Source organism: Rhinolophus hipposideros (genome assembly GCF_964194185.1).
Source record: "Rhinolophus hipposideros genome assembly, chromosome: 12".
In the NCBI taxonomy this organism is placed as follows: Eukaryota; Metazoa; Chordata; class Mammalia; order Chiroptera; family Rhinolophidae; genus Rhinolophus; species Rhinolophus hipposideros.
Window position 1 is genome coordinate 6,074,050 of NC_138058.1, and position 144,179 is coordinate 6,218,228.

General features: G+C 43.6%; 4 protein-coding genes and 1 pseudogene across 9 annotated transcripts in view; 3 read left to right on the forward strand and 2 right to left on the reverse strand.

The window, feature by feature from the left end:
* The first annotated feature begins 28,908 nt into the window (after nucleotides 1-28,908).
* On the forward strand, nucleotides 28,909-30,151 carry LOC308505529 (eukaryotic translation initiation factor 3 subunit F-like). The gene has a single exon (XM_081067902.1). It carries the CDS (start codon nucleotides 28,910-28,912, stop codon nucleotides 30,005-30,007), a length of 1,098 nt encoding a protein of 365 aa, XP_080924028.1. The 5' UTR covers nucleotide 28,909; the 3' UTR covers nucleotides 30,008-30,151.
* Nucleotides 30,152-32,838: 2,687 nt separating this feature from the next.
* On the forward strand, nucleotides 32,839-55,406 carry LOC308505530 (sulfotransferase 1C4). Of its 2 annotated transcripts, XM_081067904.1 has the most exons (8): nucleotides 32,850-33,263; nucleotides 34,110-34,235; nucleotides 35,275-35,372; nucleotides 35,671-35,797; nucleotides 36,012-36,106; nucleotides 42,413-42,593; nucleotides 43,482-43,593; nucleotides 48,367-55,406. In XM_081067904.1, coding segments are annotated over exons 1-8 (909 nt in total). In that variant the 5' UTR covers nucleotides 32,850-33,094; the 3' UTR covers nucleotides 48,368-55,406. The 2 variants fall into 2 exon arrangements, with proteins under 2 accessions (XP_080924029.1, XP_080924030.1); XM_081067903.1 differs by lacking the exon at nucleotides 48,367-55,406 and having other exon boundaries at nucleotides 32,839-33,263; nucleotides 43,482-47,774.
* Nucleotides 36,150-42,440, forward strand: LOC308505528 (heat shock protein HSP 90-beta-like; annotated as a pseudogene). Its single transcript has one exon. The product of its transcript is annotated as a heat shock protein HSP 90-beta-like (transcript).
* Nucleotides 55,407-55,590: 184 nt separating the features above from the next.
* LOC308505534 (two pore channel protein 2-like) lies at nucleotides 55,591-95,239 on the reverse strand. Its single transcript, XM_081067909.1, has 19 exons — nucleotides 95,106-95,239; nucleotides 82,424-82,515; nucleotides 81,035-81,149; nucleotides 78,551-78,679; nucleotides 74,333-74,449; nucleotides 74,123-74,241; nucleotides 73,820-73,921; nucleotides 72,454-72,580; nucleotides 70,503-70,704; nucleotides 67,291-67,435; nucleotides 65,654-65,839; nucleotides 64,550-64,614; nucleotides 63,686-63,773; nucleotides 62,687-62,756; nucleotides 60,502-60,713; nucleotides 60,248-60,346; nucleotides 58,419-58,532; nucleotides 58,038-58,162; nucleotides 55,591-56,439 (listed from the first exon to the last, which is right to left on the reverse strand). The coding sequence occupies exons 1-19, from the start codon at nucleotides 95,166-95,168 to the stop codon at nucleotides 56,294-56,296; spliced, it is 2,316 nt and encodes a 771-aa protein (XP_080924035.1). The 5' UTR covers nucleotides 95,169-95,239; the 3' UTR covers nucleotides 55,591-56,293.
* Nucleotides 95,240-135,247: 40,008 nt separating this feature from the next.
* Nucleotides 135,248-144,179, reverse strand: part of LOC308506118 (ashwin) — a 17,764-nt gene continuing 8,832 nt past the window's right edge. For 2 of the 4 annotated variants that reach the window (XM_081069065.1, XM_081069067.1), the window contains one exon: nucleotides 135,248-140,802. The gene's annotated coding sequence lies outside the window, so the exon portion shown is untranslated. Of the gene's footprint in view, nucleotides 140,803-142,626 lie in introns of those variants that run through there. The other 2 variants (XM_081069066.1, XM_081069064.1) reach the window with 1 other exon arrangement.

A 144,179-nucleotide genomic window follows, 5' to 3' on the forward strand; every position in this document is an offset into this window, starting at 1 on the left:
TAGGGAAAAGTTCAAAAAAATTCCTCACTGGGTCTCGAACTTGAAGAGAAAATTCCACCTTGCCGTCTGCTTAGAGCAGAGGTTTGCAGCTAGTGGCCTTTGGTTTGCAATAGTGGCTATACTGGTTTGCAGACATAGTGTTGTTTTTTTAAACTTTGAATTAGTTGTCAACATTTAAAAATCAGGAAATGTCCCCTAAACTCCCAATTTCTGGCAGCATAGAGCCAGGATTTCAACTTGACAACAATCTTCAGAGCTCCGTGGTCTTTCACTCTAAATGGGGTAATACTCACCAGATGCCAACTAGGCCACTTCATCCACTGATTGCCCTGGCCCTGCACACACTGAAGTTGTGACTTCTAACAGACTGTATGACTCCTCCCTCAGGGATTGTGATTGGGACACATAACTCCCATCTAAAAGGATACAAATTGCAAAAGGATCAGTGCAGGAAAGAGGAGCCAGGGCTTTGACAGACAGCCAGTGGGAGCTAATTCCTTCCAATTAATAAGAATCAACAATTTCATAGCTATTTTATTTCAGATTTTTTTAAAAATTAAAGTTTATTGGGGTGAAAATGGTTAGTAAAGGCACACAGGTTTCAAGTGTACAATTCTTTAATACATCATCAATATATCACATTGTGTGTTTACCAGCCAGAGTCAGTTCTCCTTCAATTCCCGTATTTAGCCCATTTACCCTCATCTACTATCCCCTACCCCTTACCCTCTGGTAACCACTAAACTACTGTCTATATCTATGAGTTTTTGTTTCTTTGTTTGTCTTGTTCCTTTGTTATTTTCAGTTTTATTTTTCCCTTTAATGAAATTAGTTTTGAAAAGTTTCAAACTTTCTCAGCTTAGGTTAAGGAAAGATGAATTTGGTATGCTGCTCGCATTAAGGAGAAAATCTATTGGCTAAGGGAGTCATAAAAACTCATCAAGCCAAAGTGTTAAAGGACCACTGCTCTGCTGTCCAGGCAAAAGGAACTCACACACACAAGCTCTTCTGTCACTGTCCCTTGGACACCTTTCTCAAAGTTTTGATTTTCTTACATATACATTGAGAGGGTTTCTAATTATTATAATTCAAACTTAAGAGCACGATTTTGTAAACAATTGGCTAGGGTTAGGATCTGTGGTCATGAAATAGTGGAGAATTAGCAAATCCAAACCAAATGAAGTTCATTTGAGTCATAATTTTGCAGCACTAGCATTAAGCGTGGATTAATTAGGTATCTGGATTACTGGAAATACTGGTATTTTATCCATTTATTTTACTAAACAGAAATAAATACCTAACTTTATAATGCTTTTTATATCATTAAATAGCTACCTTCTCTATTTTTTTGCAATTTTTTTTTATTTGAGATACAATTCACACAACACAAAGTTCACCATTTTAACCATTTTAAAGCGTACACTATATTCCATTCCAAATGATGCTGCATCCATAGGGGAACAAAATTGCAACATAGGAGAGGAGAGGATATGAAAAAATATAAATCACCACAAAAATAAGCATAACATTGAAAGACCTAATTATAGCTAATGAGGCACAGTTTGATCTGTGCTGAGATGATCTGCTTTGTACTTAACAGGGAAAGAATGAGTAAGTCAAGGAACTTGGTTGTTGTTTTTTTCTTTTAAAAAAGTATCCAGCTTAAATATGCTAATTTTTAAAATTCTTACCCTAGAATGCCAGATTATCTCTCTAATTTATGTATGTAGATGACATTATCACTCAGATAAAGGCAGAAGAATATCATCCAGCTTCAAAGTAGAATATAAGTGGCTAGTAAGATTTAAATAATACACCTTAAGTGGCCACATAAACTAGCGCTTATGTATCTGAGCTGCATTCATTATAGAGATTTAAATAATTCTGTCATGGTTCCCTCATGTGTTTTCTTGCTACCAAGATATTACTTCCTTTTTTTTTGTTTTTTAAATGCCATGCTGGGGCCTGCAATTTTTGTTTTAATTAATTTTTTTTAATTGGGGAATATTGGGAAACAGTGTGTTTCTCCAGAGCCCATCAGCTCCAAGTCACTGTCCTTCAATCTAGTTGTGGGGGACGCAGTTCAGTTCCAAGTCCAGTCGCCATTTTCAATCTAGTTGCAGGGGGAACCGTCCACCATCCCTGGGAATTGAACCGGCAACCTTGTTGTTAAGAGCTAGCGCTCTAAACAACTGAGTCATCTGGCCGCACGTCTGGCAGCTCAGTGGCAGCTCGTTGTCTTCAATCTAGTTGTAGTGGGCACAGCTCACAACCCTGTTGTTGAGAGCTCGCACTCTAACCAACTGAGCCATCCAGCTGCCCTGACATTATTTGCTTTTTAAAGTCTGAAAAGGATGTCAATAGTATTCCTCATGAGACTGTGGAAAATAAGGGCTCACTTGGTATTTCAGAATAAAAGATTTTTGACTAGCTTGGGTATGTCTAGAGGAGCATAACTGGAGTGGCAGAAGATCCTGAAATCCTGCGAAACTTTTAAAGAACATTGAAAAACAAGTAAACTTGGGGAAAATATGTTGGCTCTCTTCAGCTCTCTAAAGAGTTTTCATGGAAAGAAGACTGAACTTATTTTGTGTGTCTCCAGTGGACAAGACTGGGACAATGGATGGATCTTGCAATGAGGATTTCAGTTCACCATAAGGAAGATCAAAATGGAATAGACAGCCTTGTTAGGTGGTGATCTACTAGGCTTGGAAAAGTATAACAGAAGCTGTAAAGAGTGTGGTAGAGTCTTATATCATGTGGGAAGTAGGATTAAGATTAGAATATCTTTAATGTCCTTTCTAACATTAAGGTTTCAGATTCTTGGAGATTCAAGATGGCTCCAAACTTAAATGTTATCATTAACAGTAACACATATTTTTCATCTATTATGTGCAGAGCATGGTGTGTAGCATAGAATTAGTAATTCTACCTCTTCAATATCTCTTCATACCATCTGCTTTGTGACTGCTACCATCTTCTCTCACCTGAGTCACTACAGAAGTTACTGGACCCTGCCTCCCATCTTTCCTCATTCCAGTTTATTTTTCTCACTATAGTCAGGATGATCTTTGTAAGTCACAAATCCCATGTTCTCATTTTCCCACTTAAAGCCCTTCAGGAGCCTCCCATTTTCTTTAGGATAAAGTTGAAATGCCTCACTATGGCCCTAGTTACCTCTTCAGTCTATTCTTCTGCCCTCCCCACCCACCACCACCACTGGCAAATCACTTCTGTGTCCTCATGATCCTTGCCTCCAGGCCTCTGCAACTGTTCCTGACTCTGCCCTGCAGCCCATTATTCCTTTCTCCACACTATCCCCTAATCTGGCTAAGCTCTACATCATCAAGACTCATTTTCCTTCAGTAAAGCCACCCACATCCTTTCAGAACTGGGCTAGGGAGTCCTAATTGCTACTTTCTCTCATGAAAGGGAGGAAGGGAGGGAGAAAAAGAGTGAGAGAGAGAAAGAGACAGACTTGACAGAAGTCACGGCATATACACAAAGTTAATGTTTTTTGCAGCCATATTTGTTCTGCCTGGGAGTTGAAGGTTATCTGGGTGTCCATTGCTAGGAAAGCAAATAGATGAAATGTGGTAGATGCACATCTTGGAATATCAGAAAGCAATTAATTAGAAGCAACAGATTTACACATAGCAGCATAAAGACATCTTTAAAATACTGTGCTTAGAGAAAAAAAGTGAGTCACCAAATGAGATATATAACCAATTATATAAATTAAAAACTACACTCAAACCAAAAATATTCATTTTTTAAAAAACACATACAAACCAAAAGATACATGTTAAATGTCCTGATTTCTATGGTAGGAGGGGCATGGGAATGGAGTATAAGGATAAAAACAAGAGAGGCCTTGTTGCCAGGCAGCAGCCTACCCGTCTGTCTCCTTGTACCTGCCTCTAAAGAAAGGAGAGTCTGTGAGACGGATCCTTTCAGGGACTTTGCTTCACTTTTGTGCTTACACTTTATGTCTCCCTGTTTGGCCCCAGAAAGATTGCTGGCTAGTTAAAGACAGGTACGACTCCCCACGGGGGAGAGGGGCAACCCAAGCCAGACACAGCCATGTGGGGACCATCTGGAGAATTCGCAGGGTCGATAGAGGTGGGCACAGCACCCCCATCTTTCCCCTGCTAAGGAGAGCCTATGCCTCTGAGGCTGCATTCCTTCCCACAACCTGCAGGGGAAGTGATTCAATGATGTGCTCTCCATCTATTCATATGCATAAAGGTTTTACCCCTTGGGGAAGTACTTATCCTGCGACTTACAGTTCAGCTGCCTGCAGGCAAGGGTGATTGGCTTGAATCAGCTTCCTATTATGATGTATGGGATTCACAGATCTTCAGATTGACAAGCTTTACTTCTTTTACTTCCACACCTAACTAATAAAAGCCATGTGTTAGGCCCGATTCGGGGCTCAGTCCTTGAGGCTGCAGTCCCTTGGCCCTGCTTGCACTCTATTCTTGTCTACTGTCTTTCTTAACCTTGTGCCGCCCTCCTCGCTCCTCACAACTCTTGTTTTCCTGGACGCGACAAGACCTTACATGGATCAGTGGTGAGAGTGTACCACAAACCATTACCTCAATGCTTTCTACCCTCTGTGTGGATAATTCCACCTCAGCCACTTGCTGAAAAGAGTCTTATTAGAGGAAATGCATGGCGGGCAATCATTAAATCAGTAGGCATGGACACTGAGAAGCTCACCAGGAATCTGAATCATTATGTGTCCACCAGTCTCATTCATATCCTGTGGAAAGTAGTGATGAGGAGAAACAAGAAATTTTCCTTGCCTGGATCCCCCATCAAGGACATCTGCCATAAATACTACTTCTGAGTTTGGGTGTCCATTTCATTTATAATTCCCCTTAGCATGCCATGCTCTGCCCCACCCTGAACCCATGCAGCCATATCCTCAGGTGGATATGTAGGAACATACAGGTTACGAAAACATACGGATGTAAGGCATTATTACTAGGTCTCTGCCACATCACTACTTGATTTGTCATCATTTATTGCTCACTCAATTCCCTACATATTCTCTCAAGTAATAAGATGTGGCTGGAGAGATAATAAAATACACCTGGAAACTGAACAGTCCCTAAAAACATCCTATAATTTTTACCTCTCCTTTTTGCTGTGAGACCAGCAACAAGCAGGAGACACCCAGACAGAAAAACATCCCAACATAGGCAATTCAGTATATGTTCCAGTCATCCATTTCAGATGGATGTGTTGAATAAGAAGTGTTGAAAGAAGAGAGAGAATGAGAAGAGGAGAGAAGAGACGAGAGGAGAAAAGAGGAGGGGAGGGGAGGGAAAGGAAAGTTAAGGGAGGGGAAGGTAAGCGAGGGAAGGGGAGGGGAGGAGAGAAGAGAGGAGAGGAGAGACTAAAGTCCTTGCTTCAGTGTTTGAGTAAATATTGAAACATTTTAAATTAATCGTGTTCAATGCTTGTTGATAGAAATGTGTCATGATAAGTTAAGTACTTATAACTGATGGGGAAAAAAACAAAAAATAATAAATTGTCATTGATTCTGTTGCTCTGTTCTGATAAAAAACTAGGGACACTATCTTTTCAGCATTGAGATTCATATTTTCACGAGTCAGAGTAGTGATATTAGCAACTTTTTGGCATTCCTTTCCTATCAAGAACGTAGATGGCTTGCTAGACTGGTCCACCAGTGCAAAGACTGTCCATATATTTTGCATTCACAAGCAATATTTTCCCCCCTTTCTTACGCCTCTACCCCACCCCTCTACTTCAGTTCAAGCCGTTGTTTCTCAGTCTAGTTGTGTAGGACACAGCTCCCTGGCCCATGCTGGTGGTATTATGAGCCTTGCCAGCAAATCCTACCTCAGTGCCATCTCCACAAGATGAGCAAATCTCCAGGTTCGGAGGAGGAACCTGCAAAGATGCTAATAACTAGAAAGTGCAAACAGAAGACGTTTCCTCCACAAGTCAGTGGAAAAGAAACTGGAGGTCAATCAGCTTTAGGATGAGATCCTAAAGGATTTTCTGGTTCATTCTGTTTCAGATACCAGGACCAGAAAGAACCCAAGCGGGACTCAGAGAGTTAGGAAGGTCAGCTTTATTACACCGGCGGGCTCAGCGGGATCCTTCCCAAAGACTGAGCCCCTAGCAAGGTTTTGAGTAGGTTTTTATGGGTTGGGGGCTTCCTTGAGTGGGGGAAGGGGTACGTGTTATCTGGTGACTGGCTCGGGGTGTGGCTTGGAGGGAGTTATGCGGAAGTGGGCTGGGGCTTAGGCTGGGGACTTCTCTCTCCACCCAGGCCACTATTTTAAGTCAATTTCACGTGGCAGGGAACCATTTTAGGTCAGTTTCTCCATCAAATCACATTTCTAATCTCACTCATTAAGTTTCCACGGTTTTTCTGTTCTGAAGTTAGATTGAACTAGTAACTTTCCACCCATTTAGAGTTTCCAGATAAAATATTGAAGGAGGAATATTTTTCTGAGTCCCCAAATGATGTTGGATCTGCTAGCAGTTTCTGGGTGTGGGCCAGGATCGTGTCTTGTGAAGCCGAAGAATGGACACATGGACCAGGGAGAGGCAAAAAGTTGTAAAGGAAGATAGTTTATTAGAGGCAGGAGAAGAGCTTGCAGCTCCTGAGCAAGAGAGGGTACCAAATGGGGATGACCAGTGACTGAGGCAAAAGCTCTTACTTTTATACCTTCCCTTGCCTGTTTGGGGAAGGGGCTTGGAGCCTTCTAATTGAATTAATCTACCAAGTTTGTCCTGTTTGCCCATCCTGAAGGGATTAACAACTAACCCATTCCTATCTATCAGATCTGCTCCTTTGTCCAGCCAGAAGGGATTTGAGATTATTTATTAACCTCAAGGCATATTGTCATGTCCCTGTCCTGGAGTGAAGGAGACATTCCAGGACCTGGAGTTTCAGGATATGGCTGTTTTTCTGTTTATTCCACCAGGGACTGCTTTGCCTACCTAGTAAAATGTCTCAATATAAAACATCCCGTTATATTTGCATTTCAAATAAATAAATGATTTATTAAGTATATGTCCCAAATATTGCATGGCACTTTATACTAAAAATTCATGTGTTGTTTATCTGGAATTCAAATTTAACTGGGTGTTCTAAATTTTGACATAGCTTTTTATTTTTCCAATAACGTAAAGGATTTTCTTGGGTTTATGTTTTGAGGAATTAGCTAAGATTAAAGACTTCCTACATCCTTTTTTCAATTCAACCAAAAATTCATAATTAATCTCAACCTTTGAAGTTGATTAAAGTAGCAAGTGTTAATACAATTCATTTGAGTTTCATCCCCCTCACACACATACGTTCAACTTCTGGAAAAAAGTACTGCAAATAGAACAGCTATGAAGCAATCTAAATAGGAGAAGGTGGGATGGAAATAAATTATAGATTAACCATGTGTGTTTCCCAATCATTGCACAATCTGGATGGGGTTCCATTCTTACTGATTATGGTGAGACCTTCCTCCTGATTTGGTTAAAGGATTGGATAACAAATGAGGCACTTATTATAACGAGCCTGTCGTGCAGGGTGTCAGGCGGGGTCTTTGGTCCCGCTCCCCACATAAGAACGCAGGACACGGTGAGGCCAAAAAGGAACACCCACGGAGCCATAGATAGAGGAGTCAAACCAATATATTCTCGCTGGCGGCTGGGCTGGAGACACAGGAAGCAGGATCTACATAATCTGCAACCCGCCGTCCTAATAGCCTTCCGAGCTTTCCAGCCACCATCTTCTTGCTAGCCCCCATTTTTTCTGCTAGCGTAGCCACAGCCGTTATATTAGTGGCCAATGGCTCACTGGTTACAGCTGACAGCCAACTAGCCACAGCTGCTGGCCATCTGATCACAGTTGATGGCCATTTACTACCCGAGCCAGCACCTTTCTATGTGAGGCCGAGAGCCTGGAAACTGTTTTGGGGCTTTGTCCCCACACTCCACCCCTATAGGGTCTCACCTCACAATCTACGCAACAAGCATCTTCCGCGAGGGTCCCTGTGCGAGGAGCCTGGAGGTGAATGCAATATCCTGTACACAGCCAGGCTCTTTGAGCACAGCCAGGGTTTCTCAGGGCACCACCAGTACTTCTGGTCACAGCCAGACTTCCTGGGCTTCTTAGGGTACCAGCTGTCTCCCCGGGCACTGCCAGGGTTTCTCAGGGCACCACCCCAGTACTTCTGGGCACAGCCAGACTTCCTGGGCTTCTTAGGGTACCACTTGTTTCCCCGGGTACAGTCTGGGCCTCTCAGGGCACTGCCACTCTCTCTCTCTGGGCCTCTCGGGGTACTGTGCTGGAACAACAGTGGCTCACATCAAGGTGCTTACATATTATCAATGGCGGCCAGTCAAGACACAAAAGCAAACATCCGCCAGTCCCACTACATGGTGGTATGTTCCCAAACAGTCAAGCGTCCATTAAATCAGGGATAGAGGGCATTCCTCATAGTCCATATTCATTCGCCAGGGCTGTCCTGGGGGTGAGGGACGACCTTGACCTCACCCTCATCTCCCACGGAGGACTCAGCAAGCGTATCCTCCTGGGACAAGTCCCGCATCCGGGCTGCCTCAGCAAGCACTTCCCAGCCCACAGGGCGGCAACAACCTTTGCTTTCTCCGGCCTCTGCTGGTTGGGGAACCATCCACGTCTTTCCACCCCTCCATGGGAATCGAGCTCTCCGGCAGCTGCCCCTCTTGGTCTTCCTCAGACTGAGCTTTCATACGCACAAACTGCTCCACTGCCCTTTGGAAAGCTTTGGCCGGCGCCGTATCCTGCCAACTACGCCATGTGTCCTGCAGGGTGTCAGGCGGGGTCTCTGGTCCCGCTCCCCACATAAGAACGCAGGACACGGTGAGGCCATAAAGGAACACCCACGGAGCCATAGATAGAGGAGTCAAACCAATATATTCTCGCTGGCGGCTGGGCTGGAGACACAGGAAGCAGGATCTACATAATCTGCAACCCGCCGTCCTAACAGCAGTCCGAGCTTTCCAGCCACCATCTTCTTGCTAGCCCCCATTTTTTCTGCTAACGTAGCCACAGCCGTTATATTAGTGGCCAATGGCTCACTGGTTACAGCTGACAGCCAACTAGCCACAGCTGCTGGCCATCTGATCACAGTTGATGGCCATTTACTACCCGAGCCAGCACCTTTCTATGTGAGGCCGAGAGCCTGGAAACTGTTTTGGGGCTTTGTCCCCACAGAGCCTAATCCAAATATTGATTAAAGGAATGAAGACAATTCAATTCAATTTTATTCAGTATAAGCTTAGCTCACTTTCCAATAGTTGTCATTTAGAACAGTTTACTAAACCAAAATATATTTTAGACATATTCCTTTTGTAAAAACATACAAGCAAGAACCTGATTAAGGAAAGTAATCTACATTGACATTTCCTATGAAAAACACATTAGAAAACCCAGTCATAATTTTTTCAAACAAATTACATTTGAAGCCTGAACAAGCAACGAGTTTACAACTGTGGACAGAAAAGGGGCCACATATTAAACCTGACAGCCCAGGAGACTGAAAATTTCAACAAGGGATGGCGTGAGCATAAAAAAATTTCATAACAGAGATGTCATCAAAATGGCGGCATGAGGTGAGCCTCTGTAAAGCTCCCCTGGAATTTACAATTAATCAAATAACAATAACTCCACAAAGGACTTCCTGCACACCAGACAGGGAAGACGAAGAGGCCCACTACTGAATTCACCTAAAGGTGGGCAAATCGTACGAGCGGGGAGGAGGGAAGGGAGAAGTGCAGAGACAGAGCCAAGCCTGCGCAGGACGCAAACCTAGCTCAGTTCTTCAAGCTCGCTGTATCCCGGAACTACCGCAGTTGCGGAAGAGGAAAGAACTCAGACTGCTAGGGCTCTGCTTATGGCCCACAGGGCTGAGGGGGCAGCATATAACACGGCTGAACCCAAGCCCTCACTGCCGAGCAGAGAACGGAAGCCTTAGGCACTGAGACTAGCCTCACCCTCCCTACCCTTCGAGAGCTCGCCCCGCCCCCACCTGCCCTGTGCTAGAAGCGGAACAGTAGCAGTGTCAGATCAAAAGAACAGAATATTTGCTGTTCTGAGAACTGTGGGCCGCAGACACAGATGTGCAGCCCAACTACTTCCAGCAAAAGGGAGGGAGATGTGGAAGCAGGACCAACTGTGGTGGTGGTCATCGCCATTGCTCTGGGCCACCTCTCACAACTCCCCCTGCCCCTGGCCCCACCTATCTGGTGGATCCCTGCAGGAGTAAACAGAACTGCTAAAATATACGGGCTCTGAATCGGGTGCAGAAAGAGCTTTGGAACTTCAAAAGCTTTCTGCATACCCACACGGACACTATGCCCTGTGACCCAGGCGAAATATTAACAGAGGAGAAGCCTGTCGCCCAGGGAATCCTCCCATTGTGTGAGAAGCTGGAATAGTGCAGAGAAAACATAGCACTACTATGTGAGAGAGAAAAAAAAGGCTGCAGTCAGAGAGAAAATAAAACATTCTACCAACAAGTACTGGAAAACAAAAGAAAGACCTCTTCCTATTAACCTGTTGTAGAAGCCACTCCTGTAGATGTCTAGGAAGAGAAATAATAAATCAGTAATTGCCATGAATAACCAAGGCAACAAGACAGCTCAGAAAGAAAGTGAAAAGTCTCCAGAAAACGAACTTAAAGATATGGAAATATGTGACTTAAATGACAGAGAATTCAAGATTGCAGTTCTGAAAAAACTCAACGAGATGCAAGAAAACACACAAAGGCAATTTAATGAACTCAGAAACACAATCAAAGAACAACATGAGCATTTTACGAAAGATTGAAATAGAATTTCTGGAGATTAAGAAAATAGAAGAAATTAAGAATGAAATAACCAGCTTAAGTAGTAGAGTTGACAAGATGGAGAAAAGAATCAGTGACATCGAAGATAGAAACCTGGAAATTACACAGATGGAAGAAGAAAGAGACTTGAGACTTAAAAGAAATGAAAGAACGCTGCAAGAACTTTCTGACTCCATCAGAAAGAGCAATATAAGAATAATGGTCATACCAGAAGGAGAAGAAAGAGAGAAGGGAACAGAGAATATATTCAAATTGTTGATGATAACTTCCCAAACTTGTGGACAGAACTGGATCCTCGAATCCAAGAAGCAAATAGAACACCTAATTACCTCAATCCCAACAGACCTTCTCCAAGGCACATTGTATTTTTAGCTGTCTAAAATCAACGACAAAGAAAGACTCCTCAAGGCAGCCAGGGAAAAGAAGATGGTAACCTACAAAGGACAGCCCATTAGGTTATCATCAGATTTTTCAGCAGATACTCTACAAGCCAGGAGGGAGTGGAACCAAATATTCAAACTATTGAAAGAGAGAAATTATGAGCCAAGAATAATATATCCAGCAAAGATATCCTTTAGATATGAAGTAGGAATAAAGATCTTTCCAGACATACAGAAGCTGAGGGAATTTTCTAATACACGACATGCACTACAAGAAATACTAAAGGAGGCTATTCGACCACCATCAACAGAGACAATTTGTGGCAACCAAAAAATATAAAGGGGGAAAGTAAAGGCCTGAACCAGAATATGGGAATGGAAAAAGTAAGCGTGCTGAAGAAAATGGAATACTCTAAATATCAAACTTTTTTTTACATATACTTAAGGGTAACCACTCACAAACAATCCAGAACTGAAATATACACTGTAATAAAAGAAGAAACAGAGGGAAACATCATAGAATACCACCACACAGAAATAATAGACAACAACCAAAAGGCAAAGAAACAATGGAGACACAGCCTTACCAGAAAACTGAAGATAGAATGACAGGAAATCCTCACATATCAATAATCACCCTAAATGTAAATGGACTGAACTCACCAATAAAAAGGCACAGAGTAGCACATTGGATCAAAAACCTAAACCCAACCGTATGCTGTCTCCAAGAGACACATCTCAGCTACAAGGAGAAGCATAGACTCAAAGTAAAATTGACACTCCAAGCAAATGGTATCCAGAGAAAATCAGGTGCAGCCATAGTGATATCAGATGAAACAGACTTCAGGGTGAAAAAGATAACAGACAAAGATAGACATTTCAAAATGGTAAAGTGGACTATATAACAAGAAGACATAATAGTAATCAATATTTATGCCCCCAATAAGGGAGCAACGAAATATACCAAGCAACTACTAACAGAACTAAGGGTAGAAATTGACCAAAACACAATTATACTTGGATACTTAAATAATTAATTAATTAATTTTAATTTAATTATAATTTTTAATTTTTAATTAATTATAATATAATTATATAATTATATTATATATATTATAATTATAGATATTGCAATTAATAAAATTTCGTAACTAACTGGGCCATGGCAGGAAGTCACACCTTCAGCTTTCTTCATCAAGTTAATCTGTGCCTTTAAGTGGGCCTATCTGTTATCTTTTTGCACCTAAGATAACATCCTTGGAGTGTCAGTAATCCATTTGCAGAAGCAAAGCTGCAAACTGCAAAATTCCTCATTATTTTGCTTGTCTCCTAAATACCATCTCTGTGTGCTGTAAAAAGCGAACTGTTAACTATCCTGCCCCCACCTATGTAAAAGAAGTATCTGTCTCTCCAACTTACTTTTATCCAGTCATAGAGATTTCCCCACTTTGCTTTATCCCACCCTCTTAATCTATTACCAATGAATTTCATGTAACTTTCCTCCTTTGATTTTATGTACAAAATAAGCTGCAAACTGCCATTTTGCAGAGCATTTTCTCAATCCGTTAAGATTTTGCTTCCTGCCAATTGTCAGTTTGGCTCAAATAAACTCTTACAAGCTTTCTTTCAGGTTGGATGTTTTTCATAGACACAACTCATACATCCAAAGAGTGCACATAGAGTTGGAATCTCCAATCCACATCCGGAAGAAAACAGTGATAGAGTCCAAAAAATAAAGAGGTTCAGGGAAGAATTAGAAGTTAAAAAGTTAAAAGGTCTCAGAAGAGAAACTACGAAGTTTACACAACTATTAAGGAGTAGTTTCAATTCGAACCTAGATATTTAGAATTCCAAAGCAATGCTTGCCAAATGTAGACTGAGCACAAGTTTATTTTTATCATAACTAAGTACAAATTTTATTTAATTTTCCTGACCTGTGAGGAAGTGTTATTGAGTAAAAATATTAAATGAGAAGAGAAAAGGAAAGATTTGTGTGGTCACAACTTTTTAAACTATTTGGAACATTGGACTTTCCCCAGGTTTATTTTCAACCCCAACAAGTCCTCCTTTGGGATGGGGAACATATCCTCACTGACTCCCAGTCCTCCATCTCTAGCACACAATGTACTAAACAAAACTGCTAAGATATTGCTAAACTCTCCACCACTCTACTCTTTTGGCACACAGAAGTGTAAAGATTATCAAAAAAATTTACTGAAAATTACAGTTAATCTTTTAAGTCTTTTAAAATGCATATGAATGCCAAGAGTTGCACCTGGCAGTCTTTGTCCCAAGAGTGCTTCCATCTCAATACAGCCAACAAGGAGGGGCTGAGGGAGAGGGAAAAGCAAAGAATTTCAATTTTCTAATCACATCCAGAATGTGGGCCACAGAGGAATAGTGTACTATAGTTGTTGATTATCAATGGCTAAAGTTTTGTCAACAAAAACACATCCAGCCTAAGAGAAAGCTTATAAGAGTTTATTCGAGCCAAACTGACAACAATTGCTGGGAAGCAAAGTCTCAATGGATTGAGAAAGTGCTCCGGAAAATGGTCATTTTGCAACTCATTTTACACATTAGAATCCAAGGAGGAAGATTACATGAAATTCATTGGTTGTAGATTAAGGGGGTGGGAGAAAACAAAGTGGGGAAATCTCCGGGATTGGATAAAAACCAAAATGGAGAGACATACATGTCTTTTACATTGGTGGGTACAGGCTGGTTAACAGCATTTTATAGCACATAAAGATGGTATTTGGGGAACAAGATAATAATGAGGGATTTTGTAGTTTCCTGCTCTGGTGTGGTGGGTTGTGCCCCCAGGGGGTCCGGAAAAAGTAATTACTCTGACATTCCAAGGGTATGTTATCTTAGATGCAAAAAGATGACAGACGGGCTCACTTAAGGTAAAGATTGACCTTTGTCAAGGAAGCTACAGGCCAAAGAAGTGACTTCCCACCATGGCCCACCTTAGGAATTTTTATGTTCACCCCATCCTGTGTGGTGATTTTCAGTTTCCTGAGCTTGTCAACTTTAACATGTGGCCCCTTTTCCATCCACATTTCCCCCTTTTGGTCATAAATCAATCTGAGGGATGCAATGATGACCAACATTTTGGTTAGATAGTGTGGTCCCAAGGTGCTAGGAAGGCTCATTCCTAAGAAGTCTTAGTGTCAGCGTTTGTCTTGCTGAATGTTCGACCATTGCGGGTGGAGCAAGACCATAACCTTAGATGGAGTCAAGGTCGAATTATTTATTTGTATTTAAAGACAAGGTGAGCAAATGGGAGGCAGTAGATCCTATACGTCTTCATTAAATGTATTCTGGATCATTTCTGATCTTTGAGCTATTACGATGCAAGTTTTTTTCCTCTGTCTGTCTTATGTTGCTTTTTATATCTAGTATAACATATACAAAGTAGGGCCAAGAGCAATAGCATTAAACCAGTAACACCGATTAGGAGCAGAAAATTTCCAATATTAGACAAGTATGAGTCTGAGGGGAGCAGACATTCCAGCTTGCTAAAGAACCCTTTACATGTATTATTATAATTTTTTTATTAAGCTAATAATATGTTTTCCTCCCTTATTTACTGCTCTTTGTACCTTATGATAAGTTTGGCCAGATAAATGAAGACTTGCTATTATTGAGACAGGTTAGTTGACATGTTGTTAGGTAAACATGGAGGTCCCTGGTGGAATAAACAAAAGGCAGCCATATCCTGAAACTCCATGTTCTGGAATGTCTCCTTTACTCCAGCACAAAGATACCGTGTTTCCCCAAAAGTAAGACCTAGCCAGACCATTAGCTCTAATGCTTCTTTTGGAGCAAAAATTAATGTAAGAACTGGTGTTATTTTTAGGGAAACACGGTATGTGAACACACCTTGAGGTTAATAAATTTTCTCATAAATTCCTTTTGGATGGACAAAGGAATAGATCTGATAGATAGGAATGGGTTCATTAATCCCTTTGGGGTGGACAAACAAGACAAACCTGATAGACAAATTCCATTAGAAGGCACCAGCCCGCTTCTCCAAGCAGGCAAGGGAAGGTATAAAGGCAAGAACTTTTGCCTCAGTCACTGGGCAACCTGATCAGGATACCCTCTCTTTCCAAGAGTTACGACCCTTTACTCTTTACTTTTAATAAACTATCCTCCTTTACAACTCTTTGCCTCTCCTTGGTCCGTGCTTCTGTACTCTGGTTTCGGAAGACACAATCCCGGCACTCACTCATAAAAATTCCCCACAGCATTTGGGTACTCACAAAGAAAATATTCGATATCACTATTTCATGATCTAAAAGCTCTAATTTTTCTTTTGGCCAATTAGTTTCCGTAGAAAGTACTTCATGGGGAGGAGTAAGTTCAATTTCCCAATACGTTGGATTTTCAGTATCAATATTATCATGGGTTTTATTAACCTCAGGCAAAGCTAATTTGCCTATGATTTTAGTATTATACTATATTCTCATAGCATTTACTGTAAACCTGGTGTCATTACAATAGAAATCAGTTATCATGACAGAAGAATATTGTAACCCTTCCCGATAAAAATGTCCCCTTCCCATATACCATATCTTGTTTGTTGAGATGGATATGATATGCCAGGTGGATACGATTCAGAATTCCAGTTTGATCAGGGACATAACCATTTACCTTTTTGGTTTAATATGGCCTGTTGACTTTACATTGGAAGCAATCAAATGTCATTTATTAATCTGATTTCTGTTAGTTATATAACTGGGAACTGTAACTTTAAGGTTTAATAGGGGCTAAGACTGTAAGAATACAATGGTGTAAATTATAATTACTACCTAAAAATTTCTAGAGACCAGGAAGATTAAGAGTTTCATAAATAAATTTTCTGTGCCTCAGCAGCCATTATAGAGGACCTTTTAAAAAATGTATACATACATCCACTTCAGCTTCTCTCTGAATTAATATAGTTAGTAGTCTATGTTGAATTAGGGGGTAAGCATAATTGGGTTCTAATATAAAATTTCTTTCTCAGTATTTCTGTTCCACTAACCTACAACTTGAGTCGTCCTTCTCAGTTTGTCTCCTTTTCCTCATTCAGAAATAATCAACTTACTAGGACAAACTACTTCCTTTAACTTCTCTCAAAAATATACACACCTCCGTTTTCTTCCTTCTGTAATAACATTCCTTCTAAATTTCAAAACCATAAAAATAATATTATTGATAATATAAAAGTTATATACCTTCAGCAATTATTAACAGTTGGGCTATTTAAGTACAAGTTTTGAGAAAAGCCTAAATAACAAGTATACCTATCATTACTAATATTATTAGCAGACAGGTAAAGACATTTAAACAAACGGTTATTTTTAGTTTAATATCAATTATGTAGATATACAGTTCTTCTTGATGTCTTGGGTTAGCTGTCTAACCCTGATGTCAGTGGCTTCTTGTCCTTGAGGAGTCTTTGATATCCATTGATAGGTCCCTTCTGACAAGATTGGAAAGTCTTTAACTGATGTCTTATCCAGTGGACAAAATTTGCTGGTTGTGAGTCGTGGTCTTTGAGGTCTCCTGGGAGCACACTGAAGTGAATCAGTTACTAATTTATTATTTCTTTAAGATAATTGATAAGTCCTTGATAATAATGTAGAATGTCTCCTTTTAGTAAGGTTGGTTCACAAGTACCTTCATATAGGGTGAACAGTGACTAATGAGGAGAAAGCCCATGTTTACCAAAAGGAACATCTCAGGTTGAGAAACACTGTAAGGGGAGCTTTTAGCCAAGGAATATTTAAAGCTTCTGAAAATTTACCTAGTTGAGTTTTAATTTACTATTTGTACGTTCTACCAATTCAGAGGACTGGGGTGATAAGCACAATGAAAATGCTATAAAATAAGCCAAATATTACAAACAAATTATATTATTGGCCCAGTGAAATGAGTCTCAGTTACTACCATGTAACTCACAGGAAATTCTCCAATTGGGGATTATTATTATTATTATTATTATTATTATTACTATTATTATTGTTATTATAAATAACTTCCCTACCTTTAAGGCTGTTGCTCTCCTGCAAGGGAATGGCTTAGCCCAGTGAGACAACATACAAATCATGACTAATACATATTTGTATTCTTGAGATGGTGGCATTTGGATAAAATCCAATTACCATACCTCAAATGGACCTAAAGGAAATGGGAAATGTCCTTGGGATCCATGGAGTCATTTTCCAGGGTTACATTTTGGACAGATAGAACATCTGCTATATACTTTATGAGCTACAGTAGGAGGTAATAATATTCTTTACTCCATGAAACCATCTTTCCAAGACCCCAATGCGTTAGCTCATGTACATGCTAAGCTATATCTGTTTGGGTCAAAGTTTTCCCCTTTTTGTTGCCATGTTTTCTTTTTTTCTTTTTTCCTTCTGCAGCTGTCCATTGGAACTGTAAAAGAGAGTCTTTTGTTGATTTAATAAGGAGAAGAAATATTCTCCAGTCTGGATAATTTGGCTGTTTATTGTTGCCGGTCTAGCTGCACTATCAGCTAAATTATTTTCTTTTGCTTCCATGGTGGCAGGCTTAGAATGTCCTAGAATTTTTGATAATTGCCAATTGTATCAGTTGCTATATGATATCTAATTTAAATTCCGCAACTTCTTTTGAAATTTAAAAACATGTCATTTATTATCTTTTTCAGTTTTGGTACTGTTTTTCATTCTTATGGGCTGCCTTGAGGAAGTTAAGAAGACTTGCTGCTTCCACAACATTCCAAAGTGGTGAGCTACACGAAAGGTATAGCAAGTATCAGTGTAAATGTTGGCTATTTCATCTTTGGCTCATTTACAAGCTCCTGTTAGATCAGCTAATTTAGCTTGTTGGGCAGATCTTTTTCAGGTAAATAAGAAACTTAAATTTATGTTTATCATGGAAGTTACTGTATATCCAGCTTGGTAATGTCCCTGTTTATCTTTCAGATAAAGAGTCAGCATTATCAATGAGGGTTTCCTATAAACCTTTTCTAGGAACAAGAAGGTGCTCAGTAAGCAAAACACAGTTGTGGACGTCTTCTTCCTGTAGAGGGTAATAAAGTTGCTGGTTCAGACTGTCACATTGACTTAAAGTAGTATTAGGCGCAGAAAGGGTACTTTATAAGAAGCCAGTCGGCTGACAGAAGTGTTGAGTTCAGTAAGAATTTAACAGAATGAGTAACATAAATAAAGGAGCACCTATAACTATCTCTTCTGTTTGTATAACATGACTATAACAGAGATGGCTGTCATATAGGAAGGGAGCCCTTTAACTACTGAGTTTAATTGTCTAGAGATTTTTCAGCTTGTTTCCCTTCAGAGTTCCATTGAGTTGGATCAGACTGACCTGATTTTAATAAGATATAGAGGTTGAGCCTTAATGAAAAATTTGGAACTTAATTGAGACATCATTTAGTCAGACCCAGGAAGCCTTTAAACTGTTTTTGTTCATGAAGAGGAAAGGATATTATTCCTCTAAGCCTTTCAGGGTTAATTAGTAGCCTATCTTTAGGTATTAGATAACCAAGGTATTTTACTTGCTGTAAACAGAATCAAAGCTTGCCCTTTGAGTCTCTATGTCTTTTATGACTAGCTATTATAATAGGTAAGTTGTGTCCTCTTAATAATCTAATATATCCTAGAGCATAAGAGTAAATCATCCACATATTAGATTAAGGTAGAATTTCTGGGAAATTCAACATTATTTAAATCAGGTTTTAGTATCGGAGAGAAATAGATGGGACTCTGTATACCCCTGGGGCATTACTGTCCAAGTAAACTCTGATGTTCCCAAGTGGAAAAGCAAAGAGGGTCATTGAGTTGGATTAGACTGACCTGATTTAAGGGATCAGACTGACCCCTTTTTTTAACAGGAATGCTGAAAAAGGCACTACATAAATCTATCACTGGAAAACATTGGCAATACACACAGGAATAGCTGATAATAGAATATGTAGATCTGAAATCACAGGATATCTTTATAGCGCTGAGATCTTATGCAAATCTCCATCCTTTCCAATTGGGTTTCTTTACGGGAGGATGGGAGAATTACAGGTGTTCACACATGGAATTATAACCCCCTTTCTAAAGGTAATCTTGTATAATGAGCTAATTCCAGCTAGTGTATCAGGTCTAAAGGGATATTGGCAAATATAAGGTAGAGGCAAAGTATTATCAATAGTTATTTAAATAGGAGTGGCTGATTTAACCTTGCCAATATCTGTACTGGAAAAAGCCAAAGTTGCACTGAGAGATCCTGCAACAAACATTTAGTCAGACTCAAAATTAGTTTTCTCTCCTGTACTTTCTTTTAAAATCATTTTCCCAATCTGATTCATTTAGGTCTAACTAAGTAGATTTCACCCTCCGGGGAGAAGGATATGTGAGTATCATTGATTAGAAAGTCTCACTCTATCAGGTGACTTGGGGCAGATTTGAGTAGTAAAAATATATGGCGGCCCTTAACATTTCCTAGTTGGAAGGGAATAAGTCCTGATTTAAAAAACAGACATTGGTTGATTAGATATCCCTACCGTTTGTACAGAGGTTTTACTCCAAGGGAGAGGGTAACTTAGTCGGATGGTGCTAACAGATAAAGTAACCCCACTGTTAGTAAGGAGAAATGCCCTCAGAATCCTTGAAGTAGCCCTATGCTTGCTTCTATTTCTTCTCTTTTTCTAAGTCCCATTTCAGTTTTCTACAATCCTTAAGGTGACCTGACTTTTTATAATAGAAGCAGACTCCTCTAACAGGAGTTTCCCTAGCAAAACTTATTCAAAAGTAATTCTGTTGCTTTTCTCTCAGAAACCAGTAGGTGCATTAATTGTGATAAATCAGAAAAGCCAAGATCATAACTTTGTTCTAACATTTAATTCAAATTCCTTTACGAAGTCATCAGGTTCCTAGAGAGGGTTGGGGGAATCTTTAGTAGATTCCTTAGTTCTGCCTGCATACAACCTAATGCCCCTCCACCCAAGACCAGCTCCTCTCCAAAGGGAGCTGCAACAAAGGTGCAGAAAGGAGAGACGGAGGAAAAGGAGAGATGGAGAAAAAGGAGAACAAGTCCCGGCAAAGTAAAGTGTACAGTGGGACAGTGGGAGAAGAGGGAAAAGTGGGATGTTGGCATTGAGCAGCTTCAGAAACTTTCTTTAGTTAAAGACAGTCTCTAAATTTTCTTACTAACTTCCTGAAGAGAAGGACATTTCTCTGCGTACCATTTCAGAGGCTTCTTCCTATTTGCCAATTGAGGTAAGCTTACCATTTCATTCCGTTTGATTTTTAAGCCAGCTTTTCCTAATTGTGCACACAAATATTAATTTAAATGTTATAAGAGCTCTATTTTGGCCATCTTAAGTTGATATCTCTTCTAGTTAAATCTTTCCATTTCTATAAGTACTTGCAAGACTGATTCCTAGGAACTGTACATCTGTAGGAGAACTAATGGGCTGGAGCTTGGGAGCTTGTCAGCCTTTGAGGCACGACTTCCCATGTTAATTTTTAGTTTTCTTGTGAGATCTGCAGAGTTTGAACAAATATCTAGTGATATTATGTAGTGGGTTGAAGTGTGCTGCTTATGGGTTGAGCTCCAAGGGGCTGTCACCTCCCGAGTTGCTTCAATCTTCTTACGTGCCTCAGTTTCTCTCCCCGGCTGTCTAGTACAATGGTGAGGACTCAGAGTGCTAGGTAACCAGCCTTTGTGTGCGCGTCCCTGGAAGAGTCAAATATTTAACTGCAGTTGTGTTGGAATTCCCTATGGGGCCACTGCACATTTTGAGGAGTACCCTCAAACACCTTCCCATAGATTCTTAGTCACCTAAGAATACCCGAAATTTGAGCTGGAGGGAGTAAATGCCCCTTATCTTCAGAGCTGAACTAGTCAGACTCTCATTTATCCAGCAAAAGGTTTTGCTCAGACTCTCAGTAAGCAATTCCAATTTGAAAAAGTTAAAATTGAAACCAGCCACCATTTTTTTCTCCTGTCCCTGAGTTATCTTAACTCTTGTCCTTATCCTGGGTTATTTCAACCCTTAACTTTAATGCCACCTTGAGGAATTTTTTTTAAAAAAACACCTCAAATAAAGTCATGGCCTCATACCTTAAAACAGGGAGGTCCGGAATTCCAAGAAAAACTCACCCAAGGTTACCCAATGCGAAGCACGGAGCTGATGGGGCACAATGGGCCCCTGCTGATACCTAGCATCAAATCCGGATCCTAGGTGGGCTTCGTTGGAATCCTGCCCACCTACGCCAAGTAATGTCAACGAAAAAGCAACCAACCTAAGAAAAAGCTTATAAGAGTTTATTCGAGCCAAACTGATGACAATTGCTGGGAAGCAAAGTCAATGGATTGGGAAAATGCTCTGGAAATTGGCCATTTTGCAACTTATTTTATACATTAGAATCAAAGGCAGAAGGTTACATGAAATCCATTGGTTGTAGATTAAGGGGGTGGGAGAAAGCAAAGCAGGGAAATCTCTGGGATTGGATGAAAAGCAAAATGGAGAGATACACACTTCTTTGACATTGGTGGATACAAGATAGTGAATAGCATTTTACAGCACATAGAGATAGTATTTGAAGAACAAGGTAACAATGAGAGATTTTGTAGTTTCCTGCTCTGGTGTGGTGGGTTGTGCCCCCTGGAGGATCTGGAAAAAGGGTTTACTTTGGCATTCCAAGGGTATGTTATCTTAGATGCAAAAAGATGACAGACAGGCTCACTTAAAGTAAAGGTTGACCTTTGTCAAGGAAGCTACAGGCCAAAGATGTGACTTCCTGCCATGGCCCACCTTACTTAGGAATTTTTATGTTCGTGCCATCCTATGTGGTAATTTTCAGTCTCCTGAGCTTGTCAACTTTAACATGTGGCCTCTTTTCCATCCACAGTTTATTGGACATTTTCCTATTGCCAAGCACTCTACTGAGCACTAAACACACTTTGATTCCCCACAACACTATGAGGTAAATGCTCTTATGATCCCCATTTACACATGAAGAAAGTGTGAAGTGCAAGGGCAGAGAGGTTCAGTAACAAGTCCGTGGCCCACAGCTACTAAGAGCTGGTGCAGGATTCATATTCAGTCTGACTCCTGACTTTTGTCTGCAGACTACCAAGCAGAGCCACTAGCATCGCCTAATCGCCACCACGATGGTGGCTCAAAGAACTCACTTGTCAATTTTCTGCTTAGTTTTACTCATTCTTTCTCTCAAGAAATAATAGACTGTCAAGTAATATGCATAGAGGTGGTGTACAGTGAGAAAACAAGACACAGCCCAGGTCATGTTTCACACACCTTAGGGTATAGTGAAGGAGACAGAAAATGTTAACAAGTAAACAAGAAAAACTAAATTTTGAGGGAGTGATGTCAGCATCATGGCAACACGAGTCCTTCCCTTTGTCTCTCCCCTTTAAGTTACAACCAGTAGGACATCCTCTACACACCACGCTGGGACACCTGAGAGATCCATACATCTTTACATCTGAAGCTGGGTATATTGGACCTCCTGGAGGTGGTAGAACCCGAAGGGGAGTAGTGGCAGAGCCCATGACTGAAGGCTCCAGAACTCAAGGTGGCACTGGTGACAAGAGGGTCCAGGAACCATGCTGGTACCAGAGACCAGAAGCCCCAGGAATGAGGCAGTGCCTAAGACCAAAGGCTCCAGAAATCACAGCAGTGCCTGAGACTAGAGGCTTCAGGAACCAAGGCAGTACCCAAGACCTAGCCCCACCTCATCTCCAGCAGCAGTGGTGATTGCAAATTCAGCCCTCCCAGCAGTGGGGCCTGCACCCAAGTCCCTGGTGTACATGACAGTGGCAGTGGTACCTGCAACCTGTGGCTCCAGAAATGGTGGTGGCATCCAAGACCAGAGACTCCAGGAACCACTGCAGCATACGAGACCAGAGGCTCCAGGAACAGCAGCGGTGCCCATGACATGGTCGCACTGACACAGCAAGGCACCAGAGGTACAAATAGTGACAGCAAGGGCACCAGCTATGCCACTGGCAAATGCAGTAGAGTGTGGAAAGCACTCGCTCTCAAAGCACTAGCTCTGAGATATAACTGGAGGCAAGTTAGAAAGGTATTCGCTACTTCAAATGGGTTGACAGAAGAAGAATTAATCAAGCACCATGAAGTTACAGTAACACAGTATCACAAAAAGAAAACGAGAATTCTCCAAAAACTAAACTTAAAGTCCTGGAAGATTGTTATCTACCAGATAGAGAATTCAAAGTAGCTGTCCTGAAGAAACTCAATGTGCTAAAAGAAAATTCAGAATATTCAATGAGCTCAGGAATAAAATTAATGAACAGGAATACTTTATTAAAAAAATGAAACTCTAAGGGCAGCAGTTGGCTCAGTTGGTTATAGTGCAGTATTCATGACACCAAGGTTGCTGTTTCAATTCCCATGTGGGCCAGTGAGCTGCGCCCTACACAACTAGATTGAAAACAACAACTCGACTTGGAGCTGATGGGTCCTGGAAAAATACACTGTTCCCCAATAAAATTTAAAAAAAGAAAAGAAACTCCATAAAGGAACCAAATAGAAATTCTGGAGCTGACAAACCCAATAAACGACATAAAGAATTCATTTCAAAGCACTGAAAAGAGAGCAGACCATATGGAAGAGAGAATTAGTGAGCTCAGAGATAGATATCTAGAAGTCATTCAGGTGAAGAGAAATAACTAAGAGGATAACTAAGACCTAAAAAACAATGAAGAAAATCTATGAGAACTATCCAACTCTATTAGAAAAAAGTAACATAAGAATGAGTATTCCAGAAGGAGAAGAGAAGGAAAAAGGAGCAGTAAGCTTATTTAAAGAAGTAATAGCTGACAACTTCCTATACATGGGAAAAGAACTAGATATGCAAATCCATGAACCTATTAGAATACCTAATTATTATCTCAGTGCAAAAGGCCCTTCTCTAAGACATATTAAAATTGTCAAAAGTCGACGATAAAAAAATTTAAAGGTATCCAGGAGAAAAAAGAAAGTAACTTACAAAGATACCCACATTAGGCTATCAGCAGATTTCTCAGCAGAAACTCCACAAGCCAAGAGAGAATGGAAGGGCATATTCAAAATATTGAAAGATTAAAAACTACCAGCCCAAAATAGTCTACCCAGCAGTTATCTTTCAGATATAGAAGAGAAATAAAGGCTTTCCCTGACAAACAAAAGCTGAGGGAGTTTACCAGCACAAGACATGCCTTACAAGAAATGTTTAAAGGAGTTCTTCTACCAAAAACAAAAAAGTAAAATTACATGAATAATCTTTGAGTAATATATTAAATAGACATAATCAGAAAACTGCAAAGCTATTTAATAATATGGTGTTAATCACTAAAGTTTAGCATAATGGTTAAAGAAAAACAAAAACCCTAAAAATAACTATAGCTAGTTCAATTTGGTAATGAATTAACAGCATAAAAAGGCATAATTTATGACAACAAAAACATAAAAGGGGAAGAAGAAAGGGACAGAACTTATATAGGCAAATAAAGATAAGACACTATCACAGAAAAAAAGACTTAATTTATGAGACATTTTATACAAACCACATGGTAACCACAAAACGAAAAATGAGAACCGAGACACAAAACAAAATAAGAGGAAACTGAGAAATACATCCTAGAAAACCACTAAGCTAAAATGGCAGAGAGAAACACAAGAGAGAAAAAACAATGGAGATAAAGACAAAACAGAAAACAAAAGATAAAATTGCAGCAATAGGCCCTCATATATCAATAATTACCCTAAATGTAAATGGAATGAACTCACCAAAACACACAGAGTAGCTGGACAGATTATAAAACAAGACACAACTATATGCTGCCTGCAGGAGATTCATCTCAGCTCTAAAGACAAACATACATTTAAAGTAAAATGGAAGATGATACTCCAAGTAAACAGTAGCCAAAAGTAAGTGGATGTAGCCATACTTATATCAGACAAAACAGACTTTAAGACAAAAACTGTAAAAAGAGACAAAGATGGACATTATGTAATGATAAAGGGGACAATCCATGAATATGACATAAATATTTATCAATATATATGCACCCATCATAGGAGCACCAAAATATATAAAGAAAATATTAGCAGACTTAAAAGAAAAAAATTGACAGCAACTCAATATTAGTAGGGGACTTTAACACCCCACTTACATCAATGCATAGATTATCCAGACAGAAAAACAAGAAGAGGTGGCCTTAAATGACATTATTAGAGCAGAAGACTTAATATATATGTATATATTATACATATATTATATATGTATATATCATATATATTATATTATATATGTATATATCATATATATTATATTATATATGTATACATTATATATATATATACACACATATATATAATATTCCATCCAAAAGCAACAGAATACATGTTTTTCTCAAGTGCACATGAAACATTCTCAAGGACTGGGCCATATGTTGAGGCATAAAACAAGTTTCAATAAGTTTAAGATTGAAATCATAGCAAGCACCTTTTCTGACCACAAATGTTTGAAACTAAAAATCAAGAAACAAGAAAACTGGGAAAATCACAAATATGTGGAGTATAAACAACATGATACCAAAGAACTATTGGGTCAATGAGAAAATCAAATGAAAAAAAGATACATAAATGAAAATACAACATACCACATACTATGAGATTCAGGAAAAGCAGTATTAAGAAGAAAGCTTATGACAATATAGGCTTATTTCAAGAAACAAAAAAAAATTTCAAATAATCTAGTCTTGCACCTAAAGGAACTAGAAAAAAAGAACAAACTAAGCCCTAATTCAGCAGAAAGAAGAAAATAATAAAAATCAGAGCAGAAATAAATGAAATAGAGACTAAAAAAACAAGAGGAAAAACATCAATGAAACTAAGAGCTGGTTCTTTGAAACAATAACAAAAATTATAAAACTTTAGCTAGACTCACTAAGAAATAAAGAGAAAAGGCTCAAATAACTAAAATCAGAAGTGAAAGAGAAGTTATAATGAATACCACAGAAATACAAAGGATTATAAGAGACTACTATAAACAGCTATGTGCCCCAAAATTAGAAAATATAGAGAAAATGAGTAAATTCTTAGAATCATACAACCTTCCAAGACTGAATTATGAAAAAAATTAGAAAATCTTAATAGATAGTTCACTAGTAAGGAGATCGAAACAGAATCAAAAACCTCCCAAATAAAAAAAGTCTAGGACAAGAAGCTTCACTGGTGGATTCTAACAAATATTCAAAGGAGATTTAACACCTATCCTAAAACTCTTCCAAAAATTTGAAGAGGACAGAATGCTTCCTAATTCATTTTATAAGCCCAACATTACTCTAATAACAAAACCACACAAGAAAAACATAGAAAAGAAAATTATAGGCCAATATCTCTGATGAACACAGATGTAAAAATCCTCACAGAATACTAGTAAATTGAATACAATACATTAAAAGTATCATACCACATGATCAACTGGGATTTACTCCAGGGATGCAAGGTTGATTTAATATCCATAAATCAATCAAGATAATACACCACATTAACAAAATGAAGTTTTGAAATCATATAATCTTCCCAATATATGCAGAAAAAAAGTGTTTTACAAGATTGGTCATGCATTTATGATTTAAAAACTCAATAAAATGGTTATAGAAGGAACGTACCTCAAGATAATAAAGGTCACACATGACAAACCCCTAGCTAGTATCATACTTAATGGTGAAAAACTGAAAGCTTTTCCTCTAAGATCAGGAACAAGACAAGAATGCCCACACACACCACTATTATTCAAGATACTATTGAAAGAGCTAGCTAAAGCAATCTGGCAAAAAAAGAAACAAATGGCATCCAAATTGGAAAGCAAGATGTAAAGCTGTCATTATTTGTGGATGACATAATTTTATATCTAGAAAACCTTAAAGGCCACAAAAACACTCAAACAAAAAACTATTAGAAATAATAAATACAGGAAAATTTCAGTGTATAAAATCAATACACAAAAACCTGTTGTGTTTCTATACACTGACAGCAAAAAACCAGATAAAAAATTTAAAAAGCAATCCCATTTATAATTGCAACAAAAAGAATAAAATATCTGGGAACAAATTTAACCAAGGAGGTAAAAAGTCTGTACACTGAAAATAGTAAGACATTGTTGAAAGTAATTGAAGAAGGCACAAAGAAATGGAAAGGCATTCCATGCCCATGGAAAGAAAGAATTAACAGTGTTAAAATGTCGATGTTACCTAAAGCGATCTACAGAGTCAATGCAATCCCTATCAAAATCCTACCAGCATTTTTCACAGAAATAGAACAATAACAACAACAAATCTTGAAATTTGCTAAATTTCAAGAACTAAAACACACCATGAATAGCCAAAGCAATCCTGAGAAAAAAAGAACAAAGCCAGAGTTGCCACATTCCCTGATTTCAAACTATACTACGAAGCTATAGTAACTAAACAGTATGCTATTGACAGAAAACAGACACCTGTGGAACAGAATCAATTAATGGAACAGAATCAGGAAGCCAGAAATAAACACATACATCTAGGGACTACTAATTTATGACAAAGGAGCCAAGAACATACAATGGCGAAAGGAAAATCTCTTCAATAAATGGTGTTAGGAAGACTGGACAGCTACATGCAAAAGAGTTAAACTAGACCACTATCTTACACTATACATAAAAATTAACTAAAAATGGATTAAAGACTTGAACATAAGGCCCAAAACCATGAAAAGAATAGAAGAAAATAGAGGGAGCAAGCTCCTTAACATTTGTCTTAGTGATGTTCTTGTGGATTTGACTCCAACAGCAAGGAAAACAAAGCAAAACAAAACAAAACAAAACAAAAACAAAAGAGACTACATCAAACTAAAAAGCTTCTGCACAGCAAAGAAAACCATCAACAAAACACAGAGGTAACCTACTGAATGGGAGGAGATATTTACAAATCATGCATTTGATAATCATGCATTATTTTATTTCTAAAATATATGAAGAAAGCATACATCTCAACAACAAAAAAACACACAACTTGGTTTAAAAATGGGCAAAGGATCTGAATAGACAGTTTTTCAAAGAAGACATGCAGATGGCCAACAGACAAATGAAAAGATGTTTAACATCACTGATTATTAGGGATATGCAAATCAAAGCCAGAAAGAGATATCACCTCATACCCATTAGAAAAGCTATTATCAAAAAAACAATAACAAAAAAACCAAAAACCAACAACAACAAAAAAAAAACCAAGAAACAAGAAACAAGCGCTGGAGAGGATATGGAGAAAAGGAACTCTTGTGCACTGTTGGTGAGGATGTAAATTAGTACAGTAAGTCCTCACTTAACATCATTGATAGGTTCTTCAACTTTAAGGGAAATAACGTATAATGAAACCCATTTACCATACGCTAATTGATATAAATAAGAGTTAAGTTCCTATGGCATCTCATGAATTTTATAATGAAATGAACTGCTGTACAGCCACCAGGGAAACCAGAATGGAGACTCCTCAAAAAATTAATAATAGAACTACCATATGGCCCAACTATTCCACTTCTGAACATTTATCCAAAGAACACAAAAACAGTAATTTGAAAAGATATATGTCTCTCTCGACAAGATGGCCACACCGGCGGTACCGGCGAGTGCTTCTCCCACCACTCCAACCCCAGCCATGGCTGCTGCCCCAGCCTCAGCCCCAGCCCCGGCCCCAACCTCAGCTCCCGCGCCGGCTCCGGCTCCAGTGCCGGTTCCAGCTCCAACCCCAGCTCCATCCTCATCCCCAGACCCGGCAGCAGCAGCGGCTGCGACCGCCGCTCCGGGCCAGACCCAGGCTTCACCGCCAGCAGCAGCGCAGACCCCGGCGCAGTCGCTGGCTAGTCCTGCTCTACCCGGCCCCTTCCCCGGCGGCCGTGTGGTCCGACTGCACCCTGTCATTTTGGCCTCTATCGTGGACAGCTACGAGCGACGCAACGAGGGTGCTGCCCGAGTTATCGGGACCCTGCTGGGAACCGTTGACAAGCACTCGGTGGAAGTCACCAATTGCTTTTCAGTGCCACACAATGAATCAGAAGATGAGGTGGCTGTTGACATGGAATTCGCTAAGAACATGTATGAATTACACAAGAAAGTCTCTCCAAATGAGCTCATCCTGGGCTGGTACGCTACAGGCCATGACATCACAGAGCACTCTGTGCTGATCCATGAGTACTACAGCCGGGAAGCCCCCACCCCCATTCACCTCACTGTGGACACGAGCCTTCAGAACGGCCGTATGAGCATCAAGGCCTATATCAGCACTTTAATGGGAGTCCCTGGCAGGACCATGGGGGTGATGTTCACGCCTCTGACAGTGAAATACGCGTATTACGACACTGAGCGCATTGGAGTTGACCTGATCATGAAAACCTGTTTTAGCCCCAACCGGGTGATTGGACTCTCCAGTGACTTGCAGCAAGTAGCAGGGTCATCGGCTCGTATCCAGGATGCCCTAAGCACAGTGTTGCAGTATGCAGAAGATGTGCTGTCTGGAAAGGTGTCAGCTGACAATACTGTGGGCCGCTTCTTGATGAGTCTGGTTAACCAAGTACCCAAGATCGTTCCTGATGACTTCGAGACCATGCTCAACAGCAACATCAATGACCTGCTGATGGTGACCTACCTGGCCAATCTCACACAGTCACAGATTGCCCTCAATGAGAAACTTGTAAACCTGTGAAATGGGCCCCAAGCAGCACGCCTGCTATTCTGGGCCCAACCCTAGGACTCAGAATGGCGTGAAGTTGAAATGGCTTCTTGTGGTTTGAGTCACACTGAGTCAGTCAACTGCTTGTGACTCTAAATAAACATAACCTAACTTTTGTAAATGAAAAAAAAAAAAAAAAAAAGAAAAGATATATGTGTGTACTTATGTTCATTGCAGCACTATTTACAATAGCCAAGATATGGAAACAACCTAAGTGTCCATAGATGGATGACTGAGTAAGAAAGAGGTACATACACAATGGAATACTACTCAGCCAAAAAAAGATGAAATTCTGCCATTTGCAACAACATGGATGGACCCTGACTGAGGGTTTTATGCTACATGAAGTAAGTCCAATGGAAAAAAAACAAATACTGTATGATTTCACTCATACATGGTATATTTTTTAAAAAGTAAAACAAGTGAACAAACAAGTAAACTCATAGAGGACAGATCAGAGGGGAAGGGGGATGGAGGGAGGGTAAAACAGGTAAGGGGGTCAACTGTATGATGACAGAAACTAGACTTTTGGTGGTGAGCACAATGTAGTATATACAGATGTTGAATTATAATGTTGGACACCTGAAACTTACATAATGCTATAAACCAATGTTACCTCAATTAGACAAAACAAAACAAAAGAAAATTTTGATATCATGTTTCCCCAAAACTAAGACCTAGCCGGACAATCAGCTCTAATGTGTGTTTTGGAGCAAAACTTAATATAAGACCTGGTCTTATTTTACTATAAGACTGGCCAATTATATTATATTGTAATATAATATATAATACAATACAATACAATATAATATAATACTGGGTATAATATAATATACGACCAGGTCTTATATTAATTTTTGCTCCAAAAGACGCATTAGAGCTGATTGTCCGGCTAGGTCTTATTTTCGGGGAAACACAGTAGCTACTCTAAAGAAAGGGAAAGTGCCAGAAGCAAGGACATTGGAATCTACTTCAGATGACACTGAAGTTAAGAGAAACCCCCTCCAGAAAGGGGATATTTAAGGAACACATTACAGACGACTTGAAGGACGCTAAAGAACCAGACATGCAAGAGCCAAAGAGAACCCCAGGAAAAAGAAAGGCAGTGCCAACAGTGCAGGAGGGAGCCTGGTCCTTGCCAGGACAGACAAAGGCCTTTTTGGTTGCTGCCCTGTGAGAGGCAGTACGTGTGGCATAATTTGGGGTACAGGCAGAGGCCTCTTTATGAGGTCCTCGCGGGATTTTGTAAAAGTTTGGGTGGTAAGAGATTTAAGCAAGAAGTGAAATTCCTGACTGCTGGGAACAGAATGGATTATGAGAAAGCCACTGAGGGTTGCTGAGGGCAATAGAAGTATTCCAACACCAATCTCACAACTCCATTCAATTCTGACACTAACTACTTGGAGTTAGTGCAGACCCCACGGGTTAAGGGCAAAGTCTTTCACAAGACTGCCTCATGTCAGATGCCAACCACAAGTTTTGGGAAAATCTGCACTTCTGACCCACCAGCTATACATCTGAAGGTTCCCGTGACTCGTTTATGTTTAAAATTTTACTAGAATAATCCACAGAGCTCCCTGAAAGCACTACACTTACAATCACAGTTTTATCATAATGGATGAAGACCAGGAACAGTCAAATGGCAGAGGTACATAGGTCAAGATCTTGGAGGAGAGGGAGCACAGAGCTCCCAGGCCCTTTCCTCTTGGAATCTGGCCATGTCATCTCCAAGAATGTCACTGGGTTCGCAGACCAGGAAGCTCCCCTGAGCATCAGTGTCCAGAGTTTTATTGGGGTCTTATCATATTTGTCACAAGATTGAACTCCGTCACCAGCCCCTCTCTTCTCCCTGGATGTTGGGGACGGCAACTAATCATGTGCTTGATCTTTCTGGTGTAGCCAGCCCCAACTCTGAAACTATCTAAGGGCCCACCCGGGGTCACTTCATTAACATATGGTCAAAATGGACTCATTATGAATAAACAAAGCCACTCCAATCACTCAGGAACTTCCAAGGGTCTTTGAAACTCTGTGCCAGGAATCAGAGACAAAGACCACATTTATTCTTTATTATATCACAAAAAGAGACAGAAAAACTGCAGGAGGGGTGACCTTGTAGTACTTAGCAGTTCAAAATTAGAAGGAATCTGGCCTTGTTTCAGCAGTGAAGAGGTTTTCTCCTTAACCAGGAAAAAAAGAAACTCAGGCAGGCGTCAGGAATGGTTCCAAGGAAAAGAGCAAGCAGGATAAACAAACTCCAAGGCTTTTAAGAAAACAATGCTGACAGGGGACTATAGCATGAGCCTGGGAAGTGAACTCCAAGAGAAAAGAAGAAAATGGGTATATGTCCTAACACAACCACCAACTTCTGTAACTCCACAGTTTCGGCACGCATTTTGCTTTTTAGACACGTTTTAAGAGCTGTGAAGAGATTCCTATTTCTCCGGATGTTAAACAGAGTTTATTTTACTCTTAAAATATCACAAAGCTGACCCTCTCGGATATTTGTGCTGGGAGATTCAAAACTAGGACCTCATTGTTAACAGCCCACAGATATTTCCCTTCAGCCTTTCTGAGAAATTATTCTGTGTTGCAACTTGTAATTCCACCAACAAATTCGCTCCAACGTTTTACTTAGTTTAAATTTCCCAGAAGAAACAATCGGTAAAAGTGTGAATTGTTTTTTAAACATAAAAATGAAACTGGCACTAACTCTTGTTAAACCAATACAGAAGAGCAGGACTGAGTATGAACATGACACAGCTGCCTGGATTGGTGAGTGCCCTGGGTATTATGTAACAGTCTGACCAGGGAGGAGGGCTGGAGCTCTTTAGGGAAACGCCTGTGTACAAAGTACTAAACAATAATTCCTTGCTCCCTGGAACTTGATCCAGAGGGCCTATATAGCTAGCTTTCCCTTGATTTCCAGCCATTAGCAGGCTGTCCTAGGAAGGGCTTGCAGTCTGAGTTTTGCATTGTCTGTATGACATCAAGAATACAACTTTGTGCTGACTGAAAGGTAACATTTTATCTGGAATAGTACTCTGATTTCTGACACTAATGGCCTTAAACAAAATGGAGGGTTTCAAATTTGATGGAACAGAGCGTCTAGCTGCGGACTATGTGAAGGGAATTCTTCAACCCATTACCACTTGTGCCATCTGGGATCAGATCTGGAACTTCCAAGCCAAGCCTGATGATCTACTTGTTTCTACCTATCCTAAAGCAGGTAGGTGGAAGGGGAGAGGGCAAGGTGAAGAAAGGGATAGGAAAGTGAGTGGGAAAGAGGCGTTAATAATGAAATAAAGAAATTCATCTGGGTTTGAGTGGAAAATTGTTTACTATGCAGAGTGATATGGCTAAGACAAATTACTTGTGGAAACTGAAACTGCACAAAAAATATTAAAATGACCTACAAATTCTAAGAATTTAATTATTCCTGTGACGTACATTATTTTTTTTTTTACTTCCCCAGAACAGAGTAACTCAAATAGCCAAGAATAAAAGGGCTAGATTTATTGAGTTATTTGAAACTCACTGCAGATCTTGTGAAAAGCTGCTTTGTGTGCATAAGCTAGAAAGGGGATCCCCAGGCTGATTTAAGGAAGAATTCCTGAAGCTATGGTTCTTCAATGCTGATCTCACCTTAGCAGCCCTAAGAAGCCCTCAAAAGTCTCTCAGTAGTTCATGAGAACTACCCTTTCTAAAGAACAGTGCAGCTAAATTAATAGGATAACAATACAAATTAATGGTTGTGACACACACAAAATATATGGTATATGTATCAATATAATGTTCACTTCAAATTATAGTCTTTTAATTAAAAAATCCTACTATGATAAAACAAGCTATAAAGAATGATGTTTTCAGAGTTCCATTATAAACCTTGCTTTAAAATTCACACAGATGGGGAGCATTTGAGATCTTGCTCTAGCATATGTGGTCAGTTTGGCTCAAATAAACTCATAAAATTTTTTTTTTAATTTACATAGATGTTCTAGCAAGTATTTGATCATATTTTAAGGAATAGAGTATACTAAATATCTATGCATCTTTATCTTCCATGTGGAATAAGGAACAACATGGACTCAGGAGATAGTGGATTTGATACAAAATGAAGGTGATGTTGACAAAAGTCTCCGAGCACCTACTCATATACGATTTCCTTTCATCGAACTGATGATCCCATCTGTAGCATGTGGTGAGTATGGAATAGCCATACTGACTATAGTCCTAAATACTATATACCGTATTTTTCTGTATATAGTGTGCACTCACATTTTTGGCCCAAACTTACAGGGGGAAAAATCTTTCATTTTAATTTTTAACTCAAATTTTTGTTTGTTTACATTTAGGTGCTTGTTTTTTTGTATTATAAAGGAATTTTAGCATTTATTTTTTAATATATTATGGTACAAGTAATTATATATAACACATAATTGCAAAACACAAGAATAGATACAAGGTACAAGAAATTTTATGTACCGGTAACAAATTTACGATATTTATGCATCATTGAAGGCCAGAACTCTTTGTCATTGCAAGTTCATCGTAAATTCAACAAAACTGATTATCGTATTCCAGAGTATTATTTTGCATTCGGATATTGTTATTGATTTCTAGAGTTACACTTTTAAATCATACACATAAATAAAAGAATTAAAAATATTTACACAGATACCGAATTAGTACTACCCATGTATAATGTACATCCTTGTTTTTTCCCTCACAAATTTGGGCAAAAAAGTGGTATATACACGGCAAAATATGGTACGTAGAATTTTTACTGTCCAATAGCCTTCACAGAAGTCTAGGCATTCAAACAATTACTGATGGATGTTGTGACTTTGTCTTTTTAAAACTATGTCTAGTCATTGCTGTATTCCAGACATTGCCTAATGGAGTTACTCTCTATATAAAAATAAGTTAAGTTTTGATTCTCCAGTTAGAAATTAATTTTACTCCACAAAGATAAGCCTAAGTAATTTCAGGGTAAAAAGGCTTGAACTTGTTAGGTTCTTATTTATTTGGTTTGTTGTTTGTTACAATTAAAAATTGTTCTAACCAAAAAATTAATGAATGGGTTAGACATATTCTCTCAGATCAGTTCTACAGATAGTTACAGTGCTCTTACAGAGCCTTGAATTGTTCAATTATTCGTAAGGTAGAATAATGAAAGCAGACATATTTTAAAGCAAATAGAGAAAAATAGTGAAAAGTAATAAAAATCAATTTTACAGGTTTGGAACAAGCTAATGCAATGCCCTCACCACGGAACCTGAAAACACATCTTCCCATACAGTTGCTGCCACCATCCTTCCTAGAGAAAAACTGTAAGGTAAAGAGCAAATGGAATTCAGAGTTGTACAACTTAGAATGACCTTAGAGTGGTCTTTAATCAATTTCCTCTTAAAACATTTCACTTATTGTTAAAGAAAAAAAAGAGTCCACCTCTTCACAATAATCAATATGCAAACTGGTATGAATCCTCCCACAAATGGCAAGATCACAAAAATGAAGTATCAGAAAAATTCATCTGTACAAAATGTACCCACCATAACATAATTTGTTTGGGCATTAACTATATAGAGGTCTAATCTTGTTTGTACTTCTTCCCCTCCTCCCACCATTCCCAGATAATCTATGTAGCAAGAAATCCCAAGGACAATATGGTGTCTTATTACCATTTCCATAGGATGAATAAATCACTTCCTGCTCCAGGAACCTGGGAAGAGTATTTTGAGAGTTTTCTGGCTGGTAAAGGTAAGAGAATTCAGCTTTAATTCTGTCCTTTCTCAAAATACTCTATACTCAAATACTCTAAAAAGAAAGAATAATTTCCTTAGAACAGCCAGAGCTCTGCCATCTTTAATGAGAATGAATCATTAATGTGACATTCAAGAATTCTCTTTTCAGTGGAATATTTGTTGGCTGGACTTCTATGACTCATTGCCCTTTTTTTCATCCCATCTTGCAGTATGCTGGGGTTCTTGGTATGACCATGTGAAAGGATGGTGGGAAGCCAAAGACCAACACCGCATTCTCTACCTCTTCTATGAGGACCTGAAGATGGTGAGGGCAGTGATGTGTTTCCATTAGATCATAAAATGCTCCAAGTCATAATGTATGGACCCCATCAAGGGACTCACAGAATGAAATAAGGAACAGAAAATTGCTGCATTTAATTGGCTACCGCTGTCCATGCATCAAAATGTACATGGTATATTATGAGTTTATATGTGACATAGTCTCACCTGAAACTTCCTAGTGCCCCAGGATATGGTACACCTTTTCCTTATAGGCAGAGTATGGCAAAATGTGAATGGTCTCTTTTTTCCCCTTGCATATTTATTTTAAAATTCTGTGTAGAAGGGAAAAATTTTTTGACACATTTTCATCTTTTTCATTAGTACTTGAGGAACATCAGTTTCAAGAAACTGTTTAAGAAATTATGGTGTAATAAAAAATATTAATGATTTAGAGTCAGAATTCTTGAATTCAAATTCTGGCTTTATTGCCTACTGGCAATTATTCTTGGTCAAGACACTTAATAGCTTAAAGACTTAATCAGTCTCCTCAAATTTAAAAAGGAAGTGGTAAAATATACTCCTCCAAGATCTGCTGTCAGGACTAAATGAAATGATGTTCACAGGAGTTTGTTGTAAATGATAACCTACTCAGTATTTGCTGTGACTCTACCGAATACAGAGATCTATGAAGAATTCCAGTCTCTGTTCTTGAATTTATAATTGAAAGCCATGGTACTCAAAAGGTGCTTCACAGACAAGCTGCATGGTCTCTCAGAGCCCACATCAGGCCTGCTAAACCAGAAGATTCTGTTCTACAAGATTTCTAGGGGGGTAGTGTGCACATTACTTTCGATGCACTTCTTTTAGGTTTAATCACAGCTGGGGATTTTCCAGTTGTTTCTATAAAATGTCAAAGATTAATTGAGATATAATTGACATATACCATTATATTAGTTTTAGGTACAACATGATGATTTGATATTTGCATACATTGCAAAATGATCACCTCAGTAAGTCTAGTTAATAACCATCACCACATGTAGTTAATTTTTTTTCCTTGAGATGAGAACTTCTAAGAGCTAGTCGCTCAGCAATTTGCAAATATAAAATACAGCATTATTAACTATAGTCATTATGTTGTACATTACATCCCCAGGATTTACTTACTTTATAAACGAAAGTTTGTACCTTTTAACCCTCATCACCCATTTCACACAACACCCCTCCACACACACACACCTCCTGCAACCACCAATCTGTTCCCTTTATCTATGAGTTCTTTTTTTTTAAATTATTTTTTCAGTTACATTTGACATTCAATATTATTTTTTATTAGTCTCAAGTGCACAATGTAGTGGTTAGGTACTTATATAATTTATGCGGTGATTTCCCCAATTAGTCTAGTACCCAGCTGGCACTACACAGACATGTTGCACATTATTAACTATATTCCCTATGCTGTACTTACATCCCCGTGACTATATTGTAACTACCAATTTGGGTTTCTTAATCCCTTCACCCAGCTCCCCAACCTCCCTCCCCTCTGGCAAGTATCAGTTTGTTCTCTGTATCTATGAGTCTATTTCTGTTTTGTTTGTTCATTTATTTTGTTCTTTAGATTCCACATATAAGTGAGATCATATAGTATTTGTCTTTCTCAGCCTGACTTATTTCACTTAACATAATACACCCTTTAGGTCCATCCATGTTGTTGCAAATGGTAAGAAGTCATTCTTTTTTATGTCCAAGTAATATTTCATTGTCTACATGTACGATCTCTTCTTTATCCAATCATCTATTGATGGGTGCTTAGGTTGCTTCCATATCTTGGCAATTGTAAATAGTGCTGCAGTGAACATAGGGGTGCACATATCTTTTTGAATTAGTGTTTTGGATTTCTTCAGATAAATACCCAGAAGTGGAATTGCTTGGTCACAAAGTAGTTCTATTTTTAATTTTTTGAGAAACTTCCATAATGTTTTCCATAGCAGCTGCACCAATTTGCAATTCTACCAACACTTCACAAGAGTTCCCTTTTCTTCACAACCTTGCCAATACTTGTTTCTTGACTTATTGATAGTAGCCATCCTGACAGGTGTGAGGTGATATCCCCTTGTGATTTTAATTTGAATTTCTCTGATAATTAGTGACGTTCAACATCTTTTCTTATGTTTATTGGCCATGTGTATGTCCTCTTTGGAGAAATGTCTGTTCAGGTCCTCTGCCAATTTTTTAATCAGATTGATTATTATTTTGGTGTTGTGTTGTGTGAGTTCTTTATAAATTTTGGATACAACCCCTTATCAGACAGTATCGTTGGTGAGTATCTTCCATTCAGTAGGGTGTCTTTTCATTTTCTTTTTTTTTTTAAGAAGGTCATGTGTTCTTTATTTGAGAAGTTACTTTTGAACTATGTTGAAATCGACTATGTTCTCACATTTACTTTTTAACCCTTTTCTCCCCTTTTTTCGCCTCCCCCCTTCCCCACTCAGGTTCAAGCCGTTGTTTCTCAGTTTAGTTATGTAGGACACAGCTCCCTGGGCCATGCTGGTATTATGAGCTTTGCACTTTCCCGCAGCTGAGGCAGTCGGTCGCAGGTTGTCGGTCGGCTGCTCACAGCAGTTTAGGACAGCTTTCGCCGACTGCTGGCCACTCACGATGGCTGCCAGCCACTCATGGCAGCACACGGTAGCCCGTGGCCGCACACAGGAGTCAGCAGCAGCTCATGCCAACCTCCAACTGCTCACGGCAGCCCAGCTCCAGGCAGAGCCGTTGTTCACAATCTTAGTTGTAGAGGGCACAGCTCACTGGCCTATGTTGGAATCGAACCGGCAACCTCCGCATTAGGAGCACGGGGCTCCAAACACCTGGGCCATCGGGTTGGCCCTGTTTTCATTTTCTTGATGGTTTCCTTTGCTGTTCAAAACTTTTTAGTTTGATATAGTCCCATTTGTTTATTTTTTCTTTTGATTCCCTTGCCTGAGAAGATAGATTAGAAAAAAATTTACTAAGCCCTTTTAACATCTATGCTTTTTAAGCAACCGTCCATTTAAAGCAGAAGATAGCTGTGGGGTAAACTTTTCCACTTTCCTTCCCCTACCATTTTTTCTAAAGCTACGGTCCTTCCCACAGCCACAGCTTCCCAGGCTTGTAAGTCACTCTGATGAGAAAACAGTGGCTATGTTGGAACTGAGTTCCTGTCAGAGACACCTACCTGGATATGCTGCGCACTAGAGTTCTTAGTCATGGGTACCTCTTAGGTGCCTCATGAGTACAAAAAAGTCCTCTCCCACCCTTCTGCCACCACAGCAATATCTGGGGGCATTTCTAACAATGTCAAAAACAAGAGACAGCCTCCTTTTGGTCAAGTCTTAAATTTTCTGCCTCTATGCTTCTACAATATCTTTGTTCTTGTTATTAGTCTATGGACTCACCCTGTTAGACGTTTAGCTGACCAAGACCCCTCCCATACTGACTTGAGCAGGACATTTGGAAATAAGTCTTGACACTTTTTTTTCGTGAAACAGTCTCCAGGCACTGCATATCATGAGGTGAATGCTTCGCTGACACTAGTCAGTGCTTCCATCTTAAAGCAAGAAAAGCTTAATAATTCTAATTAATAAAAATTTTAAAATGTAGGTTGTCATGTTAAAATTAATCATTTCTGGAAAGTTGAGTATTTGTGAGATAAGATTTTTTGTTTAATTTTAACTCACATGTTACTGATTACTGTTATTCATTCATTTAATAGTCTTTTAAAACTGTTTTTAGTTCTCTTGAACGCTTTTAGCGGTGTGTGAGCCGGTCACAGTCGCTGTCCACCTTTCTTTCTAGTACTTGCATCTCTTCACCTTTAAGATGCCAGAGGAAGTGCACCATGGAGAGGAGGAGGTGGAGACTTTTGCCTTCCAGGCAGAAATTGCCCAACTTATGTCTCTCATCATCAATACTTTCTATTCGAACAAAGAAATTTTCCTTCGGGAATTGATCAGTAATGCTTCTGATGCCTTGGACAAGATATGCTATGAGAGCCTGACTGACCCTTCCAAGTTGGACAGTGGTAAAGAGCCGAAAATTGACATCATCCCTAACCCCCAGGAACGTACTCTGACTCTGGTGGACACTGGCATTGGCATGACCAAGGCTGATCTCATAAATAATCTGGGAACCATTGCCAAGTCTGGTACTAAAGCATTTATGGAGGCTCTTCAGGCTGGTGCAGATATCTCCATGATTGGACAGTTTGGTGTTGGCTTTTATTCTGCCTACCTGGTGGCAGAAAAAGTGGTTGTGATCACAAAGCATAATGATGATGAGCAGTATGCCTGGGAGTCTTCTGCCGGGGAGTCCTTCACTGTATGAGCTGACCATGGTGAGCCCATTGGCCGGGGTACCAAAGTGATCCTGCATCTTAAGGAAGACCAGAGAGAGTACATAGAGGAGAAGTGGGTCAAAGAAGTGGTGAAGAAGCACTCTCAGTTCATAGGGTACCCCATCACCCTTTATTTGGAGAAGGAACGAGAGAAAGAAATCAGTGATGATGAAGCAGAGGAAGAGAAACGTGAGAAGAAAGAGGAGGATAAAGATGATGATGACAAGCCCAAAATTGAAGATGTGGGCTCCGACGACGAAGATAGTGCTAAGGATAAGAAAAAGAAAACAAAGAAGATTAAGGAGAAAGAAATACATCGATCAGGAGGAGCTGAACAAGACCAAGCCCACTTGGACCAGAAACCCTGATGACAGCACCCAGGAGGAATATGGAGAGTTCTACAAGAGCCTTACCAACGATTGGGAAGACCACTTGGCAGTCAAGCATTTCTCTGTGAAGGTCAATTGGAATTCAGGGCCTTGTTATTCATACCCTGTCGGGCTCCTTTTGACCTCTTCGAGAACAAGAAGAACAACATTACACTGTACGTCCGGTGTGTGTTCATCATGGATAGCTGTGATGAGTTGATCCCAGAGTATCTCAACTTCATACGCGGTGTGGTGGACTCTGAGGACCTGCCCTTGAACATCTCCCGAGAAATGTTCCAGCAGAGCAAAATCTTGAAGGTCATTCGTAAAAACATTGTTAAGAAGTGCCTTGAGCTCTTCACCGAGCTGGCAGAAGACAAGGAGAACTATAAGAAGTTCTATGAGGCGTTTTCTAAAAACCTAAAGCTTGGAATCCACGAGGACTCAACCAATCGGCGACGCCTTTTTGAGCTGCTCCGTTATCACACCTCCCAGTCTGGAGACGAAATGACTTCTCTTTCAGAATATGTCTCGCACATGAAAGAGACCCAGAAGTGCATCTATTACATCACTGGTGAGAGCAAAGAGCAGGTTGCCAACTCGGCTTTTGTGGAGCGAGTGCGGAAGCGAGGCTTCGAGTTCGTGTATATGACAGAGCCTATCGATGAGTACTGTGTACAACAGCTCAAGGAATTTGACGGGAAGAGCCTGGTCTCAGTTACCAAGGAGGGCCTGGAGCTCCCCGAGGATGAAGAGGAGAAGAAGAAAATGGAAGAGAGCAAGGCCAAGTTTGAGAACCTCTGCAAACTCATGAAAGAAATCTTGGATAAGAAGGTTGAGAAGGTGACAATCTCCAATAGGCTTGTGTCTTCACCCTGCTGCATCATGACGAGCACCTACGGCTGGACAGCCAACATGGAGCGGATCATGAAAGCCCAGGCCCTTCGGGACAACTCGATGATGGGCTACATGATGGCCAAGAAGCACCTGGAGATCAACCCCAACCACCCAATCGTGGAGACCCTGCAGCAGAAGGCGGAAGCCAACAAGAATGACAAGGCTGTCAAGGACCTTGTGGTGCTGCTGTTTGAAACCGCGCTGCTGTCCTCTGGCTTCTCCCTTGAGGATCCCAGAACCAATCCAACCGCATCTACCGCATGATCAAGCTAGGCCTAGGCATTGATAAAGATGAAGTGACAGCAGAAGAACCCAGTGCTGCTGTTCCAGCCGAGATCCGCCCCCTGGAGGGTGATGAGGATGCATCTCGCATGGAAGAAGTAGATTAGGAGTTCTACCTGCAGATGTGTGCCCTGTGGATAGTGTCCGTGGCTCCCCCAGCAGCCCTGGGTGGCCCTGGCCCACCTGGCTTCCTCTGCTCATGTCTAGTGGTTTTCTCCTCTCCTGTCTTTCTGCCTAAGGTGGGGATACAAGGGCCTCCAGCCTTCCCTTCCCACATTTGACATTGGGGGTTTGGATGTTGTGTGTTGTGGGAGTTTTTGTTTATTTTGTTCTGAAATTAAAGTATGCAAAATAAAGAAGATGCAGTTTTATACAAAAAAAAAATAACTTTTATATCAAATCTTCACTTTTCTTTTCACTCTGATCATAGAACCCAAAGCATGAAATTCGGAAGCTGGCAGAATTCATTGGAAAGAACCTAGATGATGAAGTTCTAGATAAAATTATCCATCACACTTCATTTGACATTATGAAGCAAAATCCAATGGCAAACTATTCATCAGTTCCTACTGAAATCATGAACCACTCTATTTCTCCATTCATGAGAAAAGGTATTTGTGTTTTCTTAGTCACAATCTTATAAGGACTGCCCAATATTTCAGAGTCTCAGGGGATTTTTCTTTTGTATGGATAAGAAAAATAAGGTCTATAATGAATGATTCCAGGAAAAGAAGTATGACTTCACTTCACAGATGAAATGAAAACAATGTTTTAGCCACAATTGGAGAGTGAGGCTTGGTGTCTAAATCCAACCCTTTATCCTCATTTCCTCCAGATTCTGGCTGATAAGGTGAAAATACACAGAATTAATTCAGATGGACCAAAGAATCCATTTTAAAGATGGTTCTAGGCTATCATTTAGATTCATTCATTCAAAAATACTTACTGAGGGGCCATAATGTGCCAGGCACTGTTCTAGATAATGTTCAGAGCAGTGAAGAAAACACACAAAAATCCCTTCCATCATGGAAATTATATTCTAGCCATAAATAAAATAAAGAATACACAGAGTAATAGATAATGGTAAGTGCTGTGTAGAAAAAGCCACCTGAGAAAGGTAACAGGGATTGAAATTGAACAACTGAGGGGATCTTTTTTGCTTTCTTCCTCAAAACTGTACCTTGAGTTCTCCCAGAAACAAGCCTCTCTCGGTCCATCCACAGCAGGGAAGCCATTGGTATACGCACATACCATGCTGTGATATGCAAGAGGACAGGAGAAAAAGACCAGCAAGCCCTTCATAGGCTCTCCCTGTCTCACAAATCAGACAAGAATTCCTCTTCCCCTCAGAATGAGAAAGTGGTAGGCTAGCAAGAGAAACGATGTGTCCAATATGGTCCCTTCTAGACAGTGGAGTAGAAATCATCACACAAAAACAGAAGAATAGAGAAATACAAATTCCTCCAACAGCTACTGACTCTCCCACATGTCTGTTTCAGGGGAAGTTGGAGACTGGAAACATCACTTTACTGTGGCTCAGAATGAGAGATTTGATGAAGACTACAAGAAGAAAATGGCTAATACCAGTCTAACTTTCCACTTCCAATTCTAGTAAGGAAGAAAACAAAGTTTTTTAGTTTATTATTTCTGGGTAATAATCAACAAAAGTTTTATTACTCAGACTACATGATGTTGGATCCAGACTAGTTGTTTATTGTATTTGTTTTTGTTCACTCTAAAAAAAAGCGATAGAGCTTGCAGAGCTGGGGGCGATGTAGGATGGTGATGTGGAGGGAAGGAGGTTCAACAAATTATTAGTTACAAACATGGCATTATTGCTAATTATCATTATACTTAAGTTTTCTACAGATCGTGTGCTTGTTAACATATTAAAAATGCTTCAGTTCTCACATAAGAATACACTAAAATTTTCAGATTCAGTGTTGGTTCAAGATAACTTTTAAATGCAGCACTGAAATGTGTAAATAGTGACTATTTCATTCAGCAATTTCTTGGTAGCCAAGTAACCATCAAGTGACTCCTTTTCCACATGAAATCTTCACTTCAAGGTTGTTACTATATTTATTCCCATCTCTCACCACAACCTATGTACTTAACTGGACTCTGTTTCCCACCCACAACCAGTGCTACAATTCAGTCCTGGAGTCACATCTTGACTCCCCTCCCTTCAGTGCCTCCATGATCATATTCTAATATTAGCACTATCTGTCAGTTTTATCTCTGTGAATCTCATTTCTATAGCCATGCTTCTGGTTCAGAAACATATTACCTCTTGTCTAGACTAGTGTAAGCTTCCCAACTTATTTCTCTGTTCATCACACATCTGCCAAAGTTCTTTTCCTACAACAAAACTCTGCTTATATTTCTCTTTAGCTCTAAGTTCTTCAGCGATTCTGAATTTTACTACCTGAAAGATAAATCTCAAGCTTTTTAGCCATGAATTCCAAGACAGCTATAACCATATGCTAGTTGATCGCATCCTCCAAACCAACTTTCCAGCTTGATTTCATCTTCTAAATCACCTCTACACTTCAGCAAATTAACCTGTTACTCACTGAGCCCTGATCACATCCTGGAGGTTCCTACCCTACTAGTTTCATTTTCATTGTGCTTCCACAATGAAATTTCCAGAAAGGAAATTTTCTTTCCTTTCTTTCTACCTATCCAAAACATATAACAGGCTTCACTAACCAGCACGTGCCCTCCCATCCCTCCCATCCCTCCTATTCCTGAAGAGATCTTTTGCTCTTCTGAATCCACTACACTTGGTATAATTCTTTTTTTAAAATTAAGATTAAAGTATATTATAGTCTTTCTTGTGCTTAATAAATTTTGTTTTGTTTATTTTTCTCCAAGATAGGGACATTGCTATATACTTCATTGCATGCCAAACAGCATATACATGCTCAAAAACAAGTAACTGAAGGAATATACCATTCAAGAAAATTCTAAAAAGTTTACCTTTTATAGTGTAAGTAGTCCCTATAACAGCCGTCATCTATAGCTGTGCTGTCAAATACAGTAGGAACTAGACACATGTGGCTATTTAAATTAATTAGAATTAAACAAAATTCAATTTCAGTTCCTCATTTGCAGCAGCCAAACTTTAAGTGTTCAGTTGCTGTATGTGACTAGGGGCTATCATTTGGACAGTGCATAATATAAAACATTTTTATCATCAAAGAAAGATCTATCAGATAAGACCTTTTATTTTTACAAAAATCATTTGAGTGTGGCATTATTAACCCAATAAGAAAGCCAAAACTAAAGTTAAAAGTTATTAGGTAAGTTATTCAGATGGGAAATACTAACGTGTAGTTTCAAACACAACTCCAGTGGCTCCAAATCCTGGGCTTTTAACTGCTCAAAATAGAGCTTCTCCCTTCCTGTTCCTGCTACAGTCTCAATACAGGTGCCCATCATAATAATGCTAACTAAAGGTTTCATGACTCTGTCCCTGACCCGAAACCAGCCCAGACTGACAAGATGTTGGTCATTCTCCACCAATGATCAAGTGAAGTTTAACAATAGTCTACTTAATGGCTACACCATTCTTATTATTAGTATGTTCTGAAGTAGACAGAGCCCTAAGCTGACTATAGCCTCCCACTTGGCTCCCACTGCATGTGTCCAGTCTAAAACCTGTCCTTTGTAACTTATATCTCTAAGCTCACCCCCTTGAAATTGGGTACAGCAAGAGTCTGCAGGCCCTGATCTGTATGTGGTGCCTTCTGTGGCTGTGTTCCTGTTCTCCCCTTCACACCACCACTCGCCAGGACACCAAAATCTATGTTCTACCCTGCTGCTTTGGATAAACAACTCAGGGGGAGTGGGTCTGAGCTCAGCCCATGGCTCCTGGACTTTTGACCTTGCATTCAAGTGGCTACCTTTTACTTTCCTCCAAACCACCTACACAGTCTTGGCAAGCAAAACCAATCTATACCTTTTGGTTATGTAACCCTAGCCCCAAACAGATCAACTCAAACTGGCCTTAACTTGACCTTTCCCCTCAAGTCTTTGAAATGGTGATTAGCATATCATATTATTGACCTATTCAAGATAATTTCCATTTGAGCAGAGAATTACAATAACGTATAATTACGTTATAACCTTTCTTTGTAACCTTTCTTTGTAACCTTTCTGATTCATCAACTCTATGAAAACATGGTGCACATTCTGTTTTATCACACCTGAGCAATAACCTTTGATTCCTGTGGAGGAAGTCTGGGTATGAATCAAGAAAATATCTTTAAAAACAAACATGTACAGATATGTGAAAAGTAAACTAGTACAAAAAGTCAGTATTGTGATTCTATGTAAAAAAATTTTAAAACCCTCAAATTTATCAGCAATGTTAAGAAATTTGGTATAACTGACAGCCTCAAGAGGCCACCTGGCTCCTGTCCATTTGTTAAGGACCAGTAAAAACATAATTTTAAAAATAAATACATATCACACCAATTCAAACTTAAATCCACACCAATAAAAACTCATCTGTGGATTAGAAATACCACAATGAAATAAGAAATTTGAAAGTAAAGCATTTCTGTCTCACTAGACTCAGAGTACTAATGGAAAATGCAGTATACTTTGAATACCAGATTGGGAGATGTTTATAACAAGGTAAGTACCACTGCTTCCTACAGTACCAGAGAGATTGCAGTCTGGTAGACAGACACCAAAGTGAGCAAGACATTATAAGTTCCTGAGGAAGAAACAGAGACAACCCTCTTTAACTGGGAAAGTGTATGATAAAGACCATAGAGGTCGTTTCCTCCAGAAAAGATTTGAGATGTCCCCTGAATTTATAGCTAGACTAGTTGGTGAAGGTTTTTCTCTTCAAAGCAAATCTATAAAAACTGGGAGAAGTGGCAGTTTTGTTCAAATGCCCAAATCTCAACATAAGATCCCAATACACACAAAGATACAGAGAAACATGGCCCATTAAAGGAATAGAGTAAATCTCCAGAAATTAACCCTAAGAAACAGATATCTATGAATTACCTGACAAAGAATTCAAATAATCATCTTGAAGATGTTTAATGAGCTAAAAGAGAACACAGAAAGACAACTTAATGAAATCACAAAATGCCTGAATAAAATAAGAATATCAATGAAAAGACAGAAATTATTAAAAAAAAAAAAAGAACTAAACAGAAATCCTGGAGCTGAAGAATGCAATAGATTGAAAATTCACTAGAGGGGTTCAACATCAGACTTAATCAAACAGAAGAACAATCAGAGAACTTGAAATCATTTAAAATTATTGAGTCAGAAGAGCAAAAAGAAAGAAGCATGAAGAAAAGTGAAGAGACCCTAAAGTACTTATGAGACACCATCAAGCAAAATGACATACAGTAATCTCCCCTTATCCAACCAGTTTTGTTTTCTATGGTTTCAGCTAACCGTGGTCAACTGCAGTTTGAACATATTAAATGGAAAATTCCACAAATAAACAATTAATAAGTTTTAAATTGGGCACTGTTCTGAGTAGTGTGACGAAATCTCACACTGTCCCGTTCCATCCTGCCTGGGATGTGAATCATCCCATTGTCCAACATATCCACACTGTATACACTATCCACCCATTAGTCATTTAGTTGCCACCTCAGTTATCAGACTGACTGTTGTGGTACTGCAGTGCTTGTGTCCAAGGAACCCTTATTTTATTTAATAATGGCACCAAGGCACAAGAGTAATGATGTTGGTAATTCAGAAATGCCAAAGACAAGCCACAAGGTGCTTCCTTTCAATGAAAAGGTGAAAGTTCTCAACTTAACAAGAAAAACAAAAAATCATATGCTGAAGTTACTGAGATTTATAGTAAGAACAAATCTATCTATGAAATAGTGAAGGAAAAAGAAATTTGTGCTAGTTTTGCTGTCACATCTTACTATAAAAGCTACAGCCACAGTATGTACTACAGCCACAGTACCTAAGTACATAAATACATAATTAAAATAGAAAAAGCTTTAAAATTTGTAGGTAGAAGACATGACATCATGGCTTGATGATCCTCCTTCTGACATATTACCAGTCAGTAGCAGCCTAAGACCACATCACAATATCACCTATGTCATTCACACATCACCTATGTCATTCACCTCACTTCATCTTATCACAGAGGCATTGTATTATTTCACATCATTACTAGCAGAAGAGTAAGTACTGTACAATAATATATTTTGAGAGAGAAAAACCACATTCACATAACTTTTATTACAGTATATTGTTATAATGTACTATTTTATGATTGTTGCTAATCTCTTACCATGCCTGTTTTATAAATTAAACTTTATAATAGGTATGTAGGCATACAAAAAATAGAGTATGTATAAAGTTCAGTACTATCTGTTGTTTCAGGCATCCACTGGGGGTCTTGAAACATATCTACCATGGATGAGGAGGGACTACTAGACCCATTGTGAGTGTTCCAGAGAGCAAGAAAGGTTATTTCAAGAGAATAGCTGAAAACTCCCCAAATCTGAGGAAAGAAGTAGAAGGACAAATTCAAAAATCTCAATGAACTCCACTAAAATAAACTGAAATAAATCTATACTGAGACACATTATGATATGCTGTCAAAAGTCATAAAGGGCTGGCCTGGTGACTCAGGTGGTTAAAGTGCCGTGCTCCTAACGCTGAGGTCGCTGGTTCAATTCCCACATGGGCCAATAAGCTGTGCCCTTTACAGCTAAGATTGTGAACAATTGCTCTCCCTGGAGCTGGGCAGCCGTGAGCAGCCAGAGGTTGACATGGGCTGCTGCGGAGCTTCCATGGGCTGCTGTGGGCTGCCCTGGACTACCATGTGCTGCTACGGTCGGCCAGAGGCCATCATGAGTGGCCAGCAGCCAGCAAGAGCTGCTGTGAGCTGCTGTGAGCATCCGACTGACGACCGGTGACTGACTACGTCAGCAGGGAGGAGTGCGAGGCTCATAATACTAGCATGGGCCAGGGAGCTGTGTCCTACACAACTAGACTGAGAAACAACAGCTTGAAGCAGAGTGGTGTGGGGGGGTGGGGAAAATAAGGGGAGGGGAAAGTCACAAAGAGGGAATTATGACAGCAGACAACAACTCATCACATACAAAGGAGCCACTATAACTTTGTCAGCATATTTCTAGGCAGAAATCTTGCAGGCCAGAAGACAGATGATATATTCAAAGTGCTTAAAGGAAAACAACAACAACAACAAAAACCCTGCCAACCAAGAATACTATACCTGCAAAAAAAAAAAAAATGAAGGAGAGAAGGACTCTGGGAAGACGACAGAGTAGGAAGCACTGGGAATCTGTCTTCCCACCTAAAGAACAACTGCACTGACAGAATTGTCTGAATTAACTATTTTGGAACTTTGGAGTCCACTAAAATCTTGGAAGATGAATTGTGGTTAATTTTAGTCAATTTCAGTTAGTACAGTAGCAGTTCCCATAACCTCCCCAGCACCATGGCAGGCAACTATACATATGTTCCTAAAGCAACATGCACACAGTTTGTGGGGGTAGCCAGAGTGGGCAAAAATGACTCTCTCCTCCAAATATCAGGTGTCTGTGCTCTGGTCACTGATTGCTGCTAATGATCAAATAGGTGCAAAGAGGTAGGCAGCCATTGTTCTTATACCTATCCCATTGTTGTTAGCCTTTCCCTGTCTGGATAAAGTAATTTCCAGGGGTATAAAGGGCCATTGCCCTTTTTCCCCTTCGTTTTTATTTTTCCTCTTTTGGGACTCAGACATTAAAGACTAGAACATTCAAAAGCTACTACAACTACTGGGAAAATAAGAAAGTGGTTGTATATGCCCAGGGAAAGGTGCAGGCTCAGAAAAGACTTGATAAAACTAAGTCTACACCTCAGGAAGATCCTTGACAGAGACAGCTTAATACAATTAAAAGACAGTAATAAAAAAAAAAAAAAAACAGAATACCCTAAGGAAGAGGAGAATCTGATATCCAAGTTATCATATTATTAAATTCAAATGTCTAGACAAAAAACAAACAAACAAACAAATAAAAAACCCACAAAGTATGGCCCCTCCAAAAGAAAAAATAAATCAACAGAAACTATCCCTGAAAAATACCTGATAGCAGCTCTAGTAGACAAAAACGATAAAACAAGTATCTTAAAGATTCTCAAATAATTAAAAAAGATGTGGGTAAAGTCAAGAATGTGAGTTCTGAACAAAATGAAATATCAATAGATAGAAAACCTAAAAAGAAAGGAAAAAACAAAAACAAAAATAGAACTTCTAGACCTGAAAACTACAATAACTGAAATGAACAACTCACTAGAAGTGATCAAAGACAAATTTCAGAAGGAAAAAAAAAGAATCAGCAAATTTTCAGACAGAATGATGGAAATTACTTAATCTGAGGAATAGAAAGACAAAGAATGAAGAAAAGTGAACAGAGCTTAAGATACCTGTGGGAAACCATGAAAAGGACCAACATACATATTGTGGGCGTTCAAGAAGGAGAAGAGATAGAGAAATGGTCAGAGAGAATACTTGAAGAAATAATAGCCAAAAATGTCCCAAATAGGAATATCCCCAAAACTCAAAAATTCCAAGCAAGCTTAACTTGAAGAGAACCACGCCAAGACACTTTACAATCAAACTTTCAAAAGAAAAAGACAGACAGAACCTTGAAGAAACAAAGAGAAGAGACTCTTAATATGTAAGGGACCTTTCCATAATAGTAGATTTGTCATCAGAAATTTCAATGGCCAAAAGGCAGTGGGCTGATATATTCAAAGTGCTAAAAGAAAAAAACTGTCAACAGAAATCCTATAGCCAGCAAAATTGTCCTTCAAAAATGAAAGAGAAATTAAGACATTCCCAAATAAACAAAAAGGTGAGGGATTTTGTTGCCATTAGACCTGCCCTACAAGAAATGTTCAATGGAGTTCTGCAGGGTGAAATATAAGGATGCCAGACAGTAACTCAAAGCCATATGAAGGAATAAAGGATTATTCAATGAATGTAGATACATGGGCAATATTACTGTAACAACAGTTTGTAACTTCACTTTTTGTTTCTTATACGATTTAAGAAACTAATACATTTAAAAATTTTTATTAAACTAAGAGCTAGTATTATAGTAATGGTGATTTGTAATTCCATTTTTCTACATAATTTGAGACAGTAATGTATTTAAAAGAATTAGTTCTCTATGTTTTGGGGCAAACAATGTATAAAGATGTAAGTTTATGACAACACAAATAGGGGTTGGGATGAAACTGTGAAAGGAGCAGAATTTGTATGTTATTGATGTTAAGCTGGCATAATTCAAATGAGATTGTTATAACTTTAGAGTGTTAAAGATAACGCCAATGGGGGGTTCAGTCAAGATGGCAGAGCAGGTAAACGCTGTGCTTGACTCCTCACATCACTGCATTAAAACTACAACTAAATTATAGAACAATCAATCTGGAAAAACATCTGAAGACTAGTTGAACAGAAGTCCTATAACTAAGGATATAAAGAAGAAGCCACATTGAGACTAGTGGGAGGGGCAGAGATGTGAAACAGGCTGGCCCCACACCCAGGTTGGAAAAGATATCTTAGCTACAGAGGTCCCTCCTGAGGAGCCTGGGGTCCCAGTCATACACTGAGCTCCCCAGTCCAGAGCACCACTGCTGGGAAGAAGATTCAGCACATCAGGCTGTGAAAATCAGTGGGGATTCCATCTGTCTGAGTGAGATGGAAGGCTGTGGAAACCCAGACATCCTCTTATGAGGCCAGTGCACGGAATCTTTCATTCCCAGACACTCACTCTGGGCTCCAGTGCAGGGATAATGGACCAGGAGGTGCCAGAGACATACAGGGAAAGACTGATTTATGTGGTTTCAGGGCAGGGGCTGGAGGGACAACCGTCATTGTTCCTGTTTTGAGCCCTCCTTCCCTGCAGCCTGTGAGTAGGCACCATTTTTCCAATGTTGAGACCTCCTCCAATATTGCCAAGTCTGAATCTCCATTGGCCTGCTGAAATCCACTTGCTCCACCCTTGTAAGTGTATGGGACTCCATACCACCCAAGTCACACATCATCAGAGTCTCTTTCAACAGTGGATAGACTCTGCTGCAATCTTTCATGGACAACTTTTTGGGGTTCATAGGCCCCAGGTGGGCAAGAGTTGGCCTCAATGTGCTCTGAGCCTTTTGCTGAGTGATCCCAGGTTCAATACTGTTGCCAAACCTGAATCTGCATTAATCTAGTAAACACCACTCACCCCACCCTGGTGACTCCCTGAGACTCCACCTCACACAAATCACATACTTCCAAGGCTCTTTCAGCGGCTGAGCCTTACAGACAGCTGGCAGGTAGCATCAGGCCTCAGAGTGCCCTCGACCTTTTGTTAGGCTGCCTTAGGCCAGTACTTGTGGCAGCCTAACCGAAACTGGTCTCGGTTTCATTAAAATGCCAAGGTTAAAGACAAAGAAAGTATCTTAAAAGCAGCAAGAGTAAAGCAGTTACCTACAAGGGAGCTCCCATGAAACTATAAAAAGTAACAAGTATAAAACGAAGAATACAATAACTGAAATTAAGAATGCACTAGAAGGAATCACTAGCAGAATAGAAGACACAGATAATCTAATCATCCATTTGGAAAACGAGGTAGCAGAAAACACTAAGTCAGAACAGCAAAAAGAAAAACAAATTTTTTTTTTAAATGAGGATAGTTTAAGAGACCTCATCGAAAGTAACAATATTTGCATCATTGGGGTACCAGAAAGAGAAGAGAGAAAGGAAGGGATTGAAAACTTGTTTGAAGAAATAATGACTGAAAACTTTCATAACCTGGTGAAGGAAATAGACACTACTACAAGTCCAGAAAGAGCAGAGAGTCCCAAACAAGATGAACCCAAAAGGCCCACACCAAGACACATCATAATTAAAATGGCAAAAATTAAAGACAGAGAGAATTCTAAAGCAGCAAGAGAAAAGCAGTTAGTTACCTACAAGGAAGCCCCCATAAAACTATCAGCTGATTTCTCAACAGAAACTTTGCAGGCCAGCAGGGACTGACACAAAATATTCAATCTGATGAAAAGCAAGGACCTACAACCAAGGGTACTTTAACCAGCAGGGCTATCATTTAAAATCAAAAGACGGATAAAGAGCTTCCCAGACAAGAAATAGCTAAAGGAGTCCATCACTACTAAACCAGTATTACAAGGAATCTTAGTGGGACTTTTTTAAGTTGGAAAAAAGGATCAAAATTATGAATCATAAAATGGCAATAGCTACATATCTATCAAGAATTACTTTCAATGTAAATGGAATAAATGCTCCAATCAAAACATATAGGAGGGCTGAATGAATAAGAAAACAAAACCCTTACATATGTTGCCTACAAGAGGTACACTTCAGATTGAAAGACATACACTGACAGAAAATGAAGGGATGGGAAATGTTATTTCATTAAAATGGAAGGAAAAAAAAAGCTGGGGTAGCAATACTTATGCCAGACAAAATAGTCTTTAAAACAGGGCCTATAACAAGAGACAAACAAGGATCCAATAATCCCACTTCTGGATATTTATCTAAATAAACCCAAACGCTATTTCAAGGGAACATGTGGATCTATATGTTCATTGTAGCATTGTTTACAATGGCCAAAATGTGGAGGCAGCCTGGGTACCTGTTGATGGAAGAATGGTACATATATATAATGGAACATTACTCGGCCATGGAAGGAAATGGGTTATTGCCATCTGTGGTGGAATGGATCGACCTGGAGGAGATTGTCCTGAATGGATATGTTAGACAGAGAAAGACAAATACCATATGACCTCACTTATATGTGGAATCTAAAGAACAAAATGAACACACATGCACACACACACACACACAAAAACAGAAACAAACTCATAGATACAGGGAACATTTTGATGGTTGCCAGATGGGAGGGGTTTGGGGTGATAGATGCAAGGGTGAAAAAGGTGAAGAGATTAAGAAGTACAAATTGATAGTTACAAAGTAGCCATGATGATGTAAAGTAAAGCATACGGGACATAGTCAATGATATGGTAATAACTACCTATAGTGCTAGGTGGGTACTAGACTAGCCAGGGGTACCACTTTTTATGCCGTACACCCTATGCTGAGTGATCCCAGGTTCACATGTATTTATATGAAATTAATATAAAATAATATTGAATGTCAACTGTAATTGAAAAATTAAAAAGGGTGGGGAAAACGGTGAAGGGGAATAAAAGGTCCAAATGTCCAGGTATAAAGCAAGTAAGTCATGGGGATGTAATGTACAGCATAGGAAATAAAGTCAATAACATTGTGATAGAATGGTGCCGTGTCAGATGGTTGTTGATCACATCTTTTTTGGGGGGGAGCAGGGGGATATTGGGAAACAGTGTGTTTTTCCAGGATGTCAAGTCGTTGTTTTTTTCAATCTAGTTGTGGGGGCGCAGGTCAGTTCCAAGCTAAAGCAGTTGTTTTCAATCTAATCGTGGAGGGCTCAGTTCCTTGGCCCATGTGGGAATCGAACTGGCGGCCTTGTTGTTAAGAGCTTGCACTCTAACCAACTGAGCCATCCGGCCGACCCGATCACTTCTTTAGGTATATAAATGCTGAATAACTATGGTGTAGACCTGAAGCTAATATAATATTGTATGCTAGCTATATTTTAACAAAAATCTTAAAAAATAAATTTAAAAATTCAAAATATAACTACCTCATGACCCAGCAATTCCACTTCTGATTATTTATCTGAAGAAAACAAAAACACTAATTCGACAAGATATATGCACCCCTATGTTCACTGCAGCATTATTCACAATAGATCAGATATGGAAAGAACCTAAGTGTCCATCTATGGATGAATAGATAAAGAAGAATAAGTGAGATACACACACACATACACAATGTAATACTATTCAGCCATTTAAAAAGAAAGAAATCTTGCCACTTGTGATAGCATGGATGGCCCTTGAGGGAATTATGCTAAGTAAAAAGTCAGACAGAAGAAGACATATTCTGTATGATTTTACTTATACGTGGCATCTAAAAAACAAAACAAACAAAAGAAAACTGATAGACACTGATAATACAACTGTGGTTGCTAGGTTAGGAGGTGTGGAGGTGGGCGAAATGGGTGAACAGGGTAAAGAGGTACAGATTTCCAATTATAAAGTTAGTGCTAGAGATGTAATGTACAGCACAGTGACTACTGAATACTGTATGGCATATCTGAAAGTCGCCAAGAGAGTAAATCCTGTAAGTTCTCATCATAAGAAAACAATATTTTGTAACTTTGTATGATGATGGGTGACATCTAGATTTACTGTGGTGATCATTTCACAGTGTATACAGCTTTCAAATCATGTTGTTTACCTGAAACTAATGTAATGTTGAATGTCAATTATACCTCAATAAAAACATGCAGTTGTGATCTAGAAGTCAAATTCATAGAGACCGAAAGTAGAACGGTGGCTGCCAGTGACTGGCGAGGAGGGAATGGGGTTATTGGTCCATGGTTATAGTTCCATTTGAGACGATAAAAAGTTCTGAAGGTCTGTTGCAAAACAATGTGAATATAATTAACACTACTGAACAGCACACTTAGAAATGGTAAGATGGTAATTTTACGATATGTGTCTTTTATTACAATTAGATTTTTTTAATAAATAAAATAAAGTAAAATAAAATATATCCCTTTTAATTTCCCAGAAGGGGCATATCGCTGCACTGGGAGATTTCTAGCTGGGGAAAGTGACTTCAGAGAATGAGTTTTTCAAAATATGGCTAGAATAGTAATTTAATTAAAGAAGCTTTATCAGCCTCCTCCCCAAAAAGAAGTAACTGAGACAGAATTTTATTTTCACAATCACATTTTCTTCATTTTGAATAAACCCTGCATCTGAAAGCTACTGTACTAGAACATATTCCATTACCATATTTAAATATTCAAAATTCTTGCACCTAACACTGTAGCATAGTATTTGTTTTCAGAATAGCAAAATACCATATAAGAGCAAATGAAAAGCTTTCACATACCCACTGAAAAGACTTTACACATGTACATGTATGTGTACAATGCATGCTGCTCACAATCTCTTCATGAATTTCTCTCCCCACTTCCATGATGAGACCTGAGAATGACTCCAGCCGGGGCACACCTTTCAGCTGAGTCAGGACAGGTGAGGCCCATTCACAGGCTGATCAGAACACAGAAGAAAACCTGGGCAGGAACAATAATCTCTCGATAGCATATGCAAAAGGGATGACAGCTTAGCTTATTTTGGTTTCCAATTGTGGACCCTTACAAGCCCAATGTCATGCACTGTTTTCAAAATTGGGATTCTTGGGATACATGTCACTGGAGGAGAAACTCAGAATCTCATCCAGGGAGGGGCCTTCATCCTCTGGAGCAATTTCAGACTCAAACATCTGCTGCAGCAAGGTGTCCACGGTTCTGTACTCTAGGAGGAAGGAGAAATGTTGTCACGCAGCAGCCTGTCTGTCCCCTCGTGCCTATCCCTAAAGAAAGAAGAGTCTGTGAGACTGTTCCTTTCAGGGACTTTGCTTCACCTTTGTGCTTACACTTCACGTCTCTCTGTTTGGCCCCCAAAAGATGGCTGGTCAGTCAATGATGAGTAAGATTCCTCACGGAAGGAACAACCCAAGCCAGGAGCAGCCACATGGGGACCAACAGAAGAATTCACGGGGTCGATAAAGGTGGTCACAGCGCCCTACCTTCCCCCAGCTAAGGAGGCCTTCTGCCTATGTGGCTATATTCCTTCCCACAACCTGCTTGGGAAGTGAGTCAATGATTACATCATTTCTCCTTCCATTCTTATCAATAAGTTTCAGCATAAAGATTTGTCCCTGGGGAGGCACATATAATAATTGTTAAGACATCTTGGGACTTTCGATTCCGGCTGTTTGCAGGCAAGGATGATTGGTTTGAATCAGTTTTCTGATATGATGTATTAGACTCACAGACCGTGGAGAAAACAATACTACTTCCTTGTGTATACATCAATAAAAGCCACAAGGTGGCCCGATGAAGTCCTCTGAGGCTGGGAGACCCTTGACCCATTTCAAAACTTCCTTGATTTCTGTTTCTTTCTTAATCCTTCGCCACCCCTTCTCGTTCACTCACTACCTGTGTTGCGCTGGATGCGACAGAGATAGAGGCATGTGGAACCTGTATGTGCTGGGGTCCGAGGGGAGCATCCAGCCTGGGAGGAGCTGGGCTCTTCTGAAGGAGAGCCTCTGAATGGAATACAATGCTCTGGGCATGCTAGCCGAACACTTTGAAAGGAAGGATAAAGAGTCAGGAAGAATCATTCATGTCTCCCGGTGCTGACTCCACTGAGCTCTCCAGCTATTGCAGGCTCTGGAGACCAAGAAGGTCTTCCCTGGAGGATGGAGGAGGACGGCCACCTCACAGGGGCTGCATGCTCATGCCACTCCACCAACAATCTCTGCTGCAGTCTTCAGTCTAAGATTGTTATAGGAACTGCAGCCAACACCCAAAGTAACACCCAGCTTGGTTTGGGTTGACTCAGCCAATCATTAATTCAGTAAGAATTAATAAAGACATTACACAACTACTTGTGAAGACCCCCATGTTCCAAGCACATTGTTGGACCTGGGCATACAACAGAGAAGAAAAAAGATAAGGCCTCTGACACATGGAGGCTTGAGTCTGCAAGAAAGACAGATGGCAACCAAATAGTGACTCAGCGATGAATGTGCCCCTGCTGTGCACTGAGAGCAGAGGAAGGTGTGAGAGTGAGTTGGGTGGGAGAAGCAGCATCTGCAAGGCCCTGGGCAGGACCAGAGACCAGAGCCGAGACACAGAAGGCTGACGGGCATGGTGGGTCACAGGGGAGGGGAGAGACTGAGGTCTGAGAGGAAACAGGCATGCGCTAGGAGACCATGGCACGGGGGCCTTGTCTTTATCCCTGAGAAATGGAAGCCACTGAAGGTCAGATTTGCATTCTCCACGCATCCCATTGGCTACTGGGAGGAGGATGGATTGGAGACAGTTTTGCATTGGGTTAAAACTTACTTCTGGATGCAACTCGGAAGTATAACCCTTTCAAAGCCTTCCTTCTGTTGTCTTCATCACCCCCGCTACAGCCACTGTCCTTGGCATCCACGTTGTCAGTGAGCTTTCCATCCTGCACATCTTCCCTTCAAGAAGAAAGAGACAACATGAACTTGGTCAGGTCCCTGAGCCAAGTCCCTCAGGTGCCCTCCTGGCCACGGCCCCAGGTCACTCTCCAGACACATCCAGGGTTCTCATCCAGCCAGCAAGGGTCCCTGGGAGCTGGCACACAGGACCAGCTGGTGCCATGGGACACACGGGGATTAAACATGGTCAAGGAATTTCCTGCATGTTCCACTTCTAAATGTCTGTGAGCGATATCAAGGGACACACGCTACTCACTCTTGGACTCCTACGCCGAGCTCTTGAATCTTCTTCTCAATAGCAGTTTCTACTTCACTTTTTTCTAATGAATATGCCACAAAAAATGCCTCCAAGATGAATGCTATGAAGATACTGAGAAAAAGTAAGAATACAGGGTATAAGGTGGTATCAGCAGTGGTCCAGGTGATGGGCAATGCTGGCTCCAAGAGCATCTGAACCCCAGTGAAAAAGCAGCCTCCGCTGTAATATCCACACGGAAAGGGGAGGGTGACAAATACATATAACCCCTCTCAAGGATTGGACCCATTTGTTCATGTGCAAAACCATCTTCCCATACATCCTATTTAATTAATGAATACTAGGAAGAAATGCAATTTATTCTAAGGGGAAGCTTAGGCCAAACCATTGCTGAGAGATGATTCTCCAGGAATGTCTCAGGTTCCTGCACAGTCTGGGTCCTCTGAGCAAATGCCCTGAGAGCCATCTTAGGAATGTCTGTGTCAGGAGACATCCCAGGACAATAAAGCACAGTGATGCCTCCCTCCCCAGACATCTCAGGGCAGCAAAGACAAAGCCCTCCCTTTTCCCTTCCTGGAGATGTGCTCATATTCCAGAGAAAAAAATCAAGTCACTCCCTCTCTCTCCGGAGGGGAAGGTGAGCAGGTTCCAGCAGTCCTACAGAAGATGGGAGTTCCCTTCCGGGCTAGCAGCCAATCCAGTCCCTCGGTGCGGGTTAGAGTTCAGGGAAAGGACACAAAACTTGCTCCGCTGCAGCTTGTGCTGTGAGTAATAACCACCTTTGTCTCTGACCCAAGATGTCATGCTTCTGTCAGTGCGTGTCTGTGGCATATACACGCAGACTAACCTGTTAGCTTGCCAGGAGGGGAGACTCTCCCCATTCCTGACCTAACAATGATGATGAAGGAGCCCAGAGCTCTCACAGCACCCCATGCTTTTGAGAGGAGAAAAGCAGAAAAACCCCTACAGCCTTTTCATGTTCTTGCCTTGGCCTGTCCCAGCCTCTGTGTGCCATTCAGAGGACATTTCTGTGTTGTTCCCACTGCATCTTCCATTCAGGCTGCATAGGACAAGTAGCCTGATGACGGACATACAAGGTTTCTCCTCCCATCCCTTGGCTAGGACATTGTCAAGGCAAAGTCAGGGTGGTGGGTGGCCAAAGCAGCTCCGATGGGACAAGGAAGGCACTGATGCTGAGCTGTCACCCCAAGAATTGCAGGCTCCGGGCTCTGAGACGGGTGTGACAACCAGAACACACCTTTCAGAGAGAATCCCTGAAAGGTGGGCTCAGACGCAGGTCCCTGAGGAACCAAGGAGCTGGAACCAGACGTTCTTAAGCGGGTAGGAAAGCCCTTTGGAGTGGGGACGTGTCACAGAGGCTTTCAAACAGTGACTGAGCTATCCCCTGGCAGAGGGTCAGGATGGAATTGGAGCCAGTGAAGGCATCTCCACGGGGTACATTTCCCTTATACCCGGGCAAGATAGGGAAGGACTTTCTTAGGTTCTAACACGTCCCAGCAGGTGGGCGGCGTTAAGCAGAGAGTGGACAGTGCACAGGGCTGTTCTAAAGGTGATTCAACCCAGGTGGGGGCGGTGGGGCAGGACCCAGAGTCCTTCTGACAACAGTGTGAGATGTGTGCTAACCCCTGATGCGCACGGCACCGGGGACACTGTGACGAACACGAATGCAAACAAAAGTCAGAGCCCCCCTTCCAGCACCTAGCGTCCAGCAGGAGATGGCCCTGGATGGAGCCAGGGCGAGGGACGTATGAGTAGCACACCTTCCAGGGAAAGGTACAGACTTGCCAGCGTGGCAGGAGCGAACTCACTTCACCACGAGGATGATGACCACGATGTGGAAGCTGATGAAGTACAGCTTTGCCGCCTGGTGAGTCACGAGGGTGAAGCCAACGGCCAAGAGTAGGAAGCTAAGGAACCGAACCTTCCAGAAACTCGCTGGTCCCCGAGCTCAGGGACACCAAGGCAGACCCTCCTCTACCCCGCCCATGGAATGACTGTCAGCGCTCCCTGCAGCAGTCCCTCTGTCTGTCTGACCACGTCCTCCGGAAGGATATTGTGCCACTGGTTGACCACCGTGAGCTCCATGAGCACGACGAGTGAGGAGGCAAGGTCATTGAAGTTGTTCCTGCAGTACCTGTCCCGGGCAAATGCTGAGCCTTTGAGGGCTGGGTTCCCACACACCAGGGCATCAGGAGTGGTGAAATTCGGGTCAAAGAACCGGACTTTGCCATGGAACGCTTCCATCCCAATGATGGCAAACACGTAGTAGACCACCTAGACAGGTACACGGTCAGCAGTGGGCACATGCGCCGCAGGACCATGGGCTGAGAGTGGAGGAGCACCAGGAGCACTGGGACACCGATGGGCCCAGTCCAGAGCCCAACACGAAGGGCTGTGGCTCTCATTCGGGGGACGGCTCCTCCCCAACCAAAAGCTCCTGCAGCACAGGGAAGAATGTGGGGGCCGTAGCCCATGGGCTGTCTGCTGGGCAAGCACAAGCCATCTGCGCAGGGACAGAGGCCAGCTGGACTACACCCTGACGTGTCCCATGGGCTCCATTGACAAACTCAAAAACAAAGCTGCTAGCAAGTTGGTGGGTTAAATACTCAATAAATAACATCTAATCCACTAGGGGAAAAATGAATAAAGTTGGATCTCTAACTTTTTTTTAATAGCAAAATAAATTCCAAAGGTACAGAAATGTCAAATATTACAAACAAACCATAAAGGAAATAGAGAAAAAAAAATCGAGTTGAAAAAGGCCTTACTATGCATGACACAGAACCTACAAACTATAAAAGATTGACAAGTGTGACTATATAATTAATTTAAACATATATTCAGCCGAAAAAAACAAAATACCTTTATGTAAAAATTAAAAAAAGGAAACACAAGTGATAGACCTATTTCCTTAAAGCACAAAACACTCAGACAAATCATATGAAAAATAAAACTAATCAAAGCATGGACCAAGGATATGAATAGGCTGTTTATCAAAAAATAAGCATAAGTGGCCAAAACACATGGGTAAAACGCTCAGCATCAAGAAGCACCAAAGAAATGCATGTCCTCACAACACAGTAGCATTTTCTCACCCATCAGATTGGAACATATTGAAAATGTTTTTTTCAACCTCACTTGTGAGAAACGGAAGCTGTCACACTGCCGTTTGGAATATATAGGGAGCACATATTTGGGAAGACAATTTGCCACCATCAATCCAAATTTTGAACACGTGCAGCTTGTAGCAGTTCCATTCCAGGAATGTCCCCAATAGACTTACAGCAGCATAGGAAGGTGCACGCACGAGGATGGTCTCCACCACATTATCTGCGATGGCCAAAAGGCGAAGCCACCCAGTGATCTGTCAGCAGAGGCACTGGGCAGACATGATCTGGAGTCTCCCTCAGGGGGACACTTTTAGTCACAGCAGAGCTTACTTACATGGATTCATGTGACCTCCAGGACATATGACAAACATATTAGGTAGAAAAAAGTTGTGAAACATTTTGTACCGATTACCCTACTTGACACAACAATAAACTGGATATATACATGCATGTGTATGATATTTTCGCTGTATGCATAGGAATATTTAGGAAGAATAACAGGAAACCATTAATAGTGGTTGCCTGTGGGAAAGAGGTGTGGGGGGGGGTTGGGAATGGGTGACTTGCAGTGTCCTTCATTCTTCAGGACTTACTGAAGCATTTACCCTTACAAAAGAAAAAGAAAACAGTACGCTGTCGCAGTGTGTCCACCACTATCAGAGCTCTCTCATCTGTACCGTGGAATCACTCCTGAGTGGAGGCCACAGCCCCCTTGCCGCCTGTGTGGCTGTGCTCTCACCATTGGGGTCTTGAGGAGCAGGTGGGCTTTCCGCATGAGCGGAACAAAGAAAATCTGAGGCCTGGGGGGCAGCATCACGAGCTGGAAGGAGCCTGCATCCCCGAGAACCATCTGCTACCGAGGAAAACCCACCTGGACCACAGGTGAGAAAGAAACTGCAATGGGATGAGCCCACTAAAGTTCTAGTGTTCATTACAGCAGCCAGTGTCTCTTAACTTACACCTGCCCAGTGTTTGTAGACACTTGATACTTCTAAAAATTGCTACAAGAAACCAGTGAATTTCATTTACTTAATCTCCCTTTCTTTTCCTCACTTAAAATAAGGCTCACTGAGCCTTGCTAGGAATGAACACCTTACCACGTATCTCCTGTAGAATAGGAACGGGAACACCACTTACTAAGACAAGTCCGCCAAACGTGAGCATCGTGGGGCCAATGTTAATCAAAGTGGTCACGATCACCCGGAATCTAGGGTAAAACAAAATTTCCAGTGCAGGCAAAGAAACGCTGACAGCGCGCTGGCACATCTGGTTCAGTACCCTTCCCCCAGCCCTGGGCCTGCACTCCAATGCTCTCAGGAACTGGCCTTTACATCAGTCCATCTACCACGCTGAAGGGGGAGTCAATTGTTTCCCCTGAAGCAGAGCAAGGCCGGTTTGAAAAATCATAAGAAAGCTGGTCACAGAAACCTTTCCTGGTACGGCAGATGGGCATCCAGGCTGAAAAGCTAGTGAACCCCGCCTCTCCTCTCTCCCAGATTTTCTCCATTGAAATCCAGCCTGTTTTGAGACTGACCTGGGGTCTTATGCTGACACCAGAACCCTTTCTGGGAAGCAGGCCCATCTTCGGACAAAGGCATCTCCCACATTCTTTGAAGGACCTGGCCTATCTGGACTTTGGGATTAGACTCCTGGGTTAGCTTCCTAGTTCTGCCTCTTCCTGGCCATGCACCACTGAGGCAGTTACTTAACCTCTCTGAGCTTCACTGTCATCACCTGTTAACTAGGGATAACAAAAGCCCACGTATGAAGGATTGTTGGAGGGATGTAATAGGACAACGGTGAGCACACCACTGGCTTAGCATAGGCTGCCATCATGACCACTGTTATTCAGTAAGTGCAACAGGCACAGCTGAGGAGCCCACCCACAGGGGCAATAGTGACCTGCAGAAGCCCTGCCCTCAGGCAGCTGCCATGCGAGCGAGCACTCTTCACCATACTCACGTGCTCCCCCCCCTCCCCCCCGCTCCCCGCCTCCCTGGAGAACCCCATCCTCTATACAAGTTACATTCTGGGTGCAGTGGGGCATGTTTTATAGTTCCGAGGTAGGAGTGTTTCCACCAGTTCCCAACGCAGGGAGCCACTGAGGTGCAGTGTTTCATGTCACTCCATTTTTACCTCTGAATGCTGACAATGACCCTTAAAAGCCGGAGTATTCTCAATATCAAGACAATATCCAGGATCTGCTGACTGTTGTATTTCCTTGCTGGAAAAAGAACACAATCATTGAACATTCCATTTTCTGAGCACCCCTGGATCCTTCCTTTTAATTGATGATGTGTGAGACCCTGTGGGTACTGGGGAAAGATGGCGCAGCACTCGAGAACGGGACCATGGCTCTAAGCAAGAGGAAGCCAGTCCTGCCCTGAATCACTAATTCCTCCAGCAAATCAAAGATGAGCAGGCGAGTGTACAACCCAAGAGTTCCCTTTGGTCCCAAGCTAAGGAATTCTGAGTGCAGGTGTGGGCTTCAGATTGTCATCGGGAAGGAACTGTGGATCCAGTTCTACAGAAGAATACATTTCCACACACCCTTCCTTCCCAGCATTCATTTCATAGTTCTGTTCCGAAGTTGCATTCTCTGTAATAGCCCCCTCTGCTGTCTACAGGAGGAGTGTGTGGGCCGTGGGGGGACATGCAGGTGGGCGCAGAGGGTGATGGGCCTGGGACATGCAGAATTCTTGCTATGACTGGGCCCTGCGTGGGGGCCAACAGGGGGTCAAAGATGTGGAGGTCAGCCCTGAGACCAAGGGCAGTGGGGAGAGGGGTGACCAGGTGAGCACGTGGTGCGATGAACACCTACAAATGAAATCTCTGATATCGAGCTCAACACAGACAAAGCCAGCATGCCACTCCAGAGCATGGAAGCTTTTTACTAATTTTCCTGTGTCCCCACTGCCTCACCCCAAACACCTTAGTGGTGCAGGTGAGTTGAAGGCCGAATCCCGGGAGGAGGTGAAGTTGCGAGCCAGTGACACTGACCTGACTGAATGGTGGTGTTGGCCACAGTGGCCAGCAGGGCTGCGATGATGATCAGGGTGTCAAACCTAACAGAGCAGACGCAAAGGCCGAGTCAAGGGGAGGGCCTGCCAAGCCCAGGATACCGACTCCCAAAGAAACTTAAGAGCCAGTATCACACAAAGCAACGATCCAGCCCAAAAAACGGACTTCCATAATTGTTAGCATGGTGGATATACAGCAAGAAACACCACGTGTGAGCAATCCAGTCCTCACTCACTGGCTGCTCCATGAACCAGCCAAGGGAATTTGTAGGAACCGCCAGATCATATCATTCGGTCTTCCAAAGTAACCATACACTCGTAAGAACACTTTGACGCACTTCCAGAATACATAGTATAATCTTTCTTGGTATTAACCTTACTAAATGCATTGTAATGTTTTAATTAAAGAGAAAATCCATCTCTGTTTTTCTGACAACAGTGTAAAAGGACAACAAAACATTGAACAATACTGTTCAGTTTCCCTTCGGCCACACGCTCCTCCCAGCAAGTTTCCTGGCACTGAGAGCAGTGATGACATCCAACCCTGCCAAGCTAAGCACTACTTAAGTCAGGCCTGCACCTTGTGTCTTTTGTGCGCAATGTCTGATACCCACCATGGCGCTCGCGATGGATGGGCTGGTTTGCAGCATGCGGGCGATGTTTTGAGACTAGGTGGGGTGGGGTGGGGTCAGTGCAAAAACTGTAGATGAGAAGGCCAGAGGGAGACACATCCAATCCAGGAAAGAGCTTGCTAACAGTGCTTGTGGTCCTGCCAGGCAGGCTAAGTTTTCTGATAACAAGACTGGGGGATAACTCGAGGAACTACGGAAGGAATTGCCTCACTGGGTGTGATGTTCTAAGATCCTGTCCAAATCCAACCTGTCATGGTCTGTGGTTTTAATTTTAGCTACACTCAGTTCAAAGTGACATCAAGAATTACAGCTTTTACTGAACCAGATGCTCCCCTGCCCCCAGGATTTCACTATGCTTCAAAACCAGGCAGATGGGAGTTGGAAAACAACCATCATATTCCGCAAACGGTGACAGGAGGCCCTTTCCCTTCACCCAGAACACACATGCTCACCAGTTCCAGAACTGTTTCCTTCCAAAATAGGCTCTGGGCTCATACGTGTACAGTTTCAGGAGAATCTCAATGATGTAAAGAGAAAGGAAAAGCCATTCTGCATCAGAAATGAAGGGGATTTTCTCATCCAGAGCAATGAATATGGCATTTATTAGAATGATGACATCATAAACCCACACAAAAATCCTGGCAGGAGGGAAGACAAGAAGAGATGCTGTCATCACGCATTTCTGAAAAAGGAGCACATCCGAGCCCTCCCAGGGTTACTTCATGTCCCAGGAACGTGAGGAGTATGAGATAGCCCTGCACACCATGCCAGCATCACATACACACACACACACACACACACACACACACACACACACAGAGGCAAAGAAAGGGTCCAGCATGGCCAGGACCCTGAAATTCATCTGCCTCCCCTGACATTGGTGCAGACTTTTCTGCAAAGCAGAAAATGAAGACAGAGTGAGAGGGAAAAGAGAGGTATTCCCAGGTTGCCTTTGGGACACAGTACCTAAATCAGAGGAAAGCTTAGGCAGAATCCAGGGCAAGGAGAAGGTTTAGGGTTTAGCATGGAATTGTTACATCTCTACTACTCTACTCTTCCCTAGAAAATTAACATCCTAACTAAGAAAGCTTCTGGAGACCTCTTTACCCCAGACACACACAAGCCTTCCAGGGGACTGGCATGTCCAGTATCCTCACCAACTTTGGGATGAAAAATGTGATATCTGGGTTCTGATTCAACTTTTCAATTACAGAGCAGGCTACCCTGCTCAGGTGCCTGTCCCCTGTGTTCCAGGGACTCCTGGGGGCAAGCTGGGCATGGTGATGAGAAGACAGAGCAGGGGCTCTGACCCCATTCTTCTCCAGGAAGCTGTAGATTTTAAGGCCCAGTCCTGTATGTCATGTGTGGACATGCTCACATCCACCATATGAAATACATCAGTAGTTCAACGTAATGACAATCAGAAAGAAGCCTCTATATAAAGAGCTTTGCTAAATATAAAATATGGGCAGCTAAAAGGGATATCTACCTACATCATAGGCTGAGCTATTTTCAAGGACTTCTGAACCACTCACTTTTATGAAACATTAAATTCAAAGAAAATGAGATGATGAGCCTCTGATGATAGGGGTATTCCAGGCCACACATATGAAAACTATCTCCCACCTGGAGAAATGACTCTTTCTGGAGTCCATCTGCTTGAGAATAAAATAAGTAACTGGCCTTCTTAACACTCGTTGCAGGAACTCTAACTCATGAGTTCTTATCATCCACTTTAACAGAGTGAAAGTGCCATGTTTAACATTAGCTTCCTAGTAATTCTGATGGTGCTGAAACCTCCTGAATTCAGAGAGGTCAGCTTCCCCGGCTTAGGGAGCATGGCTAGTCCGTGATCCTTGAGCAGCTCAGGAAACATCACAGAAGGGAACATAATCTAGAAGCCAGTCCTTTTGGCTAAGATCAGACATACCATGTCCAGAACCCTTTTCATGCCTTCCTAAGATACCAAAAACAGTGAATGGGAGATAATTTATAGCTTTGATGACGAAACACATTCAGTCCAGGCAGCATGAACAGATTCCTCTATTTTTAAAGCAACTTGAGAGGAAACTGGCCCCGTCTCACTCACCTGTGCCGAACCATCTTCTGGACCGAGCGGCTTGTGGAGGACTGGTATACCCGAGGCATCCAGGCTTCCAGCGGGTGTCTCTTGATGTTGATGGTGACCACCTGGATGTTGAGGAGGTCAGCCAAGCGTAGAAAGTTTGTTTTGTCTGCAATGAAAGATGACCCCAAGATACATGGTGACTCTAAGTTTCGAAGGGCAAAACTAAGTCAGCACAGAAGCTTGGGTCTCCCCCAAAGAGTCTAAAATGGCTGGAAGTTCTCACATTCCTCACCCTTATCTCATGGGTCATGTGACACAATCTCAGCTGACATTTAGGCATCCACATACCTATGCCTGGACTAGAAGCATATGGCCTGACTTAAACTGTGTTGTGATGTAAAAACTCAGACCTTTATTTACTGCCGTGTATAAATCCCACACAATGTTGTAAATCACATGGACCTATAGAACCTATAGAATTACTCGCTTAAATGATGTCAATAGCATTCACTTTTATTCTCTATGACAAATCCTAGTGCCAACAGTGAATAAGCTACCTGTGGTTTCTTAAATGTATTTTCCAAAATTACTAATTGAGTTCAGGGCATCGGGCTAATGAATATCGAGATAAATAGTCAATAATCTCCATTTACCTAAAGACTTCCAAAGAAATTAAAATGCTATGGCTCTATGTCTAAATGTATTTGTTCTTCATGACATCCCAATTAAAATATAACAACTGTCTTATGCTATACAATGAATTTTGTTAAAAACTGGTGTTTTCAAGCTTTAGATCATATTGTCATTAAGCATGCCAATTGGCATGACTATACGTGTGTGTCTGAAACAAAGTATATTAACATTACTAGAGAAAAACCTAGAACAGACCCATCAGTTCTCCAGGTGAAGGACAGAGGCTGGTCTTTGCCATCTCTGCATTTTGCCCAGGGAGCTGGACACAAGCAGAGTCTCATATTTCTCTCAAGTCTGCAACAATTATGCCGATTTTCATGCTAGGATGACCACAGACCCCTCTGAAGATCTGAGGCCTCTCACTTCCAGAGGAGTTAAAATGTCACCTGGTCCACATATTTCCCTGCTGTGGCTATATCTGGTCAGAGTAACAATGATTTATGGCACTGCCAGAGCTTCCGTCAGGCCTCATTCTGAGGCTCCTCTGCTCCCCTTTGTCACTGACCAGCCTGCTCTGGTAACTCTTGGAGATGTGACCCTGCCCAGGACCACAGCCCATACTCAGAGAAGAACCCCAGCAGACAGGCAGCTGTCTTTTGTACCCAGATCCTCATTGGCATTCACCAGACAGCTGAATGGTAGCACCAAGGAACTCCCCTTCCTCTTGCTCACATAATTCATGGAATGGTACACCTGAATAAACAGGGGTGCCAGGAGAGGTGCCGGCTAAGCTCCATGTTTATCCTATGCACCAAAGAGTATAGTAAAAGTCCCATGTGAAGCCCAGAATGGGAGAGAAGCTGTCAAGACAAAGAAAGCAATTCATCCTCCCAACTTGGGAAATACCTGTCTATAATTACACTGACCTTATAAACAGACACGTTGTTCATGTGAGTATGTCCTGGTGACCAGGTGTCACTTCTCTAGGTGAGTAGGAGATACCTATGTGTAAAGGCCTCACCATGCCTGACAAAGACTCCTAAAAGCCTCTGTCCCGAGGTTTGGAACATCTCACGTTTTACTAGTGATCCAGGAATTCACTTTACAGAAGGAACTATAAAGCAAGTGTGTAAAATCCTGCAGATTCCAAGTCATCTAGAAGCAGCAGAGCAGGTAAATCATTAAAAGAAAATTCTCCAAAACACAGCAGCCGAAGTTTAGAGACTGGACTGACATGTCCAGCCACACTACCCTGGTTCTTGAAGTGGGAGATCCAAGGAGGCATAAATCCGGATCCTCTCCTCTAAGTGCCAGATCAGTGCTCCATAAAGGTTGGTCCCTGAGCCAATGCTGGTCTTGTCCTTCTGGACCCACCCTCTATGAGGGAAGTTAAGAAAATTTAGAAACTTGTAGAGCAATTGACAGATCACTTCATGTCTGCTGATCCTAATAATGAAGTATTGGGTCTTGTATTTTATACCTCTTTTCCACTTCATTTTTCTGGTTATTCATTTGTGTTGTATTTTACCAAAGCACGGGTCTGAGACAGACTGGAAATTAAAAAGCTCCTGCTCAGAGCTTGAGAAGCACTGCTGCCCAATGAGGCACCGTCGCCCTCCCCACATCAGCAGAACCCTAATCCTGACATTCTGGATGGTACAGCACATCATCGCCCATCCCTAACAAGGGCACAGAGGTCAACTGTCCAGTTTTGAGAAGTCTGGCCTCCTGACCAGACACTTGGTACCACAACATCGAGCTGGGTGGCTAAGGTGAGACACTTGGGACTCCCTGAGAGGCACTCGTCCAATCCTGCTGACTCCAGTGGACAAAGCCTCTTCCATCCTGGATCCAAAACTCACTGGGAGATGGTGGCACCACCCATCTGACAGGGTCTTGCTGTACATGTTTCTTGTTTCTCTGGACATGGGATTGACTTCTCATGTAAGTTCCAGAGAATCACTGTCATCTTCTTCTTCCCACACATGCATGGAGTCCAAATCAAACCTGTGGCTCTGCTGGGCTAGTTTGAGAGTCTTGTCTCATTTTAACTTACCATTACTTATAATCTCACCATCTGATCAAAGCTATCATTCCGTTCTGATGTGTTTCCATCTAGATGTTTCTTGAAACTGGTGAGATGTGAGGGTATTCTACAGCTTGGGGCATATTTTGCTCACCATGTATCTTTCCACATTGCCCTGGTCTTCATGGTCATTGTTAAAGTCACCAAAATTCCCCACTAAGTGACTATCAGAATTGGGGCAGTTTAGCACAGTGATAATAAAAAACACAGACCTGAGAGTCAGATGGCCTGTAGTACCACTCTGTAGCTGAGTGGACTCAAGCAAACTACTTACCCCCTTTGATTCCCTGTTTCCATACTGACAAATGAGGACGACAAAAATATACCTAACTGTGTCAGAACATAGTGAGGACTCTAATTCCACTGCGCAGTTGCCAGCAGGGAGACCAGTATACATTTCTATTTGATAATTTAAGAAAATTAAAAAACAACACTGCTGTTCTAGCCAATACTTTAAAAGCCCCCATAGGTGAATGCACAGGGAAGAGGAATATCAGAGGCCCCAGCTCCTTACCCACATGTCCCTTCTGTTCCTCGTCGGAGATTCTCAAAAGCAGCTCAAGGTGGGATGTGCTGATGTCTGGCACCACGACCTTGGCCAGGCGCTTCCACTGGGCCTCCTTAACCACAAATTCTGTGCCCACCTTGACTTTCAGGATGTTGAAAGCCTCTATCATTTTGTAACGTTTCAGGTGTGCCAGTTTGCGCATCTCATTCTTTAAAAAACAGAATTGTGTTTTTTAAGAGAAAGATTCCAGAAAGCTTCTTTTCTTTACCCTAAACATTTCAAGGTAATGGAAGTGCCAAAGAGAAGTCAGTGATGGGTCTGCTGAAAAGCAAGGTACACAGTCCCCCTTGGCTCCAGGTCTACACAGCTAGCCCTGTCTGCAAAAACAGATTCATCTTATCACGCTTACATGAGGTGGCCCGTGAAGGATGATCTGTGTGGTGAGACACAAAGCCACAAGAGACAGACAGGTCTCAACTCTGCTTTCCCAGGAGGAGGGGAGATTCCAAAAAGGCAGGCAATCAGTTTTGCTGCTGAGAGAGCGGGAGACCAGGAGTGCGAGGAGACAGATCCACCATTAAGAAATCAGGAAAGAGAGAAGGAAGAGAAAAGTCGGGGAAGTAGAATCACGTTAGAAGTGGTACAGAAAGAAGAGGTCCCAGGCAGGAAGGACAGCTGGGGCCTGCTAGGGGCTGCCATCTGGCCTGACCACAGGGAATCTTCCAGAAGAAGAGAGGCTGGACAGCCCTCCTCAGGTTACAATGGGCCACCTGATGGCCACCTCTACTGTTCCCTGTAAGGCCATTACCCAATATCATCATCATTTTGTTGATGAAATATCCAGACTATCAATTCCTAGAGGGCATGGGATGGGTCTGAATCAGAACTCTGTGTGATACTGAGCAATAAGGCATGTTTCAGATATGTTAGCTGACTGGTCCCTGTTGCAGAAGATTATGAAAAGAAACACTTCCTCAGGGGTAGGGGATCGCAGCAACAATTCTGCCCATCGGTGAGAGAGGAGAGGCACACCAGACTCTGGGGCAGCTTCTTTCTGCGCAGAGGGAGGAATTCAGAGAACGGGGTCTCCGCGAGGCCTGGCCTTGGGGTCAAGGGTAGCCGAGTTGCCCACAGTGCATAGACTTCTTGGGATCTGGACAGGCCAGACCCCTTCATAGGCCACTTTGGCCAAATCTCAGGCTCAGACCTACCACCTGCTTTTCTTCAGTGCCAACATTAAGTTCTGCTCAACTTTCCACTTGCCCTCGGTGAGAACATCCCTAAGCAATGAAAATTTCAGAAAAGAACCAAAGGATCAAAAACCCAAAGCCTATTTCTTTCCTTAAGGAAAATCATCCTTTAATGAAAGGTTTTTCTGTGCAATTAGTTTCACAATATGAGAAAACACCCAGCCCGGAATATGCACCTGTGGTGGAAGTGGAGGGCATGTGGGCAGGTGAGATGACTGAGGTGTCCCCGGGGATCCCATGCTGCAAATAAAAATCCTTCACCCCAAGTACTCAGGAGAATCTGCCCACCCAACACCTCCAGGAATTTTCCAGACATAATCAAACACGTAGGTACCAGGGCAGAAGCTGGTGGCTGTAAGAAAGTTCTGCTTCTGTTGGCAGGAGAAAAAGAGTTAGAAGCCGAGAGAATCCCCACAATCCCTGATCCTACACAAAACATTTCAAGGAGCCATGAGCTCTGTGAGACGTTAAGAGCAGGAGCAAAGCCAGGACCCGCCATTGCACACAGCGCTCGGGCACTGTCAAACCCATCACAGAGACCAGGAAAGAACCACCCGCCGAGCAGCACAGAGCAAGACACCGAGTAAGTCTTCAGATTCACTAAAGCGAAAAGAAAAACAGCTTTCAAATATTTAGCAAATGCACTTGCCAGCCTCCCTGCCACTGTGCCCAGCCCAGGTGCCTGCCCTATCTGACATGCATGTTACCTTCAAGTGCTTCCTGTAATTGTTGTAGACCACTGCCAGAAAGACGGACATGAAGATGTAGGTGTTGATGATGGTGTAGGTTATAAAATACAGAGAATACCACCAATTGAATTCATAGGCAGGCATCCTAGAAGGAAATAATTGTTTCACGGTTTTTCATACCATAGGTCCACACTGCATAAACAGCTGAGCTAAGGTGACATCCCACATGGATAAACGAGGCACAGGAAAACCTTCTCTCACTCTAACACTCCCCCATATGATGCAATGGGGCCCCAAAGCCATCACCACCCCTCAGGTAAACAGCTCGTTCCAGTCCTGCCTTCTGCAATTCTTAGCGTCTTATAGAGATGCTGACTTCCAATGCAGGCAGGACCTTGGAGATCCCCCATCCCACTCCCTCCCTTCACCATGAAAAAACCAAGGCCTAGAAGGGAGAGTGACTCGCCCAGAATTACAGCGGGAACCTGACGGGTAGCTCAGGGTTACACTCAAGGCTCTGCAGGGACACCAGACTGCTGTGCTTGGGGGCTCAATAATTTTCTATCCACATTGGGACGATGTGAATGAAAGGGATACCACCAATAATCATGCCAGGACAAGAATCATAAGTTGGGACATGTGCTCAGTCCATCTTTGCCAAAGACTGGCTTTCCTACAGGAGGGGATACTGGGGCGGCAGCGCAGGTCTGAGCAGGTCCAAGAGAACTCAAGGAGGTCCAGGACTTGACCTTGCTCGTGTTGGCCAGAGTCCGGCCCAAGAGTGAGCAACAAGGAAGAACAAGTTGAAGTGCTAATCGTCCCCCAGAGGGCAGGACTGCATGAGACAGGATTGCATTTGTAGGGAGAGCTCTGTCCACACTCCAGACCTGAAAAGGTGTCTACAAAGCATGGCACCGTTTAATAATCCTACCATGAAAAAGATAAACCTACAAGAAGGACATTAGAATGTCCACACGTGTACAAAACTGGCATTTCGGTGAGAAGGTGACACCTACGAATCTCTACATTTCTTTTCTGTTTCTTTTAGCCAGAAACTACATCATTGCTCAGGAGAACAAGCCATGATTCCTTTAAAAAGATGGCTCAGATGTTCACATTCAAGACTCAAAGAAAAGTGCAGAAGGGAGAGCGAGCTCAACTACTTAACAGTTGTATCCCAAGTGATGTGTCCTGTTGTTTTCAGTTTAAAAAATAAATTTAGTTTTAAATAGAGAAGCTATGCTATCGTTAGTGAAAAAATGCTGTATTCCTCAAAAATATTTATAATGAATATGAATAAACAGCTGTAGGAGACAGGTGCTTTTAAAAAAGTGAATTGTTTCAGTAACAGAGGTCCGTGCGTGTGACTTGGGGAGGCACGTACATGACATCGGGGCTGTTTGCAGTGGTGACCAGCACGTAGAGCTCGAACATTATTTCCAGGATGTTTGTGAAGTAGGGGGATCCGTCCACAGTTTTAAGTCCTCTAAAGGGGAACCAAACACACAAAGTGAAAAACTGCACACATAAATGAAGCTGTGGTTTCTGATACACTTTTCCCCTTTCAAGAGCACTCAGGAGTGTCTGAAGGAGGAAGATAGTGAAGGGTGACAGATTCTGCTACCAACAGGCTGCACCCCAACCTGGGAGAACTCACAGGCGGAAGCTCGCAGAGCGGCGGGCTCACCTGTCCCCAAAGAGCTTCAAGCCCATAAGGGAGAAGATGAGCACACTGAACATGAACAGGAGGAAGACGTAGAGGATATCGGGCAGAGTGTTCCGGATGCTGCGGAAAGTCCTGCGGATCTGTGACGACAAAATTCCATTTCACTAAGAAACCAGCTAACTTTCTGCAAAAGCAAACCCGAGCCCCTGCGAGCTGTAATCACCTCCTTACCTGACGACTTTCGGGGAAGTTAATTAGGAAGACTGGCCTTAAGGCCCTTGACCACCGCCTGCTGTGGATGTTCGCAGCTTTCAGGGACCCGTAAGTAATCAGATCAATCAAGGTGAGCTGTGAGACACAGGAAAGCGATGTCAGCACTGCGCTGCAGGAGGGCAGAGCGAGTGACCTTGTGGATGTGGGTTCACTGACCCAGAAGGAGAGTCACAGACATCAAGGAAAACAGCAAGTTTCCTAAACAGCACGATTCCAGCTTCGTAGTAGAACATTAGTGGCTGCTTCCATTTGTATTTTTACTGTGTGCCATGGAGCAAAATACGCACCATCCACAGATGATGCCATTTTATCCTCTTCACACCCATCACGTGGGCACTATTCCTAGAGGGAGACACTTGAGGCCCAGAGAGGGTGAGCACTGTGGCCCTGGTCGTACAGCTAATAAAGGGCAGATGGGACTGGAACCCAGGCGGTGTGACGTCAGAGCCCTGCTGTGGGCGGCACTGCGCTGCACCCCCACTCTGCTGCCTGTTTCACTTTAACTTTACTTCAGTTGCACGCATAAGACAGAGGCTGTCTAGCTTAGGGACAGAGGTAAGACCATCTAGATGTGGGGACAGAGTCCCAGACAGTAGTTTCCAGGCTCTCGGTCTCACATGGAAAGTTGATGACTCAGGTAGTAGATGGCCGTCAGCTGTAACCAGTGAGCCAATTAGCCACTGATATGACTGCCATGGCTGAGCTAGCAAGAGCGGATTGTATTTAGCAAGGGGTTGGTTGGTTGAAAGAGAAGCGGATGGCGGATTGCGGATAGTGTGGCTCCTGCTTCCTGTGTCTCCAACCCAGCCGTCAGCGAGAATATAGTGATATGACTCCCTTATCTATGGCTCCGTGGGCGTTCCTTTTTGGCCTCACCATATCCTGCATTCTTGTGCAAGGAGCGGGAGCTTAGTCCCTGCATGACACTAGAATATAAAAAAAATCCTTGATCCTGATTAATTTCCGGCTTGTAATCACCTGAGGACAGGGCAAAAGAAGAACCTAGTGTGTGTTAGAAAAAGATAAGTAAAAAAGAATAATCTACCATCACGGAACATGTTAACTCAGTCCCTTTGGTGGTGAAACACAGAGGATGCAGTGAGATCCAGTGCAGGGACAGAAGGGACACAGACACAGGAAGAGCTGGCAGTGCTGCTGCCCTGGCACTGAATGGAGGGCACTGTGTGACTGTCCCAGGGGTGCAGGGATGGGCAGATCACCAAGTGTGATGTTGTTTGAGAAGGCTTCATGGAGGAGGCGCTCCTGATATAACCTTAAAGCAAAGCCAGCTTTTACAAAGATAAAACTCAAACAGGTCAAGAGCCAAGGCAGGAAGACACAGTAAAGGGACTCTAGGGGGAGCTGTCTCTGCATGTCTGGGAAGCAGAAGGTCTTGAGGGTGAGGACAGAGGAGAGCAGGAAGTGACAAGGACCTATGGCAGCTGGCTTGGGGACCAAGCTCAAAAGGTAAGTTTTCCCAAGGCCTGGAAAAAGGCTTGCAAATCAGGACGATGGGGGCACAGGAAGGAGATGCCCTCTGGTAAGAGGTGCAGGACGGATTTGGATGCAGGCAGATTCACTCCACACACCGGGCCTAGAGAGCTTCTTAAGTGAGGGAGTTGCTCCAGCTCTGGAGAGAGAGAGCAGGTGCTGGAGGGAAGTGCTAGCTGGCCAGCCCGCAGGGGGTGCATTTTCCTGCAGGAAGGAGAGCAGAACTGAGGGTAAGTGTGCTCCCTGTGCAGCAGGGGGGCCTATAGCTCTGGGCTAGGGCTGAGGACCTGAGGGGAGCCTCTGAGGAGGGGGCAAGGGATGAGGCCTTGCAGAATGGAGGGGTGGGGGAGGAAGGGGGTGAGGTAATGCTCCAGGAGAGGGCTCTGCAGAGCAAGACTGAAGTGGCCCCACCTCAGAGAAGCAGGAGAAGAGAGGAACAGAACCTTGGCCATGACAATGACCTTAGCTTTTCTCTCAGGTGAGATGGAAAGCTGTTGGATGATTTGAAGCAGGGGGCACGATGACCTGATTTAAATGTTAACAGTGCTGTGAGCCCGACCTATTCTACCCACTGTGCTAGAAGTCTGAGGGGATAAGAATGAGCATCAGAGCCTGGCCTTGTGAGGGCCACGCAACAGGAATAGCCATGAAACAAGTATATTCTTTCCAGGGAGGAAGACAGTAAGGTGTCTTTTTCTTGTTTGGATTTCCCTATTATTTTTCTTTTCCTTCTGTACCATTTTCCTGCCTGTGCCATCCCCCAACTTCCCCTGTCAGACAGCACTGAGCCCAAGCTGCAGTCGGAGGTACCATCCCAGGTCCAGTGTGTTTGTATCACTTTTTAAATGATGAATATGAAGACATTTCTAAAAATAAGAAAAGTACAGAGAGAGAGTCTGAATATTCTGAGGGTTCAGCAGCTGCGTGAAGGGAAATCAAAACAAATATTTAGAGAAAGGGCAAGAAAAGACAGTGGATAGGCAAAAGAGATGCTGGCAAGTGGAGGCAAGCCAGCACGTGGCAGCACGTGGGCAGGGGGCAGCCGGGTCCCGGAGTGAGGCAAGCCTGGGAGAGCTCTGCAGGACAGGGAGCCGAGCGCTCACAGGCTGCGGGGCTTGCAGACATTTTGAGCAAGGGAGGAAATGGATCTGTGGTGTGCTTCCGGAGAACTAATCCAGCAGCGGCGTCTAAAATGCCTCTGGATCAGGGATCTGAGGTTGAAGTGACCACAGCAGTTCCCGAAAGGGGTGGCAGGAGCCTGGACCACATCATGGGAGCAGAATGGCATGCGGCAGAGAGCAGGTGACAGCCATATCAGAGACCACTGCCATGGGCCAAATGGGAGAACAGGGAGCAGAGGGCTACAGAGGAAGCTGGAGTCACCCAGAGGGGGTGGGGAGGCTGAGGGGACAGACAGGAGGGGGAAGCTTGGTGAGGAGGACTTGGCACTGGGTAATGGAGGACAAAGTAAAACAGCCAGGGGAGCTGTGGGGAGGAAGAGGGTGGGTTTCTGAAGAGGGTGAAACACTGACGTGAAAACGACTAGTCAGCCATTGGCAACTGAGAGGAAAGCAACTCAGAGGGGAAATGAGGATCACTACAACATGGGGACCCCTACCAACTACGTGTTCATGGAAGCTCTGAGAATGATGGCCCCCCAGGAAAAGAACGTCAAGTGCAAAGGGCACAGGTAAGGGGACTGAGCCCTGGGTGAATTAGGAAGAACCACGGCTCAGGCACGCTGGCTGCGTGCTGACATGCCAGTTACATAAAGTACCCTGAGCTGAGCACTGAAGTGGCCTTTGTGCTCATTCCAGCGGCATCTCAGAATACATTGTCCCACCTCACTTGGCATAACTGTTTAGTACATATCTTTCCAAATTCTTCTACGAATGTATTAACGGTCTTCCCTTTTTTCTTAACAAAGATGTGATCCAACTGTATTGGAACCTGCTCTTTTGACATAATAGCTAACAAGCATCTCTCCTTGGTAAGAGACAAATGTGCTTTAACCCCCTTTTAAAGGACTGTGTGGATGTGCCACATTTTATCTAACACATCTTTCGTCAGGAAGTGGTGTTGTTTCCAGTTTTTCATTATAAACATCTCAGCCATGGCCAATTTTGTGGCTAAAGCTTTGAGCACATTCTTCTGTCCTAAAGATCAGTTCCCACCAGTGGAAGCCAGGTGCGTACACACCTTTAAGGTTTTCAAAGGAACTGCCAACCCACCTTCCAGAATGACAGTTATTCCTCCCTCCAGTGGAGTAGAAGTGGTTCTGTGTTTTCTAGACATTGCCAACATTGTTTTACAGGCAAACATATGGTATTTTATTATTGTATTAATATAAATTTCTTAATTAGTGAAGTTAATCATTTATTTTCATATCTACCAGTATTTATTTCTTCTTTTCTGAGTTGCCTTCACCTGTTTTCAGCACATTTTTCCTTTGGAGTTCCTGCCTTATTTCCTTTTCATTTGGAAGTGCTCTTGGTATGTTCAAATGTTCACACTGTCACATCTCGCCCTCTTAGCTCCATCTCCAGCTTTGGTGTGCTTGCAGTTGTGCTGATGGTGTTTGTACTGACATCTGTTATTGATGCTTGACTCAAGTCAAATGCATCGAGTCTTTCCACTGTCTGCCTTGGACCACAAACTCTTAAAGGCACCATACTAAGCACTCACCACGATGGTTACCATGATGCAGATGTTCTTTGTATCCTTCCAGAAAACCATCTGAGGAGTGACTTTCGCAAAATGTACAAGTCTCCCGAAGAATGCGGTCAGACAAAGTAGTTCTGCTATCGAGGTCACCTGCATGCAGAAAGCAGAGACTGGACATAGTGCCCTGCCACCAGAGGCTCAGCTTTAGTTCTCTCACACTCTCCCCATGCCATGTGGATGCCACCCCTGAGAATTAGCGATGTCCCTTCATTCTACTGAAAGTTGCAGCAAAATTCTTTGCTGGTTGGAATGGTTTCTTCCTGTTAAAAGGAAACCTGCCCTTGAGCCACAAATTCCATGACCCAACCACCAGGGCTTCCTGGGAGGGGCTGATTCAGCAGGCAGAGGCATTTTCTCAGAGAAGGGGAGGACAGGGATGGCAGAGGCAGGAGTCTTCTGTGCTCTCAACCCCATGTTCACGTTCAGAACAGACACCTAGAAGCTCAGTCTCTCCAATGTTAGAATAACTCCCCCAAAATGTGTTTTGAAATGGTGGGTCATTCCTTAGACATCAGTGCCACTGCTGCCCTGCTGCCATATTTGGCTGTTTGGGGAAGAGAATGGAGGCCACTGAGACTCAGTGCAACATCCTGACCACCTCTTCCACAGGTTATGGGTCACGGACTCCAAATTCCCTGCGGGCAGCTAGATTTCCAAACTGAGATTGCCGCCCGGGTTTTACCTGTGATTGTTAGGAGGTAGTAACTCCTCCTAACGAGGATGCTTTCCTCCATCAAAGGGGAGAGAAGAGGGGAAAAGTAGAAAGAGTTGAGGAAAGGGGCAATCTGTCTTAGGCTAGGAAGACAGAACGGTCTGGGGCTGGAGGGAATGGACTCCCTAATGGACAGGGAAGAAGTGGCTGTCCCTGGGCCCTGATAGCAGCAGATGACACAGTCCTCTTACCCCTACTCTAGCCCTCATGGGTCCTGGGCACCAATGTGGGCTGCAGCCCCTTGCCAACCTTCCAGCTCTCAGTCTGTTCATCCTTTAACCTCAGAGATTCACTCTCAAGGCCAGGCTTTCAAAAGGGCCTGGGGCAATTCCAGGACACCTCTGCTCAAAATAAGATTTGCTTGGTAAAGTTGGATGTGGGCCAAAGCACCCCACCTCCATAACTCATTTGATTTTAGAGACTTCAAGTGCAAATGCTGGCTAAAGGAATACTATGAAACTGAGGCAGGCAGCCCAAAGCGGTATGTGACCAATAACAAACAGAGGGGTGAGGACTCAGGAAGAGAGAAAGGGATTGAGAAGACGACCCTGTGGAATTGTGCCCTTGGCCTGGGTGGGCTGGTGCTGGGGAGGAACTGATCCTGCCCAGGTCTGGGAATGCACAGCTCTTCTTCAGACTCTGTGTTTGTGTTGACAGTCACTGGGCTAAAAGTTTTCTATACAGACAATTCATTAATTGTGGACTCCTGGTCACATGGAAGTGTGGTAGACCACCACTTTGGTGGCCCCCACTGAACCACATTTCTGGTTCCTACCCACTAGGGCAGTGTCCCCCCCGTGTTGACTTAGGGCTTGGGCAGTTGATGGGCTCTGGCAAATGGGACATCAGCAAGTGTGATGTAAGCAGAGCCTGAATCACACTTGCTTGCACCTGGAATGCTCCTTCTTGGGCCCCCCACACCCTGGGAGAAGCCTAAGCCATGTTGAGGGGCTGTGTAGAAGGGCGCAGGACATGCTGGTCCCCAGCTCCAGCCAGGAGCTCCTAGCTGACAGCCAGCAGAACCTACCACCTCCAGAGACATACAGAGCTTTCCCATATCTACCAGCCCAGCCAATGGCACGTGTGGAGAAAGTCTGCCCAGTGGAGCCCAGTTACTCACAGAATCATGGAAGATAATAAAACTTGTTCTTTAAAGCTAGGGATTAATTAACTATCTGTTAAAGGACCTGACAGTAAGTATTTTAGGCTTTGTAAGTTACACGGTACAGTCTCTGTCACAACTATTCTCAGAAACGAAAGCAGTGTTGAGTCAGGAATTAACATGAACAGAACATCAATTTATTATTTAGACCCATCTGGAATAGCTGGTTAATTTGATGTATTACTTAAAATCACATGTGATCAGCTACCAAGCACCAATACTCTATGATTTATGACTATGAAAAAAGATGGAAATGGGACAAAAACAGCAGGTCACATATCATACTATGTTACCACACTGTCTACCCGCCATTAAATAAGCGTGCTTCTCAAATATCAGTTGTGTATCTGATCCATCCCTGTGTGCACAGAAGACAAAAACCTTGCACTAATTCTACATGCCTCGTGATTGAAGCATCAGCTCGGAGAAGAGGCAGAATTCTCCCAACCCCCAGCAATAAAAATAAAACCAATTTCACATTTACTGAAATTTGGGGGGGAAAAGGGAAGAGACACAGGGCCCAAATGATGTATGCACAGGTGTGGTTAGCCACCTGGTTTCTGTCACTTACCAGGAAAGGCAGTGGGAACAATGCGGGTTCCTCAAAGAGGGCGAGAGAAAGGTCCACGCAAATGAAGAAGTACGTGGCTCCTTGCATCGTCCAGTGGTTGTAAAAATAGTAAAGACTGTAGAGGAAAAGAATAAAGGTGGTTATAAACAAGGAATGGGAGTAAATGGCACTCCAGCTTCCCAAGACTAACGGTGAATGAAATACTCAGCGATGGCTCTAGGCTCGTTTCCCTTAACTCCAGGGAGCAAAGGGCTGCATGTAATCGAACTCACACTACAAAAAGCTGAAGAAAAAAAATCAGGAATATTATCATAAAGAACATTCCCTGAACAGGGTCAAGCTAGGATTAGTACCCTCCTCCTGGGGTGGCTGTGACAATAAGAGAGAGCTGTTAGAAAACTCGGATCAATGCCTGATGTGAGCAAACCCTCAGTCATAGTGACCTATAATTGTGGGGCATGATAGTCTATCTCGACATGGGAGACTCAGAGAGATCCCACAGTGACGTTGTCTTTTCTTCCTGGGGGCACAGTCCCTCCAACCTGCTGGACGGTATCCAGGAGTGAGGCATGTGCTGCTTTTAAAGGCGCTGGTGCTCAGTCCTGATGATTAGAAATGTTTTTTCCTTATTTTGAGCCAAATTCTTGGCCTTAGTGGCTGAAGGAGAAAAAAGCTGAATTCTCATGAAAAGAACAAACATATCAATTGTATTAAAAGGGATCATTAATGGCATTGTACATCAGAAGCTAAACATTAATGAATGCCAACTATAATTTTATATATATAATGTGATGGTTCAGTGTGAGGTCGGAGGGATAGTGGATGGGGGGAGGGGGGTTCACAGTATGAGGGATATAAATGATGAACGTCTAAGTATTACCTTGTTTTGTACACCTGAAACTAATAAATAAATTAATTAATTAAAAAAAAAAAAAAAAAACAAATATTCAGGAGATACAAAGGAAAAAAAATAAATAAAAAAAAATAAAAAAAAAATAAAATAAAAAATTATAAAAAAAAAAAAAATAAAATAAAATAAAATAAAATAAAAGGGATCATTAAAAAAAAAAGTCTTTTCACAGGCAGCTCTTAGAAGACACCGATGTCTAAGAGGAAAAGGATGACACGTTGTTATCTTGAATGCCCTACCTCCTGTCCTGGGTGTTATTCATTTCCTCATTTATCCATCCTTAATACATTTATTGAATGCTTCCCTACACACGAGGCACCATGCTCTAGTACTTTTTTAAAAAGCATCGGATTTTATCCAAATCTATGTGTCATACCTTAAATATTTGTGGAAACGATGTGTTCAGTTTGGGTTTGACTTGAAGAATATTAAGTGCTGAAGACAGGTGGTTCCATGTGACAGTTTAACACTTTAATTACCTGATAGCCTGAGGGGATGTTTTGAATGGGACATTTCTGTTGTACTGGGCATCAGAAACGTAGGCAGCTGCCAAGAGAAGGTCCTGTTCCTCCTGGGGGAAAGTCAGGGGAGAACACATGTCAGAGCAGAAAAGGACACTATTGAGTATCAAGGGAAACTCCCCGTCACCTCTCCCAACCCCACCCTGGTGGAGGTGACCGGCATGAACCGGTCGGCATGTGCACCTCCAGATGGTCTCCTGGGCACTGAGAATTTCGCAGCTCCGCTAAGCCACAGGCTTGCTTCATTTCCTGGAATTCAAATATAGACTCTCAGAGGAAGAAATAAAAACAAGAAAGCACTGAATGGTATATATACATGTACTTAAACAGTGTATTTATACATACACAAGATTATGCACACAAATGCACATATATGTACATATATATGTATATATACATATATACAAAATATGTATTTATATATGTGTGCGTGTGTGTGTGTGTGTATATATATTATATAAAATTATATTTAGGCCACTTAATGGGTAGTTAGAAGGTTTTTCAAGGGTTATTTTGACAAGCAAATTACTGCCTTTCTCGATGATTTTTGAACCAAACTCCTTCCCAAGGTACGAACCCCACCCTATACATATAATTTCAAAATAATAAAATAGTTTTCATATGATATGAAGCTTACTTTTTCACTCAATATACTCTGGATGTGTGTGTGTGTGCGTGTGTATCCCATTCTTTTTAACAAATGCCTCTTCCTTTAGGTAGTTTCCTTTTTTTTCTGTTTTGAACACAATTATATTGAATATTTTTAAATATATATATATAACTTCATGCAATATGAGTGTTTTGGTAGGATAGAGTATAACTTATAGATAAAAGGTACGTGTATTTTCTATTTTGGTAGGTACTACCAGGGTCTCTTCCAATGTTAGACATTTTATATGCCTCAAAATCTTACATGAGCATATATATGTTTTTTTTTTTTGCTTCTCACCAGCATTAATATGATCTAAAGTAGTCGATGATATCCAGTCAGCCAAAGGAGCATCTTGAGATTTTAGTCTACATTTCTCTAGGACCAGAACAGCTGAGCCCTATTTGTAATGACCCTCTTCTGATCTGTCTAAAAGAGATAAAGAAGACATACAAAGAGACTCGCTATTTAGACCTTCTTATGTACTTTGTAAGGAAACACAATCTGATTAGCCAACTGATTACCAGAGTTACCTCCTTAAAACATAGCACACCTTCCCATCTGGAAATCTGTTAATGTCCAAGCAAGTCAACTCTGAAAATGAATGAAGTGTTCAGAGATGTCCAAAGATTCCAAACATCATATTTAATTTTCATCTCCAACATCCATAGTAGATATTTATGGACATAGAATTGTGTTTCCTAAATTTATTTCATATTGCAACACTTAAGAAAAAGAAGTTATGGTGCATTAAAAACACAAATATTAGTTACTAAATCTTTTAATAGACATTGCACCAAAGAACATGTATGGATGGTAAATAAGCACATGATAAGATGCTTAACATTATTAGTTATTAGGGAAATGCAAATTTAAACCATAATGAGATACCACTACATATCCACTACAATGGCTAAAACTAAAGACTGACCATATGAAGTGTTGACAAGGATGTGGAACAACTAGAACTTTCATACGTTGTTGGTAGGAATGGGAATGGTACATGTACTTTGGAAAACAGTTTGGTAGTTTCTTGAGCATTCCACTCCCACATATATACTGAACAGAAATAAAGCATATGTTCATGCAAGATCTTGTACATCCAGCCCAATAATGTGGCTTATGTTAGACATGCCATTCCACAATTGCACTTGTACACACATTCATAGCAGCTTACTAGCCCAAAACTGGAAATGACCAAAATGTCCACAAACATGTGCATGGATAAACAAAATGTGACATAACTACACCATGAAATATTACTTGGCAATATAAAGGAATGAATTACTGATAAATGTAACAAAATTAATTGTGCTGAGTGAAAGAAGCCAACTTTTGCCCTTCCCCCCCCAAAAAAAGTATGTATTTATGATTTTATCTATACAAAACTCTAGAAAATGCGAACTAATCTATAGTGACAGAAACCAGATCAGTTGCCTGGGATAGGTGGAAAGGGGATATAGGAAAGGATTGCAAACAGGCACCAGGAAACTTTCTGGGGCTGATGGATACACTCATTACCTTAAATGTGGTGTTAATATCCTAAGTGTATTCAGATACTGTGACTTATCAATCTGTCCACTTTTAATAAGCATAGTTTAATGTATATCAATTATAGCTCAATAAAGATGTTAAAAATTGCCCCAAAAGAATGATAAATGTTTGGATTAAAAATTGATGTGGAACAATATTCCCACAAATGAATTAACTGCTTTAAGAAACCATCACCTTTAGACTCATATGAATTCTCAGCGCTGGTACGGCAATTCTTAAAGGTAGTTTATTCAAACCTATAGAGCACTATATGAATGTGTTAAACATTTATCACACGTTTTTCTTTTGTATATATAAAAATATTTTAGAAGAAAATCTGTTAATACCAATTTTTTTTCCATTGATCATCTGGAACGTTGAAAAACACCAGAGTTCCCCATGATTTGTTTATAAATCTATTTCAGGCAGAAAATGCCTAGCATCAACAAGAAACTTTTTTTCTAGTGAACACACACTAATTTACATTTCTAACACCTGTCTCCTCTGCAATCTCCTCTGCTCTATCTTCTGGTACTAGTTGTCTTCCCACCATCCCATTTGTGTGCAACATCCAAGTCTAGCCTGTTTCTGCCTGGGAAGTACTCTCAACAGATTTACTGCAATGAGCACTCTCATTTGTATTGAGGCCTTTTGTATCTTCTCATAAAGCAAATAGTTTTAATCCAATGCAAGAACGTGACTTATGTTAGACATGCTGTTCCAAAACTGCATATATTTTTCACGTTTACATGGGAACCATTGCCTATCTATACCATGAAAATGGCACAGACCAAATTGCGGTTGTTTCCTGAGTTGCAGCTTATAAGGGATTTCACATCTTGAAATAGCAGCCGCAGAGTATGGGAGGCACTGGTGACTGCCAGGGCAGTAGTTCTCAACTCCCACAGCATATTAAAATCACCTTCAGAGCTTTGGCTTTTGAAGGTGCCCATTACCCAGATGAACTGTACCAGAATCTCTGGGAGGTGGGACCCAGGATTGAGTTCTTAAAGTTCCCAGGTGATTCCAACATACAGTCAATATTGAAAATCACCGGTCTAAATATGACAGTTTAATTACTGATTCTCATATGTATGTGTTTTCATTTCAGGATGACAATAATCGACTTCTCTTGATTTTCTTTTTCTCCTTTTCTAGTAGCTGTGACATTTCTTTCCTCTCCCCAAGATTTAAAAATGTATTTAAGGAAAGTGATATCACCAAGATGGCAACATAGGTTGATCCTGACTTTGCTCCCCTCACGAGTATAACAACTATTCATGAACAAGATACCACTGAGAGAATCCTAGAACAGGGGTGAAGCTGAAGCAAGCTCTGCACCTGAAAGACCAAGACAGACTGCATTAGAAGGGTCAGAGAAGTGGCTACACATTGACTGTATTGTCCCTCACGGTAGTCACAGGGACAGTCCTGTAGTAGTAGTAGTAGTAATTACACAGAAGAACATGATACAGAAGTCAAAGCATCCTCATACCAAAAGATATCAGAAAACACAAAAGGCAGCAGGATAAGCAAGAAGGAAAAATGGACCTTCAAAACAACCAGAAAACAATGAACAAAATGGCAACAGTAAGTCCTTATCATTACTTTAAACATAAACATATTACATCTCCAATTAAGACAGAATAGCTGAACTGATTTAAAAAAAAAAATCCAAAAATACACTGGCTATAAGCAACTCACTTTAGCCTCAAAAACACATATAGACAGAGGGAAGGGATTCAAAAAGACACTTTAAGCAAATGGTAACCAAAAAAAAAAAAGCAGGTGTAGCTATACTTATATGAGGCAAAATAGATTTCAAACTAAAAATAGTAAAAAAGAGACAAAGAAAGTCATTATATACTGATAAAGGGGTCAATACACCAGGAAGATATAATAACTGTAAATATTTATGCACCCAACATTGAAATAGCAAAATATATAAGGCAAAACTAACACAGCTAAAAGGAGAAATAAACAGTCATACAATAATAGCTGGGGACTTCAATATCCCATTCTCAGCAATGGCTAGACTATCCAAACAGAGAATCAATGAGGAAACAAAGGATTTCAAAAACACAATAGATCAAATGAAACTAACAGACATGTACAGAATATTCTATCCAACAACAGCAAAATACACATTTTTCGCAAATGCACATGGAACAAATTCTAGGATAGAGCATATGTTAGACCACGAAACAAGTTTTAGCAAATTTAGGAATATTGAAATGATATCAAGTATCTTCTTTGACCATAATGTCATGAAACTAGAAATCAACAAGAGGAAAACCAGAAAATTCACGAACACATGGAAATTAACACTCTCGTGAACAACCAGTGGATCAAAGAAGACATTAAAGGGGAAATAAAAAAGTTTCTTGAGACAAATGAAAATAGAAACACAACATACTTGAACTTATGGGACACAGCAAAAGCAGTTCTAAGAGGGAAGTTCATAGCAAGGAATGCCTACATTAAGAAGTAAGAAAGATCCCAAATACATAACCTAACTCTATGCTTTAAGGAACTAGAAAAAGAACAAACTGAGTTCCAAATTAGCAGAAGAAAGGAAATAATAAAGATTGGAGCATAAATACATGAAATAGAGAACAGAGGCACAATAGAAAAGATTAACCAAACTAAGAGTTGATTCTTTGAAAAGATAAACAAAATTGACAAAGTCTTAGCTAGACTAACCAGTGGAAAAAACAAAGAACCCAAATCAGCAAAATTATAATTGGAAACAGAGATTCAAAGTATTGTAAGAGGTTACTATAAACTATCATACAACAACAAACTAAAAGAAATGGAAAAATTCTTAGAAACATACAATTTACCAACACTGAATCAGGAAGAAGTAGAAAATCTGAAAAGACCAATTAGTAGTAATGAGATTGAATCAATAATCAAAAATATCCCAATGAAGAAAAGCCTGGGACCAAATGTCTTCACTGATTAATTTTACCAAACATTTAAAGAAGAATTAACCCTATTCTTCTCAAACTCTTCCAAACAATCAAAGAGAAGGGAACAGTCCCAAACTCATGTTATGAGAACAGCATTATTCTGATACAAAAGACAAAAAAGGAAACTACAAGCCAATATCCCTGATGAACACAGATGCAAAAATTCTCAACAAAATATTAGCAAACCGAATTCAACAGTACATTAAAAAAATCATTCATCATGATCAAGTGGCATTTATACCTGGGATATACGGATGTTTCAACACGTGCAAATCACTTGATGTGATACATCACATTAGCAGAATGAAAGCAAAGAATCATATCATCATCCTAATAGATGCAGAAAAACATTTGACAACATTCAACATCTATTCATGATAAAAACTCTTAACAAATTAGGCAAAGAAGAAACCTATCTCAACATAAATATGCCATATATGACAAACCCACAGCTAACATCATATTCAATGGCGAAAGCTTTAAAGCTTTTCCCCTAACATCAGGAACAAGATAGGGTGCTCACTCTCACTGGTCCTATTCAACATAGTAGTGGAAGTCTTAGCTAGAACAATCAGGTAAGGAAAGTAAATAGAACTTATCAAAATTGGAAAGGAAGAAGATATATATATGTATATATATACATATATATGTATATATATATGGAGAGAGAGAGACAAAAAATGTATACATATTTTAAGGAAAACTGTATTAAAATTGTAATACTCAATATATACCGATAAAAAAAATGAACACAAGTCATGTGTATACATTTTTTGGCACCCCCAGTATGTGTTTGTGTGCGGGGGTGTGTGTGTGTGTGTGTGTGTGTGTGTGTGTGTGTGTATAATATACATGATTTTATATATTGAAAATCCTAAAGACTCCACACTAAAAAAACCTGTCAGATCTAATCAATAAATTCAAAAAACATTGCAAGATACAGAATTAACAATATACAAATATCAGTAGCATTTCCATACACTAACAATAAATTCTCTGAAAAAGAAATATATCCCATTTACAAGAGCATCAAAAACAACAAAATACTTAGGGATAAATTTAAGTACAGAGGTAAAAGTTCTCTGTGCTGAAAACTACAAAACACTGATGAAAGAAATCAAAGATACAAACAAATGGAAAGGGAACCCAGGTTCTTGGATTGGAATAATTAATATTGCTAAAAGGTCAATACTGCCAAAAGCCAACTACAGATTCAATGCAATCCCTATCAAGATTCCAATGGCATTTTTTACAGAAGTAGAAAAACACTTCTACAATTTATATGGAACCAAAAAAGACCCCAATAGCCAAAGAAATCCTGAGGAAAAAGAACAAAGCAAAAGTCATCATACTTCCTGATTTCAAGCTACACTATAAGCATGGGTACAGTCATTGAAACAGTATGTTACTGGCATAAAAACAGACAAACAGATCAATGCTATAGAACTGAGAGTCTAGAAGGAAACATAAGCATATACAGTCAACTAATATTTAACAAGGAAGCCAAGAATACTCGATGGAGAAAAAGATAGTCTCTTCAATAAATGGTGCTGGGATCACTGGAAATTCATACGTAAAAGAATGAAACTGGACCAATATCTTACATCACTCACAAAAATTAACCCAAATTGGACCAAAGACTTAAATGTAAGACTTGAGACCATGAAACTCCTAGAAGAAACATACAAATAAATCTCCTTGACATGGATTTTGGTAATAATGTTTTGGATATGATACCTAAAACACAAGCAACAAAATCAAACATAAACAAGTGGGACTACATTCAACTAAAAAGCTTTTGTACAGCAAAAGAAACCAACAACAAAGTGAACAGACCACCTATGGAATGGAAAAAAATATTTGCAAACCATATATCTGATAAGGGATTGATATCCAAAATATATAAAGAACTCATAGAACTCAATAGCAAAAAGACAAATAATTCAATTTTAAAAATGGGCAAAGTACCTGAATAGACATTTCTACAAAGAATACATACAAGAGGCTGACAGGTATGTGAAAAGTACAGTATGGGGAATATAGTCAATAATATTGTAAAAACTATGTATAGTGTCAGATCAGGGGGATAACTGCATAAATTATATAAATGTCTAACCACTACGCTGTACACTTGAAAATAATATAAAATATCACTGAATGTCACCTATAATTGAAAAAAGTCACGAAGCTATAAAGTACAGCATAGGGAATATAGTCAATAATATTGTAATAACTATGTACAGTTTTAAATGGCTAATAGACTTATTGGGGTGATCACTTAGTGAGACATATGTCTAATCACTATGTTTTTTTGGTACACCTGAAACTAATTTAAAAAAAGATGCTCAACATCACTAATCATTAAGGAAATGCAAATTAAAGACACAATGAGATCACCTCATACTTGTTAGGAGGGCCATCATCAAGAACATAAGAGATAAATGCTGGCATAGATGTGGAGAAAAGGGAACCTTGTGCACTGTTGGTGGGATTGTAAATTGTGCACTGTTGGTGGAATTGTAAATTGGTGCAACCATGAAAAACAGCATGAGTGTTCCTCAAAAAATAAAAAATAGAACTACCATATGACCCAGCAATTCCACTTCTGGGAATATATCCAAAGGAAATGAAAACACTAATTCAAAAAGATATCTGCACCTCCATGTTCATTGCAGCATTATTTACAATAGTCAAGACATTGAAACACCCTAGTGACCACCATTAAATGAATGGATAAAGAAGTTGTGATATATATCTACAATGGAATATTATTCACCCATAAAAAATGAGGAAATCCTATTTGCAACAATGTGGATGGACATTGAAAGCATTATACTAAATGAAATGAGCCGGACAGAGAAAGACAAATACCTTATGATCTCACTTGTATGTGGAATCTAAAAAAACAGCAACCAAAAAAAAAAGGGATCAAACTTGTGGTTACCAAAGGTGGGGGTGGAGGTGGGAAAGGGGAATTGGAGAAAGGTGGTCAAAAGGTACAAAGATCCAAAAATAAAGTATCTTAGATGTAATGTACAACATGATGACTATAGCTAACACTGCTGTACGTTACACAGGAAAATTGTTGAGAGTAAATCCTAAGAGTTCTCATCAGAGGGAACTTTTTTTTCTTTCTTTCTATTGTAGCTATATGAGAAGATGGATGTTAACTGAACCTACTGTGTGATCCTTTTGCAATGCATGTAAATGAAACCAACATGTTGTACAGCTCAAACTTTTACAGCGACATATATGCAGAGGGTGCCAAAAAACGTATACACATTTTAAGAAAAGAAAAAACTATATTAAAATTGCTGATAACCACTTTGAGCACCTCTTGTAACTGCAGATGTCAAACGTGACTTGTATTCATCTTTTGTTATTGGTATATATTATTACAATTTTAATAGTTTTTCCCTTTCTTAAAATGTGTACACATTTTTTATATAATTTCTCAAAACTGGAAAAAATAACTATTGAAACAGAAAAAAGATGTACTTAAAACTTTTGTGTGTTCTGCTCCCACCCTTCCAACTTTGTGAGCCTTCATTCTGAGCAAGAGGACTCCTCTAGGGAGAGAGAGAGGGAAGAGTAGGAGGGAGGGGAAGATTGAGTCCAGAAGCTCTAGATGGAGAGCAAGGCAGTGATTTCCCTATGTCCTCAGGAACAAATAATTGTAAACCTTTACTTCAGGCAACAAGGACCTTAACAAAACATGAAGTTGTGGATAGAAGTGCTCTGAAAAAAGCAAGTATGTCTTCTTTAGATACCTGAGAAAATGACAATAACTAACCATAACTTAAGGTAAAAAGAAGTTACCATAAATCTTAAGTTAAATTCTGTTCAGGGTCAGTTTTTCCTTCTGTCAGTACAAACACTGTACCTTATGTCTGTCTCTCTCTTCTCTCCCCTCTCTTCTTTCCTTCCAGAGGTTAGGGGTGCACTGATGCCCAGAACAGGGGTAGAGCACTGTCTTCCCATGCAACACCCATCAAAAGTTTCAAGTAACTTCTCTTTACCTAGAATGCCCATAGAATCAAGTTTGAAATCCCTGGCTTGGTATTTAGGGGCTCCACAATCCCCTCTCTATCTCTCCAACCCTGTCTCCCTCACTGTCCCTTCAGGAACCCGCTTCTCTGGCCCAAACTGGTGGACTCCTTTGTCCCCACTAGCCCCAACTTCCATGCCGTATGTATCTCTTGCTCACCTAAAACCAGGAGTATCCTTCCCACTTTCCTTCACTGTGGGCCCATCTTCGAATTTCACTTTCTCCATGATGACTGGCTTCCATTTCCACATGGAAAGACTGCTAGAGAAGCTGGGGTTGTGACATACGAAAGGTTGGACAATTAAGTTCACGAACTTCCTACCATGTAAGTGCACGGTGGAAAGTTTGTGAACTTAATTGTCCAACTATCGTGTATTGTGGGCATTCCAGTCAAAGAAACAGCTGCTAAGAGTAAGCTGGGGCACAGTAGCCATGGCAAAAAGGGTGGGAGAACAGGTGGCAACTTGGTGTTGGTATAAACACCTCATGTCCCACTATGCAGAAAGATCAGCAACCCACAGGCCAAGTGCAGCCTCAACATGTGTTTTGGTTGGCCAGAGAGGGCTTTATGGATGCAGACTACTCATTCAATCCAAAAAAGAAAAATAAAAACAAAAAACTGGAGCTTATACAAAAATGTGAGCTTCTGGTTTCTCCTTAAAAGATCATAACATTTGGCAATATGTTATTGCTGCCTACCAGGATATTCAGTCACCTAAATAAATATTTAATATTTTCCAAAATTTTGTGGGTCAGCTGGGCAGTCCTTGTTCTGGGCCACATTAGGTGATCTCTCTGGTCATCTGGGGCTAGACGATCTCAGAGAGCCACACTCCGTTCTTGGCCATGTGCCTCAGGCTAGCGGTGGCTCTTTCCCACGCTGGTGGTCAAAGGGTTCCCAAGAGCATCAGAACAGCACTAACGCTCAAGTATTTTTCATCCCTCTGCTTGTGTCATACCTGCTTTTAGCCAAAGGTCTCAAGGGCTGCAGAAATGTCACTACCTGACATAAGGTGTTGCAGAGGCCACTATAAAGGGGGAATGTATCCAGGGCTGGGAAAAGTTTGGGGACGCTTTTGCTATTTATGACAGCCACACAGTCACACCAGCTGGAGATGGGTAGGGGTGGTCCTCTTTGGGCAGATGACATGCCCTCCAGGAGGTCACCACAAGCTCCTCTCCTCTCCCCAGCTAAATAATCCCCACCTAAGCCATTGGTTGATGTTGCCCCCTGACTCCTGTGAGTACATCAGCTTGTGACCGACCACCTGATTAAGTTAACACTCTCCCAAGCCCTCCTGGTTACTGCCATTTTCCTCCTATAAAGAACTCCTCTGCAAATCACTGTACGGGAACACCAGGGGACTGAGAGCCCAAAGACAGAGTAATCCAAGACCCGGACAAACATGTTTAAGGATAAGAACATTCAAAAAGAAGCACATAAAGTATCAAGGGGTGATCACATCGAGTCACAAAGAAACAGCAGAGGGGGGTTCTCAGCAAGGCTGCACTTTCTAATCACTAGGTAGTTCTAGTTACTTTTGCCCAGACCATACCCAGAGCAATTGAATCAGAATCCCCAGGGTCAAGTCTGAACCGAGATACAGTTCTGAAAGCTCCCCAGGTAATTCTAACCAGGAGTAAGGTTGGGAACCACTAGCATTGGTTATTTCTACTTCAAAGCTGAAAGTATCGGTAAGTACACCAGAGGGAGGGGCGTGTCATCTTAGTGCTGCCAAAGGAAACTCCAGGCAGGAATGGGCTCTAGAAAACTACTGAAAAGAAGAGAGTGGAAATGCAGTTCAGGTGACAAGGCAGTTTCTTGTTAAGTGACCCTAATCTAACTTTTCAACAGGTCAACAAGGTCACGGTAGCCACCAAGTGGGAGGTCACAGCCTGGGAAGGAAGATTTAAGGCATCTCTGGCTGAATGACTAGATCATCACTGCAGTCTCCGAATATAGGGGGTTCCGATGAGGATTCCCCCTGGATACTCATCTCTCACCTTTTCTGTCTGCTCCATTGGCGGGGGAGGTTTCTTCGAAGAATACAGGGACATCAACATCTGACTCCTACAGGCAGCATTCAGCCAAAGGACTCACAGGCCCCAGTCAGGACTCTGGGCCATTGTCAGCCCTCCTTGCGTTTCTTGAGGCCTCAAACGATTAGTTCTTTACATTGTTCTCTTATTTAGACCAAGAAGCATTAAGTCCACAGAGGGAAGAAATCGACAGTCTCAAGCTAAAAAAATTTTTTTCTTTGCACACAAGACTAGCCATCTCAATGAGGCCCATCATTTTGTAGATTGAGGGGAGCAAGGCCTGACTTGGGTAAGAGCTGGGGACCAAGAATCCTTCTCCTTTCTCTTTGGCCTGCTCTCCTCTGCCTGTTCCCTTAAGGAAATCCACCTTTTGGACATGGCCTAGCCCTTTCGGAGACCAGCAGGCCAGAGAGGGAGGCCAATGCTCCCAGCAGGGTTTTTAACCCCATGCACAAGCCTGCAGGCTGCGGGAGCCCACGGAGAAGATGCAGGGACCACAATGTAGCAGAGGGGAGCTGAGGGAGTGCAGCTAAGAGGAAGACAGGCTAAAATATCCTGAGCCCCTCTCACTTGCACAACAACCAAAGGGAAAGAGAGACACATGAATGGACCCAGACAGGCCTAGAGCCTGGCTGCCATTACACATGCCAGGCACTGTACCCCATGCTGACCCACACAGTATTCCCAACTCCTCCAGGGCTGTGTGATTTATCACCCCTGCTTCTCAGAGGGGAAACCAGAGTCTCCAGGAGATGACAGCGCCAGCATCTTGTAAAATCCCAGCTAAGATTTCCTGTATCAGAGCTGAGGCTCCCACCACTGTCACCCAGCCTCCCTCTCCACTGTGTGTTCTTGTCCAGCAAAAGGAAGAACGAAGAAGGACCGTTTTGAAGGTCCAACTCTTCCAACTAAGTTCAAGGTGTTGGAGGTAAAACGGAGCCCAGCCAAGGAACCTGCAGCCCACTGCTTGGTCAGAGGGGATCAGAGCAGCACCGGCTGCGCTGGTGCTCCCAGCCCATATGCTGCAGCCTTCCTCCCGCGCGGGCTTTTCCCTGCGCAGGGACCCTTGCTCGTTTTCCTGCCTTCACCGAGCGCTCGCAGGGCGGCTGGCACAGTCCCTCAGGCGTGGGGCACCGGGGCTGGATTCCACCTCGGCCCTGCCTGTGGAAACGGCTGTGATGGGCCTCCGGGTGCGGGCTTCACAGCGCCCCTACCGACTCCCCGTGTGCCCAGTCGGCCGTGCGCTTCGCAGGACAGCGGCCCGAGAGTGCCCCGACCTAGAGGGCTGAGGAGCCCGGAGAAGGCGCCCCCACACCGGCAGGCGACTCTGGCTTTGTGCGGTCGCTGTCGCCGGGAACCTCCGGGTGCTCTGCGAGCGCAGCGCGCGGCCCCCCTTACCTGCGCGGCCCGCGGCACATCCCTGGGCTGCAGGCGAGGACCAGGAAGGCGGGTCCCGGGCATCGCGGGGAGGGATGTGAGCGGTCTGGCGCCCCGCGGACTCTATCCGATGAGCGCTCCACTGGGTCTTTCACGTGACTGCACGGACCGCCCCGGGCAGCGGACTGGCTCCCTGCCCTGGCCCCCTCCCCATGAGCCAGGGGCGGGGTGCCTGAGGGTCTGAGGCAGGGTGGGACCTCGGGTTGGCGGCAAAGAGGCCACCTGGCAAAGGGCACTGCCCTGTGCTCTGGGCCAGTGACCATACAGAGCTTTCTGTATCAGTAAAGCAGGGATAAGTCCCGCCTCCCCAGGTTGTTTGGGGGAATTCAATGAGTTAATAAATATTAAGTGCCTGCCACTGGCGGGTGTCCAGTAAACGCTGGTTCCCTCCACATCTTAGCGGAGCCCATGGAGAGCTGGGAGTGGGATCAGAGTGGGGCTTCTTGGAGCAGAAAGGAGGGGAGACACTCTCCTTTCACCTGGGGTGCCTCCACTTCCAGCCCAGCCAGGAACTCAGGGTCGAAAGAGCTCCGGAATTTCGAAAAGAAAGCACAAATCTCGATTTTCATGAGACCTCGTTTTTTAAAATGTTAGCCACAAATTTAAAATAATAATAATAAATACTTGCAGGCCACTTCTTAAATGGGCCCTGGCCACAGGGCAGGTGGTTCTGGGCTTCTGTGCCAACCAACTTCACTGACACCTCCGAGAGGAAGAAGAGGCCTGGTAGGGCTGGGACTGGTCCTGGTCACCTGGCAGGACGCCTGGTGTCCCTCTGGTTCATCAGGACTCTGTGCTAGGAATTGATGGTTGCCAAGGTCCACGTCCAGGGCTGTGGCAGGCAGAATTATGACTCCCCCAAAAAATTGCAGATCCTAATCCCCTGGACTGTAAATCTGTTACTTTACTCCTCAAAAGAGACTTTGCAGATGCACGTCAGGTGATTAATCAGTGGACCTTAAAACATAGATTATCCTACGTTACGGAGGTTGGCCCAGTGGAATCACACGAGTCCTTAAACGCAGAAGAGGAAGGCAGAGCGAAATAAGACAGAAAAAGCAGAGAACCATATGATTTCACCATATGTTTTTGGTATATAAACCAAAAACAACAAAACAAGACAAACAAATGAGAAACAAAAACTCATAGACACAGACAATAGTTTAGTGGTTACCAGAGGGTAAGGGGGTAGGGGTAAAGGGGGATCAAATATAGGGTGATGGAAGGAGAACTGACTCTGGGTGGTGAACACACAATGGGATTTATAGTTGATGTGATACAGAATTGTACACCTGAAGTCTATGTAACTTTACTCACAACTGTCACCCCAATAAATTTAAAAAAAAAAGAAAAGAAAGAAGAAGAAGAAGAAGAAAAATGGAGGGGGAGGGAGGAGAGGGGGAGGGGGAGGGGGAGGGGGAGGGGGAGGGGGAGAGGGAGGGGGAGGGGGAGGGGGAGGGGGAGGGGGAGGGAGAGGGAGAGGGAGAGGGAGAGGGAGAGGGAGAGGGAGAGGGAGAAGGAGAAGGAGAAGGAGAAGGAGAAGGAGAAGGAGAAGGAGAAGGAGAAGGAGAAGGAGAAGGAGAAGGAGAAGAAGAAGAAGAAGACAGAAAGGGAGGCAAGAGATACCAGAAACCCAGGAAGGCCTCAGGGCCTGGCCGGGATTACCGCCTCCAAGGTAGAAGAGGCTGTTAGGAATTTAGTTCTGCCAACAACCTGACTGAGCCTGGAAACAACTTCTTCCCCTGAACCTGAGAGAAACATGGCCCTGCCGATACCTTGATTTCACGGCGTGACACTCTGAGCATCGGACTAGCCGTGCCTTGCTGGACTTCTGAACTACAGACCGTGAGATAATAAATGGATGTCGTTTTAAGCCCCCAAATTTTTGGCAATTTGTCACACACAAGAGAAAACGAATACAAGACATTGGCCTTCACTCCAGTTCAGAGTCTAGCCATGACGCTGGTCTGCAGTGATAATGGCCTGCGGGTGGCCCCGCTCCTTGGTGAGTATGCCAGGCACCTCCTATTATCGTTCCCACTCAATTCTGACATCACGCCCCCTGCAGCCCCTTCTCAGCTTCCCAACCCATGGATCACTTCCTCTCTGTGGCGCTGTACTTTTCATGAAAACAGCCACGTGGTGCCTCAGTTCTTCTATTTGCATGTGTTGTCCTACCCCAATAGGCCGCACGCACCGTTGACGGAGAGGTAGAAAACTTTCATCTTTCAACCCCCAGCTCCTAACACAGAGTAGGCATATGGCAGGTAGATGACACGGCAAAGCTTGTAGTCAATGACCCATGTCTCAAGTGTGTCTGGAATAATTACTTCTTATAACGTTATCATAGGGATTACCATAAAACTGCATGCTCATGGGAAAAGACAATTATCCTATTTCTATTCTAGGTGGTGATTTGTGGAATGGTAGCTTTATGGTGGGACATTATTAGTTTTGTTTTGTAAAATGTAAATGTGTTCATTGCAAAGAGTGAAACGGTTAACGAAAGATAACCACTGTCAGTGAGCTTCACATCGCTCCTACCTGTACACACTTAAACACACATATATGCAGTTCTGTGCAAACAAGATACATCCTACCCTGCAGACACTGCTGGCCCCGACCTACTCTCCATACCCCTTCCTCCCAGGAACCCACACTCAGGCCTCCCCTCCATGTCTCACTAGAGGAGGCTCCTTTAGGCCAGTCTGCACAGGGCGTTTCCCTGGCAGCAGTCATGTCTAAGGGAAGTACATGACTTAAGTTAGCTCGGCCTGACTACAAAGATGCTATGCACTCAGAGGGAAAGGCTACTTTCTCTCTCTTCTCTCCCCTTCTCCTATAAATGTAAATTCTCACACACACACACACACACACACACACACACACTCCTAACAGCCACTGGCGACATCTTAGAGCCATTCGCAGGTGAAGATGCTTCTGGGGAAGGCAGAGCAGAGGGCTACAGGCAGCCAGGTCTCTGAGGACCTTGTGGAGAGCCTGCATTTTGTCCCCCTCCCTGGAAGCACCTGCCCTTTGCATTGAATCATGTGAGTTATCTTGTACAACCCAGGAAACTGAGGCAGATCTATACGGCTGATAGGAAAAGATCTGCAAGAGATTAAGGGAGAGGGTGGTAGGCCGCACAGAGTTTGATGTCTTTGGTGTAAAATTTTAAAGGATTCAAACACCTGTGTTTTCTGATAGATGAATGAAACATTATCCTGGCAGGGTCCATAAGTAACCTGTATTCGGTGCTTACCTTCGAGCACACAGCAGGGGCCAGAAGCATGGAGAGAGGGACTTCCCCCCCGCCCCCGGTTTATACTTTTCTATGAAGTTTCATTGTTAACTACACTTCTATATTACTTTTACGTGTTTGCATATAGTAAAATCAAAAGGGATGTGCATATGGAATTTAAATTGCAATCTTGTCTATTTTGTGAAAAAATATTTTCCATGAAGGAAAAAGTAAAAACTGGCATTTATGCCTGGGCGTGCCTGTTCCTGGCAGGATCTCTGCCAGTGGGGAGCATGCACCTCTGAGGACAAATCTGATCTGGGAGCCAGTTACCAAAAAACACACCCTATAAAAATTCTTTGGGGTCCTGGATTAGTCTGCAATGGCTGCCATCATGAAATCCCACAGACTGGGGGCTTCAACACCGAAAGTCATTTCCTCACAGTGCTGGAGGCTGGAAGTCTGAGATAAAGGTGTCAGCAGTGGTTTCTCCGAGGCCTCTCTCCTTGGCGTGTGGATGGCTGTCTTCTCCCTGTGCCCTCACATAGTTTTCCTTCCGTGCGTGATTGTGTCCAAATTTCCACTTCTTATAAATACAACAGCCACATTGGATTAGGGCCCATACTAATAATCTTACTTTAACTTAATTACCTTTATAAAGACCCTAACTCCAAATAGGGTCACGTTCTGAAGTACTGGGGCAGGACTTTAATATACAAGTTTGGAGAGAACACAATTCGGCTTATAACAGGTACTGATTACTATCCCCACTTTAGAACTAAGGAAACAGAGGCTCAGAGAGGAGAACCAACCTGCCCAGGTCACACAGCTTGAAAGTGATGGCACTGGGATCACAAACCCAGACCTACTGGCACCGAGGCTAGGAACTTCCACTCCACTCTGCTCTGTTTAGAAGTTGTTACTGGGTTACTTCACTTGAGAAAAATGAATAACGTCCACATTTAACCAGAGAATTCTGCCTAATTCTATTTGCTAATCACCTCCTACAATCCCCCAAGGAATATTTTTTGTGGAATAGTGTTTTTGAGACTGTGATGCAGCAATCAGGAAGTATGGGCAGAAATGACAGTTGTGGTGAGAGTAGAGGGCAGACCTTCCCAAACTCATTCCCGAGGCAGCTCATCCACAGCTCTGCCCAGTCTTGGACCCATCTCTTTCTCCTTCCCTTCACTCACTACACTCCAGACTTACTGACTCCCATCGCATTTCTCAAACATGCCACAGGACTTTTGCTCCAGCCTTTCGGTCAGACTGGTTCATTCCCCAGCACCCACCTGCCCAACTCCCCATCCCTTCAAGTGTTTCTCAGATCCCACCTTCTCAGGGAGAGGGACCCAAACCATCCTACTTAATTCTTCAATTTACTCCTGCCCTCCTCATCCCCTCTTCCCTAGTATCTTAAAATATTGCATTGTCCTTATCACCTTTACCATACCACATAATTTTTAATCTCTTATGCTTATTATTTATTGTCGATCTGTACCTGACAGTATGTAATCTCCACAAGGGTAGAAATCTTTGTTTATTTTGTCCACAAATACTTCCCAAGTATATGAAACAGTGTCAGGAAAATAGAAAATTCTCAATGAAGTACTTGTTGAGTGAGAATTTCTGGAAGTGGGGGAAATGGTTTCCATCAATACCTTGCAATTGACCACAGAAAAGAGGATGTGAGAGGCGGTTTTGTGCTTCAGGTTCCCAGAAGACACAATTTTCTCAGGGCTCTCTACTTCCCTCCCTTCTGCCCCCTAGGAGGCCCAGAGCCCCACTGTGCACCTTACCTGTGCCCTGGTGGGGAGATTTTCACTTGTTTATTCTACCCCAAGCAGAAGGGCTATGTCATAAATCCAATCTGAGGTAGCTATGTATCCTTTAAAGCCCTGTGGGATTCCAAAAATAAAATCTGAACTCTCAAATGTAGGTCTGTTACAAGTTGAAGACTCTAAAAAGAAAATGGAGGCCCAGTACTAAAACAACAGATAAACTAAGGTATCACTGTACGTCTTTTCACTTAATGAGCTGTTTATACTTCTACTTCACTTGAGTGACTTCTTCCTTTTGAAAAAACTAGTTCTAGGGCCGGCCTGGTGGCTCAGGCACTTGGAGCTCTGTGCTCCTAACTCCGAAGGCTGCCGGTTTGATTCCCACATGGGCCAGTGGCCTCTCAACCACAAGGTTGCCGGTTCGATTCCTCGAGTCCTGCAAGGGATGGTGGGCTGCACCCCCTGCAACTAGCAATGGCAACTGGACCTGGAGCTAAGCTGAGCTCTCCACAACTAAGACTGAAAGGACAACAACCTGACTTGGAAAAAAATCCTGGAAGTACACACGGTTCCTCAATAAAGTCCTGTTCCCCTTTCCCAATTAAAAAAAAAAAAAAATCTAGTTCTTTCAAAATACTTTTGTTTCTTGTTATGACAAGTTAACGAAATTGCAAAATCTGGGGGAACAGTCCCCATAAGACTTCCTTCACTTCTAACACCAATCACAACTTTTTTGGAGAGAGGGGGTGGGGGGGTACCAAAGCCAGCTCAAGTTGATAACTTGCTCAGAGCACTCACAGAGCTCATTGAAAGCTGCTGTGCTCGTGTTTTTCTACAGGTGAGCACAGAGATGAAAATTGGCCATGGGAAAAGATGCACAGGACCCAGTCCAAGAAGGGTCCAAGAGCAGAAATTCCAGCTGACTAATGGCTGTGAAGTCCTGGACAGTGGTACCTCTTCCTGGCCATGATGTAGGACAATGAGCACAGATGACTGCCAACCAAGAAAGCTGATCTGAGGCTTTGGTTTCCACAGTTTTTATTGGGGCTCAATTACACAGTGCCTATATGGCTGGCCTTTTTTCTCCAGCCTCTCCTGGAGATCTGGCTAATACCTCTGGTCTCCAATTCCTCCAAAAGTCAGGCCTAACACTGTGTGGCCCAATGTCCCCAGGCAAACAAAGATACTCTTATCACCAAGACATTCCAGGGGACTAGCATTCACCTGCCAGTGGCTGAGAGCAAAGATTAAACCTCTCTTCGGTAAGATCAGTTCTTCACTACACACATGTACTTACATTTCTGTTCTTGTTGAAAATTCACTGCTCTCACTTATACAGAATAGGATGCAAATGTCCATTAAGAGGGGGCTGGTGGAATAAAGTGCAGTACCTTCACACAATACCTTCATTGAGCTATGAAAAGGGATATCTCTGTATACTGTGAGGTGATGGCCAGGGGGTGCTCAGTGAATAAAGCAAGGTGGAAGAATGTAGGTGTGGCACACTGCCATGTATCTACGAAAGAAGTATGATTATATAAACACATTGGCTCATATCAAAACAAAGGAAGGGTACACTAAAATCTTTTTTAAAAGCTTATCTTTTGGGGGCAGACAGATGGGTCAGTTGGATAGAGCATGAGCTCTGAACAACTGGGTTGTTGGTTCGATTCCCACAAGGGCCAGTGAGCTGTGCCCTCCAGAACTAGGCTGAAGGACAACGACGTGGAACTGATGGGCCCTTGAGAAATGCACTGTTCCCCAATAAAAAATTTTTAAAGGTTATTTTTGAAGGAGTAAGGGAATAGGAACACCCTAACACTCAGATTGTAGTCTCTAAATAGCCTATTCTGCTATAAGGAATCAGAGGTCCTTGAAGAAATGGCTGATTCCAGGCCAGGGGAAGGAAATATACAAATAATAAGCCTGGAATATCTTGTCATACCAGAAATAAAAGAGGCAATCTGAGAGAGTCAGAAGCATGTCGAAAAGATTCAGAACCAACCTGATGAGTTTTCACTGGCCAAAGACAGAATGTCTTCAGCACTATTAAGGATGGCAATAGATTGAAACATATTCTGTATGCTAAAATTGGTGATTTCCTAATAATACTTTAAAAATACAGCTAGAGAATGTGAGGAAACAAACTCATTATTTGGAAAACTAGTAAGCAGAGGGGAAGATTCAAGCACCCATTCCACTTTTCTTAGTCAATCTATACTCAAGATAACGAACAGTGGATGATGGGAAGTTTCTCTTTATCGAAGTATTCCAGCTGAGAAATGAAAAAAGAAATGCAGAATTAAACTTACAATAACCACATGCAATCCCTGAGAGTTAATGGATATGGGCAATGATTATCCATGATTACTAACATTAAAAAAAAAAAAGAAAGAAAGAAAAACAGATGTCTTTACCTCATAATAGAAGAACACATCACTGCCTACAGCATACTGTTGCCAAAACTAGAACCTGAATATGATCAAGTCTCTAGAGCCAACTGTCAGTTTTGAAGAATATAGAGAACTAAGGAATGTTACATGGCACCAAAGGGATACAATTAATAAAATACACATTGTGGAAAACTCTATAGGACAAATCACCTGATTTCTTTAATAAATAAATTGAAACAAAAATGAGATAATTAGAGAAATTTGAACTGACTGGACATTTGATAATATTAAGAAATTATTAGAATTATCAGAATTTTGATGTGAAAATAGCATTGGGACTATTTTTTAACAGTCTTTCCTTTAGAGATAACTATCAAAATATTTATGGGCAAAATAACAGGTCTGGGATTTGTGTTAAAATAATGCTTGAGAGACAATGAGAGGAGAGCAGGGATATGGATGGAACAAAGTTGGCCGTGAACTGATAAATGTTGAAGCTGTGTGATGGGGACGTGAGAGTTCATTATACTATTCTTTCTATTTTTGTATATATTTAAAATCATCCAGAATTATTGTTATCTTTTCAATTTACAGCTTCTTTTTACTTGACTCCTCACAGTTAGGTGCATTAACATTGAGAGCTATTTTGAGATCTCCTCTGAGAAGTCCTCTTTCTGTCGCTTGCTACTTCTGTTAGCACACATCGGGTAGCCAATACGTACATGCTTCTGTCTCTAAAATATGATGAAGAAAGTGTGACCTGCATCACTAATCTCCCATCTATTTGAAGGCAAATGTGGACACAGTATGGAACTCCTTGGTTCATTCTGAGTCATCACCCTTGAAGCTTTAAGTTTGTGCAGAAATATTCTAGGGACTGGGGAAGACATTCTCAGGGCTGTGATGACCTCTGCTGTTGGCTCTCAGCAGTGGTGGTAGTCAGTCAGTCTTGGTAAGGGGAAGACCATGTTATGAATTCTAGCATAGCTTCCCTCCATGCCTACATAGCCACTTTGTACATGGACCTATTGAGCCAGCACCAGGGAGGTGGGAGAAGTCAATGTCTGACGTTCACGTGACAGGGTGACATGTTTATCTGGCTGTGGAGAGCCTCCTGTACCACACATCTCCTCTAGTGGACATTCCATGCAGATCCATCCACAAACAAGACCTCTGGCTTCTCCTTCTTTGTTAACCAGTTTTAGAGAACTCCCCAAGTCCCAGGAGCTCAGGAGTGTGGACTGAGGCAGAGGTGGGAGGCAGGGGGAAGAGGTTCCATGGGAGTTTGAGCCATGAGTTCATGCAATCCACCTGTGCCTTTCAGGCATGTGTGGGTCCAGTCTCCCATTTAACATTGTTTATTTTCTAATGGAATGCACTATATGCTCCCAATTTTCAGCCATCAGAATATATTCATGTCATAATAGTTAACTCAGGTTGCCTGGACATGCCACGCTCAGATGTTCAATCTCTACCAGGACCAAAAGCAACACAGAAACTGCTTTAAAAAATGAGAATAGTTACAGAGAGGGGACAAGGGATGTCTTCCCTGTAATTCCCCAATTGGGACGCGCCAGAGGCTCCATTCATCATCTCCCTCAGTGGTATAGATACTTGCAGTGCAGTAGGTTGGCTGGGTGACAAACCTAAATGTTAGGGCATCTTGCCACAGAGACTGTCAGTCTTACAGGTTGCCAGGTTGGAGAGGCACAGCCAAATACCTGAAGTCCAAAAAGATTTACCACTCAATGCAGTGCAAGGTGCGGCACTCACCTTTCACATTAGGAGGGATGTTCCTACGTGCCCCAGACAAGCGGACTCAGAAACTCACCATGTATCATGACACTGAACTTTCTCAGACATTATCTATCACCTCTGGCTTGTATGTCCTTGCATTGACGATTCTTGCTATATCGTGAATGGATCAGCACATTGTTTAATAAGATAACAAGATTATCAAGGTGCCTCTGGACTATATTATGCCATGAAAACTGACAGAACGCTGAGGGGCAAGTCAGTAAAGGTATACTATGCTGCCACATAAAGGCAAATTATTTAATTTCCCTTACTGGTAATGTCTTTAGTTGCGCTGCCATGGCTGCCTCGATGTCCTGAATCATTTTGACTTTGGGGAAGAGCCATAAGTCACAAGGTGCCTGATCCAGTGAATGAAGTAGATGAGGACACACCGTAATGTTTTTATTCGACAGAAACTGCCATATCAGAAGCGATGCGTGACATGGAGTATTGTCATGATGAAGGAAGATTTAGGGCACACATGAAAACATACCTTCTCTCAGCTGTCGCTCACACTTGACTGACTACAGCGAACAAGTTGAATCTTCTTACATACTGTTACTAAGATTCGACATGCCACTTCCCATGTTGAAGATCCCTGCCTTTCTGTGGGATGGCACTCAGCGGCAGCATCCACCATATTTGTGATCACAACAGAAAGATTCCGTGTCACACATCGCTTCTGGTACAGCAATTTCTGTCAAATAAAAACATTACGGTGTGTCCTCATCCACCGTATTCACCGCACCAGGCATGGTGTGGCTGCTGGCTCTTCCCCAAAGTCAAAATGACCATGAAAGGAAAATATTTTGAATGGATTCAGGACATCAAGGCAGCCATGACAGTACAACTAAAGACACTCACGAAAGAGGCCTTCCAGAACTGCTTCCAACAGTGGAAAGAATGATGGATAAGTGTATTTGAAGCGGAAGGAATATTTTCACGGGGGTTAATAGCAACGTGTCATTTACGGCAATAAATAATTTTTTAATTGAATCGTTCACTGTATTTTATGCTGATGCACTTGAAACCTCGGGAGCCTGGGCCTCTTCAAACCTTCATACAAAGTACACAGGCCCTCACAGAAACGTCTGAGCTCCACCGACACTCCCCAGGCCCTTCCTAGACTGAGTTCACAACTACAGCTTTACTCCATCCTCACTCTCGGCGGATTTCAGTGTATCACATCACGCTTCTGAAAATTAAAAGACTTTTCTTGAACTCGAGTCTCTTCACTGCATGGTATCTGTACTTTCCACGTACCCGTAGGATCCTAGTGCCTAAAAAGAAAGTCCGAGTACTTCAGCCACAAATTGTGAAAATGGCTGAAACTATGTTGGTGCTAAAATGGCCTCCTGAGAGTCCCCCAAACGCCTTCCGCTTCGTGGCCTTGGTATGTGGGTTCATCCATGTGCCTTTTCTTGCAAAGTCAACCGTCAGAGTTTTGCTCATGGAACTCTTCTCACAAGACTTCACTCACACAGGAAGGAGGAGCCTACTGAGGACTGAATGCTTGTGCCCCTCAAATACCTAGGTGGAACCTAAGGCCACACACGGTGGCCTCTGCAGGTGGGACGCCCCCTCCCAGGAGGCCCTTAGGTCCTGAGGCGACAGCCCTCATCCATGGGATTAGTGCCGTTATAAGGAAAAGAGTCCCACAGAGCCCTTGGCCCTTCCACCAAGTGAGGACACAGCGAAAGGCAGCTGTCGATCAATCAGCCAGAAAACGGGCCCTCAGCACACACGGATCTGCCATGGGCCATCATCTTGGACTTCCCAGCCTCCACAACTAGGAAAACTAAATGGTTGCTCATAAGCCGCAGAGGTCATGGTATTTTTGTTATAGCAGCCCAAACGGGCGAAGACAGAGCCACTCTCAGACCTTTGAGTAACCTGTCTTTCACTGTAGTCATTTACCTGAACCCAAAATGTCCCCAGATTTCCCTGACCTGAGGATACAGGCACACATTTTGGTCCAAGGGAACAGGCAGAAAGGAGCCCGACAAAAATCTCTTTTCTTCTTCCTCTGGTGCCCTGTTCTGAGGGCTGGGTTTGGGCTTTCTCCAGGTCACACTCCTCACACCCGAGGGAGTCGTGCCCAACCAGGGCCTTCATGGACTCCCATCCTCTGCCCTGTGCACAGATGCAGACCCCGTCTCAGGGCACACAAACCCATGCCCCGATTCACAACTGCCACCCCAGGAAAGTCCCCATGTCCTTGGAGGGCAACAGGTGGGTCTTTGCTGCCTGAGCTCCAGGCCCCAAGGGATGTCCAGGACATGTCTTTCCAGACGAGTGACTATACCTTGGGCAGCCTCGGGGGTACAAAAAATAAATACATGATTGAATGAATGAATGAATGAATGAATGAATGAATGAATGAATGAATGAATAAATATCTATATACACATCTATCTAGCTATATTTACTGGTGAAATACACGTAACCAGAAACGGACTATCTTAATCAGTTTTCAGTGTACAGCTCGCTGGTAAGAAGTACATTAGCACTGCCCTGCAAATGTCTCCCCACCCATCCCCAGAACTCTTCGTCTTGCCAAACTGAAACACTCATCCCCCATTCCCCTCTCCTCCCGTCCTCTGGCATCCACCATTCTTTCCACCTCCATGAGGAAGATGATGCCCAGGGAGTGGGATCATCCATATTGGTCCTTTGAGATGAGTTCAGTTCTCTTACCACAGCATCCTCACAGTTCTTACTTTGCTCATGTCATGTGTCAGAATTTCCTTCCTTTGGAAGGCGGGGTAATATTCTGGCAGCAGATTCGGGGTGTGAAATGGCTGACATCTCCCTGCCCACCACCCTCTCTTTTACACCTCCCTCAGAAGCTGAGGCTTATTCCTCAAGGCGGCAGATCCCAGCACACGGGCCATCACCTTCACCTCGAACCTGTAACAGACCTGCAGCTGCGCTTGGGACATGTCGTCCTCGTCTGGCCCCGCAGAGCGCCCAGCAGCAGCTCCCACTCAGCAGCCAGGCTCACTACTTTCCATATGATGCACGTGTACAATTTGGAACAAGCAAAGTTGAATTTCCAGAGTCAAAAGGAGGCATTCAAATATCCCAGCCAGGAGCTGCCATGCAGGAGCAGCAGCCTGTGACATGGACCTCGGATCGCTCCTCCTGGCCACGGCCTGCTCCATCTCTGCCTCCTGCATGTGTATATATATACACACAGGTCCAGCCAAGGATGGATCTTGGCTTTCAGGCCCTGGCCTGGGGCAGCTTGTATCCACAGCGCAGGGCTCATGCCTTCTCCTGGGGAAGATGGGGCTCACCCTAACAACCATCGCCACCCCCACCAGGGAGTCCCGTCTCCCCAAGTCCCCAGGATCCTGAGACAGTCTTGCCTCCAACCATGAATGATAAAGCCCTCACGAACCTAGGATCCAACCCAGGTCATCACACGGGCGAATCAAAGCCAGAACCAAACCACTATTTGCAAAGGCCCTCGATAGTGTCACTTATATATTTCCTCATGGTATGTTCTGGAGTGTTTCCTGCACACGGTCCGGTGCGAGTTCCCACACTCGGGGGCTCACCGACAACGGAAGGAGAAATTTTAAACTCATTAACGGCATATGTACACAGCCCTTGGATCATGCCAAGTGTTCTCACCATCCCCACTGTGCAGGTCTGGGCATAGGGGAGGCGCCGAGAGGCACCAAGCCTCTTAGGACACAGAACTGGGCAGAAAACATGTCTGAACACAGAGCTGGGAAGCTGGACCATTCCCAGGGAAATGTGGGGAGGACTGTGTTGGATATCCGTGTACAGGTAGGACATGACAGGGGCGAGGAGGGTGAGCAGTCAACAGCCCAGAAGGGACTTCGGGGGGCTCTGATTGGAGTTGAGGGGCCAGGTATTGAAACCTTCAAGATGTGACCTCACTTCCTTGGTGACAGCCCCTAACTGACATTAGAACTCTGGTAACCATGCACCCACATTCTAGAGACAGCCCCCTATCCAGCTCACTAGACTGGAGACAGTCAAGAGAGCAGGATGTTCTGCTGTTGTTTCCCGAGGCTCCGAGGCCTCCCGCGACTCGGAAACCTCTCCCGAAATTGTCAATGGCGACGCCTCTGGCCATTTGGAAAAAGGAACTCTCGGGTAACCTGGGGCAGACTGGGGGGAGAGGGGGAGTAATCCTGTTCACTCAGGTCCCAACTGTGAACCCACTTGGGAAGCCCTACACTCCTTACCCCTCATCCTGGGTGTGTGCGCTCTTGTGTGTGTGTGTGTGTGTGTGTGTGTGTGTGTGTGTGTGTGTTTTGGGTGGCAGTGAGGGAAAGTTTGGGAGGGGGGAAGCCATATTGTGCAGTATCACGTTGCCCAGGTGTCAGAAGCCTGGCGGGTGTCATGTTCACCCCCAGGTCGTGGCTGGAGGGATGAAAAGGTGAGTGCTGGGGACCAGCCTCCTCTACCCACTTGCTGATCCTGAGACCTCGAGGTGTCATCTTGTTCCTTCCCTGGCTGGAGGTGTTTGTAGAATTCCCTCGCTGCCTCATCTGTGGGGCACAATTGGTGGTGAGCAGCTCCCCCAGAGGCAAAGCCCAGGTAGGCCCCTGATGCCCCGTGGCCCGGAACCGGGTTCTCTCTTTGTAGAGCTCCACCCCAGTGACCGCGGAGGAGCTGTCTGACTGGTTCAGCGATGACCTCTCCCTGTACGAGATGCAGGAGTGCCAGGCCACTGACACCCTCCACAGCTTCTCTCAGGTGAGAGCAGTCTACAGGGGGCTCCACAGCCGGGACATCCAGAGGACTGGGGTGGGACTAGAACCCAGATCAAACCTGGGGCCTTCCCTTAGCCCCTCCAGGGCTTTCTCACAGGAGCGGTTCACAGGCGCACTCCCACAGGAGACTGAACCTCCACTCCTCCTCACCGGCTTCCTGGTGGGGGACACATACAGCTAGCTGGGCGGGACCTGCGACCTTATCCATCTCCTTCGTATCCCAAAAAGAAGTCATTTTCCTCAGAGACTCATCCTCTCAGGGCTATTGGACATGGCCACGATGCAATTCTACTGCCTTTTCGGCAGTGGCGCAGGGGACCTGTCCCGCATGTCCTAACAGACTGTATGAGTTTGCCGGGGCTGCCGTAACCTAGGAGCACACAATGGGTGGACGGGTCCCAATACCAACTGGCCCGGTACCGGGCTCTGTCTTTGCAGGCTGTCACCCAGCACGTCGAGGTGTTAGCTGATGGCTTCACCTACGCCTACTCCCGCTATAAGGTGCAGCCGCGCCGGGCCACCGACACCGGCCAGAACTGGACTCAGGTGAGAACAGGCCACACGAGTCCACAGTGCCGGGACATTGAGATGACTGGGGCGGGACTAGAACCCACATTCAAATCCGGGGACTCCCCTTGACCCCTCCAGGCCTCTGCCATGTGAGCGGGTTCCAGGCTCGCTCCCCAAGGAGTCTGAACCTCCATTCCTTCCCACCCGCTTCCCGGTCCTGTAGAAATACACCGGGGCAGGAGCTGTGGCCTCACTCATCCGTCCTATCCCAAAAAGGAGGCCATCTTCCTCAGCGATGCAGCCTTTCAGTGCTGTAGGACCCTTACGTCATTCCGTTCTATTGCCATGTCAGCAGTGGCGCAGGGGACCTGTTCAGTGTGTCGTAACAGCCGGGGCTGCCATAACATGAGGGCACAGCATGGGTGGAAGGACCCCGATGCCAACTGGCCCCATAACGGGCTCTGTCTTTGCAGAGCTCCTCCCAGGACATCCTGGAGGAACTGTTCAAGGGGCCCGGCTACGCCATCTGCCAGGTCAGGGTGCAGGTGCACCAGGACCCCGACACTGTCCCGTCCTGGTCCGAGGTAAAAGCTGGCCCACAAAGGGCACCCCACCCAGCCCTCTGACATGACCACGGAGGACCCAGGGCACAGACTGAAATCACAGGCCCCCTCCCTCAGCACTCAGGACCTCTACCCCTCCCCGCCCGCTTCCCGGTAGGGTAGACACACACTCTTCACACACATTTGTGGGAACAGGAGAGGAACATATCTATGCAGTCTTTGCAGTTTGCTATTATTTTCTGCTTCCTTACCTACCCCACGTGTCCCGTGGAGTCGTCAGGTGGCCTGTCCTTGCAGACCTTCTCCAAACCTTACACATGCGAACACCGGATTGGGTGCTTTCCACACAAAATGGGGAGGAATTGAGGTATTGCAGACGCTTCTCTGCAACGTGTCATCTGGCAGAGCACAGCGACCCGTGGTAGGCGGACCGGGTCAGGAGCTGTGGCCTCATTCATCTCCTTCGGGCCCCATCAAAGAGGTCATCTTCCTCAGCCATTCAGCCTGTCAGTGCTGTGGGACCCTGACGTCATTCAATCCTGTTGCCACTTGGACTGTGGCGCAGGGGACGCGTTCGCTGTGTCCTAATAGACTGTATTTAGTTTGCTAGGGCTGCCACAACACAGGAGCGCAGATTCTTGAGTGGAAGGCCCCCATTGCCTACTGGCCCGGTACCGGGCTCTGTCTTTGCAGAACGCCACCAAGGACATCGTCCTGCAGATGGTCTGTGGCTTCAACTATTCCACCTCCCTGGACCGGGGCCAGGTGCACCAGGCCACCACCACCACCCAGTCCCGGTCTGAGGTGAGGGCTGCTCCACAGGGCCCTCCACACCCAGGACCCCGAGATGACCAGGGAGGGCCCGGAACCCAGACTCAAAGCTGGGCACTCCCCTGGGGCCCTCCCAGGGCTTTCCTACAATAGTGTCCCACAGTCCCGTGCACTTAGGGATCTGGAACTGCACGTCCCTCCCACCAGCTACGTGGAAGGGGTAAAGACACTCCTGACAGATTTGTAGGAACGTCAGAAAAAAGCAAGCAAACAAACAAACAAACAACAAACATGTGGCTTCATTTCTCAGTAGACCATGAGTGAACACATTTGCAGGAGGCGGATGTTCTTCTTTGAACCACCTGCCCCAGGTATCCTGGGGAGCAGTCAGCTCCACCGTCGTCGCACACCTTCTCCAAGCCTCATACGTCATCACACTTATTGCCACAGTGTATATACAGAAAGGGGGAATGTGGGATGCACTGATTCTCGACGTTTCTCTGCTCACGGAACATATCACGGGGGCCTGCCAGGTCAGGAACTGTGCCTTCGCTTGTGTTCCCTTAGAAGGTTCCCTAAGGGAGCCCCTCTGCCACAGCCACGCAGCCTTTCAGGGCTGTTGGACCTGGATGTCAATCAACAGAGGTGCCATGTCGGCCGTGCTGCCGGGAACACTGAAGTGTGTCCCAAGGCACTGTATTTATTTGCTCGGACTGCCATCACGTAGGATGACTTGGGGTGCTGTACACAGCAGACATGTATGTCCCCATCATCCCGAGGTCTACGAGTGAGACGTGAGAGGGTTCGCAGGGCTGGTTTCTCCTCAGGGGTCACTCTCCTCGACTTGTAGATGGCCATCTTCTGTCTCTGTGCCACCTGGACTTCCCTCTGTGCTTTCCTGTGTCCTCCCCTCCTCTTCCAAGGACACCAGGCCTATTGGATTCGGACCCACCCCGATGAACTCACTGAACCTTAGGTCCTTCCACAAGTCCAACTACAGGCATGTTCTCGACTTGTAGGTGGTACGGTCCTGGAATCTGGGTGACACAACTCAGCGCACCATAGCTATATGCTAATCCCAGCTCAAGGCAGACGCACAGGGATGGGACGGCTGCTGGAGGACACGTATGTGTCAGACTGTAGCAGCTGCGGCCAGATTCAAAATGGCACGGGCTTGTAGCAGTGACGTTTCCAACAGCGGGTTCTGATAATGGCGGCGAGCTTGCATCCGGGCTGTCCCGGGGATTTCTCATTCTTCTATCTGACGTCAGGTTGTTGACGGCAATCACAGTGTTCCTGGATCTGCAATTGCCTCACGAGGACGTCGAGTCCCCCGTCACTCTGCACCAGCCACGTGGATTGGCTCCCTCTCGAATCCTCTACTCACATTCCTGCCTGGGGATCGGCTTTCTCCAGTCCGGACTCCCCAGGCGTGGGCCACTTTGCTGAATCAGGGACCTGCATACAGAGGGTCTCAAAACGCCTTTGGATGTAAAATGAGAAAAATCAGTGTCCTTTTCGAAGTCGAGGGTTTTCACAAGCTGGATCTGTCCTTTACACTGTCTCCAAATTTGGGAGGGCCGAGGTTCTTCGAGTCAGCAGTGGGCGGAAAAGTCTCAGGGAGATAAGAGAAAAATGCCTTCTTGCCGCTCTACCCTTGGACAGTTGTCAGGTGTGACCTGGATGACCCCGAGCAGCCATTTCACATCCCTAAGCCTCTGTGTTGTCATCACTATAAGGGGGATGTTTCTTGTGGACTCACTGGGACAATAACTGTTCATTCACGGAGGTCGGGTGTTCTCAGCTGACCTATGTCTGAAGGGAACAACAATAAACACCACCACCGAAACTCAATGGTACTGTCAGAGCCAGAACCATGTTCAGCGTGGGCACGCCTGTCCCTCCTCTTGCACACGTCCCCTGAGGGCCTGGCAGTTCCTGGGGGAGCTCTGGACCTCAGTTCCCCCGGGGCTTCATGCTGATGCCGCTGACTGGACGTCCCTCCTTGTCCCACCCAGTATGAAGCGGAGTTCACGCTGCACCTCCCTGAGGCACGCAGGATGCGGGCCCTGCAGCCAGGCACACTGGAGGGCCTAAAGAAGTCCACGCTGCAAACCCTCCCGGGTAGGAACATCTCCCGCATCGCCACCTTCACGGTCGTACACCCAACCTTCTCCAGAGCACAACAGGTCCTGGACCAGCTGCTTCCAAGGTGAGCACCCGCCCTGCCGACAGAACAGGGCTGTCTCCGCCCACTGGTAGCTGTGGGACTTGCAAGTGTCACCCTATCTCTTTAGCCTCAATTTTCCTCCTCTGAAAAAGGCAGCGGTAGGGGACATACATCTTAGAGTGCTCGTGGGGACTCCCGTGGGGAGAAGCCATGGCAGGTGCATACCTGGTGCCCGTCTCAGCAGAAAGGGCAGCCAGCTGTGCTGCACTTGTTCTTGGCAACCATTTCTCTCCCCCACGGAAAGTCGCCTGCCTCATCCGGCAGCGGCCTGTGGCTTTTCTGAGTTTGGAAAAGCACATGGGAATCCTCCTTTCGAAGAGCTGACATTGCAGCCACCTGGTCCTGGCCCTTGTCCTTGGTGCAGCCAGATTAGGGATCTCTGGGGACAGCACGGGGCCCCAGGCCCGTTCAGGTATCTGGGATGGTTCTGGGTGGAGTCCATTTGCTCCACAATGTGTAGGAAGCACCTGCTACAGGCAGGCACTCTTGGAGACACTTAGCTCAGGTCAGTGAACAAAGCAGACGCGATCCCCAGGCCTCAGCTCTGGTCAGTGAGTCAGGCAGAAACACTAGTCCTCGTTCACATGTCCCGTCCACCATCCAGCAGATGGGATGCCATCGAGGTCTTCTCGACATCCGGAGGCTTCTTCCCCTACGACAACCGGGAGGACACCCCGACGGACCAGGTGACAAAGTGAGTGGTCTTTGGGTCAAGGACGGCCTCCTGGTGTCCACAGAATGGAGGCTGTGGGAGGGGAGGGACGGGCACAGCCCTGATCTCACACATCTTCTGGTTCCAATGGGAGTGGGGCTGAGGTCTGCTGGCTTCCACTGCGGGAGGAGAGGTGTCCAAGGGAACTCTGGAAGCGTCCCAGGCTCCCTAGGACCAGAGTGGAGACGGGGATGACGTGTCCCATGCCGACCACGCTCCAATCCCGCTCTGCCCTTCTCCACACCCATCTCTCTGGCCACCATCACCAGGCTCAGAACCGAAGGTGTGGTGAGCGGCCTACTGACCGGCCGGTCCCAGTCCTCAGTCCAGATGTCCAGGTGCACGAGGGTTGGGTGGCCAGTGACCGGGACCTGCGGGAGAAATGCCATTGGGAAGAAGAGGCTCACACAGACTCCATGGTGAACCCGCAGGATCACCCGCCCTCCTACGGCAGGATGGCCCCACGGGGGTCGGGGATAGGATGGGGCTGTCCCCTGCACGTGCGGTGGCTGCTATAGAGAGGCTCAGCTCCAAAGGAGGGGCTCACGGGAGGCAGAGTGGAAGGGGAGACCGGGACTGTGACACTCTCTGTCTGCTGCCCGACTGCCTTCCCCCCCAGGGCCATCGCTTCGACAGTGGGAACCTGGCCGGATCGGGTGCAGTACTGCGGCCAGCCCCTCCTTCTGCCCTGGTCCCTGCTGAAGCGGGCGCTTGTGCAGGTGGACTCTCCTGCCTCACATCTGGTGGGCCACGTCCACCTCCTTTGGGTTGAGCTGCAGCAGCATCTGGAACCCACCGAGGCAGAGCTGGAAGGTGAGGGGACTGCAGGCGGCGAAGATCATCTGGGGAGGGGAGGTTCTTAGGCCGGAGTGCCCTGACAGGCAGTCGCATCTTACCTGTCTTTGGAAAGGCACGGGGAGGGCACGCACGTGCGGGAACCTGTCACGTTCTCCTGTCCCACAACCACCTCCAGAGGTCCAGAACACTCCACAGCCTGTGGAAAAACCCGCTGTGGGGCCAGAGCCTTGTCCGGCTGTGCTGCTGCTGGAGCCAGCGGCACCTCTGAGGACAGTGGAAGTCACCACTTCCAGGCCCACGTCATGCATACAACCCATAGGCAGGGTCCTCCGGGTGCTCTTCCCTCGCACCTGACGAGAGAGAGGGAGTCAACCCTGAAGGCAGTCTTGGAAGCCTCCACTTGAAGGTGGCCGGTGGTCCATCCACCTGGGACCCTAATCTCCGCGTGGGCCTCTGGACCTGCTACTCACTATCACGGGAGCAAGACGTACACTTGGATTGCGTGGGAGCCAACTCATCTCTTGAGGACTTTGTGTTACAACGGCCTATCCTCACCAATACAGTTACAGAAGGGCAATCTGGGGAAAGTTCCCTCTCATTCACCTCCCTCTGACATAACCTTTGTCACCTCTGCTACTTCTCTCGTCCAACTTATCAACCGTAATTCTAAAAATGACCACGGCAATTTCTTGATGCTACAGGAACTTACACAGGTTGACTGATTTATTCACCAATGAATCCTATTTACCTGGAAGTGGATTTCTGTAGGAAACCGTGCTGAAGTGCTATCAGGTGCTGTTTTGTGAAATGTTGAACCTTTGACTTCCTTGAGTGGTTTGTGCTCCCAGCAAGGCAAAACTTGCTACCTTGAGAACACAGAAACTGACAAGGTCAGGAAGTGCTGAGCTGGCCAGGAAACACCCCCTTGTTTATCTAAACATTGTAACTGCTAGATTGCAGACAGTTCTGTTACTTTTTGATGCCCAGAGTTTATAAGCTGAAAAAATAAACTTGGGCGGAGGCATTCTACTTAGAACTGAGGCATTCTACTTAGAACTGCATCAGTCTACTTAGAATTGCCTGCCCTCCCGATCCCATCTTTGTCTCTCTTCTTTTTTCTCAATCCTCACTCCCCACTTCAGGGACTGTTCGTCTGTCGGCAGGCACCGACAAGTGGCGCCCGAACAGGGACCTGAATACTGGGGATAAACTGAAGGACACCGCACGGAGCTGAGACGCGTCGCATAAGGTAAGGGGTGCGGTGAGATACCACAGTCGGGAGTAAGAAATCATGGGACAGGGTAAAAGCAGAATGTCTTTTACTCAAACGTTAAAAAGTATGCTAAACGGACTGGACCCCCAGGATGAGGAGGGCCTAGACGAGGAAGGCCTAGAGGAAGCCGCTGCTCGATATCATGACCGTGAAGGTTACAAAGGGGTGGTTCAGACAGAAACAGGTGCTAAGACAGGACATCTGAATCCTCTCCAGGCAGAGATTGATCGATTGCAGTCAGCAATCGCCTCCCTCTCTGTGCAGGTGCAGATGGTACAATCGAGGCAGGCAGAACAGACTTGCCCTCGTGATTCTCCTCTGCGTAAGGTTTTGCAAACCGCCTGCAAGTTAGGGGAAGATACTGGAGACTTTGGGTTGGTATTTCCGGTGATAGAAAGACAGGATGCACAAGGAAATCCTGTCCGAGACCATGTGCCTTTTGCATTCAAAAGTTTAAAAGAATTAAAAATGGCATGTTCTCAATATGGTCCTAATGCCCCGTTCACCCAGGCCCTGCTAGAATCACCAGCTACAGAAGCCCTGCCGCCTAGTGATTGGAAGCAACTTGCTAGGGCTTGCTTATCAGGAGGGGACTATTTATTATGGAAGTCTGATCTTGCAGAATTCTGTCAGAGTACTGCAGAGATAAATCAGACACAAAACATTCCTATCTCCTTTGATATGTTGGCAGGTGAAGGACCTTATAGAGACTTGCAAACACAATTAAATTTTGACCCGGCTGCTTATGCGCAAACAAGTGCTGCCGCCAGGCGTGCATGGAAAAAGATCCCTATGCCTGGAAAACGTTCTGAGGACCTCTCTAAAATTATCCAGGGGCCTGATGAGACTTTCCAAGACTTCATTTCGCGATTAATGCAGGGGGCTGGAAGAATTCTGGGAGACTCAGATGCCAGCATGCTGTTAGTTAAACAGCTCGCTTTTGAGAATGCTAATTCTGCATGCCAGGCTGCATTACGACCTTACAAAAATAAGAGTAACTTGTCAGATTATGTCCGGTTGTGTTCAGAAATAGGACCTTCTTATACACAGGGTCTTGCAATGGCCGCTGCCTTGCAAGGAAAGACTGTTAGGGAAATGTTATTCCAACAACAACAACAAAAGAAAATAAAGGGACAGGGCAACTGTTTTGGGTGTGGAGAGCCGGGCCTCATGATCAAAAACTGCCCTAATAAACAAGGTCAGCCTCAAAGGAAGGAGGGCCCAAAACAACCTAGACTATGCCCAAAATGTCAGAGAGGTAAACACTGGGCCAATGCATGTAAATCTAAGAGGGATGCCTCCGGTAATCCTCTTCTTCCGGGAAACGGGAAGAGGGGCCAGCCCCAGGCCCTGCAACAATGTTATGGGGCGCAGCCGCAGTTGGTCCCCCACCAGGGAAATCCATTCAGGAACTCTTCCCAGCAACCCCAGGCAGCGCAGGATGGACCTCAGTAGCGCCGCCTACACAGTACTAACACCTGAGATGGGAATGGGAGCTATTCCTACAGGGGTCTTTGGGCCTCTGCCTCCACAGACTGTGGGACTCATCCTAGGAAGGAGTAGTATTACCATGAAAGGGATATTGGTTGCTCCGGGAGTTGTGGATATGGATTATACAGGAGAGATCAAGATTATGACACATTCGCCTGGAGGCATTTCAGTGATCGATCAGGGCCCACGCATAGCACAATCATTGTTAATTCCATATGTCAAACCGGGTAAAACAGCAGGCCATAAATCCCGAGGCGACACAGGCCTTGGTTCATCAGATGCTTATTGGGTCCAGGCCATTCACCACCAGGCCAGAATTACAACTATCCATTAACGGCCGTTCCTTCATGGGCCTTTTAGACACGGGGCCGATGTCTCTGTTTTAACTGCAGATCAGTGGCCTAGCCACTGGCCAAAGCAGCAAACAGTAACCCAATTACAAGGCACAGGACAACCTCAATCACCAGAACAGAGCAGTGATATGTTGTTGTGGAAAGGTCAAGAGGGACATGAAGGATCCTTTCAACCATACATAGTGGCAGGATTGCCTGTCAATCTATGGGGCAGAGATGTCGTGAGTCAGATGGGAGGTTACCTGTACAGCCCTAATCAACAGGTCACTAAGATGATGTTCGATCAGGGACTTCTGCCTAGAGATGGCTCAGGTCCTTCTGGACAAGGGAGAAAAGAGCCTATCTTTCCCTCGCCCTTACCACAAAGAGCTGGCTTGGGATATTTTTAACGGGGGTCACTACTCCTCCTGTACCCCATGCAGATGCTATCACTTGGAAAAGCGACGCACCTGTTTGGGTAGAACAGTGGCCCCTATCATCGGAAAAGATACAGGCTGCAAGGTTGCTGGTACAGGAGCCACTCGATAAGGGACATACAGCACTTTCTAACTCTCCATGGAACTCTCCCATATTTGTAATTAAAAAGAAATCTGGTAAATGGAGATTGTTACAAGATTTACGAAAGGTCAATGAAACCATGGAAATAATGGGGACTTTACAGCCAGGTTTACCCTGCCCTGCAGCCAAACCAAAAAATACATATGAAATTGTTTTGGATCTAAAAGATTGTTTTCACACCATTCCCTTAAATCCTAAGGATTGTCCTAGATTTGCCTTCAGTGTTCCTTCTGTCAATTTACAGGAACCTTTGAAAAGATATCATTGGCTAGTGTTACCTCAAGGAATGGCTAATAGTCCTGCCTTGTGTCAAAAATTTGTGTCTACAGCAATAGAACCTGTCCGAAGGAATTTTCCAGACATTTTTATTATCCATTACATGGATGATATACTTCTTGCCCACTCATGTGAGCCAAGGGTGCTAGCTGCTTTTGCTCAGTTACAAAAAGAGCTCCATAATTGTGGACTGGTTATAGCTCCAGACAAAATTCAACAGGTGCCTCCTTACTCCTATTTAGGATATTGTTTAAAACCTCAAACAATAGAACCTCAGAAAGTACAAATTCGGCGAGACTATTTAAAAACTTTAATTGATTTTCAAAAGTTATTGGGGGATATAAATTGGATTAGACCTCAATTGCGGTTGGCAACTGGAGACTTACAACCATTGTTTGATATATTACGAGAAGCTGATCCTACCTCTAAAAAGGGATTAGAAGCTTTGGAAAAAGTAGAAACTGCTATAAATGAACAACAAATATTATATATAGATTATGCTCTACCCTGGGAAGCACATATTTTACCTACAATTCTTACTCCAACAGCAGTTATTTGGCAAAAAGGACCCCTAAGATGGATCCATCTTCCTGTTTCTCCTTCAAAAGTGTTAACTCAGTATTATGAAGCGGTGGCACTTTTGGTTCAACAGTGTCGGGAAGAATCCATCAAATATTTTGGAAAAGAACCACATACCATTACGGTACCCTTTACTATACATCAAATAAATTGGCTGTTTCAACACTCTAACACTTGGGGTATTGCTTTTGCTGATTATTCAGGACAAATATTAGTATACATTACCCAACCCACAGGTTACTACATTGTGCCATGACACATGCTTTTATTTTTCCAAAAATTGTTCATTCACAACCTATTAAAAATGCTGTTCTTGCTTTTACTGATGGTTCCTCTAATGGCAATGCTACCTATATTATTGGTGATGAGTCACATGTGATTTCATCACCCCCTGCGTCAGCTCAAGTAATTGAATTACGGGCGGTCAGTGCAGTATTTCAAACATGAAGCTCAGTTCCTTTTAATCTGTATACAGACAGCCATTATGTTGCTCAATCAATCGATAAACTTGAAACTGTAACATCCATTAAAACTCAAAATAATACAATTCAGGAACTGTTCATTCAAATCCAGGCTTTTATTAGACAACGTACATGTCCTTGCTTTGTTGGACATGTCCGAGCCCACTCAGGGCTACCTGGCCCTCTCGCCAAAGGTAATACCACTGCAGATCAACTCCCAAAGTTGGTGGCTTTAACTAACATAGAACTAGCCACTCAATCCCATAGGTTACATCATCAAAACAGTAAAAGTCTACAAAAACAGTTCCAACTTACAAGAGAAACAGCGAGACAAACTGTAAAACGATGCTCGGTCTGTCCTACACGTCACACAGTACCACGTCTAGGTGTTAATCCTAGAGGCATTAAGCCCCATCAGTTCTGGCCAACGGATGTGACCCACATCCCTGAGTTTGGTAGATTACAATTTGTCCATGTGTCAATAGATACATTCTCAGGGTTCATGATGGCCACAGCTCAAATAGGAGAGGCCACAAAAAATGTCATTAATCATTGTTTACATTGCTTTTCTACAATGGGTATGCCTGAAATAATTAAAACTGACAACGGTACTGGATATACAAGTAAAGGATTTCGACAGTTTTGTACACAGTTCTCTATCCTTCATAAAACAGGCATTCCCTGCAACCCACAAGGCCAAAGGATTATAGAACGGGCCCATGGCACATTAAAAACTCAAATACAAAAAATAAAAAAGGGGGAGGTGTACCCCATTTCTCCACATACAGTACTCAATCGTACCCTCTTTATTCTAAATTTTTTAAACCTGGATGCGCATGCGTGGCAGATCTGCCGCAGATCGCTTCTGGCATCCTAACACTAAACAAGATTATGCCCAAGTGAGATGGCGGGATCCACTTACTAACCAGTGGCATGGGCCAGACCCAGTCCTAATTTGGGGACGAGGGCATGTTTGTGTTTATTCACAGGACAATGGAGGTGCGCGGTGGCTGCCTGAGAGGTTGGTGCGAGTTGCTGATGAGCGTCTTCGAGATCCTGCTTGTTGCGCAGATGGCTCAGGGTGAGACATACTAGGCATATGTTCCTGACCTTCCCATGCTACACCCAACTGTGTGGAACGGGCCTGAAGTCATTGTTGGGACAAATGACGCTAGGCTGTTAGGCCATCCATTCGCTCCTGCTGTCCTACAAGCTGTTGGATTCAATTATAGCGGCTTGGGCATAGGACTCCCCATATGCCTCGCGAAGAATGTCAACGTTACCGGATGTTTCCGTGTGGGCAGCCAGACAATTCACTGAGGCAACCAAGGACGGAGTGTCACATTCCATCAGCCAGTAGGATGGAAAAACATCAGGGATTAAAACCCACCTCCACCACAAGCCCATGATCCTTGCGGTGAGGAGAACAGAAAAAACAACGGATCCATCCTTTGGAGACAATGTTATAAAGAACCCTGGGAATATAGTGTCCCTGGGTTTAATCAAGCTGTTATAGATGGTCTGGAGGCCATGTCACAGGTGCTGATGTCCAACAAGGGACTAAGACTGGAGTGGTTGTGGGATTATGGTATACCTCCCGGCCCCGAAGACATATTTGGAAACTAGTGGGAGCAATGGATACAGTGACTGTGAGTATGGATGAGGGACGAGGCAAGGCAGAAGGCAATGCCACTGCTTGTGTCAAGGCTCCGTATGTGCTTATGATTGGTAATTTTAACATCACCCCTATTGACGGGGTCCAGTTTAATGTATCTTGTATACAGTATAACCTAAGTAGTTGCATCACTTGGTCAAATGACAAAACTAGAGTTGTAGTTCTCCTCGTACCCTCTTTCATTATGGTACCTGTTAACATTTCAGGTCCCTTGGTACTCGGACCTCAGAGGAGAATTCCCCTCCTTTCTAGCTCTGTTCCATTTGCTACTGCCTTTGTAATAATCATTGTTGGTGTTCTTCTATTCATATGTTTTACTCCGTTGCTCATAAAGGTAATACTCAAGGGCTTCATCGATCTCTAAACAAAGGTTCATGAGTTGAGATTATCTGCCCAGGTCCACTGTGTCGCTGACACCCGTGTATAAAGCCCTTACAATGGGTCGGCAGCCAAAGACGGGTAAGGATTTTGTAAGAATGTACATAACCTAAGACAGGAACCGTTCGCGAGAGGGATGGTCTCCTATGACGGGTAAATGGACATATCTGTACCAACCACCTAAGCCAGGCGCGACCCTTGTGTTAATTTTATATAAAAAAAAAAGGGGGGAACCTGTGGGAAACCGTGCTGAAGTGCTAGCAGGTGTTGTTCTGTGAAATATTGAACCTTTGACTTCCTTGAGTGGTTTGTGCTCCCAGCAAGGCAAAACTTGCTACCTTGAGAACACAGAAACTGACAAGGTCAGGAAGTGCGGAGCTGGCCAAAAAACACCCCCTTGTTTATCTAAACATTGTAACTGCTAGATTGCAGACAGTTCTGTTACTTTTTGATGCCCAGAGTACATAAGCTGAAAAAATAAACTTGGGCGGAGGCATTCTACTTAGAACTGAGGCATTCTACTTAGAACTGAGGCATTCTACTTAGAACTGAGGCAATCTACTTAGAACTGAGGCAGTCTACTTAGAATTGCCTGCCCTCCCGATCCCATCTTTGTCTCTCTTCTTTTTTCTCAATCCTCACTCCCCACGTCAGGGACTGTTCGTCTCGTCGGCAGGCACCGACAGATTTCTATACAAAAACTGGACGGAGAGAGCAAGTCAGTAATTTTAAAAACTCACTATTGAAATATAAAACCGAGTAATGCCGTTAGTAAAGTGGACTCAAGCAACACTGAAAGCCAGCCAAGACAGTCATCTTTGGAAGCGTTCACATAAAACACAGCCCCAGTCACACACGATCCTATCAAAGAACCAGAAATGACAGGAGTCCAACCAAAGCCACGCATGAGGTGATAGCTATCTTCCCGAGAACGTCTAGCTGTGGCCTGTATGCACACATCTGCACAAGGTCAAGTCCCACAGGCACAAAGAACGTGCCTCCTCTGGATTGAGCCCAGATTCCGAAGACGTAAAGTAACGGGAAAGAGCACCAGCAACCGTCTGACACAGACACCTCTCTGTGGCAGGTGTACGTCGGCCTCATTTGCACCATTTCAACATTTCACGCGTCAGCCAACCCTGTTCTGTGAACATCCCTGACCTCCATCTGCCGTCATCCTTATGTCTATATTTTACCGACCTGCCTTTTTCTGAGACAGTCAATTCCATGACAGGAACTGTCTGTCTTGCCTAATGCATATCTGAAAAGTGTGGCATCATGCCTGGTATACAACAGGGGTTCACTGTCTACCAAAAAAATATGAGCATCCCAAGAAACAGCAAACGTTGCCCCTAGATACAACCATACATAGAAGGTAAGACCCAGAGGGAAGCATCTGGTCCAGTGATCTCATTTTTCATGTCATTAAATTAAGGAGGTCCAAAGAAATGCCCCAATTCACATAAATCGTCATTGGCAGAAATTTTGTAGTCCCTTCTGTCTACCCTATTATTTAAATGAAAACAGAAAAGAAGATCTATCTGGACAAAGCAACATGAAAACAATTTCATACGATTGGGCTTTGGTACTTAGGAGCGGTACATCGCCTTTTGTACCAAGGAGGGTATCTGCCAGGGATGGCTTTCCTCAGTAGTGTTTGTTACTTAGGGAAGATATCCTCTAGGTTGGGACTAGGCCTTGTTTATAAGGTTTGTGGGGACACTCATAAGAGGAACTCAAAAGGACACTTTTCGCAAGGAGGAGAGCAAAATGGGTAACCCATGCTGTAAATTTTCACATGCAAGCAGCCACCGGCTGGGACTTTGGTTGATTACACACATGTTCCAAAATTATGGTCCAGAGGGTTGCAGTTCGCTAGGCTTCTGGACAAAAATCACACGAGATGATCTCAAGCTTCGTTGGCCATGACAGGTTCTTTTGAAACCCCAGAGCTTGTTTATTTGGGTGCTCAGTACAAAGGAAAGTCTGTACCTCTTAGAACAATAAGAAGCTTTTTGTTTTAAAACAGGTACCTTGAGAGCTCTAAATAAAATCAGGAGGCTGCTGTTGCCTACCTTAGAAGTAATTTTAAAATTCGGCAAATGCCGTGATACATTTTTAAAAAACAATCAAACAAAAAAACAAACAAACATTGCTTGCGAGACTGGAACAAAGCAAGGGGTGGGGGTGGGGGGTTGATAGAAAACGTTTCTTCTGACCCCTGCACTTGCGACTCCTCAGCCAGGTTTACTAAAAAGTCCTGGGAAGACCCCTCTCCTACCAGTGTGCCCTTGCCTACCACACCTGCCTGCCCTCTGCACCTTTTCTTTCCCTCCGGTCTTCTCTGACTCCAGATGGGCAGCAGCCATTAGCTGCTCAGGCTTCACTGCTGGAGCCATTTGTCAGTCTCTCCCTCCCCCAGGAAAATCTGCCCCTTTGAAAACTCAGGCCTTTTCGGCCACTCTCTTTACTTTCTGAGCTTTCCAAATTTATTGTGCACACTGGCTTTCCATTTTATTTTTTGTGTGTTTGTTGATAAGCCCATCGATGGAGAAACTTTAAAGGAGAGAATCTCAAACCTCCCAGGATAATAGAATGCATTCTTTCATTTTTAAAAACCTCTTTAAAGGTATGCAAAAACTTTAGCCATTTGAGGAAAACCACAATTTACTCCATCGGCCGGAAAACATATCTGGATCCATAACTTTTCTTTGGGTTTTGTATTATTGTGCTGTCTGTATGTGTGTGTCTATTAGAAATATGGTATGTATCTGTCCCTAGAAAGCATCGCAGAAATTATTTGTAAATTCAAATTTACATTGTAAAAGAAACGTATTTAATGGACTGAAATGAAATGAGAGTTCATACAAAGTGGAGAAACAACAAACTCATGTGATTGCTTTTCAAGTGCACATGATTTAGGATTTGTCTTTAATAAATAAAATGTAGCTTCAGGGTGTTACTTAAATTCAGGACGTGCAGTTGTCCATTGCTCTCTAGCATTGGCTCCAGCAGACCGGATGGGAAACCAGCGTAATAAGTTTGGTGTCCTTACTGTGTCATTTTACAGGGCGAGAAGGGAACACGATGCCTCCGATTAAGATCCAGACACTCATGATAAAGCCTGATTAGGATGCTATGGTGCTTCATAATTGTTGCATAGACAAAATAAGATGTGTGTTTGGTAAAAAAAGGTATGCGGAATGGAAATACATTTTTATGGAAGGAAAAGAAAGTAATTTGGTCCTAAAGAAAATGATTATTCTAGAATAAGAGACAGAAAAGTTAGGGAAAAAGCTGAAAGGTTTATGAAAGTTGCAGAAATTTTGTGTATTCCAAAATGAATCTTGGAAAAAGACAACAAACTAACTGAGATTGGAGCAAGGTTATTTAAGTTAATTTCAAAACTACACAGACACAGAATTGGAATTTGGGCTTCTCTCTCTGTTAAAAAGAGAAAAGTTTTTCTGTATTATTGGTATGTTCTTCATAGGAAATTATAAAGGAAAAGTCAAAATTGTATGTGCTCTGCACCATCAGGTCTTTGATTGCTTAGGGAAAAAAAAAGAACCTTAATATTTAAAGCTAAATTTTGCTTCTAACCATTTAACTTTCTATAAATGCTTATGATGTTTTTAAGTGGACCAATACATAGATAACTAAAATAAGGGAATCTCCCTTTACAAAAGGGGGAAATGAAACTAATGAGGCCTAATGAAGCTAATGAGGCCTGTTTGATGTTTGAAAAGTAGATTTCAATCCAATTGCCCCCCTTGAGGATAAAAATGGATTCCTAACGGTCTTTATGTATTCTCATTGGGGAGAAGGTTTCCCACACCAAAGGGCTCCAGTTGCAGCAGTTACTAAAATACAGAAAGGGTTCTCCTGCTTGGAAAGTCCCCACAGAGTACCACAGGGATCGGGGAACCACTTTACTCGAGAAATCCCACACCAGTTCTGCAAACTTGGCTGACATTGCAGCATTTCCATTGCACTTATCGTCCCCAATCCTCTGGTTTTATAGAACAAACTGACAAGGTAGATGAACACTCATCTTAAAATTGTTACTGGAAGACATAGGAGACTAGATCAGGGAAGGTGCGAACCTGCCTTACTAAGGAGACCTTCTCACTTGTTGCAAAGAACTTACAAAGGCTCTTGAAGTTAATGCAAGCTCATAGAGCAATCTTTCCACAGCCCACTCGCTGAGACAAAGACACTGACCAGCAGGGACGGAGACCTGGAGATACCATCCGTGCACAAAGGATATCTCCAAAAGGACTCCCTCCAGCCTGGCGAGAAGAGACCATATGGGCATTGCGAACGAAAGCCTGAGTTGCAGCATTCAAAGGTACTGATATAGGATTTTATGTTGTTCTTTTCAAAAGGCTCCCACACTTGTACCTCATTCACCTGACTGAACACCACAGCCTACCGGAGACCTCAAATTAAAAGTATCCAGAGCAGAGAAGCGCTCCGACAAAAAGCAGATGGCAGTTGAAGAGATGCCTCTTCCCCAAATCTGGGACTAGGCCCACAAAGTCAATTCCTGCTACACAGAGTCCTTACGTTGGCTTCAGAGTTGTCATTTTTTTCTGGGTATGTTATGATCTTAATTCTCTTGCAACAAGCTGGTCACCTTCCCTGTGTTTAAGGTTGTGTGTTCTAATTATTCCACGTTATTAACCCTCACTATACAGTACTTCCTGATTTCTGTTGTTTTAACCCTTGTAAATGGGAAACCTTGGCACAGAAGTATTATGATACACAGCTTTCAAACCTTAGCGTCCTCCTGGGAGGTATCTGAATGCTGGATTGCCCTTGGATGCCTCCGTCTGCCTCTGGTTAAATGGATGATCTGTCCCTAACTTTACTATTGACTTCACCAAACCTCCCCCTTCTGAAACTTACCGGGTTGAATTGCAAAGGGGAGTTCCACCTTTCCCCTGTGCCTACCTAACCCCACCCTGTGCATCGGCCACACTCTCCCCAGGTGGGACCCAACCATCTCCCACCGCGAAATTAGTAAATGCTTTAATCTGGTTGCACCTATTTCACGCCCCCTTTGTATGGCCACTGTTGAGTCGCAGCAGCCCACACCATCAAGAACCTAAGTGTTCACCCCACACTGTTCAAACACACCAAGAAGGACTTCTAAAGGGATATTCCAACCAGACGGAACCCTGGTTGGAAAATGTTCTCCCCTCCCTTCCAGTGAGCAAGTCCATTAATGAATAAGGTCTTGTTGGCACCATTTGTGCCCCCACGGCTTCTGTTTTTCTCTGCATATGAAAAGCAGCCGGGGGAATTTGATGATCTAGGTAGCCAGGAGGCTTTCTTGGCAACGCCTTTTGGGCCACTTGACGTTCTCTTTTACTCTCCCCAGAATGATAACAGCCACCCCTCCACTTCTCAGCAGAGGTGAAAGAAGGCCTTCTCAGTAGCCGATCAGTACCCTGATGAAGGTCCCCGTTTATGAAGATAACTCTTGTGGCCTTTCAGTAGGATGTGACTTGCCGGCAGGTTTTTCAGGAGATGAGTGTAATTGCTCTCAGAATTGAGTTTTCATGGAGTGTCCTTGGTGCTGCTCAATTAGACATACTGATGGGGAACTTAACTAGAACTGTCCATCACATCGCTTGCTCAACCGCCCGAGCTATTCGAGCCCAGCAAACATCGTTAGGCTCCTTAGGATGAGTAGATCGCGACAACAGTCACCCCTGATTGCGTGCTCACAGCCCACCAGAAGTTCGCGTCATAGCCAATACCTCTTGCTGGACCTCGATCAATACTTCTTCCCAGGGACAACCAGAAACTAACAAACTCCTCCATCTTGCCGAATCCCTTCAGGGGCATTCCAGTTTTGCTTCTAATGTCAATGACTGGTTAGGAGTTCAATGTTCTGACATTTTCAGTGGGCTCCCAAAAGGACTCGGAGTGATTTTAAGGTGTGGGTTGCAAATTGTTTTGCTTGGTGTCATTCTACTTTGTTCAATATGTTTAACTGCCGAGATATTGATGTTTTGTATAACCAAATGGTTGAAACCTCTGAGAAAAACCTGAGTTATGGTTGCATGAAAGATAGAGAAGATCCATCAAGCCACTGTATCCCCTCCGTGTTTGTAACTCATAATGGTTAAAACCTTTCCTCCTGATGCCAAATCCCTTTTGTCAATAATCCATGATTTCTCTTAAGAACTAAATACCTGTCAGTCTTTAACCTTTCCCTAATTTTTTTGGCTGCTTTTAAGAGACTGTGAACTTTTTTGCATTTGGCAGGTGCCTGAGAGATCTCTTGTAAGCGAATGGCTATAGTTGCTCTAATGGCTACTGGCCTGCCACTGGAAGCCCACCAAGGGACTGGGTGGAACCTGATCTGGTAGTCAAGCCACTCTGGCACAGACATAACTCTAACTGACCTGATCGACCATGCGTGCTATCTGTGGACAAGTTCTGATCGAAAAGAGGGGCAAAGCCTCCAGGGGCAGCTCTCTCAGGGACTAAAGTGTCCTCAGGCATCATTGTTCCTCGGTTAATCCCTCCCCTCACAGAGCCAGAAGGCTCACTTGTGTGCCAAATCAGAGTCTCCATGAACCTGGCTAACACCGCACTTGGCACACCCTGGTGAATTTCTGAGACCCTGCTCTACCCAATTCAAACACCCTACCAGAATCTCTTTCAGAGCCCAATCCACACAATTGGCAGACATGGGCCCTTCTGTGGACTTTCTTACAATCTCTCAAAGGCCCATAAACTCCAAACAAGCAGCAGCTAGCCTCATTGTGCTCTGTACTTCTTGATAAGTGGTCCCTAACATGGCACTAGTGATAGCCGGCATTGGTTCACAGAATAATCACTCCCAGGCAGTTCCAAGCCCAGCGCAGGCAGACACTAACCACAGATCACTTTGTAGCTTTCACCAGGTGATCCCTGGCTGGGCACAGGCAGAGGCTGACCTTAGCCTACACCAGAGCCCCACCCCAGAGGCCTTGAAATCAACACAGCTGGTGGCCAGCTTTGACCACACCAAAACACCACCCAATTAGTGCCACAAATGACACACACAAATGGTGGTCGCAGCAGGCACCAGCTCCGTGGGGTCAGCCCCCTCCAAATAGTTTGTCTACAGTAGTCATGGCCCATCCTCATAGCCATTCAGCCTGCAGGTCAGTCATTTCCACTGACATGCCAACAACAATCAAGGCTCAACTACAACAGGAGGGCACACGCAATCCACACAAGGGATATCCATAGAGAAGCCAGCTCAGTTTCCCAGGGAGACTGTGCCCCTGAGATCCTCAGGAGACACACTATGTAAGGAGACTCTGCCAAGACTGGGAGACACAGCAGATCAACCTAATAAAAAGTAACAAACCCAGGGAGGCAGCCAAAATGAAGAGACAGAGACAGGGCAAAACTCCAGAGAAAAAAGAACAGGGCAAAACTCCAGAGAAAAAACTAAACAAAATGAAGGCAAGCAGTCTACCAGATGCAGAGTCCAAAACACTGGTTATAAGAATGCTCAATGAATTTAAGGGAAGAAAAGATGATTTCAGTGAGACTTCAACAAAGAGACAGAAAAACTTTAACTGAAATGAAGAATACAGTAGATGGAATCAACAGTAGACTAGATGAAGCAGAGGATGAAATCAGCAATTTGAAAGAGAAGATAGCAGAAAACACCCATTCTGAACAGCAAAAAGAAAAAAGAATTTTTAAAAATAAGGATAGTTTAAGGGACTTCTGACTCAACAAAAAACGTAACATCAGTCACATCATAGGGGTACCAGAAGGAGAAGAGAGACAGCAAGGAATTAAAAACTGACTCTGAGTAGTGAACACACAATGTGATATATAGATGATGTATTACAGAATTGTATACTTGAAAACTATGTAACTTTATTAACCATTGTCATCCCAATAAACTTTATTTAAAAAAAACAAAAAACCTATTTGAAGAAATAATGACTGAGAACTTCCCTAACTTGGCAAAGAAAATAGACACACAAGCCCAGGGAGTTCATGGAGTTCCAAACAAGATGAACCCAAAGAGGCCCACACAAAGACACATCAAAATTAAAGCGCCAAAAGTTAAAACAAAGAATCTTAAAAGCTGCAAGAAAAAAGCAGTTAGTTCAGAGTTAGAAAAGCCATTAGAAAAGCAGTTAGGGAGCTCCCATGAGACTGTCGCCTGAGTTCTCAACAGAAACTTTGTAGGTCAGAAATAGTCTAAGTGATGAAAAGCAAGGATTCACAAGCAAGATTATTCTATCCAGCAAGCATATCATTTAGAATTGAAGGACAGATGAAGAGTTCCCAGAAAACAAAAAGCTGAAGGAGTTCTTCACCATCAAACCAGTATTAAAAGAAATGTTAACAGGAAGTCTTTAAGAAGAAGAGAAAAAAATTTAAAAATATAAGAAAATATCACACACAAAAATTCTCACCGATAAAGGTAAACACATAATGACAGCACTGGATCAACCAACACTAAAGTTAGAACAAAGGTTAAAGGGCAGAAGTAGGCAGGTCACATGTAATTACTACAGTAAATTAATGGATATACACAAAAACACACCCCCTGAAAAAGTGAAAACAATGACAAAAAATAAATAAACGGGGAGAGGGTGAGGAAAAATGGTAGTGATTTCAGAATGTGTTCAAACTTAAGTGACCATAGACCATAACTTCACCATAGTGACCTTAACTTCAAATAGACTGCTATAAACACAGCCCGGTATGTCCCGTAGGAAGCACATGGTAACCACACACCCAAATCTACAAGAGACATCCAAGAAATGAACAAAAAGGAATGCACACAGAGTGCTACAGAAAGTCACCAACACACAAGAGAAGTGAGTGAAAGAAGAGGTGAGCATGGGTAGAGCTGGGGGGACAAGATGTTCAAACACAGGCGGGACCACCTTGCCTTCCCATCCAGCCTCGCTCCCACCCCAACCAGGCTGGGCACGAGGCCCACTGGGGAACGTGTGTGGACGCTGGCAGTCAGGTGGATGTACAGTTGGTGGAAGCATGCTCAGGCTGACTTTGCTGGCTCCCTTCTCCTTCCTCAGCTCAGCAGGGAGTCCTGAAGCACGACCAAGTCTGCTGGAGTCTGTATTGTGACAGGACTCTGCTGGTGTCCAGCTCTGCTCCAGCTCATGTCACTAGGAGCCTAAACTGCCTCCTAACTCTGAACTAGCTGTCTTTCTGGCTAGTTTCGCTGACCTCCAAATGGGAGGTACCTGCCTCCAGGCTTGGGGGAGAGAGGATGTCTGCTGATTTTCTCCCTTTGCCACTGCACTTGAACCGTGTGAGGCCCGGGCCCTTGGAAAAGTTGAGGAAAGGTATGCAGTTCCAAATAAAAATGTTGCATGCAATTTCTCAACTTCACAGACACTCCCCCAGGCAATTCCCAGACCTGGATTAAGAATCCAAGCTTCACCTACCCTCCTCATCAGTGGATTTAACTGTACAATATCACACTTACGGGAACTAGAAAACTTTCTTCAGCTCTAATCTTCCATGGTGTGTTCTCTCTAGGTTAAAAGTACTGATAAGCGTCTACTTACCGAAGAAATAAAGTGCAAATTCTTTATGCAGAAATGTAAAGTTAGCTTCAACTTTTTGTCTGCACTAAAATGGTCTCATATGAGTCCCCAAGCACCTTGCACTCTGAGGCCTTGGCATGTGGGTTTATTCTTGTCACATCATTGGTAACGTCAACCTTCAGAGGTTAGCTCACCGACCTCTTTTCAGAAGGCTTTCCTCCCAGAGGAAGGAGGCTGCTGAGGACGGAATGCTTGTACCTCTCAAATACCTAGGCCATACACGACGGTGTTTACAGGTGGGACCCTCAGGAGGCGCTTAGGTCGTAAGGATGGAGCCCTCATGAATGAGATTAGTGATATTTCTAAGAAAAAGGAAAAGAGCCCACAGAACCCTGACCCCTTCCACCAAGTGAGGACACAGAGAAAAGATAGCTGTCAATGAGCCCGAAAGTAGGGCCTCAGAAGACTGAATCTGCCAGGGGAGGGTGAAACTTGGGAAATGAATGACTTATTTAGACTTAGTTAGCTTATAGCTTGCTGATTCACCTCATAGCTTGCTGTTCAGCTGTTTTCTCTTTGTTTCCCCCCCTCCCCTCACCATTTGATTTCAGGACTCTGCTTGGTTCCTGGTTTCGTCTGCTTGGTTTCTCATGACTACTGATAGCTTGTTGATATAATTAAGCAGCAGAGCACTAACCTGGGAAGAACAATTTCTCAATTTGCAGGCTCTCGGACACCAGAATCCATGGGTGCAACTCCCTTACAGTTTCTGCTGATGTCACATAAAACACTCCAGCCATGGCTGCTGAGTTCGGGATAATATTATGAAGTCTACTGGGCCACGGGAGGTAATTTCTCAGACGAGGCCCTGGGAGGCAATTGAGAAAAACAGCTCCTAACCTTACACGACCGACTCCCACATTTCTTTGTTCATTCCCCGACCTGCCTGCCTGACTATAAAAGTTCATGATTATTCTCAGGGCCAGTAGATTTTTTCCTGGACAGTAGTCCACCACCTTCCCTAGCTGCCAGCATCTAAAACGAAGAAAACACCTTCTCTCCTCACCAACTCTTGTCTCTTGAGTTTTGAATTTCGTGCGATGAGTGGCACCGACCTGAGCTTGGTAACACCAGTGCCGTCAACTTCTCAGCCTGCAGAACAATGAGAATTAAACCATTTATAAGCCACAGAGCTTATGGTATTTTTGGTAGAGCAGCCCAAACGGACGAAGACAGAACCTCTCTCAGAACTTGGAGTAACCTGTCTTTCACTGTAGTCATTTACCTGAACCCAAAATGTCCCCAGATTTCCCTGACCTGAGGATACAAGCACATATTTTGGTCCATGGGAACAAGCAGGAAGGAGCCCGACAAAAATCTCTTTTCTTCTCCCCCTGGCGCACTGTTCAGAGGCAGGCTTTCTCCGCGCAGCCTGTCAGGTATGCTCTGTGCCTGGGTGGGCACACCTGCCCAGCGGTTGGCCAAGGTTCTGAGGCCTGTGGGGAAGCAGCAGTGCCGCGCAGGACTTCTCACCCTCCCCATTCCCTTCCCCTTTCCCTTCATTCTTTCTCTCTCTGGGGCTACAGCATCAGCATACCTCAAACTGGCCCTGGTCCTGGTTTCCAGGGAACCTGGGCAGCACACTCCACAGTGTCTTCTGCTGCTAATCGTCTCATCAGTGACGTAGCATCACTGACAGGGGCCACCCAGCTCTGCCGCCTGAGTGTCCTCTGGTGTGCCCGTAAATTCTCTCCAGATGCCTCTGTGTGGCCTCAGCCGACGATGTCTCCTGTCAGGTCCCCTCCAGTATGCCCAAAGCCCCCCATCCTCAGGTGCCACAGTACATTCCCGGCACAGTGGCAGAGCGTGTCACTCTGTCCCCCTCAGCCCTCCAGTGTCTTTAAGAGCACTGCTTGGATTCCTGCTCTGACAAAGTCCCTTAAAGCAAACCCTTCTCCTTCGGCCACGAACCGCTCTGCTCATGGATCCAAACCACAAATCCCGTGGTTTACAGAGAACAGTCATGTCCTGTTCTCTCCCCCCTCCCCCATGGTCTTCTGCTGGCATGTGAAGCATCCGCTTGCCTGACAGCACAGACGCCCTCGTGTGGGCTCCTGCAGACCACCACTCACTGTTTACCCATACAATGTACGCTAGGAGGTTGCATCACTTATTTTACAAGGCTTCCCATGCAATTTCATCTCTCTTGAGGAGCCCATATGAAACATCACAGTTATTCCTACATATATGAAGGTTCTAACCCTTAAAACCTCAATTTCTAATGAAAACTAAGAAGTCAGCAATTAGCATTCTTTAGCTTGGCAGGTTTAGGAGGATATTTGATAACCACTAGAAGTATAGCCTCTTTTACTGGCAAATGTATTTAAGACATTTTATAATCTCTAGAAACATATTTCATAGACAAAGTCAATTATTCACATGGACTTCTTTTTATAAAACCCAGGCAAAAGAAAGACTTCTGTTTTTCTTAAACCAACGGGCTTAAACTAGCTTGTATTTACTGAGGGTTAATCGTAGATCACATAAGTGAACTTGAAAAGCATTCAAGTTAGTTTCTGTATTTCTCAGAATATTAGATTACCCAATCCTTACAAGGGCTTGCCTTTAATTTTACCAATACCCTCCAGAGGTAGAAAATTATCTCACATTTACAACATACATATATAGACATACAGAAACAGAGAAGAGGTAGATCCAAATTTTGTTTTGGAGGGAGGCCTTTTACAATTTATAGCTGTCCTTGACAAGTCGAGTTCCAAATGACCTTCCCTTTTAAAATGAGGATAGCCGTTTTTTAATACTTCAGAGAATTGGGTTGACACCTAAAAGACATAGTAAGTTGATCCATTTATCCAAATACTTTATCTCTCTCTTTTTGTAAATCTTTTTACACAGTTTCACTTTAGCTTAGAGAAGAAAGCCTTTCATAATTCTGATACCGTCTCTACTACATTTTTCCATCCATTCTGCCTAATTTTATAGCTGGCACTATAATTGTGCACGCAAAAGATTAACTTAGAAGTCTCCTAGGGTCCTTGTTTTGGCCATCTTAATATTAACAAGAGGCTGACTGGAGTGGGGCTTGTTCGCCTTAGAGGCCTAATTTCCTGTGTTAATTTGGAGATCTATTGAGTCTGCACAAAGTTCTAGGGAAAACTAGCCTTTATGTGCACATCTCCAGAAGAGCCAAATGTAGTGGATATCCCCAAGGACCACTTTGTGCTCTAAAGGAAAATCGTTTCGCAGGAACTCCACAAAGATTCTCAGTCACCTAAGAATATTGTAGTGATGGCTAATGGAGCTTACCGAACACCGCTGGAACTGTTACACTTTCCAAGGCATAGGCCACTTTCTTGGGCCATCTCTCAGGGTGAACTCATTCTCCCGGGGCTTCTGAAGGAATCTCTGAAATCTAATGCGTTACTGCACTAGGCACCTCATGGCACCCATATCTATGCTCTGGATTCGTATACCTGAACAACTATCAGCACTCCTTTGGCTCTTTGGGTTGGGGAAGCAAGTATCCTTTCTCTTTTAGAGCTATAGAGAGTTCAATCTCTCATCTAACCAGCAAAGATTTTGTTCAGACTCTCAGTAGGCATTCCAATGAAAATGCCAAAATGAAAAGCTGCAATCCATTTGTTTTTGTTTTGTTTGCTTTCCCTGAGTTATCTCAACTCTTATGCACCTCGAGCATTTTCAAAAAACAGCTCAAATAATGTCCCGCTACTTATAAGCAAGGAGGCCCGCAATTCTGAGAGAAATTCACCCAAGTTCACCCTCCACGAAGCGGGAACCAGTGGGGCACAATGGGCCCTTGCTTGTACCCACCACCGGGTCCGGGTCCCCAGGGTGGTCCTAGGTGCGCTTCTGCAGAATCCTGCCGGTTGTGGTAAGGAAATGTCAATGCAAGAACATGCAAACCTGTAGAGAGTTTTTATAATAATTTATTTGAGCCAAACTGACATGTGCCAGGGAACAAGATCTCAAATGCTCTGCAGAAGAACAGCTTCAGAGCTTCTCTTACATATTTGAAAGTAAGGAGGAAACATCAGAAAGATAACATGAATGTGGGGGAAAGCAAGGCAAGGATTGGATGACAGGATAACTACTTAACAAGATTATGTCCTCTCTTGAGGGTGGTTACCACTTGTTTCCAAAGTGTGTTAACCCAGACGCATAGCAACAATGGACAGGGCTGCTTAAGGCAAAGTTAAGCCTTTCAGGAAAGAAGTTATAGGCCTGGGGAATGACTACCTACTATGACCTGCCAGTTAGGAATTTATGATCACATCACCTGGTGAGGTTACTTTCCACAGAACCCCTCTTTTTGTCCACAGTGATCACTCGGGGTACCAGGCCCACTCAGATATCTGGAAGGTTCTGGTTGGGGATCATTGGTTGACAACATATATTACCCATCTACTACATGCAGGCACTTTTCTAAACACTAAGAACCCTCAGCGAATGAAGCAACGGAATCCCTGGGCCTCGATTCTAGTCTGAGGGCCCCACAGTCACACAGACATTATGTATGTCTGTCATACAGACATAATAAGCAGTCATGTCCACAGTACATCAGATGGGACATCCCCATGGCCCCCTCTGGATATGGATTCATCTTCTCTTATTCTGACCAGGGTAATGAACCACAGAGCCAAATAAAAAAGTCATTAGGTCCAGAAGGAGGGACCTGTCTCCAAAGAACAGAGAAGGAGAGTAAGAAGGCCATGGCTGGGGAGGAACTGGCAGAAACCTAGATCTCACACATATTTTGATCTCATGAGAGGGCTGAGGACTCAGAGCTTCATCTGTAGGAGCAAATGAGTCAAATACACCTTTGGTTGGGATACCGTCCCCCTGAGAGGCAGAGAAGAAGTTGGGTTGAGTCAAACCCTGGGACACCCACCCCCTTCACAGCCCCATTTCACTTTGCCTGATCCTCCCCATGGCCACCTCTCCTGACCGCCACCGCTGGGCATAGAACAGGGGGTGTGGTGAGCAGCTTGCTCATAAATCCACCTCAAACCTCAGTCCTGGAAGAGTGTCAGTGAGAACATGAGACTAACACGGGCTATTAGACCTGCTGTATGACTAGCCTTTCCATTGTGTGGACAGCCACGGAGGGGTTGAGAGTTGTGTGGTCGTCCTCTGGGGCCCAGACACAAAGAAGGGTGCTGTGGGAGCACGGTATGCAGTGAAAGGCCAGGCCTAACTCTGCTCCACACAGTGACGTTTCCAGTGACCTCTCCCATCCTGGGCATGCGGCCGTAACAGCACCTGCAGAACTCCTGCAGCCCCTGCACTGCCCATTTCACGGTAACTGTGTCCTATACACGGGGCAACTTTCTGGGGTCACACCTGAAATGCCTTCTCCTGGTCCAAGTGGAGCATCTAGAGCCCACTGAAGCATGGGCAGAGGGGAGTGAATATAGTCTGGGAAGACTCTCTGGGTGGGGTCCCAGGGTGCACATTCCTTTAGAGACAGTGGGATCTTTCCTGGTGCTGGAAGTCACATGGAAAGTCAGTTATGCGGCCTCTCCCTGCTGGCCAGTACATGGACACAGGATGTGCCGTAACCGGGTTAGTTATAAATCAGCAGGTTTAATTTCATCTTTCAAATTTTTCAATTGTTTCTAGATTTACTGTTTGTTTATTAAACAGAAAATAGGACCCTAGCCCCGCCAAAAAGGCACTTGCCGGGGCTACCTCCTTTCCCAGACAGTGGCTGCTTTTCTACACTAAGAACATTGTCTGCATCTCTTCAGAATGTTTCCTTTGACCAAACATTTGGAACTTGTAGTTTTCTAGTTCACTCTTGGAACTGCGTCAGCCTAAGTGAGGAAAACCAACTAAAGGGATCAAACGTTGGATGTGGAGAGGACAAGGACACAGGAAGGTCATGTGCAAATGGGCTCAGGGCAGGCAGGACCGTCCATCCTCAGGCCCCTCTAGGGGCTCCGTGTTCACCCTTTAGTGACATTGGAAACCTCCTGGGATCCTGGCCCATAACCTCCTTCTGCAGGGCATAACCTCCTTCTCCTGGGGAAAGATGTGTGATGCAGCTTCCAGTGCTACAGCTGGGCCTCATTCCATGAACATTTATGCTCCGTGTGAACTCCAGTGTCCAGCCTCCCCGCCCTTCCTTACAACCCTGTCCAAGGCAGAAATTCCCCCAGAGGCACCCGGCCTCTCCGTCAGCTACATCGTGGCCACTACCCCCCAGCTGGGACTCATAGATCAGGGATGGGTTCTCGGTGGCCAGGACAGGGGTCCACATCCTTGGCCAAGGGAAACCCCCATGCTCTTCCAGGCTGACCAAGGTGCCCTCTGGGCCGTGTGGTTCTGAGGTCCATGGTTTTGGACAATCACCAATTCATACACTGAGTCATCTTGTTACTGACTTGTCCTGAAGGGGCAGCTTATCAACCCCCTGGGACCGCTGTGCTCTTTTCCAGTCTTCTGCTGTGGTCATGTCAAGTGGGTGTGAACTTTTCCTGTTGGGACCTTATAGATGAAGCATGAAAGGGGAGAGTGTAGGGAGGTCCAGCAGAGGAATGCCACCAAACTCATGACTCATGGGCATGCACGAACACAGGTTTACCTATTAAAATAATGTACTGAAATGTTTCCCACCTGAGTGGAAAACACACATTGCTTTCAGCTCACCCTGAAAACCCATCCCATGATCAAGAGCCAGTCGGTTACCACCTGGCACTTTAAACATTATGCCCTAGAAAAACCCCATAAAAAGACAACTAAGATGAATAGCCTTGCAGTTCTGCTACCCACTCCATTCAAGGCTGCAGGTGTCCCTCGGACACACAGCAGGCTGGCTCTGCCTGGGAGGCCTTTTCTGTATAGCTAGGGCTGACTATAAATCCTGATTCCTGACAACCCAGGCCCTTCCTGACATGGCACAGCCCTCCAGGAACATGATTTACTAAAGGAAAGACAGGTAAGAGTGAACCTCCAAAGAGAAAGGCACGTGCCAGATTCAAGGGCTGATTAGGGCCAAGGGAGAGGCGAGGGTGCCTGAAGGGTTTCCACTGCAGAACAGGAAGCTCCTGAAGCCCAGCCTGCATGTAGCAATATTTAATAACTCTTGTGCCTAAGGACATAGCAGAGGACGGACAAGTGAGTGCATCTTTGGGCATCCAATGGCCAAAGTGCACTGACAGTAACCCTGAAAAGACAAATGTTTATACGGAGGGTCACATCACACAGTCCAGCTTTTCACATTCATGTAAATTTAACATATATCATATACAGAGACAAATTATTTACAACTGAATATGAAAGAAATATAACAATCAAACCCACACTTTTACAGCTGGTCACACTTCAGATCTGGTATTTAAAACGACTTTCTTCCATTGCCCACATTTGTGCTCAGCAAGCAACTCAGCTGGTTGTGCTTTTTGCCTGGTGGGATGACCCTGACCTTCATTCCTGAAGGCTCAGGACCATCAGTAGTCACGCCTGGACTGGTTCCTTATGACTTTCAGTTGACCCTCCTCACAGGGCACGGTACTACTCAGAAAGCCCTAAGGAGTCTCCTGTACCTTTACCTCCCTGCAGAGCAGCTGTCCACTTTCCCGAGTAACAAGAACACTCACCAGCCTGTACAGAACCGCCCTTCTTTGCCTGCTGATTCAGAGGCACGAGGAGCCCTAAGTGGCCAGCGGCAGTCTTCATTCCCAGTCCACGGAATCAATGTGTGTCCTGGTGGAAGCTCTCCTCCCTTTGGAATGAAGATTTCTGACCATGAGTTCCTATGCCCAGGAGGCAGAAATGATGCTGGCGGATCAGTCGGGGTGTGGAGGAGAGGTTGGTCCATGACAGGAACCCTGCCTGACCACTGCCGGACCCTTATGCTGGATCCAGTTAGATCCGGGCCAGAGCAAAGATCGCTTCTGCAATATCCCCTTAAAGACTATCCAGCCCTTTGTAAAGCCCAAAATGTGCAGGTTCCTAAAACAGGCCCTTGCCTGCCTTGGGCAAGTATATAAGGTGTTTCCCCCTTGTCTTGGGAGGGTCAGGCCCTAGTACCCGCATCCAGCCTGCCCTGTTCTATATAACCTTAAAGCACCTGCCACCTGCTGTGGAGAACATCCATGTCGCCTTCCCAATGCCCAACATGTGCCTCGTTGTAAGTTCCCTTAATAAACTCTCAATGTCATGACGGAGTTATCAGCCTCTTAGGCGTCTCAGCCCTGGGACATCCTATATAACGAGGAATAACAGTGGTAATAGTGTGTGGGACTACACACAGGTCCACTCATGATTGACAGACTTGTGAATCCTGGCTATGGGGACATCAGGACACTGATTTAGGGCCTAAGCAGCCTCCTGGGGAACTTCCCCCCATGCAAGTTATCGCCACCTGGTGGCGCTTCACCTCAGATGTCACAGCCCATTCTTCTGTCCTATCAAGTCAGTTGCCTCAGAAAGAAGGGGAACAGGTGAAGACCAGTGAGTTGGTGAGCATGGGCCCACTGCCACACTTCATTTCTGTGTGTTGAGTCCTTTGATGAGTGGATGACCTTGATGGTGGATAAGGGACTCTGTTGAGTCTCCAGATGGTAGTTACCAGAAAAACTGAGTAGAGGGAACGCAGTTCTCTATCCAGAGTAGGTGTCTAAGCCAATTAAGAACCAAACACTGCCCCTTCCATGGGAGAGGATGTCCCATATAATCACCTGCCATAGGGACAGTGCCACATCAGGGACCGTTTTGTCTGTACTCCTGGCAGATGTGGCACTCAGCAGTGACTGTAGGGGGTCAAGCTTGATGAGCAGAAGCTATAATGCTGAGCCCACGCATCACCTCCACATCTGTTATGGCTTTGCTTACAGCCAGACCAGGACGGTCTCTTAATTTTATCCTATTAACAAATCAATTGCCAGAGAGTTCTAGCAAAGAATATTAAGCTGAAAATAATTTAAAATTGTTGTGTTCATGAATGGTTTATGAAAAAAATGTCAAACATGTTCTAATCTCCCTGCATGGCCTTCTCTCCATCAGACGAATCAGAGAAGGAGCTGATCTTACAGGTGCATGCCCCCGCCTGGCTGCACAGGTGGCGGGGACGTCACAGAGTGCCCCCGGCTCCTTACAACTTTCCTGCAAAGTAAAAACCATAGCTTCAAAAAAGCAAACTTTAAAAACTCTAATTACTAATATAAATCAGCATTGGCTCCAGATCTTACAAATCCAACTAAGAACACACAGAAACAAGGTGTGCTCCTCAACCGTCCCTAATTCCGAGGTGGCCATTTCAGGAAGAGTGATCCACGCCATGGGCCCTGACTCAGCTCCTAAGAAACACATGGATACAAACAAGAGCAAGTCCACAGAATCTGGGCATCTAAGTGAAGGCAGGGCTACGGGAAGAGAAGGCAGCACCACTCGTGGCAACCTCATAGGCGGGCGACGGAAACTGTACTGTGACGAAGGCAAGGCACATCCAACCAGAGGGTCCAAGACCTGGAGAGAAGAGATAGGAACCAGAAAGTAAAGAAATGAGGTAGCTACTCAGTGATGCTTCCCCTACAGGCACGTGTTTGTTCTGGAAATGGAAGAACGACATTTTCTTCTCAATTGTAGGTGTGCAAACAAAACTTTCAATGATCTTGGCTGCTAATTACTGTGCTTCCCCGAAAATAAGACCTCGCTGGACAATCAGCTCTAATGTGTCTTTTGGAGCAAAAATTAATATAAGACTTGGTCTTATTTTACTACAAGAACCAAACACTATTTGCTATTTATAGTAAAATAAGACCGGGTCTTAAATAATATGATACAATATAATCTGATGAAAATAACCTGATAAATATAAAATAATCGGGTCTTGTATTAATTTAAATACAATTAAATTAGCCCAGGATCTGATTGTTCTGTCCGTGTTCAATCCCAAGATACACTTATCTAAAACAGATCCTAACACTCCTAACTTCATCCTCAAAAACCTCTAAAGACGTGACTGCGTTCAGAATTAAAACCACCTTTTCATCCTTTCTTCTTTTATGAGTCTGTCAGTAACAGTGCAAATCTTTTATTAGTCTCCTGAGAGCTTTCGGTAGTTGTCTCCCCTTAAAATATAACCTTTTCAAAGAGGCCTTTCCTAACCCCTATATTTAAAGCAGCTCCACACCCTACCCTCCTGTTCCTATTCCATGATTAAGCTTGATTTTCTTTCTGTACGTTTTGCATGGTCTACTTGCCTGTTCTCTGGAGGAGCAGCAACCTAATTAATTCACATCTTTATTTTCTTTCTGCCACAACTGGGAAGACAACTAAGTTGAATAACAACTGACAGAGTAGAGCACTTCAGTTAGTAAAAAGCACTTTGGAAAAAAAACTCTAAGTGGAAGTATGATTTTTTTTTGGTGTCTTCTCCAGACAAAAAAATGAAGGCTCTACATTTTAGGTTCAAGGTAGGTTACCTGAGGCTTTTCCAGGTTAGTTAATTCAGAGCTTCACTATCCAACATTAAGACATTAAGATACCAATCTAGAAATTAAATTTTTAAGATCACCCTAAACACAATTAAACCCTCCACTGAATCTCGTTTGTCTTAGTTGGTTAAGAAAGCTTCCCAGGGATGAGGTTCGGGGGCCTTGTTTGCATCCCTCCGAGCGCAGTGGCAGTCAATGTGTCAGCCTCTGTAGCATCAGGATGTCCAACACCAGGCCACTCTAGCCACTCTCCCCTTCACAGCTGGGGCACCAAGACGTGGCTGAACTGTGGGAGTCACGCCTAACCCCAATCAATCCAGGGGGTTTTAGTATAAAAAAATGACACATTTCAATTATCATTTACCCAAATAAAAAGAAATCAAGGGCCAGCCCGGTTGCTCAGGCGGTTAGAGCTCCATGCTCCTAAATCCAAAGGCTGCCGGTTCGATTCCCACATGGGCCAGTGGGCTCTCAACCACAAGGTTGCCAGTTCAATTCCTCGACTCCCTCAAGGGATGGTGGGCAGCACCCCCTGCAACTAAGCTTGAACATGGCACCTTGAGTTGAGCTGCCACTGAGCTCCCGGATGGCTCAGTTGGTTGGAGCGCGTCCTCTCAACCACAAGGTTGCCGGTTCGACTCCAACAAGGGATGGTGGGCTGTACCCCCTGCAACTAGAAAACGGCAACTGGACCTGGAGCTGAGCTGCGCCCTCCACAAATAAGACTGAAAGGACAACAACTTGACTTGGAAAAAAGTCCTGGAAGTACACACTGTTCCCCAATAAACTCCTGTTCTCCTTCCCCAAGAAAATCTTTAAAAAAGAAAAGGAAAAGAAAAAAGAAATCAAGCCATTAGAGTATTTTTCCGTTTTATTTTTTTTACGAATGACAAACCTACTCAATTATTTTATTCAGTTTATTTAAATAAGGATAAGGCTACTTAAAAGGCTTTTTATGTACAAAAAAAAAAAATGTACATTTCAAGGTTAAACTTTCTGTACTGAATTACAAAACCTGCACAAGCATTTAATAAAAGAGCACACTTAAAAACATTCTGACCATTTTGTAGCCTGTAAAAATCACTGAAGTTCCACAGTAGTAAATAGAGGAAGCTCTTACATACATATGATTTAATCTACTGGCAGTTTTACTTAATGTAAGTTTTAAAAAAGGTCATTGCTATTGAATGAGTCTCTAGATCAGTTTCAGAACCGTCTCTCAAAACTTGTCAACCAAATCTTATTCCAAGTAATAATTACAGTTCTGAAGAACTTTAATGCTAGCAAAAATGTTATGGCCTCATAGTAGTAGTTGAACCAACTTCCCAGAGTACCTGTATGCGCTCAAATTAACAAAGCTGGTTTGGTAAACTACAGCCTTTACAGCCCTGGGAAGCAGTTCAGTGCCCTGGGGCTGCAGGACCTTGAGACCCTCCAGAACTCACGCGGCAGTCTCTGATCCCTCAGGTGGAAGAAGACTGGGGTCAGCCTATCTTCACCCCCCAGTGAATGCGCAAAGCCAAGCAACAGGACTTGCAAACCTAATCCTGAAGCTTAGGACCTACAGAAAGGAGGAAGGAGATGGAAGCAAAGAAAGTAAAACTATGGGAAAGGAGGCTAAGAAAAAGGAAAATAGGGAACAGAGAAGGAGAGGAAGGAAAGAACAAGACCACCTGCCAGTGACAGGAAGTGGTAAAGAGCCTGTAACAATACCTCCGCAGCCACTCACTGACTCGAATGCCATGCACTCGCCTACCCCAAGAATAAGAAAAACTGGCTTTATTGGAATACGGAATCAAGAGCGACAACAGTAACCATGTTAGTGAGTAGAGAGTATTCCGAAGTTGCCAGCCATTCAAACCAAGTCCTTTTCAACTTCAAAGCTCACCAAAGCAACACTCCAAACCCTAAGATGCCCAGCACTTCAGTTGCAGAGCCCCATCATTCAGCAGGCTTCACTACGTAGAGAGAGACATTCGAGACAAGCTGTATGTACAGACCCAGAGAAGGCACAGCGCTCCGACACGCTGGTATGTGCGCCATGCAGAACGGGCTTTAGCACTTCTCCATATTTCTAACACAAAAGAGCTCAAAAATATGCTGCTATATGAGCACTGATTCTGAATGTTCATAATATAAACTTCAATTTGAAGCAACAATGTTACCCAGTTCAGCTGTTATTACCAACCTACTTTGTAAGTTAAATATATAAATTAAAAATTAATTTTGAGGACCTAAAAGTAAGTTTCTACTGACTTAAAATTGTCAAATGGCTAATTCTCTCTTAACGAAGAGAGAAATGCAGATGAAAGCAGAAGGGACAACTGAATCTACAATATAATTTGTCATTCTACCCTAAAATCTGCACTTTAAAAAATCTCCTTTAACATATAGTTATGTATAGGG

Excerpts from the sequence above, each read along its gene's own strand:
- LOC308505529 (XM_081067902.1), top strand. The coding sequence starts at position 28,910 with ATGGCCACACCGGCGGTACCGGCGAGTGCTTCTCCCACCACTCCAACC.
- LOC308505534 (XM_081067909.1), bottom strand. The coding sequence starts at position 95,168 with ATGCCCGGGACCCGCCTTCCTGGTCCTCGCCTGCAGCCCAGGGATGTG. Across the intron at positions 70,705-72,453 it reads ATTACAGGAAGCACTTGAAG|AATGAGATGCGCAAACTGGC; the intron begins GTAACATGCATG and ends TGTTTTTTAAAG. Across the intron at positions 65,840-67,290 it reads CAGAAGATGGTTCGGCACAG|GATTTTTGTGTGGGTTTATG; the intron begins GTGAGTGAGACG and ends CCCTCCTGCCAG.
- LOC308505530 (XM_081067903.1), top strand. The coding sequence starts at position 33,095 with ATGGCCTTAAACAAAATGGAGGGTTTCAAATTTGATGGAACAGAGCGT. Across the intron at positions 33,264-34,109 it reads TTCTACCTATCCTAAAGCAG|GAACAACATGGACTCAGGAG; the intron begins GTAGGTGGAAGG and ends ATGTGGAATAAG. Across the intron at positions 42,594-43,481 it reads TTCTCCATTCATGAGAAAAG|GGGAAGTTGGAGACTGGAAA; the intron begins GTATTTGTGTTT and ends TGTCTGTTTCAG.